The sequence below is a fragment of the Haliotis asinina genome, chromosome 10 (assembly GCF_037392515.1).
Source record: "Haliotis asinina isolate JCU_RB_2024 chromosome 10, JCU_Hal_asi_v2, whole genome shotgun sequence".
Classification (NCBI taxonomy): Eukaryota; Metazoa; Mollusca; class Gastropoda; order Lepetellida; family Haliotidae; genus Haliotis; species Haliotis asinina.
The window spans coordinates 34,140,927-34,285,105 of NC_090289.1; the positions used below are offsets into that span (position 1 = coordinate 34,140,927).

At 42.1% G+C, this 144,179-nt stretch overlaps 5 protein-coding genes and 2 pseudogenes across 6 annotated transcripts; all 7 read right to left on the reverse strand.

Annotated features, from left to right (window-relative positions):
- Positions 1–2,273: 2,273 nt before the first annotated feature.
- On the reverse strand, positions 2,274–12,822 carry LOC137297659 (protein PML-like). 2 transcript variants are annotated; one of them, XM_067829563.1, is made up of 6 exons: positions 12,727–12,822; positions 8,605–9,683; positions 7,840–7,904; positions 7,478–7,586; positions 6,423–6,488; positions 2,274–4,418 (listed from the first exon to the last, which is right to left on the reverse strand). In XM_067829563.1, the coding sequence occupies exons 2-6, from the start codon at positions 9,680–9,682 to the stop codon at positions 3,679–3,681; spliced, it is 2,058 nt and encodes a 685-aa protein (XP_067685664.1). In that variant the 5' UTR covers position 9,683; positions 12,727–12,822; the 3' UTR covers positions 2,274–3,678. The 2 variants fall into 2 exon arrangements, with proteins under 2 accessions (XP_067685664.1, XP_067685665.1); XM_067829564.1 differs by lacking the exon at positions 12,727–12,822 and adding an exon at positions 11,955–12,344.
- Positions 12,823–16,559: 3,737 nt separating this feature from the next.
- On the reverse strand, positions 16,560–23,601 carry LOC137298665 (tripartite motif-containing protein 2-like; annotated as a pseudogene).
- A 7,760-nt stretch (positions 23,602–31,361) lies between these two features.
- On the reverse strand, positions 31,362–40,629 carry LOC137297658 (uncharacterized). Its single transcript, XM_067829562.1, has 6 exons — positions 40,528–40,629; positions 37,059–38,137; positions 36,461–36,525; positions 36,133–36,241; positions 35,114–35,179; positions 31,362–34,078 (listed from the first exon to the last, which is right to left on the reverse strand). The coding sequence occupies exons 2-6, from the start codon at positions 38,134–38,136 to the stop codon at positions 33,300–33,302; spliced, it is 2,097 nt and encodes a 698-aa protein (XP_067685663.1). The 5' UTR covers position 38,137; positions 40,528–40,629; the 3' UTR covers positions 31,362–33,299.
- A 1,644-nt stretch (positions 40,630–42,273) lies between these two features.
- Positions 42,274–64,832, reverse strand: LOC137298666 (uncharacterized; annotated as a pseudogene).
- Positions 64,833–66,955: 2,123 nt separating this feature from the next.
- On the reverse strand, positions 66,956–74,045 carry LOC137297661 (tripartite motif-containing protein 2-like). The gene is made up of 6 exons (XM_067829567.1): positions 73,918–74,045; positions 71,162–72,256; positions 70,579–70,643; positions 69,982–70,069; positions 69,330–69,398; positions 66,956–69,116 (listed from the first exon to the last, which is right to left on the reverse strand). The coding sequence occupies exons 2-6, from the start codon at positions 72,228–72,230 to the stop codon at positions 68,440–68,442; spliced, it is 1,968 nt and encodes a 655-aa protein (XP_067685668.1). The 5' UTR covers positions 72,231–72,256; positions 73,918–74,045; the 3' UTR covers positions 66,956–68,439.
- Positions 74,046–76,623: 2,578 nt separating this feature from the next.
- Positions 76,624–88,104, reverse strand: LOC137298144 (uncharacterized). The gene is made up of 6 exons (XM_067830254.1): positions 88,001–88,104; positions 83,767–84,839; positions 82,867–82,931; positions 81,118–81,226; positions 80,206–80,268; positions 76,624–79,268 (listed from the first exon to the last, which is right to left on the reverse strand). The coding sequence occupies exons 2-6, from the start codon at positions 84,836–84,838 to the stop codon at positions 78,595–78,597; spliced, it is 1,983 nt and encodes a 660-aa protein (XP_067686355.1). The 5' UTR covers position 84,839; positions 88,001–88,104; the 3' UTR covers positions 76,624–78,594.
- Positions 88,105–97,384: 9,280 nt separating this feature from the next.
- Positions 97,385–116,845, reverse strand: LOC137298492 (amyloid-beta precursor protein-like). Its single transcript, XM_067830781.1, has 4 exons — positions 116,701–116,845; positions 102,902–102,973; positions 102,469–102,574; positions 97,385–101,530 (listed from the first exon to the last, which is right to left on the reverse strand). Exons 1-4 carry the CDS (start codon positions 116,740–116,742, stop codon positions 100,857–100,859), a joined length of 894 nt encoding a protein of 297 aa, XP_067686882.1. The 5' UTR covers positions 116,743–116,845; the 3' UTR covers positions 97,385–100,856.
- Between the last annotated feature and the right edge of the window lie 27,334 nt (positions 116,846–144,179).

Sequence of the window (144,179 nt, forward strand, 5' to 3'; positions counted from 1 at the left end):
CTTGTAGTTAGTGAACGAAGCGTTGCAAAATATCAGTGTGACAAAGAGACCAACGCCCAACCGACTGGTGAGTGAGTGAGTATGTTTTCACACCGCTGCACCCATAATCCAGCCCGAGTTTTCGATATGATGAGCGAACTCTTTAACCACTAGGCTACCCCACCGCCGCCCTTTTTGCCGAGAGGATGTCAGCTTTACTTCAACTGTAGCACAGCGAGATCTACAACAATTACCATAGCAGAACATGATTGTTTCAACCCGCTCAACTAATCACAGCTGTTTTCTAAACAAACCCATACGGTCCAATAGAACAATAAAATAGTAAAAGCAATTGAAATTGCGGATGATATGAAAAGAAAATCATTCCAAGGAAAAATGCTATGCCACAACAATGTGTATTCGTAGTGAACAGAAAGCTCTTTCCAAAACTTCTAGATCTATATGACCCATACTTGAATGAGAGTATGGATGGATGGTTCCATGTGTGTATGTGTACGTGTGTGTGTGTGTGTGTGTGGATGTATGTATGGTGGTTTGCGTAAAAAAATACAAGAGATAAATGTGGTAAGACTGAAAATATATTTTAAAGAACCAAATCGATATCAAATCCACTGAAACGTGTATATCGTATAGAGTGAAGCCTGCCGACGATGCTCCAGTGAATCGTGACATCCCTATTTTATAGTGCTAGCTCACTGAGATACCATGCCAAAGTTAAGCATGAATACCCCGATCAGACACATTAACCTGCCTCCGAGTCGACCAGTCCTTCTTGCACCCATTAATGCCGAGAGCCAGGCAGGACCATGTGCCATAGTTTAATGTCTTTCGGTATGAAGCGGTCAGGGATCGAACCCACGACCTCCCACTCTCCGGGCGGACGCTCGAAACACCACTACACCATGGAGGCAGTTATTCACACTTGAGAGCCAACTACTTTTCCCAATTCACAATAACACCATCAGCTAACTTTATACGTTCTCTTCTCGCAGAAATGAAAGCTTAACATCATGTGTGGCATGAGCTAACGTCGTTTTTGTCTCGTTCTCAGTTGTGTATGGTTCCAGGCGTATGAATGCGGGTCACTCTCCTACCCAGAGGTCCATGCGACCAACCAGGAAGGTACCACAGCCACAGGCCAGAAATATGTAACAATTGGTCACATCTTACAAAGTCCATTCAATATAATGTACATATTCCTTAACTCTTTTATTTTTTATGAGTCTACACCACGTCTAATTATACATCGTTGTAAAAATGGTTTAGTTTCACTGAGAAAATATCCTGAAACGTGTAACACTATTCCGATTTGCACAGCGATCCGTTGTTTACATGAGTTGTACGGGTCCACGTGCTGTCATCGAAGCCTTACGGACAGCAAACAATGCAGTCGGTTTGAAATATATATAAGTGTGTATTGTCATAAACCTTACTGTCGCACTTGAAGAAGAATATTATAGTAACGGTAACAGCATAAAGACTGCACCGAATCGCTGCCGTTATGTCAGTCCCTACTTAGTCATGAATATGCATGTTTGTTTACAAACAACAGAAAAGTCCGGTCTCGTGATATGCAAATTAGCCTGTGGCAGTGATGTTATGCTGAGTCATCGTTGCGCCAGATGTGATCTCAGGCCACAATTATTTTCTTTCTTTGCTATCTACAGTGACATATGCCATTCCACCATAATTAATAATGCTCATACGCTGTTCTGCTACATGCTGACCAACCTGTCTCTCGTCACTTTACCAACAAAATATCGCTCTTTGTTGCTGTATTCATTGTCAACAATGGTCACCGGAAGTGTCGAGCCGATATACACTTGAACTTGGAGTCACATCATGGTAGGCTGGTGTAAATATACTATGGAATATGATATTAAACTATAATATCCACATATATGTAAAAATATATGATTCATCAAACATGTATACTTTATGTGACATACCCGTGAAGGTCCCGGGGTAGAATAGGCCTTCAGCAACCCATGCTTGCCATAAAAGGCAACTATGCTTGTCGTAAGAGGCGACTAACCTGATCGAGTGGTCAGGCTCGCTGACTTGGTTGGCACATATCATCGGTTCCCAAGTGCGCAGATCGATGCTCATGTTGTTGATCACTGGATTGTCTGGTCCAGACTCGATTATTTACAGACCGCCGCCATATAGCTGGAATATTGCTGAGTGCGGCGTAAAACTAAACTCACTCACTCACTCACTTTATGTGACAACCATTTAAAGGGTCACTGACTGCAAAACAATGCAACAGACACTATGGTTTCTTCTTTTTACTGACAATTTATCTCGAAACATAACATGATTGTATTAACATCTGAAATGGTAATCTGTAGGTGCACAATGAAACATGTAAAGTTTACCATCCATAATGAAAGTGAATATGAGCTTTTGTCAATCAGTTGAACATGTATGACATCAACAAAGTAGTATTGCTTTTTACAGTTGTGTTAAAGCGACGGGGTGAAATGTTATACAGAGGTTGGGTTAACGTGCATTTACTAGATCTGGACAATTTATCAATACTTTGGAAAATCAACATGAGCTATTTATATTAATGCATAAAATGATCACGAAATAAAATCATAACTCAAAACAGATTTCCTCCTATTCTCAACTTTAGTAACACGTAAAATATAATCTTCGTTTTCATCAGTATTAACGGTTAGGTTTACAAAATGCAATAAGATTCTTCAGAAATCAAGTGAATTCTGTGGGATTCGCGGCAAAAGGAGCTGTTCGTACAAAATTACAAAAAGAAAAATGTAACATCTACAACATGAGTAAGAAATGTTCACAGAGCACCTGCCATAATGCATAAATATCATTGTGTCAATAGTATGAGGAAAAAGGAAAGAGAACTGGGGATACGCATGCATCATAAGCTCAAAACTACTCAGAGTATATTCGTGTACAAGAACATCAGGAACAAAGGTTTTGGAATATGGAGGCTCATAATGACGTCTTCAATTTCAATAAGGTAAATTCTTTATCCAAAAACGTAACACTGGTCCAAAGTAATTTAATAGTCTTGGGAGGTAAAGTCACTTTACTGGTAGCATTGTTAACAATATCAAACAAACCTGTGTTAACAAAATAAAAATCAAACTTATTCTGTCCATATTGTTAGTTTTGACTCAAAGGTTGAACCGAATTTTACCGACTGAACGAAGATTTCGAACTTTGACTTCTGTCAATAATAATCTCTAGCATATAAAAATGTAGTCTTCTGACATCCTCTCCAGGCCCCACCAAGACCTTCTACTGTCTCCTTTTCTCTCGCTTACATTTCTATTATGAGAGAGTAGATAAGTAAAATAACACATATACCAGAAACGTTCTATCACTCACTCAATTATTCACTGTCACTCAAAACCTGAATACATCGACAGAGAATTGTCTCGTGAATGTAAATTTCTTCCGCAGGGAAAGCGAAAGGAGTGGCAGTCTGCCTCTTTCGTCGAATTGATGGCAGGTGCGGATCCTGAAGGGGACGCGGGGATGCAACCCTACTAGACATGGACGCAGACATGGAGCAGTCGTGTGCTTGATAAACATGTTGGTGCTTAAAGTGGCATAATGCCAAACAAACTGGTTAACTGTTTCTGTCATACTGACGAGTTTTATATTGAACCAGAAAGGATGACATTGTGATCGCGATGCTTACCGATGTTGAGAAAGGAAGCTGCGATTGTAGCCATAGTAACGATTCCCTCCCGCACACATTTGCCTGGCGTCTTCGAGAAGCTTCTTCTTCCAGTCTTCCATCTCTAGATCCGGTCCACTCACAAGTTTCATTTCAACTCTCTTTGGGCCAGAATATACTGCAAATACAGGCCACATCTTTCTGTTGTATCCGACACCACGTTGTAGCTTGTCAGCAATACGTCCAGATCCCAACACTTTTATGGTGTTGGTGTCAAGGAAGGATACCGCCATCTTCTCAGTATCAACAAAAATACCGTACTTTAATCTCACGGATGTTCCTGCCCTGTTGTCAAACACGTTAGTTGTTGCTTTATACTCTCCTTGAATAACTGTAAACATCTTCGCAGAATTCCCATCACCTAATATGCACAAACTGCAAGAATACGGCTCTCCGCCGATATAATAACTACTGTCCATGACATCCTCTCCACACACCCCAACCTCCAACACCAGATTCCTGTGACCCACAGGATTGTCCAGCTCCACATCCGCCTCCACCTCCCAGTACACCAGGCCGCTAGTGGGCAGTGGGTCGGTGCTGCAGGTGCCACTGTACTTCTTCAACATCTTCCCACAGGTGTCGATAGTCTTCTTTCTTCTCCATTTAAGATGCTGAGTGTTGATGAGATGTCCTTTGATATTAATGTGTGTTGTGTCCAGATTTACTCTGTCGGAATCAAACTTCATCTTTGGACCTGTAATAGGATGAGACAAAATACAATGATTATAGACAACAGTTAATATCTACGAGGGTTGGCTGAAAAGTTCTTAGTCTGAGTGGTTTTTCCCCACCAGGTAGAGACAGGTGTTTGCCACCAATGAGGACAATCATTTAGTGAATCATAGACACAAGAACTACAAACGTACTAATAGTTTTATCTCAACTACAGCTCTTTTGGTAAACCTACCCCCTGAAATCATCAGAAATGGACAAAACTGAATACAGGGCAGTCATCAAGTACTTGCAAAAGAAAGGGATGTCCCCAACACAGATACATGCTGACATGGTCTCCACTCTAGGGGATGATGCTCCTTCATTTTCCACGGTAAAGAAGTGGGCTGCAGAATTTAAGCGTGACAGACAAAGCCTTGATGATGACCCACGCTCAGAAAGGCCTTCAACAGCAACCACTCCAGAAAACATCACGGGAGTGCTCGATATGTTGATGGATGATCGACGATTGACTACTCGACATATTGCTAGTGTAGTGGGCATCTCTCATGAGAGGGTTCAGCATATTATCACCAACGAATTAGGAATGACGAAAGTTTCTGCAAGATGGGTGCCAAAGCTCTTGACAGCAGAAGAGAAACGTGTCAGGTTCCAGACGTCCCTTGACAATTTGCGTCGTTTTGAAGCAGATCCCGATGATTTTGTGGCACGATTTGTAACTGAGACCTGGATACATCACTTTCAACCAGAAACAAAACTACAGTCAAAACAGTGGAAGCATCCTGATTCACCAGCTCCGAAGAAAGCCAAGTCTGTTCCTTCAGCTGGAAAGGTGATGGCATCAGTCTTTTGGGATTCCAGGGGTATTCTGCTCATTGATTATCTTGAAAAAGGTCAAACTATCAACGGCAGATACTATGCTGATCTACTGAACCAGTTGCGAGAAGCAATCAAAGCCAAACGACGAGGGATGATCGCTAAAGGTGTCCTCTTCCACCAAGACAATGCGCCTGTTCACAAATCGGTGGTGGCCATGTCAACAATCCGCGATTGTGGCTTTGAACTCATTGACCATCCTCCTTATTCACCTGATTTGGCTCCTTCTGACCTCCACCTGTTCCCCAAAATGAAAAAGGAACTCGACGGTCGCCATTTTGCAAGTAATGATGGCGTCATTTCCGCTGTGACTGATTTTTTAGGGTAGCTGAAGAAGATTTCTTCCTGACCGGGATTCGGGCCTTGCAGCATCGCTGGCAAAAGTGTGTGTGTGAACTTGGAAGGGGACTATGTAGAAAAATAAATTACAAACGTGGACTTTGTAAGTTTTTTTCACAGTGAGACTTAGAACTTTTCAGCCAACACTCGTATCATATATCGCTTATACTATTACACGTGTTTCAGTAGCCTTAGAGAGAGACATGTTCCGTCCCGGTGGTATAAAATAAAACTAATGGAATCTCAAGGGCCCAAATCCCGACCACACTGGAAGTGTTATCCCGACTTCACCTGTATACACCTTCTGCGGGTGTTCCTTAACTTCTCAAACTGACTTTGGTCCATATATGTGCACATTGTGCAAGATCAGTACTCACTCTCTTTCTGACCTGTATGTCAACCTTCGGCTTAAAAAAATACATTAAATAAAATGTTTCAATACCAAACTATATGTTACCTCGTTACTTCGTGTGTTAGATCAAGTATACTGCATGTAGCCTTGTTTTTTAAGCATTTTAGTATGTCAGTTGTCATTACTGTTTACCTTAAAAATCATACATTGAAAAAGATATTTACAAGTACACACATTTCTGTGCGGATGTTATAACTGATCGTATGGCATTATTGTTGATCGTTGATATTTTTTTAAAAATACCAACTTCTGTGACCATACTTTCCTATCTACTTTCTTCATTTAAAAATTGGCGGATTTCCCTAAATGATAGCTAGTTATACATGACATGTTAACAGAACATATTACACTTCCTTGCTTGCTTATCCTTGAATATACACTAGAGGAAAATATACTTACATACAACAACATGTCTCGCTCTGTTCTCTGTCCCAAGAACATGTAGCCAAGTATCTTTGTCGTTGCCTGGAAAAAGTGGGTACCTTGAACGTTAGTTAATACCAGAAAAAGAGTGAATGAGTGAGTGAGTTTAGTTTTACGCCGCACTCAGCAATATTACAGCTATATGGCGGCGGTCTGTAAATAATCGAGTCTGGACCAGACAATCCAGTGATCAACAACATGAGCATCGATCTGCGCAATTGGGAACCGATGACCGATGTGTCAACCAAGTCAGCGAGTCTGACCACCCGATCCCGTTAGTCGCCTCTTACGACAAGCTGAGTCGCCTTTTATGGCAAGCATGGGTTGCTGAAGGCCTATTCTACCCCGGGACCTTCACGGGTCACCAGAAAAAGAACATTGTAAGAGAATGCATTTTGATATTTGCTGGGCAACGTGTGCGAAGCAACAACATATAAATGTCTTGCATAACCGTGAATGAGTAATACTATTAATAGGAAATATCTGATAAATATCAGAAATATAACAGTTTCAATTATTGTTTTCTTGGGTAGATAAGTAAGTAAGTGTGGTTCAACAATTTTAACAAATTCTAACAATATGCTTGCAACATCACGACAGGGACACCAGAAATGGACTTCACACATTGTACCCACAATGGGAATCGAACGCAGGTCTTCCGGCGTGACGAGCGAACGTTTTTACCACTAGGCTACCCGACCGCCGTTATAGGAAAGATAGATCGCAATGCCTGTAAGGATGGTTAATTGTTTGTCGAATATAGTTCATGCTTAAGATAGGGACAGTTACCCTAACACCAATGTACCTCACTTAAGGTTCTGGCTTAGAAATATTCAAGCCCACATTGTATATGAGTAATGAGGAGGAGGCATGCTCATTTCGTGTGTTACAGTTAGTGTAGATGACGGTAAATTAACAAATATCAAAGTAACCAAAAGTAACATTCGACAACGAGAGGTCTTTAAAAGACGTTTCGTCTAGAAAAGTTTCCTTATCATCCATGACTGTGTTTCTCTACTGAATAAGCTTACCCAGGACATCGAACTGTGTCACGATCGCCTGAAGTCTGGATACATCATCCTGCAAAGTCTTCAGCTTCTCTTCATTCTTAGAGGCCTCCTTTTCCAGGGCATTGATAAGCTGGATGGTATATATAAACAGAATACTTTCAAGATCCGAATATGTTCATTACTGTGTTCATCATTACTGGTCTTATAATGATGGAGACAAAATGTTCAGTGACTACCATTTGGCATGTTACATCACTTGAGATACATAGAGCGTATTAGAGCGTATGTGTATAAACGTTAATACAGCTCCCATACCTCCGGGTCTTCCGACTTTCTAGTCAATTAAATAAAAAACAAAACAATATTACAACAAATATATTTACCGACTGAGCATCTTTAATTTGTGTCTGAAGTTCATCAATATTTGCTTCCAGTTTCATCTGGAGTCCTGTAAGAGCATCAACAGCAAATATAGCCAAGAAATACGCCGGGTACAATGATGGCAAGGATTAATCCGAAACATGTTTTGATGGAACAGGAGTTACCCACTAATAGCATGTACAATACAACAGATTTTGAATAACATGAACCTATACCGTAGTTAGATACAAACACTGTAGACATGTTGTTATCATTCCAAAATATGTTTGATGGAGTCAATCGTTCACAGTATGTAGAGAAGAACTGATATTTTCAATGAACATGAACGTATACCGTAGTTAGATACAAACACTGTAGTGTCGAAGTTGAAGGGACTTGCCATCCAGGTTCCCCGGCCTCTCCTTAATATAGATGCAGGATGGGGATTTGCGTGTATACTTCAAAGTAACCGAGAGTCGACAGAACCGATGAATTACGATTAATGAAAACCTTCATAGTGGAAATATTTTACTTCGAGGTAACAATAGGTTCGACACAGTAGCATTAGGTGATTACAAATACCCTTTACAAAACACACATGCCCTTCCGTCTGACAAACACACTGCCAAGAAAAAAACACCCACAACTGTATAACTATTATATTCATATAATAGTAAGCATAAATGATTAGAGGATCTTAAGGCCAAAATATCTATAATCAAAATATATAATTTCATATGATGGCCTGAATCTGATTGAAAAGAACTTTAAAGCCAAGCACCAGTTACCTGTTTTCAGCGATGCTTCCATAGGTGATTCTCTCGAGGTAACTGAAGACATAAAACCACCAAAGGATGACACGAAGGATTTCAAATCTGGTAAACCTTGCTTTGAGAAGACGACATACGGTTCGTATTTGTGAACAACAGGAACGTCAGCCTTTATACAAGACTCAAAGGCCTGTGTGATGGAACTCTTCAGTTTGTGGAGGTGGGAAGGTGAGGCGTAGAGGAGAGTGGCGCTGATGTAGTCAAGGACTGACTGACAGCTTGTCTCTAAAGACTCCAGCACTCGTGGTCGACTGTCATTGATCTTCCTCATGGCGTCTAAAGTCTGATCCAGTTCTACAAGCACCTCCTTCTCCCTCTGATCTATCACATCTCTCAGCTCAGAAAATGTGTGTTGAACTGTATCCCGGAGGGGTACGGCCTTCTCGTCAATACATCTTGCTTGTACAAGAACCTTTTCTTTTGCTGAAATGATCTTTTCCTTCTTTTCTGAAGTAGATTTTAGGTAAGCCTTCAAGACGTCTTGTTCACGGCTCAAGAACATATCGGCTGTGTCGGTACCGTGACTGGCGTGATCTTCATAGTGGCACTGGAAACAGATGAAACAGTCGCAGTCTCTGTCGTAGACGTCCAGACGTTGTCTGTGTTTCTGACAGATAGATTGGGGCCTTTTGGGTGTACATGGAAGGTCAGAAATCCACTTCATTGTGTGATTCCTAGTTGCTTTCACCTCTGAGTGGGATATATGACAGTGCTCACAGAAATAGTCTTCACATTCCTGACACCAAGACATTGCCTGGTTCCCATCCATCTTGTTGGTACATTGGAAGTCTGACGGTCGGTGCTTCATTGTCTGGCTGAGGACGTCCCCAAGAACAACACTGTCTTCGGGGAAACTCCCAACATTTTTATCATGACTCTTTAAGCAGACAGAGCAGTCCAGAGTTGTGACTTCCGGTGATTTGAGACAGTCCTCACATACAGGATGTAGACAGGGAAGCAGATGCGGTTTTGGCCCTCTGTAGCTGAAGGAGGTGCAGCACACCACACACTTAGGGAACACAGGTTCTGAATCCATCCTGTAACAAATACATCCGTGACCTAACATCATATTTATAACTTTAAATATGTGTACATGGATCTTTGACGATCACACACCGTTTTAGATCCGAATTTATTTGAACCAGATCGTATGGCCTGATAGAACTTCATGCCTCTTTGGTGGGATATATGCATATATAGAGAGAGATTACGACCAGGGTATCCTTGCAACTGCAAAATTTATTTATTTACACAGTTTTACACGTCAAGGATTGTTGTTGCACGGTATACAAAGTATATCAAATCAACATTTCAAATAAAATAGAGTCGGCTGCTAATGTATTATGCTGGGAACTGTATATCTATCATGATAACTAGTCAACAAAGTGACCACTCGTCTCATAATTGTTATATTTTGAAATAATGACAAGTGAATTGGAAAATATTTCTCTCTGAGTATATTTCAGCACAAACTGTGGCATTGCATTGACCATGGAACATACAGGCTGTACCTCAGTCTACTCACATTGCAGAAAAGTATCCCAGAAAAGAGAAGAGATGAAAATACATACTTTATTTTACAGCAATATTCCAGCAATATCACGACAGGGACACCAGAAATGGAATTCACATATTGGTAGGGCGGCAAATTCTTTCATACAGTTCATATCCGCTGGGGGATACTCTTTGAATCCTGCTCTCATATATAAGAGCTTATTCTGATGATGACTTTGTCATGCTCCAGTGTGTGACATCAACTGAGGCTACACGCCTGACCACCCGATTCCGTTAGTCGCCTCTTAAGACAAGCATGCTCCAGTGTGTGACATCAACTGAGGCTACAAGCCTGACCACCCGATCCCGTTAGTCGCCTCTTAAGACAAGCATGCTCCAGTGTGTGACATTAACTGAGGCTACAAGCCTGACCACCCGATTCCGTTAGTCGCCTCTTAAGACAAGCATGCTCCAGAATGAGACATTAACTGAGGCTACAAGCCTGACCACCCGATCCCGTTAGTCGCCTCTTAAGACAAGCATGCTCCAGAATGAGACATTAACTGAGTCTACAAGCCTAACTACCCGACTCCGTTAGTCGCCTCTTAAGACAAGCATGCTCCAGAATGAGACATTAACTGAGGCTACAAGCCTGACCACCCGATTCCGTTAGTCGCCTCTTAAGACAAACATGCTCCAGTGTTTGACATTAACTGAGGCTACAAGCCTGACCACCCGATTCCGTTAGTCGCCTCTTAAGACAAGCATGCTCCAGAATGAAACATTAACTGAGTCTACAAGCCTAACTACCCGACCCCGTTAGTCGCCTCTTAAGACAAGCATGCTCCAGAATGAGACATTAACTGAGGCTACAAGCCTGACCACCCGATCCCGTTAGTCGCCTCTTAAGTCAAGCATGCTCCAGTGTGTGACATTAACTGAGGCTACAAGCCTAACTATCCGACCCCGTTAGTCGCCTCTTAAGATAAGCATGCTCCAGAATGAGACATTAACTGAGGCTACAAGCCTGACCACCCGATCCCGTTAGTCGCCTCTTAAGACAAGCATGCTCCAGTGTGTGACATTAACTGAGGCTACAAGCCTAACTATCCGACCCCGTTAGTCGCCTCTTAAGACAAGCATGCTCCAGAATGAGACATTAACTGAGGCTACAAGCCTGACCACCCGATCCCGTTAGTCGCCTCTTAAGACAAGCATGCTCCAGAATGAGACATTAACTGAGGCTACAAGCCTGACCACCCGATCCCGTTAGTCGGTTAGTTAGTTCGCCTCTTAGGTCAAGCATGGAATGCTGAAGGCCAACTCAAAACCCAGATCTGCATGGGTCCGCAACTATAACGATTACACTCCGTGAAATAACTGAAATACTGATTAAACCAAACTCACCCAGTCAGGAGATGAATTTGGCTTTCTAAATTTGATATATGTTGTAACATGCACGGCCATCTGATACAGATTTGTACCTAATGAAAGACAGAGTTAAGCCAATATAAAAATCACTTAAATATAATATAATGTAACTTATTAGTTGTATTATGCGCTCGTAAATACCTCGTCGATTTCCCACATGGGTGCTATGTGTAAAGCTGTAGTGTCCTCCGCCATGATATTGCTGGAATAATGTTAACGGCACTGTAAAACATACCCACTCACTCACTCTTACCTATATCTATACTATAAGTGTGCTCACATTTGGGAATGAGTAAAATATGAAACAATAAAAACGTACTGTGATGCTCTCTGACGCCCGATTTCTATCCATGTTGTCAGATTAAACTTAACATTCGACTTACCTTGGAATAACACGAGTCAGTCAGAATGTATATTGTGTTTGAATCGTGTATCCATGTTCTGACGGATATGAACTGTTGCGTGGTATATCTGAGTGCTAACGGACACAATTTCGAACTGGTCCACGTCGCGGTTTAGTGCAGGTATACTGAACGCAACCTTAATCCAATTTCAAATACACTGGATATCTGGCAACAGGCTAAGTGGTGTATGTCTCGATATCGACGCGCAGAAATATCCTGATTCAAGTTATAACAGAGTGCATGTACAATAACAGCATGCAGTTGACCACAAACAACAGCATGAATCGCTTGTACAAAGACTCAGTTAAGAAAACCAAAGACAGGTATAATGTCACGGTATTTAACATGAACATAACAGACCAATAGCCTAACTGACTATAGTCATTTTTCCTGGAATCGAAAGTGAAAATAGGAATAGCTTATGCTATTTATAATATAAACAGAATGTAAACCTAACTGAATGTAGTTAGCTCCTAATTCCTGGAATCGAAAGTGAAAATAGGTAAAGCTGTTTTTACCGAAAAACCTGAAGCCCTTAATCGGCTCTGCCAACGCAAAAAATTCTTCAATGTTGGTTATAGATATTACAAACACTGTAAGAAACGAAACAGTATCAAACTGCATCATCCGAACCATCATATTCGTCTCTCTTTCTCTCTCTCTCTCTCACGCACACACTCACACTCACTCACACTCACACTCACACTCACGCTCACACTCACAAATATGTGAATATTCCCTACCACTGTACCTGAACAGCAACTCCAGAGCGATCTACTCACACAACATACTTCGTCGTCATAACTTCAATGTTGAGTGTGCGCTAGGCAATGGAGTAGCCTCCCTTGAATAACGACACAGGCTTGCAGTTATAAGACGAACCGTTGTAAAATATCAATGTGACAATGAAAACAACGCCTAACCGACTTGTGAGTGAGTGAGTATGTTTTTCACACCGCTGCAAACCCGGGTTTGGGGAATCATGAGCGAAAGCTTTAACCACTAGGCTACCCCCACTACGGCCCTTTTGCCGAGAGGATGTCAGCTTTATTTCAGCTGTAGCACAGCGAGGTCTATAACGCTTAACATAGCAGGACATGACTGTTACAACCCGCTTGATTATTATACAACAACAAAATATCATAGGCGATTGAAATTGTGGGAAATGTGAAGTGAAAATCATTCCGAGGAAAAATGCTATGCCAAAGCCATGTGTATTCGTTGATACAAGATGACACTCTGTGTGCGTGTGTGCGTGTGTGCGTGTGTGTGAATGGATCGATGTCTGCATGGATGGATGCGTGTTGTTTTGTGTAAAAAAATACAAGAGATAAATGTGTTATATATTGTGAAATATATTTTTAAAAACCAAATCGATATCAAATCCCCTGGAGCGTGTATATCGTATAGAGTAAAGCCTGCCGACGATGCTCCGGTGCATCGGTAAATCGTGACATCCCTATTTCACAGTGCTAGCTCACTGAGATACCATGCCAAAGTTAAGCATGAATACCCCGATCAGACACATTAAACTGACTCCGAGTCGACCAGTCCTTCTTGCACCCATTAATGCCGAGCGCTCAAAACACCACTTCACCATGAAGGCAATTATTCACACTTGAGAGTCATCTACTTTTCCCAATTCACAATAACACCATCAGCTAACTTTACATGTTCTCTTCTCACAGAAATAAAAGCTTAACATCACGTGTGGCATGAGCTAACGTCGTTTTTGTCTTCTTCTCAAAGGTCACTCTCCTACCCAGAGGTCCATGCGACCAGACAGGAAGGTACCTCGGCCACAGGCCAGAAATATGTAGCAATTGGTCACATCTTACAAAGTCCATTCAATATAATGTACATATTCCTTAACTCTTTTAATTTTTATGAGTATGCACGTCTAATTAAACATCGTTGTTGAAACGGTTTTAGTTACACTGAGAAAATATCCTGAAACGTGTAACACTATTTCGATTTGCACAGCAATCCTTTGTTTACATAGGCTGTACGGCTCCACGTGCTGTCATCGAATCCTTGCGGACAATAGTCGGTTTGGAATATGAGCGTGTTTTGTCATAAACCTTACTCACGCAGTTGTAGATGAATATTTACGTAAAAGTGTAAAACAGTATGAAAACTGCGCCGAATCGCTTGCGTTATGTCAGTCCCTACTTAGTCATGAATATGCATGTTTGTTTACAAACAGCAGAAAAGTCCGGTCACGTGATATGCAAATTAGCCTGTGGCAGTGATGTTACGCTGAGTCATCGTTGCGCCAGATGTGCCCTCAGACCACAATTATTTTCCTTCTTTGCTATCTACAGTGACATATGCCATTCCACCATAATTAATATTGCTCATAAGCTGTTCTGTTACATGCTTACCAACATGCCTCTTGTCGCTTAACCAGCAAAATATCGCTCTTTGTTGCTGTATTCATTGTCAACAATGGTCACCGATACACACTTGAACTTGGAGTCACATCATGGTAGGCCGGTGTCAATACCATGTACAGATTTGGGGCCAGAAATTGGCAACAAAGTACAATGTCTGACCTTCCATTAAAGCTATCACAAATCAACCAGAAACAGTAGTACAGGCAGAACAGCCCATTTAAACAAGGCACTATATTCTCCTATTTTCCTTCCGAAAACGTTGTCCTTCCATAACTCTGGTCTGAGGCCATGTGAATGCTGGTTAGCAATTGCAAACTGTCTTCCGTTTCAGGTAACTATACCATGTAGTGTGGAGCTGTTGAAGTGGTTGGATTCGATTTTGGAGGCTACCTTGCAAACTGCGCCGACATCGCACTACAGTTCTCTGGATTATTAAGTGGCATCGGGAACTGTATCAGCAGGATTGCAGGATTCATTGCTCCGTACATAACTGTTATGTCGTTAATGTAAGACGATACAACACGAAACAAATTGTAGATTCGTGAGAAACAAACGCATAATATATGTTATTCACAGGTCTAACATGGGCGCTGCTGTGAGGTCTGTTTACTCCCACTTTTTGCTACTGTGAGTCATGGGTTCGAATCCTGATTTGGTGAAACAATACGTATTCCAATTCTGAAAATGTTGTATCGACAGAGATTTCTTAAGATTTGTGAGGGGGTCTGACATCCACTTTTGTTAATACGTGTCAGAGAGTGTATTGTTCACGGATCACCTCTGTCAGAAATATACTATGGAACATGATATTAAAGTATAATGTCCACATAAATGAAAAATATGTGATTCATCAAACGTGTACTTTATGTGACAACCATTTAAAGGATTACTGACTGCAAAACAATGCAACAAAATACCATGGTTTCGTCTTTTTAATGACAATTTCTCTCGAAACATACTAACATGATTGCATTAACATCTGAAATGGTAACTTGCAGGTGCACCTTGGAGCATGTAAAGATGTACCATCCACAATGAAACTGTATATGATCCTTTTTCATTCAGTTGAACATTTGGGACATCAACAAAGTAGTATTGCTTTTTACAGTTGTGTTAAAGCGATGAGGTGAAATTTTATACAGAGGTTGGGTTAAGGTACAATTATTAGATCTGGACAATTTATCAATACTTTGGAAATCAACATGAGCTATTTATATTAATGCACAAAATGAGTACGAAACAAAAACGTAACTCAAAATAGATTTCCCCCTTTTTTCTGAAGTTTACTATCACGGGAAATACGATCTTCCTGTTTATCAGTGTTTACGGTTAGGTTTACAAAGTGCAATAAGTTCAGAAATCAAGTGAATTCCGTGGGATTCGCGACAAAAGGAGCTGCTCGTAAGAATGTACAAAAGGAAAAATGTAACATCTACAACATAAGCAAGAAATGTTCATACAGTAGATGCCTTATTGCATAAATATCATTGTGTCATGAGTATGAAGGAAAAGGAAAACGAACTGGGGATGCGCACGCATCATAAGCTCAAAACTAGTATATTCGTGTACAAGAACATCAAGAACGAAGGTTTTGAAATATGTCGGCTCATAATGACGTCTTCAATTCAAATAAAGTAAATTCTTCATCTAAAACGTAACACTGGTCTATAGTAATAAAACTGTGTTGGGAGGTAAAGTCACTTACTGTTGGCATTGTTAACAATAGCAAACAAACATTTTCTATCAAAGTAAAAAGTAAAAAACTTATTCAGTTCATACTGTCAGTCTTGACTCAGAGGTTGAACAAAAGGTTTCTGATTGAAGGAAGATTTCGAACTTTGACTTCTGCCGCTATATATAATCTCTAGTTTATAAAAATGTCTTCTTCTGAAATCCTCTTCAGGTCTCTTTGCCTAGCCAAGACCTTCTACCGTCTCCTGTTCTCTCTCATATATTTCTATTATGAGAGAGTAGAAAAGTAAATTAACATATATTACAGAAACGTTCTATCACCCACCTCACCCACTCACTCAAAACCTGAATCCATCGGCAGAGACTTGTCTCATAAATTTCTTCTGCCGGGAACGCGAGAGGAGTGGCAGTCTTTCATTGAATTGTTATTGCTTTTGTTTTCTTTTGATCGCGATGTCTACCAGAGCTGAGCACCTGAGCTGTGTTTGTAGCCATGCTATCGATTCCCTTCAGCACACATATTCCTGGCGTCTTCGAGAAGCTTCTTCTTCCAGTCTTCCATCTGTAGATGCCGTCCACTCACAAGTTTCATTTCAACTCTCTTTGGGTTATCAAATACCGCAAATACAGGCCACATCTTTCTCTTGTATCCATCTTGTGGCTTGTTATCAACAATACATCCTGATCCCAACACTTCTCTGTTGTTGGTGTCAAGGAAAGATACCGCAATCGTCTCAGTATCAACAAGAACTCCAAACTTTAATGTCACGGATGTTCCTGCCCTGTTGTCAAAAACGTTAGATGTTGCTATATAATTTAAATTTCCATTAACAGCTATAAAGCTCCTCACATTATTCTTATCACTTGATGTGTAGAGACTGCATGAATTAGACTGACCGCCGATAAAATGAGTGCTATCCATGACATCCTCTCCGCACACCCCGATCTCCAACACAAGCTGCCGATCACCCAGAGGATTGTCCAGTTCCACATCCGCCTCCACCTCCCAGTACACCAGGCCGCTAGAGGGCAGTGGGGATGTGCTGCAGGTGCCACTGTACTTCTTCAACATCTTCCCACTGGGGTCCATTAACTTCATTCCTTCCCATTCAGGATGTGTGCTGCTGTAGAGAAGGCCTTTGTCATTAATGTTTGCTCCGCAGATATTTACTTTGTCAGAATCAAACTTCATCTTTGGACCTGTCATAGGATCAGACAAAATACAATGATTATAGATACCAGTTAATATCTATCATTCATCGCCTGTATTACAACGCGTGTTTCAGCAACCTAGGACATACCCATGTTCAGTCCTGGTAGTACCAAATACAGCTAATGAAATCAAGAGGTCCTATATCCCGACCTCACTGGCAACGGTACCCCGACTTCATCTGCCTCCACCTTCTGTGGTTGTTCTTTAACTTCAACTGACTTTGATCCACATACGTGCACACTGTGCAAGATCAGTACTCACTCGCTTTCTGACCTGTATGTCAACCTTCGGCATACAATAAATGAAATATTTCAATAACAAACCATGTTGCCTCGTGACCCAGATCAAGCATATTGGAAGCAGTCTGGATTTTTAAACATTTAAGCATTTCAATCATGATTGCTCTTTACTTTATATATGGGTTATCATATATTGCAAAAGATATTTACGAGTACACACATTTCGGATGTTACAACTGATCGCGTGTGGCATTATTGTAATGGCTGTTTTTTCTATGACCATACTTTCCTATCTACTGTTTACTTTAAAAATGTGTTATCATACATTGCAAAAGATATTTACAAGTATACACATTTCTGTGCGGATGTCACGACTGATAGCATCTGGCATTATTTTTAAAAACTACAACCTTCTGTGACCATACGTTCCTATCTACTTTCTTCATTTAAACACAATTGGTGGATTTCCTTTGCGCTGTACGTGATAGCTAGTTATACATGACATGTTAACACCACCTTGCTTAGTTGTGCGGGAATATACTTAAACAGTAGAGGACGTTATACTTACATACAACAACATGTCGCGCTCGGTTCACTGTCCCAAGAATATGTAGCTAAGTATGTTTGTCGTTGCCTGGAAAAAGTGGGTACCTTAAGCGTTACGTTAATACTAGAAAAGGTACATTGTAAGAGAATGCACTGTGTTATTTGCTGGACAATGTGTATTTGCTGTAGCAACAACGTACATATAAATGCCTTGTATACCCGTGAATGAATAACACTATTTATAGAAAGTCTCCGAAAATATCAGAAATATAACAATTTCTATAGTTCTTTTGGACAGATAAGTGAGGAAGTATGTGTTACGTCGCTTTTAACAATATTCAATATATCACCGATGAATGAGGACACCAGAAATGGACTTCACACGTTGCACCCATGTAGGACTAACTACCCGACCTCCTCCTCCTTCCCCACCCCTCGGAAGGTGTTTGTAAGGCAGGAAAGGCAGCTAAACGTTTAATATTACTGATAACTAATTTTTTAACTAATATTGTAATGATATTGCTCAGGGTGAGGCTTGTCTGTCAGTGGACTGCATGCATAATGTTTACAAGACATTGATCGCACTGGATGTAAGGATGGTGAATTGCTTGTCGAATATAGTTCATGCTTGAGATAGGGACAGTTACCCTCACCCCATTGTACCCCACGTACGTTTCTGGGTTAGAATTATTCTCCAACTCCTTATTCACAAACAACAAACACTTACATAATATGGCAAGCTATACGGTGCACCAACAGTTTATTCGTAACAGAATAATTATGTAATTTGATAGAAGATGCACAATGTACATTCATTTGGACTTAGATATCGCGCCGTCTCCTCACATCACTGAATCAACTTCAGATCTGTACACTACATCTCAAGTTTTGCATCTTGCACAGCTCATGGCAAATGCTCCCCAATGACTCACGTATTCTAACGGCTCGCCAGCCTGGACATGTCCGTCCCATTCAACAGGACCAGTCCTCGGTCCGTAACATGACACGGGAATTAAACATTCAGTATAGAACACATACATATATACACACAGTGAGTATATCCACTCACACAGAAATCACACAATATAACGTGACAAATCAAAACTGACCGCTGGTGCATCGCAGCTGAGAATAACCTAATTCAAATTTCCCTAGCATCACTGTAAACTACCCCGTGTAGGAATGCTTGCATAGCATAGAGTTCACTCACTGAGTCTGTCAATATGCGCAGAACAAAATTATATCTCTTCTCAAACACGATAGCATCACAGGTGTCGTCCACGATTTAGCCTGGAGGGTCTGAATACTCAGAAACTGTGTCATTAGTTGACACAAAGTACCAACAACCATCTTCATAGCAACTATCTGTCCAACAACCGAAGTCAAGCTCTTCACCGGAACCGCGGTGCAGTAGAAGACAAAGGTTCTCCTATACTTTGCTTAAGCTTACAAATTATCCGTTGAGGGATGGGCAACTTCATGTGTCTAGTATCTATGATAAAACCCAAACATTCGATCTCCTGAACCGGCTTCCATAGTGACGTTTCTGCTTTTGGTACAAAGCCTGCTTTAAACAAATCTTGTTTGACAATTTGGCCAACAGTTGTTTCACATTCGGAAAAACTTGACAGGATCCCATCATCTAGAAAAGTAATAATCTTGTAACCTTGGAAACGCCAAACATTTACCAACTGTCTGGTAACCTTAGTAAACACATAAGGAGCTGTACTAAAAAAACCCCGGAAGGACTAGAAATTTAAAATACTTCATGTCTTTTCCTGATCCCCATGCAAATCCTAGAAACTGCGTATGTTCATGGTAAATATCAATATGGTGGTATGCAGAATGGATGTCGAAATTCACTAGCCAATCATTCTTTTCTATGTACAACAATGCAGTTCTCCAGTCCTCATACTTGACTGAGGCCTTCCAAATGTTTATTCACTCTAGACAAGTCTGAGGTAAGACGCTTCTTACCAGAATGTTGTACAGCTACAAATAAAGGATTAACAACGACCCTCTGCGCAACAAATCTTGAACAGCCAATGACACAAAGTCAGAATTCTCACTGGCAGATCTATTGTTCCTTATATTCATTCTTTTTGGGGTGGAATAAAAAGGTATTTTGTATCCGTTTTCAGTAATGTCTAGTACATATTTCTCTCCAAAACGAAACATGATTTTTTAGTCTACCTTTCACAATTATATCTAGCCCATCTTGTTCATATTCATAAAGTCATTTGTAAGGCCAGGTTCAACAAAGTTTACAGTATCATCACATAAAGTATACTCAACTTCAGGTTCTGCTTCCTTGGAACGTATCCTACTCTCTGTCAAGCTTCCCACGTTGTTGTGTTGTGTTGTTGAGCAAGGGACACTGACGTCTCCAATGACTAAAGTCGCCACACATGAAGCACGCTCCTGGCCTCTCTATTTTGACCTCGGCTACGAAAATTACTAGACCGATCACTAGCATGGGAATCCACTGAAACTTGAGTGACTGTCGTGGAACGACGCTGGGTCGACTTATAGGGGTGCAACCATGCGGAACGAGATGCCCTTGTCTTGATTTTCTTAATAGCTTTGCTTTCTGCTCGGTTGATCCTTTCGTCATCATCAGAATCTGACGCCAATTCATGAGCCACATAACTGCGCACTGTTTCCCAACCCCCTTCTGAGGAATCAGCTATCTTTATGTGCTTGTTTTTTGTCTGGAACCTGCAAACTTCTTGACTAATCAACCAGTCTTACCATATTGAACTGCAAAACATAACTGTTCTAAGTTTTCCAGAGTTCCTGAATTGAAAGAAAACTGAATTTTGTTTCCTTCTCTTTTCCACTGATAGTCCCTCTCGGCTTTCAATTAATGTACTCCTTTAGATTTTTTATAAAACCCATCTCGCAGACCTTCAATCTTCTCATTAATTGCCTTCCTAATTTCAGCTTGTGATTGATCCAACTTTTTCAAAATGGTGTCTAACTTGTCACTGTCAGTGTTGACTCTCGCGGGACAGGCCATAATCAAAACTGACCGCTGGTGCACCACAGCTGAGAATAACCTAATTCAAATTTCCCTCCCTTTTATACCTACCATAGCGCCCATTGTTGTATCCTCCGATGCTAGGAGAGAGAAATTTCATATTTCGTACCTCAGACAAAAGAAATTATCTCTCTTCGCTGACCCACGGTTTCCGACCAAGGAGGTTAGGTGGTCTAACTTCGTGACTTGGTTAAGGTCATTGGAAAGTGACACTAACGGTCATGATGCCAATCGCTGTATTCACTGTTTACAGTTAGATGTAATATAGACACAAAACTGCCGAGTGCGGCGTGTAATAACGAGTGGGGCAAATAATAACTAAAAAGGGTTCCGTATCATCTATCACTGTATCCTCTACTGAAGAAACTTACCCATGGGATTTAACTGTATCACGATCCCCTGGTGTCTGGATATATCTTTCTGCAAAGTCTTCAGCTTCAGTTTCTTCCTATAGGCTTTAATGTTCAGTATATTGATGCACTGGACAGTATAAAAAACAGAGTACTTTTAAGATCTGAATATGTTCATTACTGTTGCCCTCGATACTGATCTTGTTATGATGATGACAGTATGTTCAGTGACTTCCCTTTTGAAATATTACATCATTGGAGAAAAATAAAGCGTATTAAATGCATTACATGCAGCACCTATACTTTCGGGTCTTCAGACTTTCTGTCATAGTTAAAAACATTATTACAAAAAACATATTTACCATCTGAGCGGTTCTGTTCTTTGTCCGAAGTTCATCAATATCTGCTTCCAATTTCATCTGAAGGCCTGTAAAAGCATCAACAGCAGATATAGCCAAAAATACGCCCGGTACAATGCTGGTAAGGATATAGACATGTTATCGTTATTACAAAACAGGCTTCATATTGATGGAAGTTCCCCACGCAGGTATGTTGTGCAGAATTATTTTTTTAAATAACGTATGCCGTACTTAGATACAAACAGTGAAGTGGCACAGTCGAAGGGACGTACCATCATCCAGGATGGGGACTTACATGAATACTTCGAGGTAATCGACGGTCGACAGAAGCGATGAATTACGAATAATGAAAGCATACAAACAGGAAAGATTTTTCTTCCAGACAACCTTAGGTTAGACACAGAAGAGTATGACTATATGCTTCTCTATACATATACACTCCTCTGCCTGGCAAACACACTGGCAAGAAAAAAACATGCACAACTGTATCACTATAACAGAATAATAGAAATAGAAAGTATAAATAATTAGAAGATCATAAGGCATCTATGGTAATAACATATTACATGAAAAGAACGTAAAAACTTTTGAAAATTACCTGTTTTTAGCGATGCTTCCATAGTTGATTTTGTCGGGGTAACTGAAGACATAAAAGCACCAAAGGATGACACGAAGGATTTCAAATCAGGAAAGCCTTGCTTTGAGAAGACGGTACACGGTTCGAATTTGTGAACAACAGGAACGTCAGCCTCTATACAAGACTCAAAGGCCTGAGTGATTGAATTTTTCACTTTGTGGAGGTGGGAAGGTGAGGCATAGAGGATCGTCGCGTTGATGTAGTCAAATATTGTCCGGCAGCATGTCTCTGATGACTCCAGGACAGGGAGTCGACTGTCATTGATTTTTCTCATGGCGTCTAAAGTCTGATCTAGCTCCACAAGGACCTCCTTTTCACGTTGATCTATCACATCTCTCAGCTCAGAAAATGTTTGCTGAACTGCATCCCGGAGGGAAACGGCCTTCTCCTCAATACGTGTTGCTTGTACTGGAACCGTTTCTTTTGCTGAAATGATCTTTTCTTTCTTCTCTGAAACAAATTTCAGGTAAGCCCTCAAGACGTCATGTTCACGACTCAAGAACAAATCAGCTCTGTCGGTACCATGCCTGGCGTGATCTTCGTAACAACATTCAAAACAGATGAAACAGTCACAATCTTTATCATAGACGTTCAAACGTTGTCCGTGTTTCTGACAGATGGACTGGGATGTCCTTGATGAACATGGAAGATCAGAAATCCACTTCATTGTGTGATTCCTAGTTGCTTTCACCTCCGAATGTGATATATGGCGGTGCTCACAGAAATATTCCTCACAATCCTGACACCAATACATTGCCTGGTTCCCATCCATCCTGTTGGTACATTGGAAGTCTGACGGCCGGTGCTTCATTGTCTGGCTGAGGACGTCCCCAAGAACAACACTGTCTTCGGGGAAACTCCCAACATTTTTATCATGACTCTTTAAGCAGACAGAGCAGCCCAGAGTTGTTACCTCCGGTGCCTTGAGACACTCCGCACATACAGGATGTAGACAGGGAAGCAGATGCGGCTGTGGCCCTCTGTAGCTGAAGGAGGTGCTGCACACCACACACTTGGGAAACACAGGGTCTGAATCCATCCTGTAGCAAACACACCCATGATCACTCACTGACATTACAACTTGGAAATTTTATTTCATACACTGTCAAACCGTTTCAGATTAGAAAAATATTTCAACGGATCATGTGAGTTGAGGGGACTTTATGCCTCTTTGAGCAATATCTATATATTTCCGCGGTAAAAATGGGATTCACATTGCTGGAATCGTGTCTGGTGTCCCCGCCCTGTAATTGCTGGATATCAAATAAAGCAGTTTACTTTGGCGAGTTAATTTTAAACTGTGGACCAATTTGAACACTTGGAAAATATTGGTCTCAGAGTGTCTTTTGGAACAGTGATTTAGCACAAACAATGGCACAGTATCGACCACGTTTCTATACATGGAATACACACACTCAACACATGCTAATTCTGTAAAACATCCTCTGATTGGACTGTCAATATGTGTGCCTCAGTCTGTCACATTTCCAAAACAGTAAACTCAAAATGACAAGGGTGAAGCTAAATCTGTTTGCCCCGAGTGAGTGAGTTTAGTTTTACGCTACTTTTAGCAATATCCTAGCAACATCAGAACATGAGAAATGGCTTCACACTTTGTACCTGGCTGGCATCGAAAACGTTTTTTGTCAGTGTGACGAGTGAGTATTCTAATCACTGGGTTACCCAACAGTCTTTGATTGGGAGAAGATGCATTGTTAAATGTATAGAACATAAAATGCCATAAATGTAATCTGATTATTCGAAATCTTCTGTGAACAATTCTTTCAGGTGAGCGATCATCTACCAAAATATGTTCTAAGTCAGCGGCAAAGGACAACCATATATGTAGATATAAATAAAGTTGATGTCAGCTCTTGACGTCAGTGAGTGAGTGTTACATTTCTTTCATCAATATTCAATCAATATCACGTCAGGGAACACAAGAAATTGGCTTCACAGTTTGAACACATGTTTGGAATGGACCCCGGCTTTTCCATGTGACGAACGAATGCTTTGTCCACCTGGCTACCCACCACCCGAGCAGTTGCAGGTCTAACCAACAGGAAACACGAACTCTTTGGATCATCGTTTCATAGAAACAAACGACAACTTTTTCTTAAAGTGTACATTTATTATGGATAAGAGACGGTTTGGGGGATGTTATTTCCAAAATGCTTTCCACATGTTGACAGTGTGGTATGGCCCTTTGACGGATTATAGTTACCATGCCTGCAAATTTTGTGGAGTTTTGTTCTCATCTTTTGCTTTCCATGTTTCAGAAAGGATTATTTTCCAGACATGGTCCGGGTCTGACCTAATTATTTGGTTTGAATCCTGGTTTCCTAGTTCGTTGGCAACACATCCGTTTTCGTGTTTCTAACTATAGTGGTACATTGGTGAGATCTACATCACTTCGGGCGTTTCAGCTTGACCACCTGATCCCGTTAGCTGGTCTCTCCTTACGACACACATGAGTTTCTGAAGACCAATTCTAACCCGGATCTTCAGGCAACCATAAAGATTAAATACCGTGAAATAACTGGAATACTGTTTAATCCAAAGGACCAAAAAACCCTCACTCACTTACTCACTAAAACGATGGATTTTCTTTTCTATGTCTGATATCCATTGTGATGTGCACTGATGTATGATACAAATATTTACCTAATGAAACCATTTTACCATTTTTAAATAAAGTCAATTGTAGTGTATTGTTTGTATTTGTCGCTCATCGTGCTGAAGATCCAGGTTCGATTCACCACCGGCTGCAGTGTGTCCAGCCCATTTGTGGTGCATCTCCCCGTGGTATTGCTGGGATATAGCTTAAGTATGACGTTAAACTATACTCACTCACTCACTCACTCGCGTTTACCTGTATTATTGTGCTCACACTTGGGAATGTGTAAATATTGAAACAACGAAACCGTATTATGCCTTGATGATTCGCATTCTAGTCACTGTATTCAAATTAAATTATATATCAGGCTATCCTCGGAATGACACTGGATGAATGACATGGCTGTTGTGTTCGAGACAGGTATTCATGATACCATGAACTGTTGCATGGTATCTCAGGATGATAACATTGTAAAACGGGCACAAGTCCGAACCGCTCCACGTCGCATTTTAACGCAGGCGACTCTAACCCCATTTCAGATACACTGCATACCTACCAACTGGCTCAGTGTCAACCCGCGTCTACTCCCAGTTTGAAATTATTTAGTACACAAAACAACATGCACTTGATCACATACAACAGCCTGGAGCGCCTGTATAGAGACCAAGTTAGGAAAACAAAAGACAGTTATAATACCACAGAACGTAACAGGAATATAACAGTTCGCAATTTTATAGTTAGTTCCTTTTTCCTAAAATCGAAAGTGGAAATAGAAATAGTTTTAGTCATAGAGAAAGGTGGGAAAGATAATGTAGATGAACACACACACATTTTATCTAACAGTATCGTAAGTGCATGCTGAACATCATAATCGTATCACACACACAGGGAGAGAGAGAGAGAGAGATGTTATTGTTCCCTATTACCTGAATACCTGAGATCTACCCAATCATCGGCATAACTCATGACAGGTCGACTGCGATGTTGACTGTGCACGAGGCGATTGAGTAGTCTCCCATGAATAGTGACACGTGAATCAGAAGTTAGTGGACGAAGTTTTGCAAAATACTAATGTGACAACGAGAAGAACAACGACTTGCCGAGAGGTGAGTGAGCTAGTATGTTTTACGCCGCCTATTTAGCAATATTCCAGCAATATCACGGCGAGGATATAGGAAGTGGGCTTCACACAGCAAGCGCATATGGGGAATCGAAACCGGGTTTTCTATGTTAGGAGCTAACACTTTAACCACTCATCTACCCCACCGCCCCTGATTAACCAAGTGTTAACAAAGTGCTTTCTTCAGCCGTAATACAGTGAGGTCTACGACAACTAGCCTCACATGCTGTACCAGGGTAAACGTATGTATTTATTGTGACGAACGAATACAGATTGTTATTTATTATTATTTGGTTTCCTCCGTTGAACCAGAAGCTGGAAGGGGTAATGGAGGCGAAGAACGATCTGAATACCACGAGTGGCGCTTAAAATGTTGAATGAAACATATTTCACGCGAGTAATTATTAAATATAGGGTTGGAAATCTGAGAGCACAACCTAGTGAAAAAATGGGATTGTACCTTTGATGGTAGCGATATTTTATTGCGACATAAAAAATATTTTTTGAAACGAGGCGAGGGAAGTGTGTTGCCAACCTGGTCATATTATCTTTGTTGCGCAACCCCAATTGCGCTACAGTTTGCCTGTGCTTGAACATACAAGTTGACGAGTATGATACAATGATATGTATATCGGCATGGACAACACAATGCGAGCATGTGGGTTGGTGTCGGGGACTCAATACATCACACAAAGATGTCCGTATCCCCAAATCTCCAGATGGACGGGGTGACACCTCGGCATCATTGATAACCACATCATCCTTGCTGACTGAAGGATGTCCAATCACTTTCAGATGCACTGCAGTTGTGTTGTTATTGACACTGACACCTGCGGAGTAGAGGCATATAGACCAACTGCCTTCTGTCTGTCTGTCTGTCTGTCTGTGTGTTAAGTGAGGTGATATATATATGTGTGTGTTATATATACCAGTTGTTCTATGTATACCCAGTATGTAGATGGGTGCTCTGTCCTCATTGTGAGCGACACATGACACATATGTGGTATATATACCAGCTACCCCTTATGTGCATTGCTTGACATGACCTATGTGTCATACATACCAACTGTTCTATATACCTACAATGTGGATGGGTGATCAGAACTCGATGTGTGTGTGTGTGTGTGTGTGCGCGCGCATGTGTGTGCGCGCGTTACGTGACATGATATATATGAGGTTTCTTTACCAGTTCTATTTTTACGCATCATGTTGAGGGTGCTCTGAGCTGAGCGTGGATATTGAAGTGTTGGTGCTTCCAGGAAGTTCCTCAATACTCCAGGTAATCTCTGTCTTTGTTTCTTGGAGGTACTGGATCCGAATCTTTGATTTGGGAAAGAAGGCTCGCCAACGCGAACCTTCATGGAGAAGCTACAAAAACGTCCAAAAAAGTAACGATACCATTACAAGGGCATTGCGTGAGATGGATGACCTTAGCAATAGTGTATTGTCGGGATTACCCCTCATATTCCCTCACTTGTTATCATTTACGTTGCTCTGAATACCATTCAGACGTAAATGTTGAATAGGCAGAGACGTCTTAAGACTTTTGGTGTATCGGCAGCTTGTGTTGGAGGTTGGTGTGTGTGGAGAGGATGTCATGGACAGTAGCTATTATGTCGGAATTCAGCCTAATTCATGCAGTCTCCTCATATCAAATGCTGAGAATAATGTGAGGAGCTTTATAGCTATTAATGGAAAGGATATAGCAACAGCTGAAGTGTTTGACAACAGGGCAGGAACATCTGTGACATTAAAGTACGGAGTTCTTGTTGATACTGAGAAGATGGCGGTATCCTTCCTGGACACCAAAAACAGAAAGGTGTTGGGATCTGGATGTGTTGTTGACAACAAGCCACAACATGATGTCGGATACAACAGAAACATGTGGCCTGAATTGCTGTGTATATGAGCCCAAAGAGAGTTGAAATGCCTAAATGTTAAATATACTACCGACAGAAAATAAGGGAACCAAGAAATTGTAGATGACTTTGACTGTGACAGGGTCCGTTATCGTGGCGTATCTCCCAAACGCAACATCCAATGACAATGGAATTTCGCATAATGCATGCCCAGCACGTGCTACACGTGCATACAGAAGTTAACTCCTGTAAATGTACTGGAGTAGTCGCAATCACTAATGCAATAGAGATTGACACTTACTGAGAGAAATGCCTCCGAGGCAGTATCTCGGTGAAGCAACAAAATGGAGAATTGTGGGGATGATAGAGGGGGGGACATCATTATGTGAAGTTGCCCGGCAGATGGGTAAATCAAAAAGTGTAATTTCACGTCTGTGGGATAAGTACCGTCAAACGGGTGGGGTTGCAACGAGACCTGGGCGTGGTAGACCAAAATCAACGACACCACGACAGGATCGTCTCATTACGTTAATTGCTCTACGCGATAGGTTTAAATCGGCCCCTGTCATCAATAGAGAATTCCGCACACTCACTGGAAGACGCATTTCAACCTCAACCGTTAAAAACCGACTCTATCAAGCTCGTCTGAAAGCAAGACGGCCTTTTAAGGGTGTCACCCTTTCAACTCACCATAAGCGCCAAAGATTGGCATGGGCTAGGCAGCATCAGGGACGGACTATGCGCCACTGGCGTTACACCATGTTCTCTGATGAGTCAAGGTTTTGCCTACGATTCACAGATGGCAGAAAACGTTGTTGGCGTCGGAGCTGGGAGCGATATGCCAGAGCAGCAATTCTTGACCATGATCGATATGGAGATGGTAGTGTCATGGTTTGGGGTGGGATTACACATGACAGACGATCAGATTTGGTCATCATTAACGGAGCCATGACTGGTCAGCGATACGTTGACCAAATATTGCGTCCTGTTGTGACTCCATTGGCTAGAGTTATCGGCCGAAATTTTGTATTCCAAGATGATAATGCCAGACCACATCGGGCCCGAATTGTCTCCACTTATCTCCGACAAGAAGGTATCCAGACATTGGACTGGCCCTCTAAGTCCCCAGACCTGTCCCCAATTGAACATCTCTGGGACGTTCTTGGTCGAAGGGGGTACTCCAGGGACCCAGGACCCGCCACCCTGGCCCAGCTTGGTGCAGCTCTCCAAGAGGAATGGCGGGCAATACCACGGGCAACCATCCGGAAATTGATTAACAGCATGCCATCAAGGTGCCGTGAATGTGTTGCCCAACATGGTGGACACACCAGATATTGAAATTGACGCCTAAAATTGATTTAGTGGATATTTACAGCAGTTTCAAATTAGCTATTATTGCATTGGTTCTCTTATTTCTTGTCGGTAGTATATGTGCAGAGATTATACATGACTGACATACGGCATTTTTGCATAATTGAAAGAGAAATGTGATTTAGTGTGTTTGTGGAAAAAGAACTTGCTTTGGGGGACTTTTCTTGACAGTATTTGATGAGCAATCAGGTTTAATGGGTTTGGAGGTTTTGATGTGGGTTTGGTTGGAGATATTTTTGGTTTTTTTCGTTATTTGGTCAGAAGATGAGGATTTCAGTGTTCAAGTATTTTAAGTCTGAATCTAACTGATTATAAATATCTTTGAAATGTGAAGGTACTTGAATGAAGGAGTTTTGATATCTTTAGATAGGGATAGGGATGGATAGCGTTACCGTAGTTTCACCCCCTCCCACAGATCCCCATCCCCTCCAAAATGATTAAACAAACTAATACAAAATAATACGTTTGCTCTCATGTGGCATTTGTGCATATGTTGCATGTTAATCATACGAGTTGTGATAAATCATTAACGTTAATATCACATATAAATGCCTCTTGACTAAAAGTATTGGTTTTAAAGTTAATCGAATGAAAATAGTGACATGTATAGTAATTATTGCTTTCTCGTCATTCATCGCTTATACATTCGACATAAAAAAACACTTCTGGCGCAATGGGTGAATTATGCGGGGGAGGTAACTGTGAGCATTCCATGTAGAATATTACCCTCCTGTTCCATCCTGTTCCTGCTGAACCGGAAGCTCTAAGGGGGTATGGAGGCGAAGAACGGTCTCATTTACCATGAGTTGAATAAAAAGTATTTCACGTGAGTAATTGTTCAATATGGGGTTGGAAATGTGAGAGCAACACCCAGTGAAGAAATGGGTGTATACTTTTGATGGTGGCGATATTTTACGTTGGTGGCGATATTTTAAGTACGTTGCCAACCTTTGCTCGCTTCGCTCGCATGTAAGAAGACTGGTCATTTTCTCTATGCTGCGCAACCCATTTGCGCTACAGTTTGCCTGTGGTCTGGTCCAGACTGGATTATTTAAAGACCGTCGCCATAGAGCTGGTATATTGCTGAGTGCGGCGTTAAGAAATAACCAACCAGCCAAGGAAACATACCCACTACGGAAAGACGAATAATTAGAAGTGTTACAATTTATATATGTCAGTGACTATAGGAATGTGCACAGAACATGTCACCCAAACCGACCTATAGGGTCCAGTAGCTGATCCGGGGGTTGGGGTTGGGGGTGGTTGTGGGGGTTGCAAAACACCCCCACACCCCCACACCCCCACACCCCCACACCCCTTGTTTCCAACTGCTGTTATAGTTAAATAATCTATTATTAACAACATGAAGTCATGTTCTGATTCTCAACCAACGCGCATGGGGTCCTTTCACAACCCTGGCTGTCTATGCATTTCAAGGCGAGATTTCAACATCACCACTGCCTTTCCTTTGACGGGTTTACTGATTTGACCCGTGTGGACGAGTCTATCGTTTTCCAGGGGATGAGCTGTTTTGTCACCAGAGACGAGTCCACCAGTTACACCCTAGTGCAGATATGACAGTATTAACGAATATGAATGTAAGGTAGCAAGAAAGGTAGCAAAAGGAAATAGAGTGACTGAATGAGTGAGTGAGTAGGTGGGTTGGTTTGTGGAAGGGAGGGAGAAAGGCAGGTTTTAGCAAGATTCCAGCAATTCATATTCTTCTTGAGGTGGTTAGCTTGGACATGAACCCTCTGTGCTTTAATGCTTGAAATTTATTATTTTTGCCTAATGGTTGAAGCATTCACTGGTCACGCCGAAGACCCGGTTCGATTCCCCACATGGGCGTCTCTGATGTCCCCCGCCATGGTATTGCTGGAATATTGCTAAAAGCGACATAAAACCAAACTCAAGCACTCCCTCACTCACAAATAAGCTTAGACAGAGTTATTTATCATAACTATTTCTTTACTTTGGTCGAAAAACAGGAGAAAAACGTTATTATGAACAAGTTACAACGCGAACAGACCAAATCGTGTCCCCACTCGCCTGTCAGAAAGTTAGCCAATACGTTTGGCAAATGACACTGCCAAAGAAAATTATTAACAGACTTTAATGGAATATATGAAAGGACAATATTGATCACTGCAAACAAAATCATGAAAACACTTACCCGTGTGTTACTACTGTAGTACCGTTATGGACAACGAAACCTTAGATCAGCGGTTATCAAGCAACCAAACGCCCTTCCTAATGTAGTTGTCCCCTACAGTTTATGGAAGCCGATCTAGTTTGGATTTAATTTCCTGGAAGCGAAACTGAAAGTAGGTTTAACACGGGGGGTATCTCAGCCACAATATGAAACAAGACAAGCATAACATCGATATTTGACTTAAATACACCCCTTAGTTCAATCAAAGTAATACTTCGCGTGCTAAGTGTTCCATTCAAAAGCCGGCAGCCAGGACACTGTGTAGCCTTGCTCCAAGGCTGTACTGAATAGTAGTTGTATCCTCAGCGTTTACGAAATTAACGTTGGCCCTTACGCCTGACGCCGACTGGAAACCGCCCGGGCCCACAACTGTGCTTTCTGCAGGTCCTTGTTCTCGACAGATTCCTTTGTCCCCAATAACTAAAAGTATTATATGCATGTTAAAATATTGGGCCTACACTTTCTGATCTGGACCCACGATTTTTTGGTTCTGGATCCTCAGGACCTGCAGTTTTTCAGGATTAATGGATAACACTGTGCGTCTAAGGACGCCAGCCTGTTATTTACATTTTTTCGGAATTTATCATTTAAACTATAATTATTACCTTAAAGATTTATTCTAGTCTATCACAGTAGAACAGCCTCGCAAAAGTTATGTAGACAATGCCAGGTGAGAGTTACCTCCCTTAGTACGACTACCGCTCAGTACTCAAGAAACACCATTCAATGGCTGTAAGATTCAAAACGGGGCTACATATATTTTGTCGCTGTTTATGGTGATATAGGAGGGGATATCCTTCCTTATGACGGACTCACGTAATAATAAATGGCTCACAGCGTAAGCACTTTCCTGGTTTTTCAAACATCACCTGACGTTATTCGGGTTAGTCGAGTTTTCCAGTGTCTCTGCTCACTTTACTAACTTGTCTGAGCAAACTTCTTACTCAACTACCTGTAATGGCTATGGCATTACGCAACAACGGAAATACTTTCTCTGGCAATTGGCAATTCATAGTCTGTGCAGAATCAATCCTTAGAGTGATTTAAGGGTTTTAGAGACCAGGGCCTTCTTTCACACAGCAACGTTTACTAAGGTTCACCGTAACTTTTTTACTTAAACATTACACCAAGTTTACGTTAGTGACTTACGATCACCTTAGTGCTTTGTGAAAGGAGGCCGAAATCTTCACTCGTTTCGGTTAACTTAAGGCGAGGTGTTTCATTTTAATCAATTTCAAAAGATCCCCAAACCCTCAATGAGATAATGTCAAGCACTGACGGATATTTTTAATACTTAATACTGCATTGATTCGGTTGGGAACCGGCTGTTGTATGAATGAGTGAGTTGTTTTACGCCGCTTTTGCATTCAAATCACAGCGGGGAAAACCAGAAATGGACTTCACACGTTGTACCATTGTTGAGGGAATGTTTATGTCACTTTTCTGTTTAATTGTTTGTTTGTTTCCTTTTCCTTTCGATTTTTTGGATATGTTTTCGTATTAGTGATTGATTTTGCACACCAACTAGAAATGTCTAGACTTCATGCGAATGTTATGTGTTCAGGTAGAATATTTCCGTGTGACTACTTTGTCTGTGGGCGTGTTTTTGTTAAACGCCGATAAGCGAGAGTCTATAATTTTATAGAGACAGGACTGCCTCTTTCATCGAATCGTTATTGTTTTTGTTCCTTATGATCGAGATGCCCATGGTACCAGAGTAGGGAACGGGAGCTATGTTTGTAGCCTTGGTATCGATTGCCTTCACCACACATAGCGTCTTCGATAAGCTTCTTCTTCCAGTCTTCCATCTGTAGATCCGGTCCACTCACAAGTTTCATTTCAATCCTCAGTGGCTTATTAAAAATCGCAAATACAGGATACACCTTTCTATTGTATTCGACATCATGTGGTGGCTTGCTGTCAACAATACATCCTGATCCCAACACCTTTCTGTTTTTGGTGTCCAGGAAGGATACCGCCATCTTCTCAGTATCAACAAGAACTCCGTACTTTAATGTCACGGATGTTCCTGCCCTGTTGTCAAAAACGTTAGATGTTGCTATATAATTTAAATTTCCATTAACAGCTATAAAGCTCCTCACATTATTCTTATCACTTGATGTGTAGAGACTGCATGAATTAGACTGACCGCCGATAAAATGAGTGCTATCCATGACATCCTCTCCACACACACCAACCTCCAACACAAGCTGCCGATCACCCAGAGGATTGTCCAATTCCACATCCGTCTCCACCTCCCAGTACACCAGGTTGCTACAGGGCAGTGGGGAGGTGCTGCAGGTGCCACAGTACTTCTTCAACATCTTCCCACTGGTGTCCAGTATCTTCCTTCCTCTCCATTCAGGATGTTTGGTGTTGATGAGATGGCCTTTGACATCAATGTGTGTTCTGTAGAGATTTACTCTGTCGGAATCAAACATCATCTTTGGACCTGTAATAGGATCAGACAAAATACAATGATTATAGACAACAGTTAATGTCTATCATACCTCGCCTATATTATTATGCGGGTTTCATCAGCTTTAGACTGACACATGTTCAGTCCCGGTGGTATGAAAAAAAAAGCACGGGATCACAAGGCCCTATATCCCCACATCATCTGACTCCACCTTCTGTGGTTGTTCTTTAACTTCTTCTCAAGCTGACTTTGGTCCACATACGTGCGACCCGTGAAAGTCCCAGGGAAGAATAGTCCTTCAGCAGCCTATGCTTGCCACAAAGGGCGACTAATTGCCGTAAGAGGCGTCAAACGGGATCAGGTGGTCAGGCTCGCTGATTTGGTTGACACATGTCATCGGTTCCCAGTTGCGCAGATCGATGCTCATGTTGTTGATCACTGGATTCTTTTGGACCAGACTCGATTATTTACAGACCGCAGCCATACAGCTGGAATATTGCCGAGTGCGGCGTAGTACTGAACTCATTTACCCACATACGTGCACGTTGTGTAAGTTCAGTATTCGACATTTACAATAAATGAAATATTTCACTACCAACCCCATGTTACCTCGTGACCTAGATTAAGCATACTGGAAGCAGTCTGGGGTTTTTCAACACTTAAGTATTTAAACTATGATTGTTCTTTACTTTATAAATGGGTTATCATACATTGTAAAAGATATTTACGAGTACACACATTTCTGTGCGGATGTAACAACTCATAGTGTCTGGCATTATCGTAATGGTTGTTTTTTATCTACAACATTCTATGACCATACGTTCCTATCTACTTCCTTCATTTAAACAAAATTGGCGGATTTCCTTCGCTTTGTAAATTATAGCTAGTTATACATAACATGTTAACACAACATGTTACACTTCCTAGTTTAGCTGTACTTGATTGTACTTAAACAGGATTGTCTTCGCGCTGTGTATGATAGCTAGTTATACATAACATGTTAAGAGACCATTAACGTTGCTTAGTTGTACGGTAATATATTTAAACAGTAGAGGAAGTTATACTTACATACAAGAACATGTCGCGCTCGGTTCACTGTCCCAAGAACATGCAGCCAAGTATCTTTGTCGTTGCCTGGAAGACGTTTGTAACTTAAGCGTTACGTTACGTAAAAATACCATAAAAAGTACACTGTGGAGAATGCACTTTGTTATTTGCCGGTCAATGTGTGTAAAGCAACAACGCACGTATAAATGCCTTGTAAACTCGTGAATGAGTAACACTATTTATAGGAAGTCTCCGAAAAATATTAGAAATATATATAAATATGGACAGATAAGTGAGGAAGTATGTTTACCCCGCTTTTAACAATATTCAAACAATGCGGGGGACACCAAAAATGGACTTCTCACATTGTACCAGTGTAGAACTAACTACCCGACCGCCGCCTCCTCAATCACTCCTTGGAAAAATGAAGGTGTTTGTAATCAAGGAAAGGCATCTATAAGTTTTATATTACTGATGACTACTTTTGATAACTAATATTGTAATGGTATTGCTCAGGGTGAGGCTTGTCTGTCACTGTACTGCATGCATAACGTTTACAACACTTGGATCTCACTGCCTGTAAGGATGGTAAACTGCTTGTCGAATATAGTTCATACTTAAGATGGAGGCAGTTACCCTCACTCCACTGTACCCCACTTAAGTTTCTCGGTTAGAATTATTCCTCACTAACCCATGGTTTCCGACCAAGGAGAGTAGGTGGTCTAACTCCCTAATTTGGTTGATATCATCGTAAAGTGACCCTATCGGTCATGATGCCAGTCACTGTATTCACTGTTTACAGTTAGATGTAATATAGACACAGAATTGCCGAGTGCGACGTATAACAACAAACCTACGTTATTATATGAGTAATGACGAGGAGGCATACTCATTTCGTGGGTTACCCTTAGTGTACATAACAGTAAATTAACAAATGTTAAAGCTACCACATGAACAACTCCACAACGAGAGGTTCTTAAGAGAAGCAAATAATGACTACAGCATCATCTATCACTGAATCCTCTTCTGAAGAAACTCACCCATGGGGTCTAACTGTATCACGATCCCCTGGAGTCTCGATACATCCTCCTGCAAAGTCTTCAGCTCCTGTTCATTCCTAGAGGCTTTCTTTTCCAGTGTACTAATGAGCTGGACGGTATAAATACACAGAGTACTTTTAAGATCTGAATATATTCTTTACTGTGGCCCCCGGTACTTGTTATGATGGAGACAATACGTTTAGTGACTTCACTTTTGAAATAATACATCACTTGAGATAAATAAAATGCATTAAATGCATCACTTATACTTCCGGGTCTTCAGACCTTCTGTCATATTTAAAAACATTGTTACAAAAAATATATTTACCGTCTGAGAGGCTCTGTTCTGTTTCTGAAGTTCATCAATATCTGCTTCCAATTTCATCTGAAGGCCTGTAAAAGCATCCACGGCAGATATAGCCAAAAACACGCCCTGTACAATGCTGGTAAGGATATAGACATGTTGTCGTTATTCCAAAACAGGCTTCATATTGGTGGAACAGAAGTCCCCAACTCGGGCATGTAGTGCAGAATTATTTTTTGAATAACGTATACCGTAGTTAGATACAAACACTGTAGTGGCAAAGTTGAAGGGACTTGCCATCCTGGTTCCCGGGCCTCTATATTAATGAGATGCCCGAAACCCAGGATGGGGACTTTGAAGTAACCGATGGTCGACAGAACCGACGAATAATGAAAGCATACAAACAGGAAAGATTTTTTTCTTCCAGACAAGAGAATGTCTATATCCTTCACTAAATATATACTCCCTTCTGTCTGACAAACAAACTGCCAAGAAAAAAACATGCACAACAGTATCACTATAAGTTTCAAACAATAGAAAGTATAAATGATTAGACGGTCATATGGCATCTTTGGTCATAACATATTACATGAAAAGAATGTAAAAAAATCCCAACAGTTACCTGTTTTTAGAGATGCTTCCATAGGTGATTCTGTCGGGGTAACTGAAGTCATGAAACCACCAAAGGATGATACGAAGGATTTCAAATCCGGAAAACCTTGCTTTGAGAAGACGACACATGGTTCGTTTGTGTGAACAGTCGGAACGTCAGCCTCTTTACAAGACTCAAAGGCCCGAGTGATGGAACTCTTCACTTTGTGGAGGTGGGAAGGTGAGGCATAGAGGAATGTCTTGTTGATGTAGTCAAATATTGTCCGGCAACATGTCTCTGATGACTCCAGGACAGAGAGTCGACTGTCATTGATTTTCCTCATGGCCTCTAAAGTCTGATCTAGCTCCACAAGGACCTCCTTTTCACGCTGATCTATCACATCTCTCAGCTCAGAAAAAGTGTGCTGAACTGCATCCCGGAGGGAAACGGCCTTCTCTTCAATACATGTCGCTTGTACTAGAACCGTTTCTTTTGCTGAAATGATCTTTTTCTTCCTCTCTGAAACAGATTTCAGGTAAGCACTCAAGACGTCATGTTCACGACTCAAGAACAAATCAGCTCTGTCTGTACCGTGCCTGGCGTGATCTTCGTAACAACATTCAAAACAGATGAAACAGTCACAATCCTTATCATAGACGTCCAAACGTTGTCCGTGTTTCTGACAGATGGACTGGGATTTTCTTGATGTACATGGAAGATCAGAAATCCACTTCATTGTGTGATTCCTAGTTGCTTTCACCTCTGAGTGGGATATATGGCAATGCTCACAGAAATAGTCTTCACAATCCTGACACCAATACATTGCCTGGTTCCCATCCATCTTGTTGGTACATTGGAAGTCTGACGGTCGGTGCTTCATTGTCTGGTTGAGGACGTCACCAAGAACAACATTGTCTTCGGGGAAACTCCCGACATTTTTATCATGACTCTTCAAGCAGACAGAGCAGTCCAGAGTTGTTACTTCCTGTGCCTTGAGACAGTCCTCACATACAGGATGTAGACAGGGAAGCAGATGCGGCTGTGGCCCTCTGTAGCTGAAGGAGGTGCTGCACACCACACACTTGGGAAACTCAGGGTCTGAATCCATCCTGTAACAAACACACCCATGATCACTCACTGACATTACAACTTGGAAATTTTATTTCATACATTGACAAACTGTTTCAGATTAGAAAAATATTTCAACGGATCATGTGAGTTGACGGGACTTTATGCCTCTTTGAGCAATATCTAATATATTTCCGTGGTAAAAATGGGATTCACATTGCTGGAATCGCGTCTGGTGTCCTCGCCCTGAAATTGCTGGGTATCAAATAAAGCAGTTTACTTTGGCGAGTTAATTCTAAACTGTGGACCACTTTGAACACTTGGAAAATAATGCTCTCAGAGTGTCTTTTGGAACAGTGATTCAGCAAAAACAATGGCACAGTATCGACCACGTTTCTATACATGGAATACACACACTCAACACATGCTAATTCTGTAAAACATCCTCTGATTGGACTGTCAATATGTGTGCCTCAGTCTGTCACATTTCGAAAACAGTAAACTTAAAATGGCAAGGGTGAAACTAAATCTGTTTGTCCCGCGTGAGTGAGTTTAGTTTTACGCTACTTTCAGCAATATCCTAGCAATATCAGAACATCAGAAATGGCTTCACACTTTGCACCTGGCTGGCATCGAGAACGTTTTGTTGTTTTTTTTCAGTGTGACGAGTGAGCATTTTAATCACTGGGCTACCCAACAGCCTTTGATCGGGAGAAGATGCATTGTTAAATGTATAGAACATAAAATGCCATAAATGTAATCTGATTATTTGAAATCTCCTGTGAACAATTCTTTCAGATGAGCGATCATTTACCAAAATATGTTCTAAGTCAGCGGCAAAGGATAATCAAATATGTAGATATAGATAAAGTTGATGTCAGCACTTGACGTCAGGGAGTGAGCGTTACGTTTCTGTTATCAATATTCCATCAATATCACGTCGGGGGACACAAGAAATTGGCTTCACAGTTTGAACACATGTTTGGAATGGACATCGGCTCTTCCGTGTGACGAACGAATGCTTTGTCCACCTGGCTACCCAACACCCGAGTAGTTGCAGGTCTAACCAACAGGAGACACGAACTCTTTGGATCATCGTTTCATAGAAACAACTGTCTTCTGAAAGTAGGAATTGTGTAAACGTTTTGTTAAAGTGTACATTTATCGTTGTTATGGAAACGGTTTGGGGGATTTTATTTCCAAAAATCCTTCCAAAATGTTGTCAGTGTGGTATGGTCATTTCACGGATTATAGTTACCATGCCTGCATGATTATTTTCCAGACCTTCTCTGTTTCGGACCTATTTTTGGAAACACACCCGTTTTCATGTGTCTGACTATAGTGATATATTGGTGAGATCTACATCACTTCGGGCGTTTCAGCTTGACCACCTGATCCCCTTAGCTGGTCTCTCCTTACGACACACATGAGTTTCTGAAGACCAATTCTAACCCTGATCTTCAGGCAACCATAAAGACTACACACCGTGAAATAAATGGAATACTGTTTAATCCAAACCCCCTCACTCTCTCACGCACTCAAACGATCCATTATGATATGCACTGATGTGTGATATACATATTTACCTATTGAAACCATTTTTTCCTAGTTTTAAATAAAGTCATGTGTAATGTATTGTCTGTATTTGTCGCTCGTCATGCTGAAGATCCGGGTTCGATTCACCACATGGGTACAGTGTGTCAAGCCCACTTGTGGTGCATCTCCCCGTGATATTGCTGGGATATAGCTTAAAAATGACGTTAAACTATACTCACTCACTCACTCACTCACGTTTACCTGTATTATTGTGCACACACTAGAAAATGTGTAATATATGAAACAATGAAACCGTATTGTGCCTTGATGATTCATATTCTAGTCACTGTATTCAAATTAAATTATATATCAGGCTATCCTCGGAATGATACTGGATGAATGACAAGGAGATTGTGTTCGAGTCAGATATTCATGATACCATGAACTGTTGCAAGGTATCTCAGGGTGATAGCATTGTAAAACGGACACAAGTCCGGACTGGTCCACGTCGCATTTAACGCAGGCGACTCTAACCCCATTTCAGATACACTGCATACCTGCTAACTGGCTCAATGGCGGTGCATCGATCTCAATGTCGAGCCGCGACTCTTTCCGGTTTGAAATTATTAAGTACACAAAACAACATGCACTTGAACACATACAACATCCTGACAACAAAGACAGTTATAATACCACGGAATGTAACAGGTATATAACAGTTCTAAGCGTATAGTTGGTTCCTGGAATCGAAAGTGAAAATAGGAATGGTTGTTTCACAGAGAAAGGTGGTAAAGATAATGAAGATGTTCACACACATTTTATCTAACTGCAAACTGAACATCATATTCGTATGATGCACACACACTGACATATGAATGTTATTGTTCCCTATTACCTGAATAGCAGGTCAGGTGAGATCTACCCACTCATCGGCATAACTGATAGGTCGACTGCGATGATAACTGTGCGCGAGACAATAGAGTAGTCTCCCTTGAATAGTGACACGTGAATCAGGAGTTAGTGGACGAAGTGCTGTAAAATATCAATGTGACAACGAGTAGGACAACACCCTCCCGTGAGGCGAGTATGTACCTTTAGCAACATTCCAGCAATATCAAGGCGAGGATATAGGAAATGGGCTTCGCACATCATATGGGGGATCGAAACCGGGTTTTCTGTGTTACGAGGGAACAAACGCCTACCTCACCGCCCCCTATTAACCAAGCGTTAACAAGTGGCTCCTTACTTCAGCTGTAACACAGCCAGGTCTTCAACAATTAGCCTCACATGCTGTACCAGGGTAGACGTATTTATTTAGTGTAACGAACGAATACAGATTGTTATTTATTATTATTTGGTTTTCTTAATATTAACAGTTTTAGTCAATAGCAGGACATGATTGTTTGTCAACCCGTTTCATTATTCACAGCAATTAACTCAAGTATGTTTCGTTGAACATAATCGAAATCAGAACAAATGTTAACCGACTCCAAACAAAATTCGCGTGCCTTATATAAAAAAGCCCGAAAGTAACATACGAATATAAAACATGTAATGTAAACAGACAAAAAGGAATGCGCATTCAGTCTATAAGCGATCTAATTGTGGACAATAGGAATAGAATATCATTCTGAGATGTGACATTCTGTGCCACCTCTGCATAATTCATAACCACATCATCCTTGCTGACTGAAGGATGTCCATTCACTTTCAAATACACTGCAATTGTGTTGCTATTGACACCAGCGGAGTAGAGGCATATAGACCAACTGTCCTCTGTCTGTCTGTCTGTGTGTCTGCTTGTGTTCTGTGTGTGTGTTACGTGACGTGATATATATAGATGATACTAAACGACCTTCCGTGTAATACCGTTTTTATTAAACGAGTTAATGATTTTGTATCAGACGAGCGAAAGCGAGTTTGATACTAAAACTTTAACGAGTTTAATGAAATGGTATTTCACGGAAGCGAGTTTAGTATTCTGTTTATTACTCGCCACTATAAATTGACAGAAACTGCGTCGAAATTGCCTACAGAGTGAGGACTCTCAGCTTTCAAGATAAGCAAGGTCTAGTAAAATCGCGACATCAACATTAGCATTGTGACGTCATAACTCTGAACCATTTTGACGTTATACGTCAAGCGGTATTACACTAGTGTAATATTGAAGTAAAAATATTACACTGCAGTATCTTCAACGGGCGAGTAATAAATGTGCTATATGTATTGTTCTGTGTGTACACACTATGTGGATGGGTGCTCTGTCCTCATTGTGAGTCACGTGATTTGACATATGTGGTATTTATACCAGTAGCCCCTTATGCGTCTTGCTTGACATGATAGATATGTGTCATACATACCGATTGTTCTATATACCCACAATGTGGCTGGGGGATCTGAGCCCGGTGTTTGTGTGTGTGTGTCTGTGTGTGTGTCTCTGTGTGTGCCTGTGTCTGTGTCTGTCTATGTGTGTATGCGCACGTGTGTGCGTCTGTGTCGCTGTGTATCTGTGTCTGTCTGTCTGTGTTACGTGACATGATATATATGAGGCGTCTTTACCAGTTCTACTTTTACGCAGCATGTGGGTGGGTGCTCTGTGTTGAGTATGGATGTTTTACAGATGTGTTACAGGACAATCGTATCAGGGTGTCCAACTGCCAGAGTCCAGGAAACCAAGTGCTGGTGCTTCCAGGAAGTTCCTCAATACTCCAGGTAATCTTTGTTTCTTGGAGGTACTGGATCCGAATCTTTGATTTGGGAAAGAAGGCTCGCCAACGCGAACCCTCACGGAGAAGCTACGAAAACGTCCAAAACGTAACAATACCACTACACGGGCATTGCGTGTGATGGATGACCTTAGTAATAGTGTAGTGTCGTGATTACCCCTCATATTCCCTCAATTGTTATCATTTGAATACCATCCAGGCGTAAATGTTGAATAGGCAGAGACGCCTTAAGACCTTTGGTGTATTTTCACCGGATTGTCCAGTTTTGTTAACATGTGTTAGAGGGTATTTTGGCGACTGATCATCTCAATCAGAAACACAGCATCGAATGGGATTTTAAACTTTATATTGCCGTACATCGGAAATACATAATTATGATTCAGCAAACAATACTAATATTAAACATGACAACCACTTAAAGGGCCACTGACAACAACAACGCGGTGGTTCCTTCTTTTTAATGACAATTTCTCAAGAAACGTGTCAACATAGCATATAAAGGTGTACCAACATGTCTCAAAGAAAGTGTATATGAACGTTTTCAAACGCTTTAACATGTATCACGTCAAAAAGGTAGTATTGTTTTTATTGTTGTATTAAAGCGATGAATGACGAGAAAGCAATAATTATTATACATGTCACTATTTTCATTCGATTAACTTTAAAACCAACGTATTATCGGGGCTTCTTTTCATTATTTTGTTTAATCATTTTGGAGGGGATGGGGATCTGTGGGAGGGGGTGAAACTACGGTAACTCTATCCATCTCTATCCCTATCTAAAGATATCAAAACTCCTTCATTCAAGTACCTTCACATTTCAAAGATATTTATAATCAGTTAGATTCAGACTTAAAATACTTGAACACTGAAATCCTCATCTTCTGACCAAATAACGAAAAACACAATAATATCTCCAACCAAACCCACATCAAAACCTCTAAACCTGACTGCTTATCAAATACTGTCAAAAAGTCCCCAAAAGCAAGTTCTTTTTCCACAAAAACACTACATCAGATTCCTCTTTCAATAATGCAAAAATGTCGTATGTCAGCCATGTATCTCTTAATAATTTAACATTTAGGCAAACATCCTAAAACAGTTTAACTTCTTGTGATCGTGATGTCTACCAGTGTTGAGCACAGGAGCTGTGATTGTAACCATGGTATCAATTCCCTTCCGCTCACATTTGCCTGGCGTCTTCGAGAAGCTTCTTCTTCCAGTCTTCCATATGTATATCCGGTCCACTCACGAGCTTCATTTCAACTCTCTTTGGGCTCATATACACAGCAAATACAGGCCACATCTTTCTGTTGTATCCGACATCATGTTGTGGCTTGTTGTCAACAATACATCCAGATCCCAACACCTTTCTGTCTTTGGTGTCCAGGTAGGATACCACCAACTTCTCAGTATCAACAAGAACTCCGTACTTTAATGTCACGGATGTTCCTGCCCTATTTTCAAACACTTCAGCTGCTGCTACATCCTTTCCATTAATAGCTATAAAGCTCCTCACATAATTCTCAGCATTTGATATGAGGAGACTGCATGAATTAGGCTGAATTCCGACATAATAGCTACTGTCCATGACATCCTCTCCACACACACCAACCTCCAACACAAGCTGCCGATCACCCAGAGGTTTGTCCAGTTCCACATACGCCTCCACCACCCAGTAAACCAGGCCGCTAGAGGGCAGTGGGGAGGTGCTGCAGGTGCCACGGTAGTTCTTCAACATCTTCCCACTGGTGCCCAGTGTCTTCCTTCCTCCCCATTCAGGATATGTGGTGTTGATGAGAAGGCCTTTGTCATAAATGTGTCTGTATAGTCTTAATCTCTCGGAATCAAACATCATCTTTGGACCTGTCATAAGATGAGACAAAATACAATGATCATAGATTACAGTTAATATCTATCAAACATGGCCTATATTACTGTGGGTGGTTTAACAATTGGGCCCTGTGCTGATGATGAGCTTTACCAGCCTGACTGTGCCAGGATCACCCGAACTCTCTCTGCTGAATTTTAATCCGTAAAACATGATAATAAATATGCGGACCTCGCCTTTGAAATGTTTCGCTTGCATCCCAAGTACACTGTCGTCAGGCTACCTATTGTTCCCGGCGCCCTTGGTTTGGTACCTCCTGATTTCTTGGCGCAGATCAGGAGAGTGCCCAGGTTCTCCACCGGGAGCACAGACCTTCTGACAATCTGGGTAATGCAGAAGGCTGCAGAGTTGGGGAGCCTTCATATTCTCTGAAAAGATCTTGGTGGGTTCGGCTAGGCAGTGTTCCCTAGGAGAAGTCCCATTCGCTGTCTGGGCTGCATGTAGAGAGGGCGAGGACCCTGAGCTGATGATGAGCCTTAACGGTCTGACTGTGCCAGGGTCACTCAAACTCTCTCTGCTGCATTTCTATCTTAATCTGTGTTTCGTAATATAATGTGCATTTCCATAGCGCATCTATTCACACAACAGTATGCTATGTGCGCTGCTCTGACAAAGTGGTTGGTATAGAAATGTCCTTTGAAAGAGATAAGTCTTAAGATTATTTTGGAAGGCAGGCACAGTTTCAGACATTTTGATGGATGCAGGCAGCTCATTCCATAAGGTAGAGGCAGCATAGGCAATGGTTCTTTTAGAAATCTGTCCGTTTTATTCTTAGGAACAGTACAGATATCTTTGTGCTGAGATCGAAGAGCTCTAGATGGAGAACATGTGTGCAGCAGTTCCTGGAGATAAGATGGAGCCAGATCGTGGAAGCACTTGTAGGCAGTGAGAAGATTTTTGTAGTCTATGCGAGAAACTACAGGGAGCCAATGGGGGTCTTTCAGTAATGGTGTTATATGGTCGAATTTTGAAGATCTGCAGTTCTGAATGGCTTGAAGTCTTTTTATCTCATCTTTGTTAATATTAACAAAGAGGCTATTGCGATAGTCCATTCTGGACAGAATCATCACACCTGCAAGTTTGACAGTTGAGTCTTTGCTGAGATATGGCCTGAGTTTTTTTCATTGTTACGATGTCTGACATACTCTTGTCATGAGGATTCATCATCAACTACTGGTCCAAGCAAAGTCCAAGATTTCGCACTGTTTCTAAGGGTTGAACTGCTGCACCTTCTATGTTCAGATGTCCTATGTCACCAAGCTTCAATTAGTTTTTAGGGCCAAATAGAAGGACTTCTGATTTTTTTCTGGTTGGTTTTGAGCATGTGAGAACTCATCCATTTCTTTACATCAGAGCAGCAGTGTTCCAGAACATGTAATGAAGATTGGGCGTTAAGCGTTGTGAATGAGACATAGCGTTGATTATCGTCAGTATACTGATGTTGACTCACATTGTGGCTGTTAGCAATAGTTCTTGGTGACCTCGTTTAGAGTGAAAACAAAATGGGTCCTAGAACTGAGCCTTGTGGAACACCACAATCGTGACTGAATGTGGAAGATCTGGAATTCTGTACAGCCACAACTTGCGACCTGATAGTAATGTATGACATCAGCCAAATATGTGCCGTGTCAGTCACAACTAGGTCATGCCAAGGTCAGCAGTATTCCGTGGTCCACTGTGTCAAATGTCACAGAGAGGTCAAGGAGGACCAGTAGGGTCATCGTATGGTTGTCCATTGCATTTAGAATGTTGTTTGTGACTCTGGGAAAGGCTGTCCCCGTACTGTGTCCGGTCCTATAGGCAGACTGAAACTTCTCGAAAATGTTGTTTCTGATGATCTTGTATACGGACAAAACTTGTATACGGATAAAACCGGGAGATTTGTCACTGGTCTGTAGTTTTTCAGGACGCTGCCATTGGGACCTTGTTTCTTGAGGTTGGGTTTCACAAGGGCACATTTAAAGGAGGTTGGTATTTTGCCTGTAGACATGGAAAAGTTATCTATTCTTGTAATGACTGGGAGTAGGGCATCAAGACAGTCAAATAGCAGATGGGTTGGGATGGATCGAGTCATAGTACTTAGGCTGCAGCTCCTTAGTAAGCTTTAATACTTCCTCTTCTGAGAAGGGAGATAACTCTGTTAGTGCAGGAACAGGATCAGCTTGAGTTTTGTCCGGAGAGTCTACACATTTCTCCTGCGTGAGATGGGAGTGAATTGTATCAATCGTCTCCTTGAAGTACTGACCAAACTGCACTGCAATTTCAGCGTCTGAACCGAGGTCTGCTGACACCTTTATATGATATTGTGTCAAACATCATTTTTGTATCATTGTCTGATCCAATGATCTTTTTGTTGAAAAAACTGATCATTTCTTTCCTGATCAGGTAGTTTACCTTGTTTTTCTGCTGGACATAGAGCTGATTTAAAGTTGTGATTTCTGCCATTTCTTTTCCAGTTTTCTTCTGATTGTCTTTTCCCTTTTGATGGTGCCATTATACCATAGTGTTGCAGGTTTGATAGCTGCATGCTTCTAGTGTGTTGGTGCGTACTGGTTCAGGAGTTTGACCAGAACAGAGTTATACACTCGACGAGCTGGTTTATGTCAGTTGGGTTGTGTGTATACAACTCTGACTGTATGATGTCCTTGTTGAGGGCGTCCAAGTTGATTTTCCGCAAGTTTCGGCAGAAAAAAAGAACTGGCCTCGGTTTTGTATGTTTTATGTGCAAGGAACAAAACGTATAAAGTGATCAGACATTTGCAGGTCTAGAACTTTATCAAGTTTTATAGCCTCATCGCATCTTGTAATTACCCACTTCAGGATATACACTAACTGACTGAGGTTTAGAGAGTCTAATATACCTGTCAGAGATTTTACTGCGGGGAAAGCTTGACTGTCAAAGTGCAAATTCAGGTCACCAAAGATAGAAAACGTTCCCGGTTTGTTGGCACAGAGTTGTAATAGGTTCACAAATTCTGGGCTAAAAGTTGCTACTTTCAGTTTGTTCTTGTTGGATAGGGGTGTTCGATATACAAATATCAGTGTAGTGATCTGCCGCCACATTTAACTTTACACTCCAGTGTATCCAGTTGTTTGATGACATCATCAGTCGATATCAGCCTTGTTTCAGTCACAAACAGTGTATCCGCGTCATTTTCTAAAATAAAGTTTTATTGCAAACACTTCTTGCATTCCAGATGCATATTTTCATATCATTATTTTGGGTCTTGGTAGATGTTCCTGTAAAGTCAGCAGCATTGTCCTGCTTATCTACAACTTTCGATTTCTTTTGTTTACGTGATCCACCACTCGAGCCTCTTTTCCTGTGTCTGAAAGATTTATGCAATCTCTGTAGGTTTGCAATTTCATTATTCAAGTCTTCAATAGCTTTATGTCGCTTGTTGTCCAACACACTGATGGAATTACTCAACTTAATCAGCACAAGCTTGTCTTTTGAGTAAGAAGTCTGCACTGCAGTGCTTGCATATTAGCTGGTTTTAACAGCCTTAGGCATACGTATGTTCAATCCTGGTGGTGTAATATAACTAATGGAACCTCAAGGTCCCACATCCGGACCTCAATGGGAATGGTATCACGAGTTCATATGCCTCCACCTTATGTGGTTGTTCTTTAACTTCTTCTCAAACTGACCTTGGTCCACATATGTGCACATTGTGAGAGGTCAGTATTCACTCTCTTTCTGTATTCGAAGTGAATGTAAAAATTCGACATACAATAAATACATTATTTCAGTACCAAACAATGTTGCCTCGTGAGCTAGTATCAGAGGCATGGAATTATGATTATTATGATAATAGCGAATCATGGGCGAGGAATTATTATTGTGGTTATAATATTTAGATCTAGGAATGATGTTATTAATAATAAGTGATCAAGGGGTACTAATAATATATATAGAATGGGAAATAATAGATAAAGGCCTGTGAGGTAGAAAACATATACAATGTAGGAGAGGTAGGTAATCGGCTGCGGAGGAAATAAGCATGAAAGTAGGTCGTTAGAACTTAGTGGGGGCAAGGCGAGATGACTCATAGGTTAGGAGAAAGGATAGGGACGGTGCTATCAAGATGGAGCAACTTGTCCGGGGACCTCGGCAGCAGTTCGTAGTATTCCACGGGACATATATGGTTAGGAGTTAGATACTTCGGGTTTCTTGGAATCCACCTCACAGCTTTACAAATATGGTATTGGGGGTACGGAATAAAGATGGGGGAGTGAAAAAGTATGCAGGGTTAGGGGTTTTTGACCAATGGGCAAAAAGAAGAGGGTGGTGGCTGTGACGTAGGGACCTAGCTTTAAGCGGTAGCAAAGCCCAGGGTCGGGAGTCTGGTGCGCTCCCACTCTTGGTGTTTGGTCACAAGGAATCGTCGGAAAACTATCTTAAAAGGCACCAGCATTTGGCTTAAGACGGAAGCTTTGCGGCTGAAGTCTTATAGAGTGACCATAGAGTGGGTTGTCCAGCAACACTGTTCCAAATAAACTATTGAACGAAGATTATCGTCTTGTGGTTGCTGGAGGAACTACGGTAAAGCTCCAAGGGCCCCCGGGTACTGACATTGTACCTCTCGCACATCCCCTATCGTCAGCACCGAAGTACGGGGGTAAACCGTAGTTCGGGTAAGGGCCCGTCCATCGCAGGTACGGGATTCGACCAGGTAAACGTCATCTATCTGACAGCTGACCGACCTGACTCCGCGCACCTTGGAGACGTGGTGGAGATGCGGGGTAGCTTCCCAATATTGTGAGTACAGACATTCAGAGAAAAAGAAAGTGCTGTGCAGCGGGTGCACACACGGCAATTTGCATTGAGCAGAGTGACGTTTGACTGCTTAAACTGTTGAGAGGCGTAAAGTGCAGTGCAGCGGGTGCACACCCGGCAAATCACATTAAGCAGAGCGACGTTTGGCTGCTTAAACTGTTGAGAGGCGGAAAGTGCTGTGCAGCGGGTGCACACACGGCAGATCACATTAAGCAGAGTGACGTTTGGCTGCTTAAACTGTTGAGAGGCGTAAAGTGCTGTGCAGCGGGTGCACACACGGCAATTTGCATTAAGCAGAGTGACGTTTGGCTGCTTAAACTGTTGAGAGGCGTAGAGTGCGGTGCAGCGGGTGCACACACGGAAATTTGCATTAGGCAGAGTGACGTTTGGCTGCTTAAACTGTTGAGAGGCGTAGAGTGCGGTGCAGCGGGTGCACACACGGAAATTTGCATTAGGCAGAGTGACGTTCGGCTGCTTAAACTGTTGAGAGGCGTAGAGTGCGGTGCAGCGGGTGCACACACGGAAATTTGCATTAGGCAGAGCGACGTTTGGCTGCTTAAACTGTTGAGAGGCGTAAAGTGCTGTGCAGCGGGTGCACACACGGCAATTTGCATTGAGCAGAGTGACGTTTGGCTGCGTAAACTGTTGAGAGGCGTAAAGTGCGGGGCAACGGGTGCACACACGGCAATTTGCATTAAGCAGAGTGACGCTTGGCTGCTTAAATTGTAAACACTAGTAAATTCAGGTGCAAACGGGGACGTTGGGACCGTCCGAGAAAGGGCAACACCACCAACGCAACTGGTCAAGGGAGAGGGCCGCAGCTACTGAGGAAGGCAGGAGGACGACACCAGATCACCGGAACCACAGGAGGACCGGACAGTACAGAACAGTGGGACGCCAGGGAAGCACTACACCGAACTTTATGTGACTATGAACTTATAGGAAAGTGACAGAAACTGTTGTGAGACGTTTAGACTATATCAAATAGTGCGCATTCGGCAGGATCGAGCACACCTAGGTAAGCCAATTTCGCCTTTGCTATATACTTGTAAAAGAACGAGATCTTTGAGATAATCATGCCTCTAACCCCTAACGGTAGCGGAAATCCCATCTCTGTACGTCCTGTCAATCACCAATGCCTGTCTCCTGTAGCTACACCTTCCAGCGGGTCTACTTTATTTGCTTCCCCACTTCCGAGTAGTAAGACCGTCCCATCTGACTTCGAGAGCCCTGCCGCTATTGTTGACACCACACCAGTCATGTCCTCCTGCACTAAGACCACAACATCTAGTAACGCCAGTCCCAATCGCCCCCCAATGCCAGTCGAATGGTCACCCTTCTCGTCTCCAATGGCCGGTCCCCAATTATTACACACGGATATCTTCAGTACACCAGTGACCCACACAGCTGCAGTGGTTCAAGGTGGCCCCGCCCCACCCACGTATCAGTCTAGTATGGCCACGACAAATCGCACCAGTGCGCAGTCCGTCCCCACAGTAAACCCAGCTCAATCATTTACCCGAGCTGTCTCCTTATCTGCAGTACCAATGAGCCATTTTGATGGTAAGGACCCGCTTGCAGCTGAAGGTTGGTTAAGAAAGTTTGAGCGATACTGTAAGGTGCATGGTTATACAGGTGAGGAAAAGAAGGAACTATTCCCTTTATATCTGTCCTCGCAGGCCTCACACTGGTTTGACGGGACTTTGGCCAAGGACCAGTGTTCGTGGCCAGCCTTGAAGAAAACTTTCCTGCAGCGTTATGCTCCAAATTCTATTGTCATGTTAAAGAGAGCAAATGACCTCATAGACAGGAAACAAAAACCATCCGAACCCTTCGCTGACTTCTTACAGGCGGTCAGGCATCAGGCGGCCTTGATCGGCCGGAACAATGATGATTTTGTCAGGGATCTCGTTCTTAGAAACGCATGCCAGAATGTAAAACGCTTTGTATTAACTAGGCCACACACTACCCTCGCCGAAGTTGTACAGAGTGCAGAAATTGCTGATGCTACTGGGTCCCCTGAGGACGAATCTACAGTCATGCAGGCCATCCACCTATTGAGCGAACAGGTGGATGAACTTACAACTCATACCAAACAGCCTCCACTACAACCAGTAAATGTAGTTGATTTGAGTCAGTACTTACACCATCAAACACAGCAGAACACTCACATGCTCCCAGAGCCATCGACAGCAAATCCACAGCCAACCATGTACAGTCCACAGTTCACACCTACACATACACAACAAATGCCCTATCGCCCGCAGAACAACAACCAGAACACCGGGAGAACTACAAATAGTCGCAATGTCCGTTTTGCCCCATTGGGAAACTACGCCAATAAACCGGGAAATTCTTATGGTATTCGAAATACATTACAGGACAGACGCCCGTTCACGTGTAAGGGTTGTGGTATGTTTCACTTCCATCCCCGTGAATGTAGAGCCAGACTAATTACTTGCTACCGGTGCAATCAACAAGGTCATATAGCTCGGTGGTGTCAAGTCCGCCAACCCACCGCATGACTACACAGAGACTGGGGGGGAGCCCATAACCAAAACACACAGTATCTCGGGCATAACGAAATCCCATTCCCAACTCATTCCTCGCAACGTTTAGACAGCCCGACATACCAAAGTACAACCAGTTCGTCCAAACCCCCACCAGGCAATAAGCCCCCAGCCATGGTGCCGGCACGTGTAGACCACACTCCAATCCCGGATTCCTCCCCTTTCGCCCCTGCCCCATCAGTCGTCTTATCACTCAGTCATCAAACCTTGGGGCGACCCATTACAGAGCCCCCGGGCACCCCTCCTCCGCAAATGAAACATGACCAGGACAGGTTGCCGGCCGAAATGGGAAACCGTACTCCCCCCGAACCCCCTCCGCCCGTAGACGAACCTCTCAGTACCGTATCAGACAAGCACTACACGGCGGCTACACATGGTACAGCCGACCCACAAGCAACTTATGTTATGGAACCTCGGAGTTCCCCTCTCCCGGTACAAGTACGCTCTCCCTCTCCCCCACCGATCGTGGTGCCATCACTTCACACCATCAATAGTGTACACTTAGCAAACAGCATGATACCAGTATCCATTAGGGCTCAGGAGTTGCGTGCATTGGTTGACACAGGTGCATCCACATCGTGCCTTAATTCGCAACGTTACAAACAAGTAGGGATGCAAGGATCTTTTCCTTTACTGTCAGCTCCACGTGTTAAACTCACGGGAGCAGATGGAACCACTCTAACGGTCATTGGGGTGGTCACATTGCCCGTATTGATAGCTCACTTGAAATTATCCCAAACATTTTACGTAGTTGACGGGTTACAACAAGACATCATACTGGGATTAGACTTTTTGACCGACCATGCAGCATCGATTGATTTCACAAAACGCCAATTAGTATTACAGCAGGGACTCACCGCCACACCCTTTCTCACACCATATACCACCACACCGGCTCGGACACCACACTCACTGTCTATCCCTCCCCGCGCGGAAGCGTGCTTCTCAGTACTACTCGACTCTGACACAACTGGTCACACGGGGCTACTGAAACCTTCACCAAAGCTTGCACAATTATATTCAGTCATAGGTTGTCATTGCTTGGTATCAGTTGACAACAATTCTGCAACATTCCAAGTTCTCAATCCCACGGACACTCATGTACACATTACAAAAGGGACTGAAGTTGCCCACTTTGAAACTCTGCAAGGTGATTTTGATATGGGAATGCAAATAACTGACGGGTACTCGTTAGCGCCGCCTATGCATGCCAACGTCGAGGGACTGGACTCAACCACCAACCACTCCGCCGTCACCACTGATGTGATGTCACCTGTCCCTCTGTCAACTGTCCCCAAGCCGCCTGTAACCAGCCAGGATCTGTCACCGAGGTCAGATGTCAACCATCTCGCCGTCACCACTGATGTGATGTCACCTGTCCCTCTGTCAACTGTCCCCAAGCCGCCTGTAACCAGCCAGGATCTGTCACCGAGGTCAGATGTCAACCATCTCGCCGTCACCACTGATGTGATGTCACCTGTCCCTCTGTCAACTGTCCCCAAGCCGCCTGTCACCAGCCAGGATCCGTCACCTAGGTCAGATGTCAACCACTCCGCCGTCGCCACTGATGTCATGCCACCTGTCCCTAGGTCAACTGTCCCCAAGCCGCCTGTCACCAGCCAGGATCCGTCACCTAGGTCAGATGTCAACCACTCCGCCATCGCCACTGATGTCATGTCACCTGTCCCTAGGTCAACTGTCCCCAAGCTGCCTGTCACCAGCCAGGATCTGTCACCTAGGTCAGATGTCAACCATCTCGCCGTCACCACTGATGTGATGTCACCTGTCCCTCTGTCAACTGTCCCCAAGCCGCCTGTAACCAGCCAGGATCTGTCACCGAGGTCGGATGTCAACCATCTCGCCGTCGCCTCGGAGTTGGTGTCAACTGTCCCTATGTCAACTGTCCCCGAGCCGTCTGTCACCAGTAAGGACCTGTTTCCACAGACGGACGCTTTCAATCCGGTCGCCACCCCTGTGGGGATGTCACCTGTCCCCAAGCCAACTGTCCCCAAGGCGCCTGCTACTAATGCGGATCTGTCACCAGGGTCAAGTGGTGTCATGTCACATGTCACCCATGAGGGACTGCCACCCCGCCCAGATGTCACCAGGTCCCCTGACCACAGGGATGACCTGTCACCATCGGTGTCACCATCCCCGGGACCCAACCCCTCACCACTGAACAGACTACTACAAGAGGATCCCACCACTCAGGATAAATATCGGCGCCAGGCCGCGGACTTAGACATTGACTTAACTAACTCTCACCTCACCCCCCGGGAACAAGATGCTCTTCTGTTGTTGATTGGCTGTCATAGGGACGTATTCGCAAAGGACATCACGGAGCTTGGACGAACTCACCTCTTTGAGTGTCACATCGACACTGGAACACATAAACCACTGCGTCAACGACCTTACCCTGTCAATCCAAACCAACGAGAGGAACTTAGTAAACATCTACAACAAATGTTGGATAATGATATCATCGAACCATCCTTCTCTCCCTGGGCTGCTCCAGTACTCCTAGTGAAAAAGCGGGACTTGACGACACGATTTTGCGTGGACTTCCGCCGGTTGAACCGTATCACGACCGTTGAACATTGGCCTCTGGTGAATATCGATCAATCGCTGATGTCCTTAGGCACCAGTCACGCCTGCTATTACACAAGCCTGGATCTTATGTCAGGATATCACCAGGTGCCCATGGCCGAGGATAGCAAGGAAAAGACGGCCTTCATCGTGCAGGGGGAGGGCGCATACCAATTTAAGGTCATGCCCTTCGGCCTTGTCAATGCCCCAAGCTGTTTTTCCTTCATTATATCATCCTTGTTTTTCTCCATGTCGTGGAGATCGGTCCTTAGCTATTTGGATGACCTCCTCATTTACTCCAAAACGTTTGAAGATCATCTGACGCACCTGGAGGCAGTCTTTGACAAACTCCGCACAGCGAATTTACGATTGAAGCCCTCCAAGTGTCATTTTGCACTCTCCACTATTCACTACCTGGGGCATGTGATTTCAAAAGAGGGTGTCGCAATGGATCCGGAGAAAGTCGACAGTGTGGTTACATACCCTCAACCCACATGCACCAAAGAGCTTCGTTCCTTCTTGGGGTTGGCAGGATATTACAGAAAGTTCATCAAGGGTTATGCTGATATTGTCGAGCCTTTACACCGTCTGCTACGGAAGGATACCCCTTATGTCTGGACGACTACCGCAGAACAGTCGTTCACAACCCTGAAGTCAGCACTCACGTCTGCCCCTATCCTAGCATACCCAGACTTCACTAAACCCTTCATCTTATCGTGTGATGCGTCGGAACAATGTGTAGGCTTTGTGCTATCTCAGAAGGGGGAGGATGGCAAAGAACACCCGATTTCCTTTGCAGGGAAAAGTTTATCCCCAACACAAAAGAAGTACTCCATTACGGAAAAGGAATGCCTGGCTATCGTGTTGGGCCTGAAACACTTTCACCCATTCTTGGCCGATAGCCACTGTACAGTTGTCACTGACCATGCAGCTCTTCAGTATTTGAACACCATTAAGGACGCCTCGGGCCGGCTCGGTCGTTGGAGTATACTGCTATCTCAATATGACCTGCACATCACTTATGTTCCCGGAGCCAAGAACGGCAATGCCGACGCCCTCAGCAGACGACCTTACCCCCCTAGAGAGGATAATGAACAGGAGGAACTAGTAGGGATTGATACGATCAGCCACGCCATATCAACAGTTGACCGGGAGGTTACTCCGGCCACAGAGCAGGAGTCATCCGCTCCAAGTAAAGGTACACACAAACTACAGTACCCCGAGGGAATACCTCCGGATAGACTACGCGACCTACAACTCGGAGACCCTTCCTTCCGAGACATTATGAACTACATGGAAACAGGGACACTACCCAAGGATGACCAAACCGCTCGGCGCATAATACTGGAGGCGGCCGATTACGAATTGGATGAGGGACTTCTCATTCACTTCTACACTCCCAGGGATCGCACGGAACTACCAATGCGGACATATAGACAGATTTGTATCCCTGCGCCACTTCGACAAGATATTATGAGGGCATACCACGACCATCTCCTTGCTGCACACCCCGGGGTAGATCGATGCTACGCCGCCATGCGGCTCAAGTATTATTGGAAGGGGATGTACAACTTCGTCAAAATGTGGGTTGCCACATGTACCCAATGCCAGGTGGCAAAACGCGACTTCCACTATCGCCCTGCGCCACTTAAACCCTTGCAGCTCGTTGACGTGTTTGACCGTTGGTCCATTGACTTGTTAGGCAAGTTTACAACTACCAGCGAGGGGTACCAGTATGTTCTAGTCTGTGTGGACTCCGCTTCAAGATGGTGTGAAGCCTTTCCCCTTAAGACAAAGACAGCTAAGGAAGTCGCAACAGCGTTCTATGATGGCATAATCACCCGACACTCGACACCGAGGGCCCTTCTGACTGATAATGGAGGGGAATTCATTTCTCGCCTACTTACGGAACTCTGCACACTGCTGGATGTTAAGCGGCTACGGACCTCCCCATTTCACCCCCAGACTAATGCCGCCGTGGAGCGAATGAACAGTGTTATTTCACAAGCTATCCGGGTTTATTGTGATGATGCCAGGGAAGCCTGGCCACATCTCCTTCCAAGCATAATGGCGGGATATAGACTGAGCCCAGCTATCAATTCTACTGGCTACTCACCATACTTCATGGTCTATGGACGGGAACCCAGGCTTCCTATTGACAATATCCTACAACCACTCCCAGATGGCCTTCCATCCACAGTCAGAACAGACCTGCGCCAACTCCTAGACAATTTGGAGATTGCTCGAAATATTGCACAAGCCAATGTTAAAACAGCACAAGAGGCCTATAAGGCCAGATATGACCTCAAAGCGCAGGAACCCAGCTTTACGGTGGGACAGAAAGTATGGCTAAAGAAAGGCACCTTGCAGCCCCATGTCTCACGGAAACTTCAGAGGGCTTACACGGGTCCATTCTACATCGTCTTCGCTTATGAAACCCCCAACTATCTCCTACGTCGCTGTGGGACACACAGACCACTTCGGGCCCCTGTCCATGCTAACCGTCTCAAGCCATACCTGGGACCGGAAAACCGGCCACGTGACCTACCCCTGCCAGGCCCCACGGACACGCAAATAACGGAGACGGTGGACACCGATACGGGGGAAGAGTGGGATTCTGACGATGACATCCCACTGTCGGTCCTGCGCAGAAAAATCCAGAAAGAAACTCGACCACCCTTGGTACCCCCGTGCCACGATCTTACTAAAAACGAACCTGTCGTGGAGAATATTTTGCAGTCACGACGTATGGGAGGAATCTGACACTACAAGGTGAAATATGCAGGTGAAACCCGGAGCCGCTGGGTATCACACACCGTGCTCCCCGACATACTCATGGAGGATTTCCATGCCAGCCGAACATGGAACATGAAAACCCGACTCAGGACCAAACGGGAACAAAACCAGTCACCGGGACAGCACCATGCTAACACATCAACCACCCTACAAACCTAGGGGCACACGTCTGACACGTAGGCACTGACACTCATTACATTCACGCACAGATCAAACATCAGTCGGAATTCACTCACATTACATGACACGCATACCTATCCTGATTAACTAGTAAGAGGCGGGCGCTTATCCCTAGAATTACCCAATTCATAATCGGTTGAACGCGAATATACTTGTCGGACGAGATAGGTATCGGCCTGTCATGGAGGTTGTTTATAACGAGATCTATATTTTTCTACTGGGCCTGTTGAGGCGGATTCTTGTCAGACGTGACACGGGTAGCCGACGAATGGCGAACGCATGTCGAACGAGGCGTGTACGGCTCTGTTTAGGCTGTCCCTCGAAATATGCGATATATATACATATATTTATTTTTATAGTGGTCGGTTGAAGTGAAGTCTGCCCCGTAAGAGAGATATATCGCCGATGCTGGCGGATTCTTGTCGGACGAAACCTATAGTAGCCTATGGATGGCAGACTCTGGTTAGTTCAGATATAGTTTATACGTGTCATAGTTTATTGAGAGATTCTTGTCTGACGAGAGCGACATATTGAGATATTCTTGTCTGACGAGAGCGACATATTGAGATATTCTTGTCTGACGAGAGCGACATATTGGAAGATTCTTGTCTGACGAGAGCGACATATTGAGATATTCTTGTCTGACGAGAGCGACATACTGAGATATTCTTGTCTGTCGAGAGCGACTTATTGAGATATTCTTGTCTGACGAGAGCGACATATTGGAAGATTCTTGTCTGACGAGAGCGACCTATTGAGATATTCTTGTCCGACGAGAGCGTTATATTGTGAGTTGCTTGCATGACGGGACCGATTAATTGGTTCACCACGGGGGTGAACTTAGCCTGTAAAGAGAATCTTGTCCGACGAAATGGTAAGGGGAAACCATGTTGTCCGTCAATACACGTGTTGCTCAATCATAAGACACCAGTGTCAGGGGTGACGATTCTTGACTACTGGTTCGCGGTGTAGGGAAAGAGCGTGTAACAATAGGGTTGACATTTAGTATCCAGGTGAGGTTGCCGCCGTCAAGTGCACGTGACGGCGGCGTACATCACCAGCCGTACTTCACAACGAACAACTGGGACCGCGCCTGCCTCTTGCGTCGTCATGCTGCCTATGCGCTTAGACATCGCCCCACCCCCACCCCCACCCCAATTAAAACACCAACACCATACGGTCTTTGCACTGTCGTTGCCGTCTATACATCCACGCTGTCATTATCCCCGTATATTTATTTGTTCCCAGAAATGATGGTTCCCTGGCTGTTGGTGGTTATCCTGATAGGACTGTCCTGGAGTATACGGGAGGCCGAATGCATGGAGGATGACGACATCCAACGGCTGCATTTTGGGGTCTTGTTTAAAAATCTCGGGAGACTTAAGACGTACGATCAAACGTGGGTGCACACTTTTGCTCTCACTTTACCAAACGCACTACCCACAGACCTATCCTTCCAATTCCCACGATGCGTTGCTTCCTTTAAGGGGGCCATCACCCAATGTAGGCAGACTAGGGACGCCGCACAACCAATCCTGAATTATACACGCAACTTACATAACGCCGCCACCACCCGCATACACGATACCCTGGACACACTTAGACACTTTATCCCGGAGGGGGAAGAACCGGAAAGCCAGTCCCGCCAGCAACGAAGCTTGTTACCTTTTCTGGGAGACATTGCTAAGGGACTCGCGGGGGTCGCCACAGAAAGGGACTTGAAAGTCATTGCAGACCACGTGAGATTCTTGGCTGGGCAAGTACACATGCGGGACATCGCCTTTAATCTCACGAACCATGCTATGTCCTCCTTTATGTCTAAAACTAACTCCCGAATCGATAATCTGGTTAAGGTAGTGCAGATAAATCATGACCTAATAGTAAGTCCCTCGCAAAACACAATGCGCGAAGCTAACTGGTATAAGCGATTATTCTCCCTCCTCCTACTCCTGTCTACACAGCAACTGCACCTCACTAGCCACTTAAATTCCCAATCACAGGACTTAATGCGTAGTACAGCCAAACTACTGAAAGGCCAACTGCCACAGGAACTTGTCCCCCTATCCACACTTCGGGTCGTCCTAAACCGTATCAAAATACAACTCGCCTTCAATTACCCAGAGTTTGACTTGGTTTATCACGACCCCCGGGCATACTATACCTCGGGCCACGTACAAACTAGACGGAAGGGAAATATACTCTTCTTGTCCCTCTTGGTCCCCATTACACCAGCCAAGGACGATGTCACCCTCTATCGATCAACAACAGTCCCCGTCCCCTTACACGAGGGGTCGAACGACACCACGATAGTCCGGAACCTGGCTCCCTATATAGCTATCTCCCGTAAAGATAAATGTTTCGTCGAGTTTACGAGCCAAGAGTTTGAGTCTTGTGTTCGATCGACACACACACACTGTACAAAATTACCGGCCGAAAGAAGCTTTGACAACCCATCTTGTACGCTGGCCATTTGGCTGAACGACATCGATTTGGCCCATGACTGGTGTAATTTTCATTTAGTACCCGACAGTACCCAACCTCAATTGTACGAACTAGGTCCCGACCAATTACTACTGATACGGGTTTCGGAGGTTATCTACACGTGCCCAAATTCAACAAAAACACAGCCAGGTTGTAACTTTTGTATAGCACCTATTTATTGTTCCTGTTCGATTCAGGCCGAAGGTATGAGGCTCCCTCCCCGACTTACTGGTTGCCGACAAGCTAGCGATACGTCTTCCCTCAACTATACCTTAAACGTGGCCTTATTACGACATTTCTTTTCATCTCAAGACATTCTAAATCGGATACCGACGCTCATCGCAGACGAACCGGTACAATATAAAACGGCGCAATTCCGTTTGGCCAATGCGTCTTTCACTAAACTGATCCAAACAGATAAACAACTCAGCGTCAATCTCCATCATGCAGTCACTAAGGCCAAAGCGAACGAAATAATCTACACCGACCCCACTGACCCAGTATATATGAACGCACTAACCCAACTCAGAGGGGAACACTGACTGGTTTGGTTCGGTGGCATATTCCACTTTCGCCATGTGGGGCGTCATGGCTGTTCTAGCGCTAATAATATTCTTCACCAACCGTCGCATTGCTGCCATCCAGTCACAGTTATTAATGCACTCGGCCCTAGCCGCGACGACAGGGTTGTCAACAAGCATGACCACTACTAAGGGCCTTTTGATATGGACGCCACCGACTACCACGGGAGGACCCTCTACCACCCCAACTCTGTCGGTCGCCTCCATTTTTAAACCACTGTGGAACCTCGAAATGATAGTCCTCTTATTTGTGGTAATCCTTTTTCTTGCTCTGGCTATCTACTTTTATAAGGTCCAAACTGACGCCTCTACCACCCTCTTTTTAAGCTTTTCGTCCCCTCAGAGCAATGTTCGAATCAGTCTTTTACGGGTCGATGCCCCACCTACAGTCCTGGCACTATCTCAACCCCAATATATCCCAGAAAATGTGCAAATAAAGCACCGTTGGCTCACATCAGAAGTACACATTAAATGGCCCACAGACAATATATCGCTATGCAATACACTTACTGATACCCAAATATCGCTACCAGTGGTAGTAACCGTTCCGCGATATGTGGCCGGGCGTCTGTACCGCGTTCTACAAGGTAAATACCTATTGTTTTTGTATTTAGTGCAATTTCGCACAGCTTATCCGGTCACAGCCAGCCCGCCAATACCTCCACGGGCTACCAGGGTTGACCAGTCCACTAACAGAATGCTGGGGGGACTATATCCGTCTCTTAATGTTTAGGGGCTGTCACAGAGATACACGACGTTTGCGAAGATTACATGACATTAACAAGCACCACAAACACCGTTACAACATGTCGTAAAAACACAAAACCATCCAATCGGCTCCCATCACTACACGTCTTGGTACACAAGCGTATCTCACTCCTCACTACCATGCATACACACACCTACGACATGCACACATACCCTACACTACTTGGAGGAATACATGGCTGATCCTGGCCCGTGCTAGCTACGATAGTGAGGACGCCGGGAAACGTACCCTAGTGGAGGTTTTACCAGCAAAGCTGTGTCGGGTGTTATCGTTGGAATAATTACTACGCCCTTGCACGCCCGTGTTGTTGGTGAGATATTGGAAATTGCATTGGCCGCTGATCGTGACGAAATATCGTGGTTGGGTCTCAATTGTTCCCACAAGTCATAGTGTATTGCATTGGCCTTGGAGACTAGATCAAGCATATTGAAAGCAGCCTGGTTTTTCAAACATTTTAGTGTTTCCGTTATCATTACTGTTTACTTTATAAATGTGTTATCATACATTGCAAAAGATACTTACGAGTACAGACATTTCTGTTCGGATGTTACAACTGATAGCGTCTGGCATTGTTGTAATGGCTGTGTTTTAACTATACATTTTATGACCATACTCATCTATATACTTTCTTCACTTCAACATAATTCCCGGATTTCCTTTACGCTGTAAATGACAGCTAGCTATACATAACATGTTAACAGAACATGTTACACTTCCTTGCTTGGTTGTCCTTGAATATACTTAAACAGTAGAGGAAGTTATACTTACATACAACAACATGTCGCGCTCTGTTCACTGTCCCAAGCATGTGTAGCTTGGTATCTTTGTCGTTGCCTGGAAACGTGGGTACCTTAATCATTATGATAATACCAGAAAGAGTATATTGTAAAAGAATGCACTTTGCTATTTGCTGGACAATGTGTGTGAAGTAACGGCATATAAATAAATGCCTTGTATGCCCGTGAAAGAATAACACTATTTATAGTGATATAAATATCAGAAATCTAACAATTTCAATAGTTCTCTTGGACAGATGAGTATGATTTACGCCGCTTTTAGAATATTCAAGCAACATCAGAGTAGGGCACACCAGAAATGGACTTCACATATTGTACCCATGTGGGAACTCGAACCCGGGTCTTCGGCATGACGAGCGAACGCTTTAACTACTATACTACCCAACTAGACAAGACACCCACAGGAAAGATGAAGGTGTTTTTGAGGAAAGAAAGGTAGCTAAACGTTTTATATTACTGATAACTAATTTTTTAACTAATATTGTAATGATATTGCCCAGGGTGAGGCTTGTCTGTCAGTGGACTGCATGCATAAGGTTTACAAGACATTGATCACACTGCCTGTAAGGATGGTAAACTGCTTGTTCATGCTTCAGATAGGGACAGTTACCCACACCCCATTGCACTTGCGTTTCTCGGGTAGAATTATTCTTCAGGTTCCCGACATGTTTTAGAATTCTTCTTCACTAGCCCATGGTTTAAGGAGGGTAGGTGGTCTAACTCCCTGATTTGGCTGATGTCATCGCAAAGTGACACTAGCGGTCATATGCAAATCACTGTATTCATTGTTTACAGGTAGATGTAATATAGACACAGTATTGCCGTACGACAATAAACCTACATTATTATATGAAGGAGGAGGAGGAGGAGGAGGAGGCATATTCATTGCGGGGTTACTGTTAGTGTAAATAACAGTATATTAACAAATGTTAAAGTTACCACATGAACCACACGACAAGGACAGGTTCTTAAGAGAAGCAAATAATGACTACAAAGGGCTCCGTATCATCTATCACTGTATCCTCTACAGAAGAAACATACCCATGGGGTCTAACTGTATCACGATCCCCTGGAGTCTGGAGTCCTTTCCAGTGTACTGATGAGCTGGACGGTATAAATAAACAGTATTTTTAAGATCTGAATATGTTCTTTACTGTGGCCCTCGGTACTGATCTTGTTATAATGGTGACAATAGGTTCAGTGACTACCCTTTTGAAATAATACATCATTTGAGATACATACAATCAACGCATTAAATGCATTAAATGCAGTACCTATACTTCCGGGTCTTTAGATTTTCTGGCATAGTTGAAAGCATTATTACAAAAAATATATTTACCGTCTGAGCGGCTCTGTTCTGTGTCTGAAGTTCATCAATATCTGCTTCCAATTTCATCTGAAGGCCTGTAAGAACATTAACAGCAGATACAACCAATAAATACACAGGTACAATGCTGGTATTTAGACATGTTATCATCATTCCAAAACATGTGTTCGATGGTACAGTAGTCAATCGTTCAGAGCATGTAGAATAGGATTGTTTTTGTAATAACATGAACGTATACCTTAGTTAGATACAAACACTGAATTGTCGAAGTTGAAGGGATTTGCCATCTTGGTTCCCGGGCCTTTATATTAATGAAAGGCCCCGGAACAAGGATTGGGACTTACTTCGAGGTAACCGAGGGTCGACAGATGAATTACGAATAATGGAAGCATAAAAGTTGAAAAGCTTTTACTTCCTGACAACCATAGCTTCGACACAGAAGAGTATGATTATTACAAATATCCTCCACTAAACATATACACCCTTCTGACAAACACACTGCCCAGAAAATAGTTCGCATTACTGTATTACTGTGATGTTCAAATAATGGCAAGTATCAATTAGAAGATCTGAAAGCATCTATAGTCATGACATGTTACATCAACACCTGGATCTGGTTCAAAAGAAAGTAAAAAGCCAAGAGACAGTTAGTTACCTGTTTTTAGCGATGCTTCCATAGATGATTCTGTCGGGAAAACTGAAGACATAAAAGTACCAAAGGATGACACGAAGGATTTCAAATCCGGAAAACCTTGCTGTGAGAAGACGGCACACGGTTCATATTTGTGAACAACAGGAATGTCAGCCTTTATACAAGACTCAAAGGCATGTGTGATGGAACTCTTCACTTTGTGGAGGTAGGAAGGTGAGGCGTAATGGAGAGTCTCGTTCACGTAGTCAAGGACAGCTTGGCAGCATGTCTCTGATGCCTTCAGGACAGGACGTCGACTGTCGTTGATGTTCCTCATGGAGTCTAAAATCTGATCCAGCTCTACAAGCACCTCCTTTTCCCTCTGATCTATCACATCTCTCAGCTCAGAAAATGTGTGTTGAACGGTGTCTCTGAGGGAGACGGCCTTCTCTTCAATATGTCTTGATTGTACATGAACCGTTTCTGTTGCTGAAATGATCTTTTCCTTCTTTTCTGAAGCGGAGTTTATGTAAGCCTTCAAGGCGTCATGTTCACAACGCAAGAACATATGAGCTCTGTTGGTACCGTGATTGACGTTATCTTCGTAGAAACATTCAAAACAGATAAAACAGTCACAGACATTATCGTAGATGTCCAAACGTTGTCCGTGTTTCGCACAGTCGGACTGGGACCTTGTTGATGTACATGGAAGATCAGAAATCCACTTCACTGTGTGATTCCTATTTGATTTCATCTCTGAGTGAGATAAATGGCAGTGCTCGCAGAAATATTCCTCACATTCCTGACACCAAGATATTGCCTGGTTCTGATCCATCTTGTTGGTACACTGAAAGTCGGTACTTCATTGTCTGGTTGAGGATGTCACAAAGAACAACATCATCTACTGGGAAACTCCCGACATGACTCTTCAAGCAGACAGAACAGTCCAGAGTTGTGACTTCCGGTGATTTGAGACAGTCCTCACATACAGGATGTAGACAGGGAAGTAGGTGCGGCTGTGGTCCTCTGTAGCTGAAGGAGGTGTTGCACACCACACACTTGGGGAACACAGGTTCTGAATCCATCCTGTAATAAACACATCCGTGACCTCACATCATATTACAACTTGGAAGATGTACACGCATCTTTGAGGATCATTCACTAACAACTGTTTCAGATTAGAAAGATACTTGAACCTGATCACATGAGTCAGTAGGACCTTATGCCTCCTTGAGCAATACCTATATATTATGGTGTTCAAAATGGGATTCACACATTGATACCCTACCCGCTCAGTCTTTTAGAAAATGCATCTACACATATTATGTGTTTAATAAATTGTAGAATAAAATAGTCGACGGGAAATTCAACATGCGGAGGACTGCATATCATGCCAACTAGTTGATTAAGTTAAGTCTAGATGCTAAATTATGAAACGTTCTTGGGCTTCACATATTGTATCCATGTGGAGAATCGAAAAACTATGACCGCTTGGCTACACCGTCGACACAACGTTTGAGGTAGGCTGGCTGATTTCTTATACAGTTGAGGATATCAACAATTTGATATCCAATGGTGGAGGGCAGGTGTTTTAACAGCGAAAGACTTTTGGCCTCAAATATCTTCCAGCAAGAAATACAAACTCTGCTCCTCTCATAGAAACACATGCCTGTCTTATAAAAGTCGCAATTGCGTAAAATGTAGCAGACTGTTCTGCTGGTTATTGAGACGCTTTTGTTGCTTATATTTCCTAAGAGCCTACCCAAATAATACCTTGTGGTTTGGCCATTTGACGGATTATAGCTTCCGAGCCTGCAAACTGTGGAGTTTTGCTTTCATGCTTTGCTTTCCATATTTCAGAGTAGAATATTTTCCAGATCTGGTCTCGGTTTGACCAGTTTTGGATTTGAATCTTGGTTTCCAGCTTTGGTATGGTATGCACTGATGTGTGATGAAAATATTTACCTATTGAAACCAGTCTGAAAACGAAACATAAGTCATGTGTAACGTAGTACCTGTATTATTCGTTCGTCACGCTGAAGACCCGGGTTTGATTCCTCACATGGGTACAATGAGTGATGCCCATTTCTGGTTTCCCCCGCTGGAATTGCTGGAATACTGCTAAACTCCACGTAAAACCATACTCACGCAGTCACTATTACCTGTCTTATTGTATTCTCCTCATATTTGGGAATGCGTAAAAGTGTGAAACAATAAACAGGTATTGTGCTGATGATTCGTATTCTAGTCACCGTATTCAAATTAAATTTCCTATTAGGCTAAGCTAGGAATGAGACTGGATGAATGCCCTAGTTATTATGTTCGAGCCCGGTATTTATGTTGAGTCGGATATGAACTAGCAGGGCTGCATCAGTGTATCGAGCTATTGATAGATTGCACTTGTTCAGATAGCAAAATAATCGATGGTAGACACTAAAAACTATCCATACATCGATAGTATGTGTGACGATTGATAGTTTTGTAATTCACCTCCGTTGATAAATGCGCAGCCCCAAAACATGAGGTTTGGGAGCAGTCATGCAGCTTCACTGAGTTAGGTTTAGCCCTTTACTTCATCTGGGTTTCAAGTGTGTTTCAGTTACTAAAAGAGAGTGAAACTTCAACTTGTTTTTACTTCATATAAACAGTGTTTGAAGTAGCGTCTGCCCGGCGGCCCGCTGCCTGGCGGGCTTATAACTTTATTTATAGCCGGCTCAATACATATTCCAGCGGTATATATTTGACCATGTCATTGACTACGGGAAATATTTCGAAAATAAGTCACAACTGTGGTAACTAGATGATGTCTGTACAGTTCATGATCAGTCAAACTGTAACTTCCACAGATCAACATACCCATTTATCAAACACTAAATGTGACTGGTCTGGAGAATACTTTCAGTCAATGAATAATGTCGTTCTTTTCTCATGGCAGTAACATTAAATGAATTAACAGTGACCACCAAATCATGATTTTATTACATTTGCTTTAGCACATGTTTGAGTCTACATCACTACAAGTAATTCATTAATTACTTCCTTTTAACACCATATCTCAATTCCCTATATTTAATACAGGGCTGGTTACATGTTAACAGGGCCGGCAACATATTTTAGTTATCACCCCTGTGGGTGGTGTATATGTCTGAATGAGGCTTAAGAATCATACATAGGATTTGTTTGATGGAGATGGTTTACCATTATCGATCTTTTTTGAACTGTATTAAATCCCCAAACAAATACTCAAAATGACTTTCAAATACTTACCAAAATGACATTCGTGTAACCTTGATGTAATTTTAAAATAAATGAGAGGGGGAAATGAAGGACGCTAATAACGTCCGATTAAAATCTCCCCAGAAATGTGAAGTGTAAGCTCAGTGTGAAATTTGGTAAGTTATATTTTAATAGTTTTGACACTCGAAGCGATGTAAATTTATACTGCCAAAAAATGTCGGAAAGCGGAGGTAAAATCTCCAAAACCAGTCCGCAAAACCGCCAAGAAACAACCAGTTGTGCCCGCGAGAGCCGTTATGTAAACAAACGCACGTGCGTGCATTTGAATCTTTCGCCATTTATGGCAAAACTCTTATTAAAAACTTCACATTAGGCAGTTATGAACTGACAATATGACGATATATATTTATCACGATTTTTCAGTCATATAATGCCATAAACGATTTAATCTCTCGAATATTTTCATCGAACCACCGAAACGGGGGGCCAGTCTTCTGGGTGGTAACAGAAAGGGTCGTCTGAGCACGACCGATCGAGAAAGTTCGTCTATTATATGGATGTACACACACATTTTATATGACAGTTTCTAAGTGCATATTGAGCATCATACCTGTATGATATACACACGGAAAAATGTTAATATTCCATTACTTGAACAGCAGCTCAAAAGACATCTGCCCACAGAACGAAACAGCTCGTGCCTAAACCGCAAGGTGCGCTAGGCAATAGAGTAGCCTCCCTTGTATAGTCAGTGTGACAGCTGTAATGAACGAAGCGTTGTAAAATACCAAATGGGACAAGGAGGAGAACATGGCTGACCGAGTGATGAGTCAGTCAGTATGTTTTTACTCCGCTTTTTGCAATATTCCAGCAATATTTCGGCGGGGACACCAGAAATACATTTCAGACATTGCACTCATATGGGAAAGCGAATCTTGGTTTTTCACGTGATGAGCGAATGCTTTATCGTGTAGGCTACCCCTACAGAGTGGCTTCATTAACCTCACATGCCGTACCAGGGTCGCCATATGTATTAAGAGTAGCGAGTGAATGCCGATTTCTCTTTATTAACCTTTTGATTTCTCCATATTTAACAATTTTACTCATCAGTAGAATATGACTTAATACATCACTTAAACATTTAAAGATGTCTTTAAAAAGACTCAAGTTGGCTCCAAACCAACATCTTATGCCTTACTAAAAAGCACGAAACATATATCATGAATGTGAAACATTTACTGCAAAAAACCTGAAAGGAATGCACACACAGTTCAATATGGTATTGCAAGCGATCGAAATTGTGGATAATATGAAGAAAATGTCATTCTGAGATACGATTAATGGTCTGTTATAAACAATTTTCAAAAGCACAGTGGACTTCAAGTATATGCGGACCTTGTACAAATTAGGTAATCGACAAGAGTGCTTCAATGACATGAGGACGTTGGCAGGAACATCACCGGTTGAACGCTCCCTGAAGGAGTTCTCTCTTCCAGTCCTTCATCTGAATCTCATGACCACCAACAATCTTCATGGCAACACTTTTGGGACCATGATAAACCCCAAACACTGGCCATAATTCAGAGCAGGAACCCATCACACTAAGATGTCCACATCCCAAAATCTCACGATTGATGATGTCAAGATAGCATATTTGCATTTCATCCATGTCAACCAGAACCCCGTAGTGTAGTATGGCACACGCGTCTGTATCGTTTTCAATCACGTCATCCATGCTGGTTAAAGGATGTCCATTCACTGTAAGACACAGTGCAATTGCGTTGCTGTTGTCGCTGACACCAATCAGGAGGCTAGACGAGGATGGTTGGCCAGTAATGTAGGCCGAGTTGTCCATGACATCCTCTCTACACACCCCGACCTCCAACACAAGGATTCCATCACCCAGGGGATTGTCCAGTTGCACATCCGTCTCCACCTCCCAGTACACCATGCCGCTAGAGGGCAGTGGGGAGGTGCTACAGGTGCCACAGTAGTCCTTAAGAGCTGGTCTCCTAGGATCTGAATGCCTACCATGGTTCCTGGATTCCCAGTATCTTCTGTTGATAAGCATTTGCTCACGGATGTGTACCGCCCTTAGATTAACCCTTTCTGGATCAAACATCATAACTGGACCTGCAGATGAGAAACATGCGATGAATGAAACACGAAACAATCAGTGAGATCTCCACGCTTCTCTTAACCATTATAGGAGAACAAGCCTCGAGTGAGATCTCGACGCTTCTCTTAACCATTATAGGAGAACAAGCCTATCAAGCTTGGAGGACTTCATAAAGACACGTGTATGTCTAAAATATCCCATTGTGTAAGTGATACAAATTGACTTACATTCAATTGCAGTTACGGCAGAGTCCTGGTTCCTCCCCAGTACATGCAGGTACGTGTCGCCGTTGAGGACTGGAAACAATATGTTTAACCACTGAATACACAACTACAGACAGTACGTGAGCATGACCCGAGGACCTGTTCAACCAAGCGCATCACGAGCATAGGAAGTTGTATGAGTAATGTGTTTAATCACAGGCAAACTTTCGCGCAAGTGGGGTTGCGCAGCGTAGAGAATATGACCAGTCTTCATATGTGCGAGTGAAGCGATGTACAAGAGGTATAACGCAATTTACTGTAGCAAGTGGACGCACGATAAATAAAACAGACTAAATTTCTAACTATAGATGTTTGGCTAGAAGACATAAGTATATTAAATTTTGTCACAGTAGGATATTTATAATATTTCTTGGCAATGTATCGTTGACGTAGAATTATCAAAGACTGTACAGATCAATGAAGTGTTAGACGGTGTAATAACTCTATGGCTACAAAAGCAGCACGGCAATGGCTATCATCAAGTACTGGACATACAATGTGGAATAACTATGCCTAGAGGGGCAGCCAGCGAAGGACACTAGTGACTGAACAAACCTGGGAAGACGAATTACAAACTAAAAGGAACTACATCATGCATCAGTTTATAGACAATTACCTTTATTGTCTAGACTGACAATAGTCCTACGCAGTCGATCCATATCGCCTTGGAGGGTCTTAATGCTGCCTCTGAGAGATTCTATTTCCTACAGGGGAAAGACAAAATAAACATTTTAAAATAGGCAGAGTTTTCTGTTACACATCAAGGTTCCCTATATGTCTAAGGATCCCATCCACAAAGAGATCGTAGAGTTACGATCGATTGTAACTCGATACTTCATCTTACGAACGTTTGGTGGAGAGGGGCCAAGGATTTGGTCACTTTTCAATTGATTATCCAATATGAAATGCAGTGCCATAGCGTCTGTTATTAAAATCAGAGCATACTGCTCGCTACCGCTAAACAGATGTCTAACGTTTATCGCAATATTGTCTATAGAATGCCCAAGAATTGCTGAGCGAGAAATAATTATACGATCTGACTTGAATGTGATTGGACACCCTGCCAAGGCTACTTTATATATCAATGGATTGTATTGTCCAGTTCGAACAGTGAAAGATGAAATTTTTGCCTCACTTATGTTAATTAATTAATCAGATAAATCAGTCAATCATTGAGCCTGTAATTAATATAATACTACATTTACAAATGTACCTCCTTTGCATCCTTCTGTTGTGTTTGAAGTTTTGTAATAGTTGACTTGAGTGTCATCTCACGAACTGCAAGAAGACAAAGCATTGTCAGCGTCAAATTAATAAGCCATGCAAAAGCATTACCCGTTCGGCACTAAAAATACGCCAGATAAAATGTCACTGCAACATTTCGAGAAACAATTATGTAAAACAGATAAGGACAAACTTTATGGATGGGCAACTTCTTTATTCCGGTGAAGCGACGTTTCGATACAGATTCTAGTATCGTTGTATCGAAACATCGATCAGATCAGTAAAGAAGTTGTTCATCCATACAGTTTGTCCTTATTTTGTTCCCCAACTTCTAAACATGCCACTCAAAGAAGTATGTACGTAACATCATTTGTATGTGTCATTGTATAATAAGTAATATGTAAAATCATTTGACAATTTTTTCTCCATTATTTGTCTGTCTGAATCGCTAGAGGTTTCCCAGTTGTTCATCACACCAACTTCAAAATGCAACTCAAAGATGAATGACATTAATCTACCTTTAGACCCATTCCGAAGTTGGTCCCTGAGCATAAACGCGATACCACAATTACCTGATTCAAGCGAAGTAATTTCATCCGCTTGATCCGCCTCTGTAGGAGTCAAAAATGTACCAAACGACGAAACCAGTAACATCAACTCGTGCAGCCTCTGCTTTGAGAAGACAACAGATGACTCGAGTCTGTGAACAGCTGGAACGTCCGTGCTGATACAAGACTCACACACCTGTATAATGGAGCTCCTCACTTTGTGGAGGTGGGTAGGTGATGCATAGAGTAGGGTCTTCTTGATGTAATCAAGCAGCGACTGGCAAATGGTCTCTGAAGACTGAAGAATAGGACGCCGACTGTCATTGATGTTCCTCATGGACTCCACAAGGTGATCCAACTCAACAAGCATCTGCTTCTCTCTGTTCTCCAGCATAGTTCTCAAATCAGAGAAGGTGACCTTCATGACTTCTCGAAGGGAGGCAGCTTTTTGTTCAATAACCTCTTCCTGTCTATCGACGTTCAGATGAGCCACTGCAATGCTTTCCGTCTTGTCAGAAATGGATTTCATGTAATCGCTCAGATTCTCCTTTTCATCTGTCAGGAATCTGTCTGCCGTTAGTGTATCGTGTTCGGCGTGTTCGGCGTAGAAGCACTGGGTACATATGAAACAGTCACAGTCCATGTCATAGATGTCCAGTGGTAGACCGTGATCCTCACACTCAGCTTGTAATCCTGTACCTGTGGATGACAGGTCGTATATCAACTTCATCTTATGGTTTCTCGTTGCTTTGATCTCTCCGTGAGACTTTTCACAGCGTCGACACAAGAAGATTCCACACTCCTCACACCAACACTCGGCCTGGTTCCCATCTTGTTTATTGCCACACAGAAAGGATGAAGGATCATGTTTGGCCGTCTCGCGGAACACTTCCTCCAGGACGACCCCGTCCACGGGAAAGTTCCTACCATTCCGGTCGTGGTTTTCCATACAGATGGAGCACTGCAGAGTTTTTACTACTACTGACTCGAGACAATCCTCACATGTAGGATGTAGACAGGGCAGCAGGTGCGGATTGGGTCCGCTGTACCTAAAGGCGGTGCTGCACACCACACACTTGGGGAACGAATCCATTCTGTGACTTTGCAAGCGCCATTCAGCTGAAAATATTATTTAAAATGTAATGTGATGGCGATTGTACATGTATTGATCATACTTGTTTCACGACCTGTTTAGCAATATTCCAGCAATATCACAGCACGGGACACCGGAAATTTGCTTCACATGTGTGACTGTCTTCAATAAGGGATTCGAAACCGATTCCGATGAGTCAACGATTTAACCACTTGGCCACCCCAACACCCCGGTTTGTGATGTACATCCAAGGAAACACCAACCGTGATCCTCGAGTGAATCATAAACGTTTGGGCATAAGCGGTTTTAAGCATATTTAACAAAAATTGACTTTAACACACGTTTACATATATTCCAACAATAACACGGCGGAGGACACCAGAGGTGGGCTTCATGCTGTGTAGTAGTGTCAAGAATCGAATAGGGGTCTTCGGCGTGACGAGCAACACTGGAATAGGGTTCGTGTCGCGGTAATAGCTTGGCCACTGTGTTCAGGGGCAATAGGCTAGTCTAATGCTTAATGTGTTCATACCAAAGAGATTCGAATGCCTGCAAGGGCATACTACGTGAGGAGCATTTGTGGGTATTGTTCACATTTCAATGTGTTGGTTGAACATTTTTTTTATTTTAATGTAAATAATTTGACGAACAGAGACGTTGCCGCTGTCATGATGCAAGGTTTCTTCTTATCTACATACATGCGAAAATCATATGAATTGTATTCCTGTGGGGCCCGTGAAGATTGGTCAGCAACCCATGCTTGTCGTAAGAGGCGACTAAAGGGACCGGGTGGTCAGCCCAGCTAACTTTGCTGACACACGTCATCGTATCCCAATTGCGTTGATCGATGATCATGCTGTTGATCACAGTATTGTCTGGTCCAGACTGGATTATTAATCGCCATATAACTGGCATATTGCTGAGTGCGGCGTTAAAAAATAACCCAACCAACCAAATACCCAGCCAAGCAAACGACTAGAGACATGGAAAGACGGATAATTAGAACTGCTGCAATATATGTCAGTGACTATAGGAACTTGCACAGAACATGTCACCCCAACCGACGTATAGAGTCTTTTCGCAACCCGAGATTCCACAGTATTTCAGTATCACAACTGCCTTTCCTTTGACGGGTTTACTGATTTGACCCGTCTGGACGAGTCTATCTTTTTCAGGGGACGAGCTGTTTCGTCACCATAGACGAGTCCACGAGCTACACCCCAGTGCAGATCTGACAGTATTAACGAATATCAGTGTACATATCTGTGTTTATGGAAGGTCCGAAAAGGAATTCGAGTGAATGAATGGCGTTTCTGGTGTCCCCCGCCGTGATATTGCTGGAATATTGCTAAAAGCCACGTAAAACCAAACTCACTCACTCACTCACACACACACACTCACGCACTCACGCACTCACGCACTCACGCACTCACGCACTCACTCACAAATGAGCTTAGACAGATTTGCTGATCATAACTATTTCTTTACTTTGGTCGAAAAACAGGAGAAGAAAGTTATTATGAACAAGTTACAACGCGTACAGACCAAATCGTGTCCCCACTCGCCTGTCAGAAAGTTAGCCCAATACGTTTGGCAAATGACACTGCCAAAGAAAATCATGAACACACTTTAATGGAATATATGAAAGGATATTGATCACTGCAAATAAAATCATGAAAACACTTACCCGTGTGTTACTACTGTAGTGCCGTTATGGACAATGAAACCTTAGATCAGAGGTTATCAAGCAACCAAACGCCCTTCCTAATGCATTTGTCCCCTACACTTCATGGAAGCCGATCTAGTTTGGATTTCATTTCCTGGAAGCGAAACTGAAAGTAGGTTTAACACGGGGGGTATCTCAGCCACAATATGAAACAAGACAAGCATAACATCGATATTTGACTTAAATACACCCCAGAGTTCATATAAATGCAATACTTCGCGTGCCAAGTGTTCCATTCAAAAGCCGGCAGCCAGGACACTATGTTTCAAGCCTGTAGTCAATAGTAATTGTATAATCAGCGTTTATGAAATTAACGTTAATTAAAAGTATTGTATGCGTGTTAAAGTATTGGACCTACACTTTCTGATCAGGACCCACAATTCTTTTTGGTTCTAGGACCTTCGGACCTACAGCTTTTCAGGATTAAGGGCTAACACTGTGCATGCTTTTAAGAGGCAAGTCTAGGGACGCCAGTCTGCTATATTTTCTTTCTTCGGAATTTATCATTTAAATTATAGTTATTACTTTAGAGATTTATGCTAGTCTGGGCACAATGGAATAGCCTCGCAAAAGTTATGTTGACAATACCGGCTCAGAGTGATCTACATTAGCACGATTACCGCTCAATACTCAAGAAACGCCATTCAATGGCTGTAAGATTGGAAACGGGGCAGCATATAGTTTGTTGCTCTTTATGGTGATATAGTAAGGAATATCCTTCCCCTATGACAGACTCATGTCTTAATAAGCCCTTTCCTGCTAGGCAAAGATCACCTGACGTTATTCGGGTTAGTCGAGTTTCCATATATCTCAGCTATCTTTACTAACTTGTCCGAGCAAACCTGTTACTCAACTACCTGTACTGGCTATGGCATTACGCAACAACGGAAATATTTCACTATTCGGCAATCCATAGTCTGTGCAGTTCAAAATACATGAATCAATCCTTAGAGTGATTTAAGGGTTTTAGGGATCAGGGTCTTCTCTCAAACAGCAACGTTTACTAAGGTTAACCGTAACTGTTTTTCTCAAACATTACACCAAGTTTACGCTAGTGACTTACGATCGCCTTAGTGCTTTGTGAAAGGAGACCGGGATCTCCACTCGTTTAGTTTAGCTTAAGGCGAGGCGTTTCATTTGAATTGATTTCAAAAGATCCCCAAACCCTAGATGAGATAATGTCAATTTTTAATACTTAGTCTTAGTGCATTGATTCGGTTGAGAACCGACTGTTGGATGAATGAGTGGGTTGTTTCACTCCGCACCGCTTTTAGCATTTAAAGCAATATCACAGCGGGAAAATACCAGAAACGGGCTTCAGATTGTACCGTTGTTGAGGGAATGTTTATGTCACTTATCTGTTTGGTTTGTGTGCTTGTTTGTTTTTTGGGGGTTTTTTTGTTTGTTTTTTTGGGGGGTGTGTGTGTTTGTTTTTGGGGGTTTTTTGTTTTGTTTTGGTTTGGTTTTTTTTTTTTTGGTTTTTGGTTTTTTGTTGTTGTTTTTTTTTTGGTTTTGGTTTTTTTGTTTTGTTTTGTTTTTGTTGTTTGTATTTTTTTTTTTTTTTTTTTTTTTTGGGGGGGGGGGGGGGGGTATAAAATGTTTTCGTATTAGTGATTGATTTTGCAGACCAACTAGAAATATCTCTAGTAGACTATTATGCGAATCTTATTTGTTGGTGTCAGAATATTTCCGTGTGACTTCTTTGTCTGCGGGCGTGTTTTGTTCTTGGGGTTTTTTGGTTTTGTTGTTGTTGTTGTTGTTGTTGTTTGTTTTGTTTTTGGGGGTTTTTTTTGTTTTCGCCGATAAGCGAGATTCTCATTATTAGAACTCTGGATAACATCCCTCACATTCAGCCCCGCTCATTCAGATGACTGTGGGGCATTACTATTCCACATGAACAGCTTTAAGCGTAGGCTGGATGTTGTGCGAATGTCCAAGTGTTATCGTCTAATACTGGGTCTAGGTTTTCGACGCTGTCTTTAAGATTAATCATAAAGTAACGTTAATGTATGGCACTTATGAATCCAAGCTCTGAGAGAGCTACGAAAATCTAGACTCTGGCTTTTTTAGGTCAAGCAGCCCTTACAACTCTGGGCCCTAATGTAATGTAGCACTTCACCAGCTAATGAAGGGGCAACGGGTTAGCCTCGTGGTACAATGTGCGAAGCCCGTATCTGGTGTCCCCCGCCGTGATATTACAGACCATTGCTAAACGCAACGGAAGTCTTCACTCACTCACTCAACTGTAGTGTGAACAGTTCTTCCTGACATTTCCAAACATTGGACGATTGGGTAGCTTAGTTGTTAATGTGTCCGCCTGTCTCGACGAAAACCCGGTTTCGATTCTTCACACATGAAACAATGTGTGCAGACCATATTTGGTGTCCTCTGCAGTGATATTGCTGGAATATTGCTACAAGCGACGTAAAAAACGATACTCTTCCAGCATGACTTCGTAACAAGACATTCAACATACTGCAGCGTGGTTCGATTCTCCACATGGATACATGTGTGGAGCCCACATTTCTGGTATCCCCTGTCGTGATATTGCTGGAATGTTGCTAAAAGCGGTGTAAAATCATATTCACTCACTCACTCACTGATTCCAATGCAGCACTTTATATTAAACATACAACTTATCACGACAATGCATACACAGACAATGAAACTGCTGAAACTGCATTTATTGACAACAGCAATGTACACACTGTACAACTGTACACTGTACTACAATGACACACTGTAGATACAAACAAGACAAACGCGGTAGAGGTGCTTCGACGTCAGTGTGAACAGTATGATGTGTCAAGGAAATATATAACAGAAAATCCAACAGCATAGTTCAGCTGTCCCCGGGAAAGTCTCAGAAGTCCATGTTTGTCTTGATTCTTAAAATTTAGAGATAAGACTAAACTGTGTCCTAAATTTAGGATCACGAAGTTGGCTAGCTATTATCGAAACTTCCGAAGCCTTACGAACGTTTAAGCTCATTCTTAATACATTGTGTACCATCAAAGTTAAGAATTCCTAGGGCTACGAACGTTTCGAGAACATGGGCCCTGCAATATTGAGAAACTCTGAAGTCCTAAGACTGCGCCTACGTTGAGAGCGAAGACAAATTTCGTCATAAGCAATATTCGGGATGGCACTTTCATTATCCCGGGGCCAGGTCTTCTCCATAGGCAAGTAGAGGTTTACTCCACATTTGAAGTATTCCACATAATAATGCACATTATCACGTATTCTGAGTATCAGTTATGAACGGAGACGACTACCCCTATGGAAACTATACTGGTACATATTTAGGGACAAATAAAACCCCGCCTAAAACAACGCCTGGCTGTAAATTAAACAATTTAAAGGCCAACGCAATGGAGCACGCCTTCTTTCACAGCCCACACTGGACAACTAAAAAAACCATGAAGAACATTCAGATGAAAAAGTAAACCAAAAAGTTCCTAACATTTGGATAGACATGTCTCCGAACTGTATCCGAATCCGTTAAACATGCAGTACTGGATCGGGCCCCATCTACACAAACCGATCTCAGTCAGAAGCCCATATGGCTCCGTAATTAGTGGCATTGCAAGGCAACCAATAGTCTGCTTTGTCAGACGGAGCCTAGTCCCGACGATGATGTTATCCATCATGCGGACATGCAAATGAGGCCAAAACGGATCTTACGCTACATCCACGATGGGAATATAATTCGAGTCAACAGCATAACGAGCGATCACTTTTCACAAGAAAATTCCACATTTTGATACACACTTTGGAAATATAGCCCAAAACTGTCTCAATAACCACTACACGTGATCTTTGAGAAGAAGTCCATTTTACGATTCCCATTTTAAGAACAGAAGCATTTGTTTCTATGATAGGAGAATTCAAACTGTTCGTGTTTCCTGTTGGAAGACACCTGAGGTAAAAGTATAACTTTCTGTTAACACATGTCCTCCACCAGGCAGCGGATGCATCAAATGGTTGATACCATCAACCGTAAAAAAATCAGCCGCCCTACCTCAAATGCTGGACGGAACGGCAGCTAGTTGGTAACAGCATTCATTCGGCTTATTTCTTTTGTCCCCCAACGCGTTATTGCTGGATTATTGCTAAAATCAGCGTTAAAATAAACTGACTAAATTCTGAACGATGATGCCATCAGATGTCAGCATTCCAGTTCCAAATGTCCATCTCTACTACGGAAAGCAGCCACAAATACAAATACACACTCCACGGTAACAAAGGAGTCTACCTGATGTGATATCCACAAATGAAGATTTCAGGACTTCACGCAGTTAGGGCATGAACGCCCCGTTCAAAAAGCGATCTAAGCGCTGATGTGATCGCCCATACTTCCGACTGTCGTAGCAACGATCGTTTCACGGAACGGGGTCCTGTTTTTAACGACACTCAGACTTCAGACAGAAGACTTAAAAAGAAGATTGTTCTGTGGAAATGAAAATCATGAAACAAAATCCTTGTTGTCAAATGCCACGTTTCTAATTTTCCAAGTGAGTATTTAAAGAGACATTTCTGTTTTAGGTGTATGGTACGTGCGTCTTCCCTAGTGCATAAATCCCTTGCACAAAGATGACGTAGATACATACCGACGATGAGTAATCTCAAGAAATTCATTTACACATGGGACTGTGATTCCCAAATCAGATTCTTTTTCCAGTCCTCCATCTGAACATCACCTCCACTGACTAGCTTCATGGCCACCTTGGCGTTGCCGGCATACACTCCAAACATAGGCCACATCCTCGTATTGGGCTCCACACTGACAAGACGTCCCGATGCCAACATCTTCCGGTGGTTGATGTCGATGAAGTTAACAGACCTTCTGTCCACACTGACCAAGACTCCATACCTCAGCCTCTTAACCACACCTCCCCTGTTGTAAAGAATGTTCTGCATGTAAAGCGGAAACTGTCCGTTCTGCATTATGTGTAAAACTACTTTGTTGTCACGTCCATTATGAGCCAGGTTGAGGCTACACGAGTTGGGTTGATTGCCAACAAAGTAAGCAATATCCATCACTTCTTCTCCACACACCCCGATCTCCAACACAAGCTTCTGGTCAACCAGAGGCTTGTCCAGTTCCACATCCGCCTCCACCTCCCAGTACACCAGGCCACTAGAGGGCAGAGGGGAGGTGCTGCAGGTGCCACGGTAGTTCTTGAAGCTCTTCCTCTTTGAGTAAGATGGATGTCCTCCTCCCGGTTTCTCATAGTTCACGAGGACACCTTTCTCATTGATGTGCACCCTTTTCGTGGATGCTCTTTCCACGTCCAGCATCATCGTTGGACCTGTATCATTAACATATTTACTATTGACTAAGAATGCACTGGGCAATATTGAAGCTCTCGAAAGATCGATATTGTGAGTAACGATCTACTATGTTTGGGTACGATGCACACACGTTAGCGCTGTTTGGCCAGTAAGTCAGTATTTCAACAATGATACTTCACTGAGACACTGTAAACTGACACCCTAGACCCCTCCCCCTGACATATAAACAGTAATGCAGAACGCCAGGCAGGGGAACAAAACGTTCCATCATCTTTTAACATCTTTGGCGGGATCGATGCGCCGGGCTTGTACCCTCTGGCACCATCCAAAATACCACAGAGGCAGTAACGTGTCCAATTCGAATCCGTTTTGATCAGTTCCAGAAATACTTCGTCGCCCTGAGTCCATTCTGCTCTTCAGCAACCCACCCATGCTCCGGAGAGGCGACAGACGGGTAGAGTGGTCAGGCTTGCTGACGTGGTTGAAGCATGTCATCGTATCCCAGATGAGTTGATCGATGCTCATGACTTTGATCACTGGATTGTCTGGTCCCGGCCCGATAATTTACAGACCACCGCCATACAGACTGACTATTGCTGAGAGTGGTGTTAAACAACAAACAAAAACTTTGATAATGAAAACCATAATGTCATATAGAATGACTAACAGAACTATTATGTACTATCCCATGTGCTGTAATACAACGCACACTGTATTCTTCATTGTTCAAACAAGTAATGACAATTTAATACCGAAAACGTCAGTTTTTACACCGTGTTAAAAGTAGTATCCGTGAAATCTGATGGCAGTGAAAACATAACGTATTGAGTTATAAGGAGACGAGATTGTGGGATGGAAAGACTGTAGAGACATTGAGATCAACTACCTCTGAGGTTAAGGAATTCAAACTCTTTATCTGATATTGACCTTCGGAATTTGTTCGTAAGTACTTACATTTTACGATTCGAAGGTCCGGGATTCCCCGGACAGCATGAAGAAACATGCCCCGAGCAACTCCTGAAAATGTACAATAGAAGGTAATACCCCTTGTGCAAGTATAGTTGTTTGATTATTAGTTTGTGGTTTAAAGTCGCACTCAGCAATATTCCAGCTTTATTGCGGAGGTCCGTGAGTAATCGAGTCTGGACCAGACAATCCAGCGATGAACAGCATGGACAGCATGTCAGCGAGGTTGAACACCCGATCCCGTTAGTGCCTCTTACGACAAGCATGGGTTGCTGAAGGTCAATTCTAACCCTGATCTTCATGGGTTAACCATTGGCAGCTTGAATAACTGACGCTCATAAAAGGAATATTAAGATAATTGCTTTCTGGTAACCTAAAGATTCTCAAGTAAGCATCTAGACACAATTATTGATGGTGGTGACCTATTTCAGCAACTTTCCATGCGCACGAGTGATCAACCTGCTTTCCAACGAAAAACATTCCCTGACTTGCGCCCCTTGCCCATTTGAGGCCCTACGGTAGTTACGGTCCAGCGGTAGCTGCCGACCCTGGTTTGCATTGATCTTCAGCGACCCATGCTTGTCAGAAGAGGCGACTAACGGGTGGTCAGTCTTGCTTACTTGGTTGACACACATGGCGCAGATCGATGCTTATGTTGTTGATCACTAAATTGCCAAGATCGATTCTCATGCTGCTGACCACTGGATGGTCTGGTCCACACTCGATTTGACAGAACGCCGCCCTAGAGACGGATTATTGCTGTATGCGGCAATAAACAGCAAACAAACAAAACAAGCCGTCACCTGATGACCATTTTGAACTTAAATCCAGCAAGTGCTTTATAACTTGTCAACCCCATTATGGCACATTACACAGAAAAGAACATTCTCGTAAACTCACCTTCCGGATCTTTCTGCACCACGAATGACTTGAGTCTGGCTACTTCTTCGTCGAGGTCATTGGCAACGTGGACACCGTCTTGAAACTTATCTTTCAGTTCACTCACCTCCTGGACACAAATGTTGGGACATAAAAATTACAGAATTACAGAATATAGCCTTCGGCCAGTGATCTTATTGACGAACATACTGGAGCGAACGATTATTGCAGAAATTTGATCTGAGAGTTTTATTCTGGACGTGGCATTGAAGGACCGGTGAGTGACACGATGCACGTGGATGACTGATACACGCGGAGAGCTGATACAAGTGACTGATACGTGGAGAGATGCTGATACATGTGACTAACAAACGTGGAGAGCTGATACACGTGACTGATACACGTGGAGAGATGCTGATACATGTGACTAACACACGTGGAGAGCTGATACACGTGACTGATACACGTGGAGAGCTGGTACACGTGACTGATACACGTGAAGAGCTGGTACACGTGACTGACACACGTGGAGAGCTGGTACACGTGACTGATACACGTGGAGAGCTGGTACATGTGACTGATACACGTGGAGAGCTGGTACACGTGACTGACACACGTGGAGAGCTGATACACGTGACTGATACACGTGGAGAGCTGGTACACGTGACTGATACACGTGGAGAGCTGGTACACGTGACTGATACACGTGGAGAGCTGATACACGTGACTGATACACGTGGAGAGCTGGTACACGTGACTGATACACGTGGAGAGCTGATACACGTGACTGATACACGTGGAGAGCTGGTACACGTGACCACGTGGAGAGCTGATACACGTGACTGATACACGTGGAGAGCTGATACACGTGACTGATACACGTGGAGAGCTGGTACACGTGACTGATACACGTGGAGAGCTGGTACACGTGACTGACACACGTGGAGAGCTGGTACATGTGACAAAAACACGTGGAGAGCTGGTACACGTGACTGACACACGTGGAGAGCTGGTACATATGACTAAAACACGTGGAGAGCTGGTACACGTGACTGATACACGTGGAGAGCTGGTACATGTGGATGAGGGATACACGAGAGGGACGAATGCATGGGTACATGATACATGTGAATGTGTCACCAGTTCATAATGCTTTACTGTTTCATGTTAGTTAGGATAGTGGATAATAATATACACTTTTGAGACTTACACACGGTAACTGTGCGAAATAGCATTCTGGCCCGATATCCCGACACTATCAAAAGCCTTCTCCAAGTTATAATACACTTTTACACATGCAGAATTATGGCCCTGATAAAAATGTCCATGATATTATTAGCAGCTTACCTTCGTGAAAGTTTCTCCATTCAAATTTCGGGCTATAGAATAATTTTGTGTGCATAGAAACATTGTAACCAGACTGGCTAGCAAAATTTGGAAACTATTTCGCTCACTGCCCGTTTAAGACTGGCAAACGTGACACAAAACGATGACTGTTCAAATCGTTCGTTCATGTAATAATAAAATAATGTGGATACATACAGTGCGCAATAGTCCATACATCAAGTGTGCTCAATGCGCTACCCCTTATCACCCTGACGGAATTGTACTTTCAAAGCTGCTACTAAGTGCCAAGCGCGACCGTATTGGACCGTAGGGCGAACGAATGTTGTTGTTGTTGTTGTTGTTGTTGTTGTTGATGATGATGATGATGATGATGATGATGTTGTTGTTGTTAAAACTGAAAAAATGCAAACGGGTATACATTACCTTAGTTAGTTTTAATTTCTGGTCCCGAAGTTGTGCAACAGTAGATTCTAGCCATAGTTCACGACCTGTACAATAACCAAACCATGGAATATTCATTTGAATCACTACATCCTCTGATATTTTTGTGTCATCAATCTAAACACACACTGCGCTGCCATAAACAGACACGTGGACGGATGAACACTTCCGGAGCATCCGGTTTTTCCACTGCACAAGAAACCCGTGAACATCCGGGTTACAATTGTTCTTCATCAAACCCTGCTGGTCGTCATAGTGACTCACGAATCGGCTGGCCAGACTAGCTTACATTGTTGACACATTTCATCGTATCCAAGTGGACTTGATCGATGCTCATGATGCTGATCACTGGGTTATCTGGTCCAGGGGCCCGTTTCACAAAACTCTCGTAAGCCTAAGGTCTCGTAACTTTTCTCTTAGCCTTTGCACCTCCTATGTTACAGTATGCCAGGTACAGATGCTACGAGAAAAGTTACGAGACGTTAGGCTTACGAGAGTTTTGTGAAACGGGCCCCAGGCTCGTTCATTACAGACCTCGTTAGTCGTTTCTTACAACACGTATGGGCTGCTCTAGACCTCTTCTCTCCCAGATGGACGGATGTATGGATGGATGCATGCATGCATGCATGTATGTGTGTATGTTATAAGCAGCCACACATACACATGCATGCACGTCGTCATATGAGCAAAATATTGTTAAGTACGACTTTTAAACCCCATTTCACCTCACCTCAGTACACATTTTCCCCTCAACTTAGAATGTAATTGGGTCACCATTGTGGTCCACCGATACCCTTTGAATACAAGTAAATGGACTTTTGAATGTATTATGCTGGGCAATTTAACCCTATCAAGTCATTTACAGATGGAGACATGACGTACCTGAACTGAACGAAAGCGTCTCGGTTACTTGATCCTTGTCCTTGACAGAAACAAAGAAACTTCCGAAGCATGAAATAAGGGACTTTACATCCTGTAACCCCTGTTTTGAGAACATGACCAATGACTCATTCTTGTGGACAAAGGGAACATCAAGTTCTACACAGGACTCACACGCCTGTGCGATGGAACTCTTCAGTTTGTGGAGGTGGGACGGTGAGGCGTATAGGAGAGTCTTCTTGATGTAGTCAAGAACTGTCTGGCAGCATGTCTCCGATGACTTCAGGACAGGACGTCGACTGTCATTGATGTTCCTCATGGAGTCTAAAAGCTGATCCACCTCCAGGAGCACCTCCTTCTCCCGCTGATTTATCAAAGTTTTCAATTCTGAAAAAGTGTGCTGGACAGTCTCCTTAAGGGACACGGCTTTCTCATTAATAATACGAGTCTGTCCATTGACATTGCTTGTTGCCACGTCAATCTCATCCTTTTTACCAGTAGTAGTTTTCAAACTAATATTCAACTCCTCTTCTTCAGTAGAAAGAAACTTTTCTGCATTAAGTGTACTGTGACCAACGTGGTCTTCGTAGAAACATCGGGAGCAGATGAAGCAGTCACAGTTGCTGTCAAAGATGTTTAGACTCTGGCGGTGCTTGTCACACTCCCTCTGCGACCCTTTGACGTTCTCCGACAGGTCAGGGATCAGTACTGTCCTATGGCTCCTGGTGGTTTTGATACCTGCGTGCAACACCTGACAATGCTCGCAGAAAAAGTCCACACATTCGCTACACCAGCACACAGCCTGGTTTCCATCCTCTTCATTCGTACACAGGAACTCTGACGGTCGATGTTTTGAGGTCAAGTGGAAGACCTCAGCACGGATGACCTCATCGACAGGGAAATGCCCTTTATGTATGTCATGGCTCATCAGGCAAACGGAGCAGACTAGTGTTTTGAGCTTCCATGACGCGAGGCAGTCCTCACATACAGGATGTAGACATGGAAGCAGGTGCGGCTGCGGTCCTCTGTACCTGAAGGAGGTGTTGCACATCACACACTTTGGGAATGGGTCCATTCTGAAAATACAAGGCAAAGGCATAGTTCATCACGAACGTTGTGTATCCTTCTGACACGTGGTACAGAGAAAGTGGTATCCCTCATGTTACTTTTGAGGGAATGGGTTTAGTTTTACACAGCTCTTAGCATTATTCCAGTAATACCACGAGAGACACCAGAAATGGGCCTCACACATTGTATCCATGTGGATACACCTGGGTCTTCAGCGTGACGAGCGAACACTTTAACCATTAGGCTATCCCGTTCCACCGATCTTTATTACATTTGATCATTATTTCTAAATAGCATTGAGTACTCATGGCTTTCGGTCCTTGGAGAGACACCAATGTACTCTTGTTGGAGGGATACTTAAAGCATGTGATCCACACGGACAGCCCTTAGAAAGCCGTGGTAAAACTAATAAAGATAAAATACTCGGTGACACGGTTGTCATTATCGAAATATCAGACTATCTTTGCATAGGGAGGAACATCCACGTGTCCGAGAGAGGACACGTGTCCGAGGAGACTGTATAGAACAGGTTAACTGTGGATCTTGCCATTCAGACCAAGACTGGTTTATTCAATACTGCAGGCCATGTGACCTAGGGTACAACTACACCACAACATATTATTTTGTCAGGTGGATTTGATATGAAGAAAAGAAATTAATAATTAAGAACGACGTGCTTCAAATACATGCTTTAAAAATAATGATCGCGATTTGATAGTGGATTTTGTGAACAAATAAGTTTGAGTAAGTTACATTTGTTTGGCACAAAAGAGGTAAATATTCCGTTAGGTTTGCAGAATATTTTGAACAAGTAAATAGTATGTGGACTTCATCTTCGATGTAGAGATCCATACAATATGCACAGAAGATGTTATAGTCACAATGTCGTGACTACTCGTGTCATTCCAGCAAGCCGGATGGCGTCTCGTACCCCTCTCCTGGCCATGTTACGACTGGGTCCTGTCTAAGCGCAAAAGGGCATGGGGATGAAAATAGTCTAGTACTATTATCAAGGAAAGAAAACTCTGAATTTCCAAACATGGCTCCTACATCTCGTGGGCAAAACAGCAATACGGTCATTCCCTTTGCAAATATGTTTCAGTGTTGGAAGTTGTCCATCCTTTAGCTCATAGTTTATGTTCAAATTGTGCTTGGTATAGTTTAGTAAAGTTTCAAAGTTCGACGGTTCCGCCATTTTCATGTTTTGAAATGCGTTTTACTACGCGTGATTTGATTGGTTTGGCAATGATGGCCTACGAGAGGGGTACGAGTCTTCTTGTAGGTCACGGAAAGAGACGAGTAGTTACGAATGACATTTGGCAGCACCTCAGCACGTTCTTCTCGCACACCTGAATTACTCTGAACTCCTCCCTCGTTACAAATACGAACAGATCTGTGTCAATATTTCAATGATACTTTGTAGACAACATTCTTATTTTTAGGATACAAATTCTGCAAAGAAATCCACAGAGCTGGTCTGATGGTTTTACTATGACCAGCGTTTCATTGTGCATTATATGTTTATTAGTTCTCAAGTTTGATTGCAATTCATCGGTCCGCTTTTGTACCACACGGACTACAGTTTACTGAAATTTGATATTTTGTAAACGATGCATCACTTTTGATCGTAGCAGAGCATGTTGTGATAGTATCTGTTATATCCCATTACTGTCTTCAAAGGTTTTCTATACTCATACGTCATTCACATCGTATTAACACTGCTGTGGATAGTTTAGTGACCATATGTCAGCTTTTAATAAATTCAACACGGGTCAGATTCATGGACACAAGTCAGGTACAGTAAATCAACAAAGCTATTGGTTTTTCTAACGAGCTCGCTTACGTCAGCGATTATTGATTGGCTTGGGAGATTAAAAAATATGAAATATGGTTCTCGCGTGCGTTTGTTGTGGTATGCTTACGATTATAATCGATTATTGATCGATTGACGAGCAACAATCATCGATCTGAGTGTCAGTGAGGTTAGTGCTATTCCAGCTGAGGTCGGCGGTCGGCACATTGTGAGTAATAAATAACCAGCACTGCTACTACGACTGTTAGCAGTTTTGAAATGAGTTAGTCAAGCTTGTTATTTTGAGTGAAACTTATACGTTATCTCCGAGTTGTGTCTCTTCATTGAGTAGGAACTCTCATAAAAGGCAGACCACACATAGATGTGGGAGATTGCATCCCGAATCAGTACACATCAATCGCCTACAAGCTTCCAGTTATGCATGTACATGTAATGATTTTATTGATCGTAGGCCCTGCTGGTATTGTCAACAAAACATTCGTCACACTCTTTCACTACGGACCCGTGAAGATCCGGAATAGTAACCCACGCTTGAGGCAACTAACGGGATCGGGTTGTCAGGTCTGGTAATTTCGGTGACAAATGTCATCGGTTCCCAACAGTGTAATCAGTGCTCATGTTGTTAATCACTGGACTGTCTGGTCCAGACTCCATTATTTACCGCCGCCATATAGTTGGAATATTGCTGAGTGCGGCTTAAAACTCAACTCAGTCACTCACTCCCTCCCTCACTCATTCACTCACTTTCATTGCGAAGGGCACCATACATTTTTCTGGGTACAGGCTATTGAATGAAATACTTTGACAGTACTATATTTATCAAGGTCTGGTGAGTATTTGTGTCATTATACCAAACATATGACTGACTAACGTAGCCAATTTCTACTTTCACTTTCGATTCCAGGAACTGAAAAACAACGATCCCCGCAACAGTGCGGGGGATTGCCCCCTGCTCAAATTGATGTCATTGGGCATGATGCAGGTAGATTACCATTTTAATAACCGCTGATCTTTGATTTTTATGAAGATGCAGTCAGTGACTGCGCGCGAGGGTGTGAATGTGCGTGTGAGGGGTGGTTAGTCTGTGATCAGGGATTGTGACGTCACTTCCGGTCATGAATGTCCCCCCGATGTTATTACACTTCCATTGATGTGTAAAGAAAATGACATCGGTTATTTGGTGTCGATGTATATTTTGAGGTAAGCAACTGGAAGCAACACACTCAATTCCTGACACAGGAGCCACAGGTGGCGTTTGATATGAATCTGAATGATGAATTGCGTTGAACGCATAAACAACACTGTGTTTGGAGACACTGAAACTACAAAATAGTACAAATGTAAAATATTCCAAACCTTTGAATCGTCTAGGCGTGCTCAACACCTCTCTCCTCGCCGTGATGTCCCGAACTCAAATCCTATACGAGTATGAATAATGAGAGTTACCCCCCTTTGTATGTACAGATGCACGCGAAGGCAGGCTGTTATTGCACGAAACCCATGTAAAATATGCCTAGCTCACACATCATTTCCTTACAACCCACAGGGCCTTATATTATTAATTATAATGTTCCATGAGAATCAATCCATGAATTGATATAAAAATGGAAGTCGTAATATCTTGACAGTAAACCAAACCCACCATTAACACTTCACACGACAATTATTTCCCATTTTAACATATTTTACCCGCAAAAAATTAATATACACTCTTGGTTACACTCTTGGTTGCTCTGAATATTGTTAATAAATTTAGACTGTACGTTAACTGTGGACTGCGAGCGTTGATTCCAGCTATTTGAGGGTTGGTTTGTTGTTTAACGTTGCACTTAAGGTGTATGGCGACAGTCTGAAATAATCGAGTCTGGACCAAACAAGCCCAATTTGACATTATCAGTATTAATCTACAAAAGTCTCTCACCAATGTTCCAACTATACGGTGTGTAAATAATCAAGACTAGACCAGGCAGTCCAGTGATTGACATCATGAGTATTGATCTATGCATTTGCGTTAAGTTGACACGTATCAGCTAAGCCGGATATTCCCTGTGGCGACTGGGCGTCTCAGTCACTTATATAAGGTGTAAGCTATCCCACCGCGTGTCCCCCGAAGTGATATTGTTGGACTATTTGTTAGAACCATCGAACTCATTCACATGTTTATAAATGATGATCTAATTATTTCAGGTCAACTGGCTTCCAATGAAAAAAAATAAATCCTATCCCCGTGATTATCGGGTGACATTATATACAACCTTGAAACCGCAGATTAACATATCAGAACTTAGTTAAGCGCCCCCTGACATATCCCACGATTGAATGAGCCCCGGTCTCAACCCTTTGGATCATATCAGGGGGATGACAGGGAGTTATGTGCAACAAAGGGATCTTCCTGTAAGGAACCTGGCCCACCTGGAAGCTGCTTTACACGACAAATGGCGTAGACTGCCCCTTCAGAGGATCAGGAAACTTACACGGAGCGTCATACAGTCACATGGAGGTTACACTCTTGACCACAGGCTTTGTTCTTTGGTTTGTTGTTTTAACGCCTCACTCAGCAAACATTCCAGCTATATGGTCTGTAAATTAATCGAGTCTGGACCAGAAAATCCAGTGATCAACAACATGAGCAACTGGGATGATGATGACATGTGTCAACCAAGTCAGCGAGCCTGACTACCCCATCCCGTTAGTCGCCTCTTACGACAGGCGTGGAGTTACTGAAGATCAGTTCTAACCAGGATCTTCAGGCCCCAAGCATGAATGCAATACAGCAAAGTACGGTTATAAGACAAAGAGACCATTAATTCAGTTCAACATAACCGTAGATCGTTATGCGACTAAAATATATCGTAACAACTGGAGGTGTCAATAAGCAGTTAGTTATAGCAGGGATACTCTACAACAGGGATAGGTTACTGGCTTGCTTTCTTTACCATTTGAACTAATTAATGTGTGCCTCGCCATGCTCCAACGCACACAGTGACATGGCTCGTTCCCAGCGCAACTTCAGTTGTGTTTAACAGAACTTCAGCCAGTTTATTGTATCAGTTGGAATTTTACAATGAATGAATTATAGTAAGAATTAAGAGCAAGCATTAAAGTATCGCGAGAACACGTGTTAAAAATCTACTTTGAGGCATTTTTGTTTACATTAATAATTAATTCAGATATCTTATTGCACGTGGGGAATGGAATGGACGTTAACAAAATGTTAAGTGACACTGTCACACTGCCCTCAAGAATAAAGTGTAAAACTGTCAAAAAGCGTTCTAAAACACCTTTCAAGTTTTGTCAAATAATAAGATCAACTAGAAAAAAAGAAGTTATGGAACTATAACCCTCCAGCATCAATGGCGAGTCAGATCAATATGTCATATTTGTCACACACCTCAAATACATCCTAACATTCTTTCTTAGATTATGAACCTATCACTATCACATTTCAAACACATTTCACTTGATAGTATATTCCCCTCATATGAATTACAGGTGTATGTGAAAGATTTTTTTGAAGGAATAACTAGAAACACTCGAACAATGGCATGTAGCACACCAATGGCGGATCAGAACACATCGACGAAATGTCATTTTTTTCACACACCTCAATTACACCCTAATGATTTTAAAGTCATAAAACTGTCACTATTACTTGCAAATTCCTTTCAACTAAAGGTATGTTTTCCTTCTACGAATGTGTGAAAGAAATTTTTATCGGCCAATTAAGTCTTCGCTGTGAATCGAGAATAGAAGCCAGTGAGCTATAACATACCAACTTGAAACTGTACTACAAATGTACTGCCCTAATACGGACATTAATACCAATTATTTGACTTAAACTGAAGTGACAAAATAGTTAACCTGTCTACTACATGTAGGATTTCAGTTGGTACAACATTCAACGAACTTAATCAGCTGTTATAAACCGGGCTCAATCTTAAATACTACGCTGGCACCATATTGGCTACACTGGTTACGTAACGATCCGAGACACACGTTCAGCGGCTTTTCGAGGAGTTTCTTCTCCCCCTCTATATAGGCTCCCTGCCTATAGCCACTGGTTCGTTTAAACCGTGTTCGTTATGGACGTAGCTCAAGTTTACTGATACCGTGCATATTGTGAGTCCACGTTTTTCAGAAACATGAGTTTTGATTAACGCTGGACGACATAGATTCATTTCTTAGGCAAGCAAACGGGAGGAATGCGTTTAGGCTGTTAATAACATGCCTGCGTTCCGGGAACACCGGGAATGGGCTCCAATCATTGAACCCATATTTTGAATCAAACCCGGGTCTTCAGCGTGACAAATAGTCACTTTAACCATTAGGCTACCCAAAGTCCCCCACGACTTGACGAACTCTACAAAACAACAACAACAAACATGACCAGTTAAGATGTCTTGAAACTTTGACCTTTATTATTCAAAGTACACGCCATACACTAACGCCACGGCAAATAGGGATGAATTCTTGTACGTGACGCATGCGCATTTGTCAGTTTTTGAGTCCCATATCGATCTGCTGGCAACCTGTATATCCTGGCTTCCATTTTGTCCCAGCATCACCTTGCAAACAATTTTATAACGTGGAAAATTACAGTTTTTTGTGATCGCCTTAATCTCGTTCGTAATGCGTTCAGTTAGAGCACTGGCTTCCGAGGCATCGTACTTCTGGTCTGCTAAATGAACTTCCAGAGCCCGTCTCACCTGGCGTTCAACGACATTCACAGAAAAGTAATTCCCCTCAGCGGGTTCCATTTTGAAAGTATTTTCATATAAACGTCTTTGCTGACATGAATTCTGATCTGCTTTGTTGGCTCTATGGAGTGTCAGCATTTCCATCACAGACCGAGCCATACCTCGGAACGTGGAACGGCGTCTTGTAAATCTCGCGCCCAAGGAGAGGTCGCCGGACATGCGAGAGAAAGAAACCTGCTTGGTTTCGCCTTCTGATGACATTCTGGATAATCTGCAGTACAGACTTCGGAAAGGACCTACCCTGTCCGTCAGAAACATTAAAAGGTAAGCATACATACCACAGAACATATCGTCAAACATGAAAGTGAGTGAGTGAGTTTAGCTTTACCCCGCACTCAGCGATATTCTAGCTATATGACGGCGGTATGTAATTAATAGAATCTGAACCACACAATTCAGTGATCAACAGCATAAGCATCGATTTGTGCAAATTGGGAACTGATGATATGAGTGAACCAAGGATGATCACCCAATCCCGTTAGTCACCTCTTACAACAAGCAAAGGGTTACTGAACATCAATTCTAACCCGGGCCTTCACGGCTCCAAACTCGCAAGACAGGGCACAAAATAGTGCAATGTTTTAAGATTTGTTACAGAATACTGTGGTATAAAATTCTGCTAACGATGCCAATAGAATGTACACATAGTATGCCTTAAAATTGAAATCGAACTCAATTCTTAGGCGTAACGAGTTGACACATTTACTGATGTACTACCATCGACGAATTTGGCACGTCAGAAATGAAACACAAATGCTCTACAAACGTGTAGTGTAAAAAGGCATACTTTCGCCCTGAAGTATTATAACGTTAAAGCAAACTGTATTCCCTAATTGGTGCTATTAATTTTGGTTGCGCGTGAAGGTCTGGGGTAGAATAGGCCTTTAGCAACCTATGCTTTAGATAAAAGGCGACTATGCTTGTCGTAAGAGGCGACTAACGGGATCTGGTGGTCAGGCTCGCTGACTTGGTTGACACATGTCATCGGTTCCCAGTTGCGCAGATCGATGCTCATGTTGTTGATCAATGGATTGTCTGGTCCTGACTCGACTATTTTTACAGACCGCTGGATTGTCTGGTCCTGGGTCGATTATTTTTACATATAGCTGGAATATTGCTTAGTGCGGCGTAAAACTCACACACTAATTTGCTTACTTTCAATGGTAATAAGAGGGGATGCCCGAGCAAGAGTATACCATAATAAATAGATGAATGAATGAATGAATGAATGAATGATAATGAATCAATCAATTTTAGCTTAGCACTCACCAAAAAGCTCACCGTTAAGGCGACCCAACAGCGGCGTCGAATGATGCTGCCTTGTAGCGTGTAGCGCGTTATATATAACTTCTACTAATCCGATTGGGATTACCGTGATCCGTGTCAAACATCCAGCCATTATCATGGAATGGATGACAACATCACAGACTCACTGACCCACGGAAAATAAGGTTTACCTGTCAATGTGTGTTTAAGACTTATTGATGAGAACCGTATTTATGACCACTGTTGCATTGTCGTATTAGCTGTTAGAGCTAAAGCCGATAACGGGTGTCTTTAAGTCATAATGGGCCAGTAAGTCAGTTGTAATCATAAACATTATTGGAAGCGACTAAAGGGCTTGTTTGTGGACGTTCTTGAGGGCTGTTGCGCCAAGGTTCTTAATTAAGCACTAGACCAGCACAAAACAGAAATATTTTTCTCAAAACTCACATGTAGTGACACTGAGAACGTACAGCATATTGATGCATTCAAAACATTGAACAAAGTCCAGTTTTGATACATTTGGCAACTTTAGAGTCAATTGATAAATAGTCACATTTTATTAGATAAACAAACCGTTTGATATCAGGATGCTTACTGAAATATTGGGGAAGAAGCTGATGTCTAAGGGCATTCAAGTAATGAACAGTATTATTCAAAGTGGAGTTCATCACGGACATGTGATTGGCAGATTCTATCCCATCTTCCAACGTCCTGTTGAAAAAAGAAACCCATGCGCAGAGATACAAATATGGAAATGTATTAAAAGTATTTAAGTGCATAAAGGTCGAATAAACTTGAACATAAATGAAAGATAATCATATTCGGTATTATCATTGTCAGCATTAATCCGCTCCAAGTGGCCACAAAGTAGCGTTAAGGTCAGTACATGGGGACACCTCCCCATCACTGTTAGACAATGCCTTTGAAGGAATTCTTCGCCATTCCTCCTGCAATACTTAGCAATTTCTGCCAGTGTCTGAGGACGAAGGTGACGTCTGCGGAAGCGCCGATCAAGTTCGTCCCATAGATGCTGGAATGGATTCAGGGCATACAGCTTAGAAGGCCAGGGTAGGACAATGACGTTTACATTGGCGAGATGGCCACCTGCTACACAAGATGTATCGAGGGCTGTTATTAAGTGGGAGGAGGTGAGATCGTAAGATTTGGTCGAAGTAGAGATTGCCTTCAACCACCACTATCTCTGATATCTGATCTACTCGTGTAGGATATCTTCCCACGCCCAAGCCACGTCCACCCCCACCGCCGCCATGACACTCACTACGCCCTTTTGCACAACTGGACTCGTTGTCAATGTAGTCACGGTAGGACAGGTCCAACTTCTGGTCGATATGCTTGAATTCTCAGACAATTTCTGATGCTTTGGGTCGTAAATCCTCAAAGACTAGGCACCCATCCTGCAGTGTCCGTTGCTGTGGTGACGGCAACGGTGACGTTGGTGAAAGAGCCGGATGAGTCGGCCCTGAGCAGGATCGAAGTGGTCGCTCATGGTCTTTTAATTCTTGGACGGTCTTGGGTCGAACTGAAGTATATTGATGCCATAATAGAGATATGGTGCTGTAGTGGACGCTGAAGGGTCAGGGAGACTGGGACTCACATTCTTCACCTGATTCCAATGGCGATATGTAGGGAATCTCACCCAAGTGTCTACTGATATCATTTATATCCACTCGAATTGATAAAGTTACAAAATTCCTAGACTTGACAGGGATAGTTTTACCTTTATCAACGAGTGTTAATATAACTGATGTCAGCCAACACGAGAGTGAGATTCTATTTATCATCAAAAATCATTCTTCGTTATTTTTCAGTGAACGCTGTACATCTCTCAGCACTGAACGACCATTAGACTTGCAGTTCAGCGAAGTCATATCGTTGTGACATCATCAAGTTCATGACGTCTTAGCATTGTACAAAATGTACTGCCGAAACGATATCTCCCAGGAGTTATCGTTTGATCTCACACAAGCAATGTCTCCTATTGAGCATGATAAATTTCGGAAAGTAGCATTCAATTTTGGCTTTTTTTAAATCTTTGTTTACATCGTAATGAAATGATGAATTTCGTTTGGACTTTTTAGTCAGTGGTTCTATTCATGTTTCCGATACATGGCACGTGCATGAAAACTTTTTTTCTGCATGCACCCCTTTCATGCATCGCTTACAATGTTATGACAAATGTTTACTAACACGTTTTGCGATGCGTTTGCGCTAAGTACACAACAACCTCGACATAATGAACGCGATTCCAGCATAGGAATGTATGACGATTGCTGTCAAAATATTTCAATATAAACTGTGGAAAATGTATGTGCGTATCTTTCTTTTTTCCTCGAAAAATCCGTGACAGGCATGCGAATGTCATATAATTTCTTTTTGACACATTATTCACAAATGTTTTGAACTTCCCTTCAGGAAAACTACCACCCGTCTTCAAGGACTATCTGTTGGTGAATCAAATCAACTCTGTTCTCTCATTTCTAGTGTTTAAAGGAGGATTCAGATGATGACAGAATGACATAAACAATGCACTGGCACGGGTGAATTGATATTTGCAATAGCATACATACGTTTCCATTAACTCATTATTTAAAGCCTATGGGTATTTATTACCCGTGAAGGTCCCGGGGTAGAATAGGCCTTCAGCAACCCATGCTTGCCATAAAAGGCGACTATGCTTGTCGTAAGAGGCGACTAACGGGATCGGGTGGTCAGGCTTGCTGACTTGGTTGACACACATGACACAGTTCCCACTTGAGCAGATCGATGCTCATGTTGTTGATCACTGGATTGTCTGGTCCAGGCTCGATTATTTCCAGACCGCCACCATATGGCTGTAATATTACTGAGTGCAAAACTCACTAAACTCACTCACTCACCTATGGGTATTTCTAAGCATATTGGGTTACAACAGGATTTATTTTCTAAATAGCATTATTCCGGCTGCCTAATTACCGAAGTCTTAGTTTCAGGTTGATCCTAAGCCGGGGATAATATATCACATAAAACCAACTGTAGATGACAGCATGATGCAAGAGCACTAATATGACTAATATATAGTACAATACCTAGTAAAGCATGACATCCCCAGCCGATGTTGAGATAATCTCTTGCCAACATTGACTGTGATTACACGAAGTCGCGGTGGCTGAGCGGGCTAGACGGCTAACTTTGTGTGCTGGCGATTAGGTGCCTAACTTTGAGGGTGCGGGTTCGAATCCCGGATGGGGCTCAACCAAAAAAGTACTAGAATTTGTACTGTTCTGAGAAAGTGAAATCCCAAATATGACATATGTTACATTGACTGTGGAGTCGCTGCTCAGTTTCACAAAATGATCGCAACGACAATCGTGTACTGCCATGAATCTTTGGTAACTGAATGATGAATCAGTTCGCTCGCCGAGCTAAAGATCAGGGTTCGATTCCTAACAAGAGTATATTGAGCAAAAGTGATGTCCTCCGCAATGACATTGTTGGAAGATTGCCCAAAGCTGGAGAAAATATGTTCATTCATCACAAAATAATTGTTACGCCACATTTTCCACGTGTGTGTGGTGGTGGTGTGTCGTGGTAAATGTTAACAAGACATGGAAACGAAGTGAACGCTTTCGATACACGTACATAATAATGTACATGCATACGTAATAATGACTTAAACAGATGTCAGACTGGACCTATTCAAAGTCTGTGGACAGCCAGACCGGATCCAAAGTCGAGTAGGCTAGTCTCTGATAGTTAAATGGGTTTAACTTAAAACAGATCTATGTTAGCTTCATACCAAAGCTCAGCAAGATTGGCTACATGTTCCACCAGATTTGATATATGCTCGGTCAGTGTAAATCAGAAGTACAGCATAAGGTGAGGGAACCCGAGTCAGATAGAAATGTTCACGATCAATCACGATCACTGGGTTTTCTGGTTCAGACGCTATTATTGACACGATGCCATCACATCGCTATATTTAACGAAAGCATTATGCAAACCCAAACCTAAACCTGCAAGAAATAAGGCCAGTTGCGTCGAGCCCCTTTGAAACCTCGGTCAGCCCGATACTGCAGGATAGCCCATATTAACTAAGGGACAGTGCGGTAGCCTTGTTGTTAAAGCGTCCGTTCATCACGCTGAAGACCCGGGTTCGATTCCCCACATGAGTACAAAGTGTGAAACGCATTCTGGAAAGAAACTTTCTCGATTGGTGCAATGTGCGAAGCAATTTCTGGTGTTAGAATCTTGCCAAAAGCGGCTTGACACCAAACTCACTCACTCACTCACTCACTCACTCACTCAAATTAGCTCATATGAGGAAGCATTCGAGCACGAAAAATGAGCAGAACCCATGTGCACAATCAGGAGGACCCCGATGTCGACTTAATGGATTCTGACACAGCGAGATCGTGTTATAAGGCGCTCATGCTATCACCAAGTGAAACTTCAGGGCTCTATACTCAAAGGAGCCGACATTTTTCTCCCAGAGGAAGGAGTGAGTAATTATAATAACAGCATGGGTTTAGCTTCTCGCTGATGTCAGCAATATTCCAGCAACTTCACGGCGGGAAACACCAGAATGGGATCACTGGATTGTATGGTCAAGACTCTGTTTGGTACAGGCCGCCACATAGTTGGAACATTGTTAAGTGAGGCGTTAAACAACAAACAGACACAAGATATGAACATCGTCCAACATAATAAAAGATCAATAATAGAATTGATTATATATTTATTAGACGAGTATACAAATGTACAAAATATTATGCAATAATACAAGTATTATTATACATAGAATATGTACAAATCGTTTTAAGGATTGAAAACAAATGCATAAAACGGGTCTTTCATAATCGACTTTATAAATATGCCACGCTTAAACATTATTACACACCATCAACAATAGTCAACATACAGGCTTTCCAGTCGTTAAAGCACCCGTTTTAGACTCAGTAACTGCTCTGTTTTGTCAATATGTTCGTTATTTTTTCAGCATTTAAGGATACAACGATTGGCATTTTCTCCTACAGTGTGAGTTAGCCGAACTCAATGTAAAGTAACGTTTCCTTACAACGGCACACGGAAAAACTCCTGGGGGCAGAGTGTCGGTATTGTGTTCATTGCTTAAAACACATGGACCGCACATGTGACATTATCAACTATGAATGTCTTAACAATACAAATGGAATTCTATTTACATACATAATTAATAAGTCTCAGAAATAAAACAGTATGTACAAGATGGAGAATCAAGATCAAGGAGAACAATAACATTAAGTACGTGACATGCATGCTTACTGCATGTATTATCTTACCATATCCGTGATATCTGTCAGCGGAAAGCAGATACGATGAAACCTCGTTACTCCGGACAACATCATTTCCAGTAAATTGTCTGGATGAGTACATGTACGGATAAACGAATCACTGGCCATTGTAAGCTTGCTTCTATGACAAGTGACAACAATAGTTCGGATAAACGAGGTTCCGATATAAGGAGGTTTCACTGCACATCCATCAGATACGATAAAGATATATACATCATAAGACAAGACTAAGGGTTTTACTTTACATACATTTACTCCTCTGATCTAGTTGCAGCTAAGACATTACGACCTTATCACAAATAAGAAAGTAGAAGACAAATATCCGAAATTGTCTTTTTGAAAAATCACATAATGTTCGAAAAAAATTATGCTTATTGAAAATAGATTTTTAATGAATGTAAATTATATATATTTCATTACATTTTGAGTCAACGCTGACTGTCAGTAATCCACTTTTAATTTTAAGCACTATTTTGCCAGCGTGAATTGGATTCAGCTGATAACTGAGACTGGTTATCATCAGGCACTGACGTAAGAACACTCAACCTTCCAAACGGTTCTCAAACAAATAGAATTACTTCAGAAACCCTGAAATTCGTAAATCAATCCGTTTCAACTTAGTTTTCTGCCTTTAAACAGTCACAAAAACGAGGAGGGTGTATGTACACGTGGAATATATAGGTCTTCTTTTCAGACTGCATTTTTTTAATAACAAATGACTGCTACCACGGACACTACATATAAGTCATGACCAGAGAATTCTTAATCCGTATATAACTCCACAACGTACTGAATGAGGTGAAACCACTTCAGGAACATTGGTTTCTTTTGCTTTAGGCTGCATAAAAATAATTAAATGTTTCTCAGGCACATTTTTTTTCAAAAGTGACGAGGGCGGTAGGACTTTTTCTTTAAATTTTTTATCTGAAAAAAGTGACTGGGGAGGAACACGGTTTTTTTCTCAGAAATACAGTTTGGGAAGTTTAACACATGTTAAAGAGTTGTAGATACAGTGTATATATATATATATTATGGCATTTACAGATTGTTAGGCGCACAAATAAAAGTGACGCGCCGATGCACGAAAAACATTTCACTTTTTTATTCAGCCTTATGTGACTACACAAATGACAATTTCAATAATCAAATTACGAATTCATCATCCGTAATTGATGAGTATACATATATATACTATAGTATTTCAGTTGAGGAATTGTAGTAAATATATATTTTTATCAAGCTCAAAAAAATGTTTTGATATTTGTCACTGAAACAAACAAAAAATATTGTAAATAAGTAATTATTAACAGCATAATCAACACTTTCAGAAGGTCAAAGACTTTAGGGCATGAAGTAAAATAGCATGGCCCTGAATAGGGATCCTCATCGTGTAGCGGTTGCAATGTAGAAATCTGAACACATACATTTACAATAAACAACTATATACACTATAACATACGGAACCTACTCACAACTATTGGATGCATTTGCTTTTCGCTCAATGTCAGTAAAATCAGATGCTAGTGCTACCGCTGCCAAAACATCTGAGGACATCACGTGTGGCAGGTCACCTGGTCACCGACCAATGAAATGATAGCCACAAGAGGTCATTAGCCAATCAGAGCAGTCTCTCTCGAGCTTTACTACACTTGTTTCAACCATTCATCACCACTCGTCCCTTTACCTAAGTTCCAAATAAATATTCGGCTTGTCCCGGCATAACTTGAGTTGGTCACAAATTTTGTTTCAACCTGACTACAAACTACGTTTAGAAAAGTTGTTTTGAATTTTAAAGTGGCCCAACGTTTTAAATTCAAAGTTTGAAAACCGGAAACTCTTTCGGGCGGAACCAGTCGTATAACCCGCAACTATCGTTTGGAACAATTCGAGTGAAAACACGAGGTTGCATGATAATGAATAAACACATTCGTATTGTCACTGTCGGGTGAGCGGAGCTCTGATTGGCCGAATGAAACATCGCTCTGACGTCACCCCGCATGACCTCTGACCTTTGTTCCGCGGAAACCGCAAAATCTGATTTTAATGAGATCGTTACCGTTTGAAAACCAATTGCACCCTACCACTTGAAAACTATACACATCGTTAATATTTACATGTCAGTACAGTCTCATAGGTTGCATTTAAAAAATGTGACATTAAACGATTTGCAACAAGAATCACAAGCATTAATGACGCATCGGGGCAGAGACTGTTGGTGAATACAACGTTCAAACGCCACAAGCATTACAGCATATCAATTAAGAAAATATTTGATATTTGCCTGCAGTGTAAACACCAGGAACCTTGTTCGAGTCCGAAAATTTGATTAAACCAACATCCCAGTTTAGCCCTTCCTTAGACTGTCCAATCACATTCCGTTGTTCCAATTCCTGTAGTGGGTTTCGAAGAACAAAAATTAAAACCAAAAAACACAACAGTTACACAAGTCACTTCAGAGATAACTGTGACATATAGGAATTTTTTCATAATATTGATCATGATATTGTGTTTATTAAGTCCTGCGTGTTTTCCGTTCGCCTTGGGGTCGTTATAGCTACACAGAATGCAACGATAAGGGTCCAAAGGGACCCACACCTCAGGCGAAACTAGTACTAGTTGCGCAAGGGTTGTAACCATTTTTCTATCATCAGCTTATTCCCTTGCATCATAAAGATGACTCCCCAACGTTATAGGAACCGGTGACGTTGATGCAGTAATAGAAGCTATGAGTTAATATAAAAACGGGAACTGTTTCTTATGATGACATTTGATCTCTTTCTCTGTTTTGAGTGAAGAAGGGGAAAGTTTGACACATTGCACTGAGTTCTAGACACAATGTCCGAAAAGAATTGTCACACCTTATGTCAAAGATATGCCAATTGGGTTGTCTTTAGTCGCAAGGATCCTGAACAGTCTGAAGTTCCTGTAGAATGACGGCTTGCTCTTTCGGTATTTCCTGATTTTCTTCTTCCGGTTCATCCTGGCCAGCTCGTCCTCTTCTCCTTGGTCACTTTGTGCCTTCTCCGATCTATAGCTCGTCTTCCTCACTCTCAGTTCAGCGTATGGTCCTGTGATGTTGTGCTTACGAGCCCTTCGACGCTTTCCCTTCCGGCCCTTCCTTCCCTTCCTGCCCTTCCTGTGCTTCCTCCTCAGCTTATAATCCCTCTTCCTCATCTTCTTCTCCAGTTCCTCCTCATCCGTTTTCGTGTTCAGCTTAAAAGCTTCTCTGTCATCGCTAGCCTTCATCTGGAGTGGTATCGGTGCAGGATGGGGAAGGACAGCCGGTTTCCTCAACGCTGGGTCTGCAGGGACGCTCACAATGGCGTTAGACGTTACCGGCGTTTCCGACGATGCGTTGTGGTGGAGGCAGACACGTTTGCATTCTTCTTCGTTCCGGAAATTGTTCATGTTGCCGTCGCAGCCGCCGTAGGTAAACCATGAACACTTTCCGGCGTGGACGTTGAAGTACCATCTTCTGAAGCGGGCGCCACATGAACCCGGAGCTGGAGCCAGCTCGCAGACCTTGGATTTCACTGGAACCAGAAACACAGTCAGGAATATACCAGTTTCTATCTGGTACTGACATTGTTAAACATGTTAACATTCAGTGCCAAGCGTACGTAAGTCCACAAACATTCAAAGTAAATTCTAAATTTCCAGGTTTTTAATCGTAGAATAAGTGATTTTTGTGGTATGGCTAGATGTCACAAATTGCTGACGGCTGAGGGAATGATGTAAATCCAGCTAGGGTCCATGTAGGTAGCAAAGGTACTGTAAGCCCCCATGGTCCCTAGTATGGTGATCTACCTTCAGTTGTCACCAATCTATAGCCCATTTTTATAGTGTATTGTCATGTATAGACAGATTGTTTTAGGTATAATTACTGGTTTTACATTCTTTTCTGTGGTATTCTAGTTGTTTTACTGTCCTTTGTCGATATGTTTTTGTAATACTCATATATTCCATTTCAATGTTATGTTCCCGTCACGATATGGCTGAAATATTGCCGATGTGACGTTAGATATTAATTCACTCACTCACTCAGTGCCAAGCATGTCATATTTGGGATTACACTTTCACGATAAAGTACAGAATCTAGCACTTTTGTTAGACAGATTGCCACCCTCTTTAATGTCAATACATATCGTAATGATAATAAATGTAGCATCCAGGATTATTCCATTGATATATCAACTTGTATCACCTTGGGCACGCTGCATGTACAAGTCTGACTTTGTATTGGTTTTACAATGCTAATTCACTTAGACACCATGCTGCAGTTTTAGATATACACATGTACAGCCGACCAGTCTTTGTCATCATCCTGAATATCTTACGGTATGACGCAGCAGATTTCGGTTTAACAAAACGATATAACAGGTCCTATTGGCCCTAACTTACCAACTACCAAAAGTTAAAGCTCATTGGTTGGGAGTGCCAGATCGATATGCATATTTAAGGGTGTCCCTACCTTCGATCTTCCTTTGATGGACACAGACGGGGAAGGACATCTTCCTTGGCCAGACCAAGTGTTGTATGGCGCAGATCTTGGAGACTGGACACACTTTCCTGTACGCCTGGAGTGTGGCAAATGTACAGGATGAGTGGAAATATTGAGATGAACCAAAGTGTTTAGCATTGGCCAATTTGAACCTTTCCCAACAAACACTTTTACAAGAAAAATACTCTTTAGCAACCCATGCTATTCGAAAGGGTTGTCAGACTCGCTGACTTGGTTGACACACGTCCTCGTGTCCAAGCTCCTTAGAGCCATGGTCATGCCGTTGATCACTGGATTGTCTGGTCCGAGTGGGGTGTAAAACTAAACGAAGTCATTCAGCCAGCAACAAATACACTTGATCAGTATTGGACAGAGAGTCAGGAAAGTAAGGAGTAATACTCACTTTACACAGTCTTTCTGCCTCGACGCCGTAAGAGAACTTCTTCGTTCCAGGATCCAAGGTCATGCTGTTGACCTTCAAGGAGAAGGAAATGACAGTTTATTGATAAGGATTTTACACAAAGAGGAATAAAAAGAAATAATGACCCGCATAGGCACATTATGCAGATCATTCATGATTCACGCATTCCATTCTTTCGTTTCCAGGAAAAACAACTTCCAAGGCCAACGACGGAATCATGAGTACAATTGGTAGAAACGACCGATATGGCTTAAACACATGCAGGCCTACAGCTTGAATCTGTGATCTCATACTCCGGGAATCCTTGGGGTCATCCAAACACGTGGAAATACCGTTGAGGTTATGATATCACCATTTCCTCTTATTTCACAATCGTGGAAGCGTTTTGCGGGTAATTAAGACAACAATGCGATGCCGTCAATGCACGTAGGCAACCACAGGGTTTGGGGTATACCACTTAGTCCAATAAGGTCACGTTGGTCTAGGAAGGTTACGTCTTTCTTGTCTAGATACATACAATGGTTCCCTGGATACCAGCAATGTGTTGGCAACGAGGATACAGTGGATGATAAATACGCTGTTCGATGTATTGTCATATGTGGTACAACAATTCTTGACCAGGAAATCGCAAATTTGAGTCAGTGTCGTTTTACGCCGCGTTCAGCAATAAACCAGCAATATCGCGAAAAGGTAGGCATGATAAGGTTTCAACAAATGTTAGGAATCGACCCCACGCCCACCCGCGAAAAGGGCGAACGTCTTAACGAGAGGACTAACTAGTCGCCACACAAATATTCAATAAATCTGTAAACAATGTTTTTCCCTTGATAAGTAAAAGCAAAAATATTCTCGTCAGTTCCAAGTAAATCGACTAATGATTTCTGCTTCGTCTTGGGCACATACAATAGGTGTTGGACCACTAATTTAAGTTCGATATAATCGCACTTCGTTATGCGATATTCGACTAAAATATACAGCAAGCGCCAAACAAAAGTTCGACATATCCTTTGGTTCGTTACAAACGTGTACGTTACAAACGTGTTAGCCAATGCTAAAAAGCATCTAACGGGATCGCATGATCACACGTCAGCACGTCCCAGCTGCGTAGGTCGATGCTTAATCTGTTGATCACAGGATTGTCTGGTCCAGATTTGATTATTTACAGACCGACACCTTACAAGTGGAACAGTACAACGTAAAACTGAACTCACTCACTCACTCACAAACGTGATTTACTGCATTTCAAATGAATTCGTGGGTTTTTTTTCATCTTTCACAGGGGTGATGCAGTGCAGTTCTTAGTCTGAAGCAATTACATATACCAGTTCCAGGAAAGGGGAGCAATAAAACCACGCCCTTAGTTCCCCTCCCCTCCTTCCAGTGCTTTGACTGATTACATTCTGCACTGGATTACCTCCCCTTGTGTTTTATCATTTTCCCCGTCCTCCAGAAAGAGAGCGTGTGGGGGTATTTATACACCCAAAGTCAAGTAGCATTGCTTTTCACTCATCCTTATCGTGTGATATTAACACTTAAACATCTGGAGAACAAATATTAGTGAGTTGCATGTGCTTTCCCTAATTACTTCCGTTCTCTCTGAAGGTGAGTATCATTGATATGGGTTAGGAATGACTGGACAGTAGGGGTGCTTTGCTTTGCGCAACACGTCCTTAAGATTATGAGTGAAAAAAACGCATAATTTTATTATTAGCTTTATATTTGAAGACGAAAAAATACAAACTTAAACAAGAATTCGCTTCAGAGACAAAATAGTGTCCAACGCAATTCCCTTTCATTTTGCCTGGGGTAGAATATTGATCTTCAGTAACCCATGTTTGTCGTAAGAGGCGACACATGGGATCGGGTGGTCAGACTCGCCGACTTGGTTGACACAGGTCATCGGTTCCCAACTGCTTAAATCGGTGCTCATAATGTTGACCACTGTTTTTCTGGTCCAGACTCGATTATTTACTGGAATATTGCTGAGTGTGGCGTAGAACTAAACTGTGATTGGCTTTTACTGCTTTAGCATTGCGTGTGTATGTGACGAACACCGTGTTTGGGGGAAGGGGGGGGGAGTTCTTTTAGTCGCGAACGCATGTATCTTCACTCCTTGAAGGGGGATCAGAAACATGCTGAATTGTGCAGTGTAGTCTGTAGGAATAAGGTCGATGTAGTAGGCTAGTGCTTAAAGCGTTCTCTCATCACGTCAAAAACCCGGGTTCCATTCCCCACATCAATACAACCTACAAAGCCCATTTCTGGTGTCCCCCGTTGTAATATTGCTGGAATATTGCTAAAAGTGGATTAAACCACATAACTCACAGCAATTATCGAAAGGGTCTCTGATATGCCATTGTCCACAGTAACTTATCTAGATCGTAAAATAGTCCCATATGGACTTGGTGTATTACACGCGATTGTGACCGAGTGGACGATGCTCATACTTTCAATCACTGGTTGGTTTCAAGGGACGAGATGACACACCTGGAATATTTCTGGCAGCGACGTTAAACAGCAGTACTACAAACAAACAACCTTAACCTCTGAAGGGTTGATAAAGAACTTAACACACCAGCTAGAAGATGCCTTGACAAACGATCAGCTTAATCCAGCATTCCGGTCAATGTAAGCTGAGGGAGTGTTTTGATGACGTTATATCGAAGGCTAATGAGGGTGGGCTTAGCGACGTGCAAGGCATTAAAGGGTACGCGATACTATGGTGTTTCTTGTGCAGAGCTCGTGTTTGAAAAGGATGGTGCACCGCCAGTCGGATGCAAGAGTGTGTGAATGGACTCAAGGAGCTCCGAAAGAATTCCGCATTCCGTGAGAGTCGCGACATCTATCTCGCCATACTCGTGGTAAACATGGGTAAACAGCATGCGAAACGGTGCACCTTTTTATGTCCCAGGTAGAGATTCGGAAGCACGTACATATTGTCGTATGAAAGAGCACACCTGGCTATATTCAAATGCAGTTTGATACCTGAAAAGAACCTGTTTTGAGACAAATATTTTTATTTCTATTTTCGGTTGATGGTATTTAAACCCGCCTTGTAATGACAGGCGCATTTGATTTACTTGAAACTAGGAAACTGGGAAAATTGTTCTTTTCGTGAAATTAATATGTCACGTTAGTTCATGAACAGCGAAGAATGTTAAGGTCCAAATCTATCTCAAGAATGAATTGCATTTTACGCCGGTTTTTTAAAAAAATACCAGGAAATATCGACAGGGACGTCAGTACTGCACCTCCAATGTGGCCAAGTGGGAATCGAACCCGGACCATCAGCAGTACTAGCAAACGCTGAAGCGCAACACTAACCACCACCCGAGAATACATAACATATTTCATCGTAATAATGCTTTCAGTGTACCTTGTGAACTGAACAAGGGCAGAATTCAAGAGAGGTTCTGTTTGAAGTGTAACCTCAGCACTGAAAAAAACGCTAAAACACACCCCTACCGCAATTCCCTCTCCAGTGAGCAAAGGATAGCGCAGCCAATGCACCCAACATGAATGTTATTGTGGGTTGTTGTGACAGTATAAACAGAGCAATCAAAGCCGTTCTCTGTACAGCAGCTAAACTGGTAATGTGATCTTAAACATGCAGTCATTCAGCAGCCCCAGGTCACAATTACAAGAGAAAGGCACGTCTATTTGTAAAAGAGAAAAACACAACCGTGATTATTTCTGTCCAATCCTCCCTGAAGCTAGATAGCAAACGTCATACTTGGTTTCAGCCATTCTAGTGATGAAGTGTGTGAGTGAGTGAGTGAGTGAGTGAGTGAGTTTGGTTTTACGCCGTGTTTAACAATATTCCAGCAATATCACGGCGGGACACACCAGAAATGTTGTATCCATGAGGGGAATTGAACCCTGGTCTTCGGTGTGATGAGCGAACGCATTGACTACACGGCTACCGCACAGCTTAAGACATTTTATCTCGAATCAGTACAAACTGATGAATTTTGCACAAATCTTTACTAACTGTTTCATTTCGAAAACAAGTGACTTCCAGGTGTATAGTGTCGGTTTGAATGAGTTCAAGGCCGCGCATGCACGTCTTTTTCAATCTTCCTCCTTTTGAACCTACGCCTCGCCCTGTCAGATTTACGTTAATTCCATGGCGACTCTAAAGATTGCTGAATCAGCACTTGATCATCAGTGGACGTTGACCCTTTGTGGGTAGAGGCCTAACGGTCCTCGTACTGAATGTCCCTTGTGTCCAAATCATCATAAATGGACACGATAAGTCTGATTAAACACGGGACTAATTCAGTTACCTTGTTCAAAGTTTCTTCTTTCTTAGGCGAAAGCCGCCATAATACGACAAGGAGGGTCAAAGGACTTGACACTCCGGGGCAAGGGTGGCCCCAGTGACCCGACCATTGTGACCGGTGCGATCAATCAAGGTCTATGTCCATGCATATATTCAGCCCAGTCGACATTAAATATTTCGGCATTTTTTTAAATTACAAATCATTCGGATCATAGCTGGCATTTAGCTGCGTCTTGATTAACATTTCTTTTAATAATTAAAGGGGCGGTGGGGTAGCGGCCAGGGTTCGATTCCCAACATGGGTACAATGTGTGAAGAATATTTTCTTGAGTCCTCCGCGTTGATATTGCTGGAATTTTGGATTTAGCGGCGTAAAACTAAAACCACTCACTTACCTTTTCGAAAATTATCCTTGTGACAAATGAATGAGTAAGTTAGTTTTGTTTAACGCCGCCTGTAGCATTAGTCCAGCTACATGGCGGTATGGCAAAAGACGCATAACAAGAGTTTCCGTTTGCTAACATGGGGAGAACATGTTTCGTGGTTGGATGTCATTAAAATATTCATATTCAGTTATTTAATGTTATTATTTATTAACTACTTTCGAAATTTACTCTCAAACGATATAACATATAATTAAAATATTTACTGATCACTTAAACGTACATATTAGTACTACCTTGTCTGACTTGATCTCTGACAGCCTTGGTTGTAAAGAATATCCTAGTGGTTAAAGCGTTAATACTAAGAACCGAGTGCGATTCTTTAACTGGGTCCAATGTGTGAAGCCCATTTCTGCCCCCACACCCCATCCCCCACCACTCACCACCCACCACCCACCACCCAAACACCCCACCCCTACCCCGCTGGAATACAGCTAAAAGTGGCGTAAAACTAAATTCACTCAAATTAGCTCATATGGGGAAGTCTTCGAGCACGAAAGATTATCAGAACCCCAGGAGCATAATCATGGCGAGCCTCGAATTCGTCTTAGCGGATCCTGACACAGCGAGATCGTTTTATAAGGCGCTTATACTATCACTATACCATTACCAAGTGAAACTTGGTGGAGCCGACATTTTTCTCTCAGAGAAAAAGAGTGAAGAAGTGAGTGAGTGCAGCTTTACGCTGATGTCAGCAACTTCAAGGCGGGAAACACCAGAAATGGGCCGCGCAGTAATATTGCTGGAATGTTGCTAAAAGTGGTGTAAAACTATACTCACTCTTAACCAAGGTTTACGACCTTCTGTACATTGGAAGCCACAAGCAAAGACACGTGGTACCGTGTTTCCATTAATACTATCAACACGGTGGCCTACGGCGATAGGAACGAACGCTAAACAATATCTCACAGATGGGACATTTTAGCATAACAGACCCTGTTCCAAGAGAAAACTATTTTCAGGAATTCGTTCAGACCTGTATACATGTTCAAAAAATATCCTGCTTTAAATTATCATTCTATATGAGGCACACAAACAACGTTGACGAGATGCTGGACCATTTGTAGATTGTTACTCTCAATGGAACCTCCACTGCTTCCAGTTCACGTGCAACAACAGTAAATTTGGAAAAGTACCGTTCTTGGATCTTGTATGATGTCATTGTGCCTGTAAACAAATAAGCTTGATCCCTCCCAATTATGTCGACCGTGCGGTCATTTGATGTTTAATAAACTTAGCAACTTCCGTTCGCAATGCATGGTGGGTGGAGTCCGCACACATGGACTTAATAAAGCTAAAAGCCAACTGCCGTACCACACATAGAGATTTAAAAGGATCGTTAGTTAGTTTTTGACTCAGCATATAATAGACGGGGTAAGTGAAACACGTTGACCAAACACAACAAATCAACAGCAGCTTTAGAAATTTGTTTTAAGACTACTCCAGATGACCAACCAAACCGCCGTGTATCCAAGTATGATTTAACAACATAAAGAAGTGCACTGAAGTTTAGATTTTGGCCGCTTCCAGCAACAATCACACAATATGACTCCGAGGGACACCAGAAACAGGCTTCGCGTATTGTGTCCATATGTGGGGACATAAACCCATGTCTTCAGCATGACGAGCGGACGCTTTAACCATTGGCCTACCCCAGCGCTCCGATTTGCAACACGGCGTGAGTTGGTGACTGCACTTGCTAACTGCAATAGTCACTTAACCTGTCATCACGACCGTTGTTGTTGTGGAGCTACGATGTATATAGCCGTCCATGTCATTGATCTTGATCACTGCAGTACAGATTTAAACAACACTAACCCTTAATAGTTAAGTTTTCCATCAACATCTTGTCTGAGGAAGTGAGACGTTGTCTTTGGCACATATAACATGTGGTATGCTTTAAACTTTTATTTGTTTGAGATGAAAGCTACATCACCAAGTAGGGCACGGATAAATAACTTGTAATCCTCTCTGGGCAAAGCTCGTTTCAATTTCCATGACTTGCTTTCGAATGTTTTACCATCGACAGGGTGGGGTAGCTGAGTGATTCGTGGCTCATCATGCAGAAGACCCGGGTTCGATTCCCCCACACTGGTACATCATATGAAGCTCATTTGTGGTGTCCCCAACGTTGATATATGGGGGTGGGGGTGGGGGGGTGGAATACTAATAAAAGGGGTGTAAAACTAAACTTACTTTATCGTTGACCGTCTGTGTATCACGTAATTTTCACACATAAAAGCATCTCCCTTAGGCCTTTTTAAGGTAACCTTGATTTTTATAGTTATTTCATAAAGTAACCCCAAACATGAATTGTAACGCCGGTATCAAACGTGATTAATGTTTGAAGTTTGTCGATGTGATTTTCCACCGATTTTTGAAATATTCCAGCAAAGTCACGGCGAAAACGTCCGTTTTACACATAGTACCGTGATGGAAGTCGGACCATAACAAATCCTAACCCTACCGCCCTTACGAAATCGAGTAAATAGAGATACGAACGGCGTGGACTCAAGAAATCGGCTTCGTGCTGTGTACCTATATGATGAATCAAAGCCTGATATACGCTAGATATACGTAAGTGCCATACATTAATATAAATTTACGACTATCTTAAAGCTAAAAGAGCTTCGAAAATCTAGGCCCAGGACTGTAACTAAGGCTTTAACCGCTTGACTACACCGTTACCCACCACAATCATGAACCTATCTGTACCTAGACATTTTCTCAAACAATTAAAAATATGCAATGAAATATCAAAAAATAACATTGTGATATTGCGAATGGCATGGGGCGTTTAATTCTTGACACAACAAAGCTTAACTGAAATGTTATTCTTTAAAAATATTGCTGATGAGGAATCATAAACAATTAACAAATTCTTAACCGAATTTGCAAAAGTAAACAATATTTCTAGGGGACCTTGAGAGAGAAACAAAATTGTCACGTGAAACGATAATGCCTCTAATTCAAATATTCCTAAAATGTTTGCCAGCTGGGTCTAGGGAACCCTGCAACGATTCAGTAAAACGTGAGGGTCTAAACCTCCGGGCCCTTCTGTTAGAAAGAGCTATATCACAATTTTCATAGGTACCCAGATCCCCAGATCAGCTTTGTTTCACTTACATTTTGTGAGTGAGATTAGTTTTACACCACACTCAGCAATATTCAAGCTATATATGGCTGTGGTCTGTAAATAATAGCGTCTACCAGACAATCCAGTGATCAACGGCATAAGCATCCACCTACGCAACTGGGATACGATGACATGTGTCAACCAAGTCAGCGAGCCGGACTACCCGATCCGCCTAGTCACCTCCTACGACAACCATGGGTTACTGGAAATTAATTCTAACCCGGATCTTCACAGGTGCTTATAACATGGAATCTCTTTTAAAAAATGTCAGTTTCTGTTCTAAACATGGATGATATACTAGGTTCCACTTCGGGTTGTCATGACAATTTTAATATAGCTACAATTTTATTGGCTCAGTCATCTAAGCCACCTCGGTATGATTTACAGAGTTGCGTCCCTTATACACACCAGGCACCTATTCTTTTAGGTGTGAATACTTCTGTTATATACCTAGGCCTGTTAACACCCACAAAAGGGGTAAAATCTTCCTCTGCATCCATTTCCTCTCACATTTATTAAACATGCCAATGAATAGCTGATACAATGTTCAAAGTGTCCTTAAAACAAAGCCTCTCCCATCATCGCCCATACAAATCACACAAATGAAAGTTGAAATGTGAGTATAACTGGTATGTTATTCTTTTAATATCAGTATGTCTACGACATGTCTATGTTTGCTGTTGGTGGGGACGCCAAGCGACTACAGCGTTCATTTGTACGAAGCAATATTTGATTTTCGACTATGTTCCAAACTCTTTTCTGGTGTGTCAGGTATTGTTGGGATATTAATAAATGCCGTGTGAAAGCTACAGCCAGTCACTCGCAACTGATTCTGGGCAGATTTGAATGTTAAGTGAAGGTTTGGGCAGCTACCTTTTTAATTGCTCAAACCGGCTCAAAACTTCACTCATTCACTCTGTGTGCACGACATGCACAGTTTGGTACAGTAACGTTGAATAATTTCATGTTCTGCAAATGTGGTCTCCTGTAAGGCAGACCTTTACCTGTTTACCTATAGACTATTGATACGAAAATCTAAATTTATTTGTTTCTTATAACACTGGTTAAAACCAGATCCGAAACCAACAAGAAACAATGAACACGCTCATATAATATCAACGGTACCCGTTTGTACTGAAAGCCTACAGTTAAACGTTTCTGTACTTTTACACCATACACTGAATACTGCACAAGTGACGACGGCCTCCGTGTTGACCCTCAATATGAGCCTCTGTGGTAAGCCCCTGCAAACAACACAGATCGAACGCAAGCCCCTGGGTCACGTGACAGCCCAAATATGCTGTAGTGTCTATTTTGTTTTGTCCCACTTACTTGTTTACTTGCCAAGAAAGGTATTCTGTTTGTGTCCTACATTTAAAGACATAGTACCCAGCGCTTCCTTATTTACGGTTTACAACAGAGACTTAATCTCAGTCGTATACCAACGTTGTTCATGGTGGTTTCAAGACATAATTTCCTTATCGAAATGGTTCATTACAAAATACGTATACAGTGAATAAAGCAACGGATTATATTGATTGTTTTTGGAGATGTAGTTGCTGCTGCTGTCTATGTTGTTGTTGCTGAATTTGAAAAAGCTCCAGTTCCGCCCTTAAAGTCCAACCCAATATAAACACCGCAACCTTTTTTCCTCGTGCATTAGTCGTCGCTTTTTGTCCCATCTTTGATAGACCACAATTACCCACTAAACTTTGAGCCAGTGCATGCATAAAAGAACTAACACCAAAAAATGTTGCATTTACAGCCCGGTGAAATGTAAACGTTGCCTCTATTCCATTGGCCGACAAATTCACGTGCATTTGTGTTTTACGGCGATGCAGCTAAAGGTTTTATTGAGAATTAACTTTATATCCATGCCTTTTGAAGTGATTAATGATTGGTTTAAACAAACAGAAATAATGAAGTCTCCCTGGCCTCAAAGGACTTCCCGTGAGCACGCGCCGCCATGTTTATTTTATACTTAACTCTCGTGGCACGAGCATACAGCCCGACTTCCCAAGGTCATGTGATTATTGAATCACCCCATTCTTTATTCCCATCAACATGCACATAGATCAAAATTCCAACACAGAGCAACATTACAATTTATAAATTTATATCAATAAATATAAATGAACATAAATGGAAGAGCATTTAAAAACGGAAATGTTCAGAAATATGTAAATTAAATTAAATTAATCCCAAAATACAATTTAGATTGTCAAAGTCTAACTTGCACTAAAAGGAGTTTATTAAAAAAAATAAATATAATTCAGATTGTCAAAGTCTCGATGTCAAACATCCATCGTTCCTCGAGTTACCTTAGAAATATGCATGAAATGTGGTGTGTGTTTCTCTCCATTGCACAATAGCTGACTGTTTTCAGACATTGTAAAACACATTGCCGCGTGGGTGTCAATATCATCAGCAGTTGCTCTAATCCCCCAGATAGCCAGTAGAACGCATGAGCTATTTGTAACAAAAGCCTTGATAGCATTACATTCACAGATGCCCTCTTGCATTGCATTGTAACAGTGACGTGTCACGGTATGTTAAACTTACCAGATTTATATCATGGCGGCCATTGGGTATAACTTGACCTATTGCCTTATAACATCCATGACATTAACTGAATGCACGTTATGTGTAACCTAAGCTTCTACGTTTGTTTGAATTATGTCAGTTTAATGGCATCGTTCAGGAAAATGGTAACCGCTGTTGCCATTGAACTTTCGCAGTTAACAGAAGAGTGGGTGTTTTTAAAGTAACACACGTACACATCAAACTAAGGCCTACGTAAAAAGTGATTAGAAGTCATGAGGTGAAATCGTGTAACAAACTGATGCTATAAATATTCTTGGTATCGCAACGACTTTTTAAAGTCCACTGGACGTCATCAACGTCAGGCGTGAAGACCTCAGACGCTTTGGCACGTAGATATTATTATCATATATATGGGCATTTTATAGCGCTATACACCCAGTCTCCATGCATGCTCAAAACGCTTTGTTTCCCCCCTCTATCGTTGTATGTCAATCTCACAACGTATCGGCATGTCTTCTTTTCAATTCTGGGCATCATACAACTCGTTCAGCCACTAGTACTTTGGCCCTCTTTTTACTGCACGTTGCTGTACCCGAAACTAGGTGTTTGAACGTTTTCATGTTGTTACCCTCAGGTCTCCAACCAACGGATTCGTGAGTTCTATTACGCGTACACTAGATATGAGTGATTTTGACCTTTGCTTAGATCAGTACATGCATTTCATTTATCATAACGGGGTATTAGTTTGATATGGGAGAACCCGAAAATCTGAACCAACGTGAATATAATGGGCTACTACGGCCACTAGATTGTCGTAAGGGAGGTAAGTATGTACGTAGTGAGGCAACACTTAAACTTTACGAGTTGAAACACTGAAGCACGAATATGGTGCTGAAAACCAAAAATCTCAATCAAGGCGAATCTTTGATGAGAACCCACGATCAGAACATCCTTGATCGACAATGGCAGTGAACAAGCCTGGTGGTTAAAGCGTCCGCTCGTCACGCCCCGAGTCCTGGGTTCGATTCCCCATGGTTAGAATGTGTGAAGCCCAATTGTGATATTGCAGGAATATTGTTAAAAGCGACGTACACCATACTCACTTCTTGATCGACTAAGGGACGTAACTCAGCGCAGCGAAAAGCCGCGTCCGACACCTACGAAACGCCCAGCATAAAAACTGAAACTTGTTCAAGCCGTGATTGCATACAAGATCCATCCGTCTCAGCAAACTATCGTTCTATCACATTACACATTTTGCGGCAGGTAACGCAAACAGACATACTACTTACTCCATATGCACGACCAGATTTTGAAAGGTCTGACTCCACTTTAAAATAGTACAGTGTTGATTTATGTGTATATACACAGTGTGCGTTACGTCACAATGGCGCCTGCCGTTACCGTGTGTTCACACAAACCATGACGTTCTAATAAGTACGCAACCAGTATAAGTATGTACGCCGTCCAATATCCTTTGTCTGCAGTCACCACATTCGACCATGATCACGTACCCATTGTCCAAGATATTGACTGTCTCTGCTTTAATCTGTCTGCTTTGATGTTTCGTTTAAAAAAAACGAAAACGTCAAAAAAACTCATTCATTTGTCTTCATGACGCCGTAAGCCTCAACTTTCTACGTCTGCGTCTGCATGGGATATGAGACACTTGAGTGAGTGAGTGAGTGAGTGAGTGAGTTGGATGTGATGTCATAGACATTCACTTTGGTGAAACCCATGTGCACCGTACTGTGCTGACAAATCAGAGATTACCATCGGCGAATCGAACACATGATCAGCAGATCCTGACAAGGTTAAGGAAGACATCTGAGCTACTGTGCAACCCGTGCACCAGACACAGGGGGCACTTACGAGGATCAAGACACGGAACAAATTTATCACTCATTCCATTCCTTCTAAACCTTCTTTCGTTAACATGTAGTATCGTCACTGAATTCCATCCATTTATCTCATTTGTTTCCTTGACGCCCAAGGCACTGTCTTTCGACTGATAATGAAGACTGGTATATGCCTTGGTAGAAATACCAGTTCTATAAAACTGTTCACCTATCTCATAATACAGAGTGGATTCCTGGCCCGCACTGTTCCTGGCTCACAATGTTCAAAACATACAAGGCCCTTAGTGCATGTTGACTTGTCAAAGCTCTATATACAACATATAACCCGCTCCGCCAAGCAGATGAATGCAACGATATTATTTACCTCTCTTCAACAACCGCCCTGCCCATCTATAAATATTTAATCGATAAAAAACGACATTCAACTGGTACTACTATTTATATCCATGAAAGCATCAAGTCTTTAATCTCTAGGGGATTCGGAAGAGAACACCTGGATTAATTACACCTGTCCGCCCCCGCCAGCAGTTTCACAGGTAATGTCACAGGTAGCACCAAAGCAGGATCATATGTTGAACGCGCGGCCAGCGATAATCCTCGCCACTCTTGTCAGAAGCCCGTAGTTTTTGGTTGTGCAGAAGCTTCAAAGAAACTGCTGACCTTGTAACCAGTGTTAGTTTGAAAGTTGAATAGTTGCTAGGCCAGCTGATGGTGCAGGCTATGCTTTAAAAATACTTTTTTGCCTACAGCCGTCATTGAGTGTCGGACCCACGACAGTTTCATTGAAACACCTGGGTGATGAGGTAAAGCTAGTGTCCTCACCTGTTTCAGCTACACCGTCAGTCTAAAAGTGATGCTGAAGTGATCATGTACAAGTTAGTTTCTACGCCACAAGAAGCAAGACTACTCTTCATATTTAAAATACAAAATACAAGCACGAACATCACTGAACCATCCATAAACAGATAAGAAAGACCATGAATTATTTTCATGACTGAAATCGGATTAATCTGACCACACACGGGTAAGAAGACATTATTTTTTGTAAAATTTATTTCATTTTGAAATGTAGCAGGAAGATGTCAAATGAAATAAGACAATCGTCAGAGGCATCCTGATATCAACATCCCCTACAATAAATGCATTTTATTTTTACGACACGCTTTTAACAAAATCCATGTTTAACACTCGCAGGCACCAAGCCGCAGCACCATTTTCGGAATTTATCAATCATCTTCTCCAAAATCTAATTCCCTTGTGAAAGATCAGTGCCACTTTTCAGGCATTTATTTTTCCACACCTACAATTTACCTGTCAGAGTGAAAAAAAATCGCAACTTCAAGGTAAATATTCCAACCATGATGGCATTTGCGCAATCAAATATACCAACGTTGTCTGACGTTGCAACAGAAATCTGTATTCGGATACCCTCTTTGGTGGAATATGTATATATGCTTCTTCACAGGTAAAACAAGTAATATTTTAATTAAGTAATAAAGAAAGTATTGAAAACTTACCTTAAGAACGATAACTGTGAACATAAGCAATGAACGAATCATTATGATTCAGTGTAAGTCCACTCTATACAGGAACACAAAGTCCGACAAGTCCAGTGTTTTAAAACCAGGCGTTTGCTCGTCTTTCACGCAAGCACGTATCTCTGTTAATCCTGAGAAAACTGCCTGTTTTATACTCTTTTCCCGCACGCCAATCCGTAAACTAGACTTAACCAGTGGGCGAGCGTTACCTCATTTTACTCAACACCGGGGACGTGTTAGCCAATGATATGACTTGTTTTAGGGTTAGAGTTGAAGGGTCAGTTTTCTGACCTCGCTATACAGCATGGAGCATTGCAGGACATCTACAACACGTGGGCATGGAAAACACCCCCTGTCCATCTCACCGCAGGGCCCAGTATAGAGTAAAACTTACCATGTAGATATCGGTATGCATACCTAATGGATGAACATGTTCTCTGGTGTGTAGATTCGGTGTCAAAATAAATTCAGAAGACGTCCGTATCAGTTTAGACAAGACGTTATTATGTAAAAGCTTTGTGTGGTTTTGCCTGATAAGGAAGTAATCGGGGTTGAGCTGTTTGTGGAAATACATAAGAATCGCTTCATAAATATTTACTTTGTGTTAATGCAAACTTGGATGTCAGTCAAAACTGTTCTTTTTCCACTGTTTGTCTTTTCCAGAATAATAGATATATTTTATAGCCAACTGAAATTTTACATCACGAATCAAGTAAACTGACAAAATACAATGTTTGGTACATAAAAAAGCTCATGGAACTCCCACTATGTCAGGTTGAGCTTTAAAGGATTTTTAAAAATCTGATTCGATTTCTCTGTGTGAAAGGGTTGTAAAAATATACTTGGAGGTCCTTTTGTCCATTGTACACCAAGTCTTTCGATTCTTTTGATCAGGTAGGGTTATCTTAAACATATGTCAATAGATGTTTGTGGTTTTAATGAAAATCGGATGCTATCCGCTTCAATCAAAATAATACATATAACAATAATAATATTTTAGACCAAAGATTACATATATTTAAATTTGTGATGCACGTCCCTGACAAAGCATTAACATAGGATTCGAACTCCCTAGGCAGGCAGTAGTGAGTGAGTGAGTTCAACCGCAATCCGAAATATTACGACTATATGGCGGCGGCCTGTAAATAATCGAGTCTGAACCAGACAATCCAGTGATCAACATCATGAGCACATATCTCCGCAATTGGGACACGATGACAAGGTGTCAACCAAGTCTGACCACCCGATCCTGTCAGTCGCCTCTTACGACAAGCATGGGTTACTGAAGATCAATTCCGCTGTAGAGGGAACAGCGCCTGTTTAGTACATGTGGATAGTATTGAGGCGTCAAGTGAATGCACCTGTTCCTATTCACTCTGTTCGCATAATATCAAATTGTCAGTACAACGAATGAACAAAGAATGAACACTCATATTGGGAATCGAACCCAAACGCTAGTCGACCACACGTCCCATTACCTGGAATGGCCAAAGGAGTACTGGTATGCTCATGACAGTTACCCTTGTGCTCGACGGCGGAATTGTCTAAACGACCTTGAAAGTGTAACGTGTCGCAAATTCTTGTTTCATGTTAGCCATTGTCGTACACGTTTCTGTTTTTCTGTTACAGTGAGTGAGTGAGTTTTTAGTTTTCCACCGCGCTCAGCAGTATTCCAGCTACATGGCGGCGGGCAGTAAATAATCGAGTCTGGGCCAGACAATCCAGTGACCATCAACATGAGCATCGATCTGCGCAAATTGGAACCGATGACGTGTCAACCAAGTCAGCGAGCCTGACCACCCGATCCCGTTAGTCGCCTCTTACGACAAGCACAGTCGTCTTTTATGGCAAGCATGGGTTGCTGAAGACCTATTCCACCCCGGGACCTTCACGGGTATATTTCTGTTACAACAATCGTAAAGCATTGTGAATCAAGAAGTAATAATTACGTCCCGATTATGGTAATTTAATGTAATCCAGCAAGTATCCTCCAGATTACCAGTGGTCTTCATATCGCTGACGGGGCGGTGGGGTAATCTAGTGGCTAAGTCTCCCGTTCGTCACGCCGACGACTCGGGTTCGATTCCCCACATGGATACAATGTGTGAAGCCCATTTCTGGAGTCCCCGGCCATGATATCGCTAGAATATTGCTAAAAGCGGCGTAAAACTAAATTCACCCACTGACAGAGCTGAAATTACCCCAATGCGACGTTTGAATTACGTTTAATTTTAACAACCTGCTTCATGTTGTCAAAGTTGTCCAAAAAATAATATTTAAGTTGCGACATCGTAGTTCAAGGTTGTTTGACAAGTATTCTGTTTTCCCTTACTCACTTATTCATAAATCTTTAGTAAAGATAGTTACGACCTGACTCGATGCCTCTTTAGTTTATCAGTAGGTTAAAGCAAATATTTAAAAAAACGCCCAAAAATACTTCGTAGACAATATCTCACTGGGTTGGCACAATAACCTGCCGTAAGTCTGGACTAGTATACAAATCGTATTCTTATGTGTACATACACACTCGTACGTACACTCATATACGCACGCACGCATGTTTGTTGTATAACGCAGCACTTAACAATACTGCACTAAAGCTATATGACGACGGATATGGATATGTAAATAATCGAGTCTGCATCTGATAATCTAGTGATCAACAGCATGAGCATCGATCTACGCAGTTCGGATACGACGACATCCAAGTCAGCGGGCCTGACCACCCGACTTGCTTTGTCGCCTCATACCAGCATGGGTTCGTGAAGGCATATTCTAGCTTTCGAAAGCAGTCTCTATATTAGTGTTATTAGGACGCTGCTTTAAATCCCATTTCACCTGTTTACAACTGTTGCCAGGGTTCCCATACCTCCGACATATTCTCTCACAGGTATCGGAGAAGTGAGATGTTTACAATAGACTTACATTATGTGTACACACTCACCAGCCTTCGTATGGCAGGCCATCGGGGACACATTTCCTAGAAGCTCGCTACGACGCAATATGATTACAACCTGTTATTGTTGTCTGTGTTTTTTGTGTTATCAACAAAGCGGATGGGTGGAAGCGCATAGGGCGACGGAAAACGCCAGTATTATTGCAGCACGTTGGTAGGAAGAATGGAGAGTATTCGCAGGGTTCATTCATCTGAGGGGAAGCTGTTCATTAAATGTCATTCGCGGCATACCAACCGCTGACTTACATTCTTTCAAACACACCTTTTCTTGTTCTGGCACAAGAAAGATATTTTTTACTGTTAAGGAGCAGTAAAAAACACACGTCCCATTCGTAGGTGTTAAATCATTTCTGCTTGAACATCTTACAGATACTTTAGACACTATAGGTGGCCAACTGCTTGGCGTAGTAGATAGAGTGTCTGACTGGTGGAAGTTGGTGGTTTGATCCCAAGGAGACGTTAGAAGATTGTGTTTGTTGTTTCCCTGCCCAATGCTCGGTATGCAGGGGAGATAATTTGTCATTATAGTGTGTCTGAGTGGGCTATCCTTGTTAAACTGCGTCACAGTGTCACATCTGGGTACCACTAGGAAATCGTTGGGTATCTCACTGCACTAGCCCTATACACTTGCATTAGTCCGAACGAGAGAGAGAGAGAGAGAGAGAGAGACAGACAGACGCATACACACTTACACACGTAAACACAGCGTAACTGAAATATACGCATTCCATCCTTGTGAGAATTCGAAGACTAACGCATTGCACCCACGAGCAAACGTAACCACTTGGCTTCTGATCTTCGGTGTCACCAGCGAACGGCTTATTCACTAGTATACACATGAAGGTGGATTTGACCAATAAATAACTGATGTTGTCAAAACAGCAAAACACAGCAGATCCGAAACAAAACTGTAACAGCCACCAATACCAAATATAATTTCCATCTTTTTATGGTTGTTTCTTTGATAATTTCCTTTTTTCAATTTCAATTTTTCATTTTTATTCTTTGTTATTTTTTATCATTTGTATACGTATTTTTATACCATGATTATTTTACTTTTTATATTTTATTCTATTTTGTTTTATTCGGGCGGGGGCACTACCATCAACCATAGTTTCATTGTACTCTTTTGTCCATTAGTTCAGATATTTCATGATAAACAATAATAAGCATATCCTAGCATAGCACAAAATGAAATTCAGCTTTTGTACACTTAACAGTTCAACATCATCTTCGTTCAACTTAACGTATGAACTGTTCGGGGGATATATAAATGCTGCTTTAATGGTTCGTAACGAAACTGACTCCAACCAGTAGTTGTCCGTGAACAGATCAAGGACCAAACGCGTGATCAGCAGGAATGTTATTTTCAACAATATGTTGACTATTTTCTCATACTGAGTATGGGGCAGTGGGATAGCCCGGTGGTTGAAGCGTTCGCTCGCCATCCCGAAGATACGGGTTCATCATCAGTACCATGTCCGAAGCCCATTTAGGGTATTCCCCGTCGTCACATTGCTGAAATGTTGCTAAAAGTGGTGTAAAAATAAACTCACTCACTCACCAAACTGAATATGTTTCTGCAGATAATAGAAACTGATTATGATGTGGCGCTGACTTTTTGAATTAAGACGGATTTACAGAAAATACATGTTTATGTCCATGTAGGCTTGTAACAAAGTTCCAAATTCCTAAAAAAATTATGTTTCAGATTTAGCTTATAACGATATGCTATTGACTGAATTCTTTCCCAGTTGACGTAGAACTTAAAAGGGAACTGAAGTATGTCATTGTTTTAAAGAATTTCAAATGGTGTTTCCAATAAAGGCCATAAAAAAACTTGACAATAGTGTTTTCCTCGAGCGTTAAGCGAATAGCAAACGCCTTCAGCAGCGAGTTGGCGCCCGTGTAAATCCCACAGCACCTTGACATTTGGGCTTTATTATGCTTAATAACGGTCATTTTCTGGGTTGTAAACAAGGAAAACAACTTTAGTCAGGGTAACCAGGATAATCTGGAACATGTACTTTAAGTTTTTCTTTCTTTTCGCATTATAATTGTACACGTTATGCTTACAATATGGTGCAAAAATATAACTTCTCGAAATGTCAACTTTTGCATTATGTACATGTCAAAGGGTGTATTTATTATTCATTTTTCAAAAGTATTATTTTGATAATTGAAATTTCCTGTATATATTGTTCTTTTTCTAGCATTCCGTTTCCTTTGCCAGAATAATGTCAAGGATAACAGCAGCAAATGTAGTACTTGACAGAAACTTACGACACAACATTTCTAAATTTAGAGACCTGTTTACGACACTGCAGATGCGGTCACGATAACGACATGGTCCACAAATGTTAACCAAAACTTTGTACCACAACGTTTTACAAAACAGCATCGTCAAACTACCTTGTTATTCACTTCACAAAGTCTCAGAATCTGTTTACCACAGTTAAAACTAAACCCACGCATTAAAGAACCACGTGTTTTCTATCACAGGTATTTTTTGCACAAACCGTAAATGACATTGCTATTGACAACTGCTTTGATTGCTGTAAGTACAAATACATGGACGCGTGGGAGATGAAGGCTGTGACCAGCATTGTCTTCTGGTATGCTAAGCGTTTGGGGAAAAGGTTGCTCAATATTTTTCGAAGCAAATAATCGTGTCGTTCACGTAGGTTGAAATGAAATCCATTATTTCAAAACTAAACAGTCTTACGTGCGTTTGAGCTGGCATTGCGACCTGTATCGTCCCTCCGCAAACGAGGTATAGACTGCAGGTGTCCAAGGTTGAACTCCTGCTCGCCATATGAAACATTGTTGCCACTGGGTTTTCATCCTCGTAGATTTTAGCCCTAAGGAACATAACATCAATGCCAAACGTTGTTGAAATACTTACTCCCGTTGATGTGAATTAATCATAACAATTTTAAAATTTGATAATAAACAATTCGTTTTCATGACACAGCTATTTTGAAGATGCCAACGTTAAGGATATCGAAGAAGTTTTTTATCCAGCCGGATACTTTGTCATGGGGAGCTATTTTCCTTCTTCACAAGGCACCTGCGCATATTGTTCCGCAAGTGAATACGCCGATCTTTACACTGCTTAACACGTGCTGAGGGAACTGTGGATTATAATTGGTCAGTGGTAAATATTTACGTGAGCAGCTGTTTCCCAAGCGAGATATACGTATAACCGCATCAAAGACAACTCGAAATTACGCAGCCCCTCCCCCTGAAGAACTATTGATCATCTTTAGTGTGAAGGATGTTCGACATTGGGCAGATTGGCGTATATAAGTGACCTTTAAAGAGGGTTACGCAAAATTACACTCTCCTACCTGCGAATAGCCGTACACGTGCGGAACACGCGTTCCCACAGAGCAATCCGGAAGAAGATCTTTCAAACCGGTTCGTGCGGTGGCAAAGCAAGACAATAAATTTAACACTTAATCTGGTCTACCATACACACCCCGAAAAAGAAGAAAGTCTCTGGGCTAATTTTTGTTATATTTATATCGGTAATTTTTAAAAAAAATAAATTTCTGTAAAATATGTTCATTTCAGAGACTAGCTGTTAGTTTACACTTAATTCAGTTCTCCCTAACCCGTTTCAGCAGAACCGATTTTAGGGCCAACCTGTTGTTTTCCAAGATTCTGCGGCTGGTTTGAATTCAGTTGGACTATTTACACTGTCCTAAATTTTGAGCTTTTGATTGTTTATGCGGAAGTAAGGATATACGTTCCTCAAATCAGATCACAATGCGGGCCTCGAAGTGGGCGTAGGAGCATGCATGAGAAATAAACTGTCAAAGTGGGGGAAAACATTCCCTGTTAATATCATATGTGATATAATGTTTTCTGAAAGGTGAATTAAGCACCAACGGCATGAATTAACAAAGATCACATATTTCTGTGCACAGTTCTACGCGCACACAAGTTTAGAAAGCGTTAGACTCGACATACAACAGCCTACTTTCATATTTCATGAATTGCGAAATTCTGTCTTCTATGTATGGAAGTACTTGTCAGTGAATGAATTAATGTTTATGCAGCTTTTAGCAATATTCCAGCAATACCACGGGACGATAAGAATGGTCATAACAAATTGTACCCTAGTCGGAAATCGACCCCGGGTATTGGCGTACGTGTTAGTAATAAGTGTGCTTAGTTGATTTGTTTAGGAGTAAGCATTAAAACTGCATATTCTGTAGAATTTCTTAGTTCTTGTGGAGGACCATTTCCTGGATTTTAAAATTCAAGGATATTATGCTGTTTTCAGTGCATATTTTATGGGTATATTGTTTAACTACCCGGGAAGAGACGCTCGATGTCCTATAAATAACGCTGATTTTTAATTTCTAATAAAATGCAAAAACCCAAACTAAAATCATTTGTAAGTATACGCTCATGTTCAAGATCCATTTATGAGATAATGAAATGTCTCAGTGGGCACTGGAAAGTCGCAAACAAAGCACACAGCTAATATACAATAAAGAAGTGTTCAGATGACGTCATGAACACACTTTCGCATCTTCTAAAAGATTCTAATTTTATAACTGAAAATTGAAAGCTTAGACGCTAAAAGTGCAAACGTTTTTTTTCTGTTATTAGCATCCCGTCCCTGAAAAATCAAGTGTTTATTTTCAACTTTATTATGCAGGTGCGAGAAATGTCGAAACGTGGCGAACACACATGGTCCCCTGACGCGATGTACACACCATCATTTGGAAGAGGATACCTTCCACACTCCGGTAACTTTTTTGTGCTGAAATGATACAAAAGGAGAGAAAAGATCGCTCTGGAACACTCCATATTTCCTAAATAGCCATCTACTGTTTTGTTTGTTGATTGTGTCGGTTTCCAGTGGGCTAACTGAGTTTGCAAACACATTAGATATTTTTCATCGCCTGTGTTCTTTCTCTATGCTTGATTCTTTTGTTCTCGATTTGCACACGTTGATACATGATACAAGAAATAAACTCATGAACCACTACAGAATTAAACGGGTTTTTTTCTATACAACATATTAGTCTTCTGAAGACATTGATCAATTGTGTTTTAGGAAATGAAACTTCTTGTTTATAATAAATACACCTTATGCGATGGACAGTGAATGAGTTTTACGCAATATTGTAGCAATACCGCGGTGGTGGACACCAGAAACGGGCTTCTCGCATTGTACCCATGTATGGAGTCGAACCCGGGTCTTCGGCGTGACGAGCGAACGGTATAAACCAACACTACTAGATCACCTCTTTTCGATAGTACGATGTTAAATCAAAACAGCGATATGTAAATAGTCTTAACGTTAAATGGGAGAGTTACAAGTTCCGTGTTTATATACCTATAGTGTTCCGGACAATATAGAATATGTTTCACAACGTTAATTCTACTGATACAGGTGATCCCAGAAGAGTGCAAGTGGTCAATTGTAGTGACCTAGTTCCAACAAGGTCAAAATGTTACCTACTTTTCCGACAACACGGATCCAGCTATAGACGTAGCTTTAGTAAACATCCAAATCTCTTTTGATTCTTTCAAATTCTCTCGGCAGTTTCAGTATTTGTTCTTAAAACGGACGCTTCTCAAAAGCCTCTCCACTGGCCTGAAACTACCACCGGTACTCCTGGCTCCGTAAGGCTCCATCGTGGGACCATTTTGCTCGTGCGCACGTGATGACACGTCATCTGATGACGTATGTCAACAACTCAGGGTGTTGTACCGCGGTCTGACCTCTGGCAATGTCGCACTTGACCTTTATCGATGTTGTACTCGACGTCAGTCTCGCTTTCAAATGGCTGAGGTCTCGCAACGCAAAACTGTGAGGGCGCATGTGAAAGGTCAAGTACGTTTCACGTAACAATTTCGAGTAGAAAACGTAGTAAATTTGCGGACTGAAAATAGAGTGAGTGAGTGAGTGAGTGAGTGAGTTTCAGTTGCACTCAGCAATATTCCAGCTATATGGCGGCGGTCTGTAAATAATCGAGTCTGGACCAGGCAATCCAGTAATCAATAACACTGAAAATAGAAATTGAACCGTACATTGGATACGGCTGAATCTCCTGAAACTTTACCTTCTCAGTAGGGGGGTGGAATAGCCTAGTGGTTAAAGTGTCTTCACGCTAAAGACACGGGTTCCATTTGTGCAACGTATGAAGCCCTTTCGGGTGTCCCCCGCCGTGTTATTGCTACAAGCGGCGTAAAACTAAAGTTACTCACTCACTCACTCACTCACTCACTCACTCATTTTCTCAGCATCGGCTGTGGAAAGTTCATGCAAATGTGACTTTGAATAATGACAAACGTGGTAATCAAATTTGACCTTGGTGAAACAATAATATTGAATAAGGGTTAATGATCGTGCATTTTAAATTACGGTCCAGGCAACAATGAACAAGACGAAATGTGTTTCATATTTTTTCTTGACTGTCTCTTTCGAATGTTATTATATTATTACATGCTGTTTTTCTTCATACAGCGCACATATCCGCGTCACTAGTGAATGCTCAAGGTGCTGGTTTTTCCCTTAATCATTTGATGTCAGTCTCCACAGCACATCGTATTATCAATATCAGCTCCACGGTGATCATAATAGACGCACTGAGTTGTTGATGCCTTCCCATCCTTATGAGCTACATGTTTTTTAATGTCAAATCCATCAATCGATAAAATGTTAAAACCTGCACATTTTCTGGTGAAAACACGCGGCAAAATGAATAGAACGTGTAAATGACTGAAATGAGTATGTATTTAAATTTTACATCGCTATTAGTAATTGTCCAGCAAGATGCAGGAATGGCGGGGGACGTGAGAAATGGGCTTCAGAGATTATGGGGAATAAAAGCAGGGTCAGGAAACATGAGCGAACTTTAATCAGTACCTCATGGCTACATGAAAACACAAAAGAGTTAGTAATAATCGTATAAATGTATTAAACACACTAGTGTAGTACCACATACCATTATCTGTCTCACACAATGTTTAAATACAAACATTTAGCAACAACTAGGAGTTATTTTCTATGTTGGGTAAGAGCGACAAAAGATATTTGCTGACTCAGCAGAAATCCGTCTACCTACGACCCACACTGCCCCTCCGTGATTACGCACCGCACACATCAAAGGGGGTCAAATCTTTGATGTTCATTTTGACCGTCACTGCAGACCCGTGAAGATCCGGATCAAAATTGATCTTCAGCAACCCATGCCTGTCTCCATTGTGAAGATCCAGATTAGAATGGGTCTTCAGCAACCCATGCTTATCTCCATTGTGAAGATCCAGATTAGAATGGGTCTTCAGCAACCCATGCTTGTCGCTGACTTAGTACTCATGTCATCGTATCTCAGTTGCGTAGACCGACGCCCATGCCACTGATCACTGAATTATCTGGTCCAGACTTGATTATTAACAGACCGCCGGCATATAGCTGGAATATTGATAAGTGCCGCCTAAAACTAAACTCACTCACACTCTTTACGTGACTGTAGGACGTCGGGGTAACAGAGTGGTTAAAGCTTTCGAAGTGATGTGGAAAACGCCTGTTCAGTTCCCCACATGGGTACAGTGCGTAAAGACACTTTCTGGTGTTCCCCTTGGTGATGTTGCCGAAACTGTGAGCCGAAAAACGCTTTAACCATTGGTGTACCCCTTTGAATAGACATATAACTGACAAACCAAGTGTGCAAACAGAGGATCGCTGCACATGAAAGGGGAATAACCCCGGTTAGTGATTCACGGCAGCTTGAACCACTGGGTAATCATGCCCATTTTAATAGGCAGCTCTAAACTTCCAGTTGGAAAATAGACAGAAGAATACAATTGGCTGGGTTGATAATATTTGATAAGTAATTGAGTTACCATGATTATTTTCCCTTCTGTTTACCTGTCACCACCCTAATGAGCTAGCGCCAGTGAAATAGTGGAGACAACTCAATCGTTCAGTTATATACAGTGCGGATTGATACAAAAACTGCCCCGTGGGACGTGACATGCCGAACTACATTCCGAGAGGAAGTAAACACGCGGCTGTCACGGTCACAAAAGATGACCGATACGTTGTTTTGGTATGTTTTTCTCCTGGGTGGATGTTTGCCTACCAACTGTCTAATTGACGCCTGTCACATCATGTTTACCTGTTACACTAACACACTTAGGACTTAGTTGTGACTGTGGAAAAACATTACAGCTGATGTTTTCAAACACCAGGTTGGGATAGGTGACTTGAGTTGTCAACATAGTCCATTTGGTGTGAAATAGTGCACCCGGTGTCACCCGGCAATATCAGACTTCGGACTGAACAAAGTCACAGCTTGAAACTAGATCAATGGGCAGAAAATTTTATCACGTGGTGCCATGTGTTCCTCTTGAAGCTTCTAGTAAGTGAGGTGAGTGAGTGAGTTTAGTTTTCAATATTCCAGCTTTATGGCGGCGGGTTGTAAATAATCTAGTCTGGACCAGACAATCCTGTGATCAACAACAATTGGGAATTGGGACCCGATGACAGGTGTCAACCAAGTCAGCGAGCCTGACCACCCGATCCCGTTAGTCGCCTCTTACGACAAGCATAGTCGCTAGTGAGTGAGGGAAATTAGTTGAGTCACACTCAGCAATATTCAAGCTGTATGGTGGCGGTCTGTAAGTAATCGAGTCTGGACCAGACAATCAAGTGATCAAAATTATGAACATCGATGAGATGACTCAGCCAAGTCAGCGAATCTGACCATCGCAAGTGGGAACCGATGACAAGTGTGAACCAAGTCAGCGAGCCTAGTCGCCTCGGTTCCCAATTGCACAGATCGATGTTCATAATGTTGATCACTTGATTGTCTGGTCCACACTCGATTATCTAGAGACCGCCGCCATATAGTTGGAATATTGCTGAGGGCGTAACCTTACTAACCTTACTCAGTCACCACCTAAGGGAATCGGTTGGTGACTCTTGGATGAGTGGCTTTGACCAGTTGTTCACTCGATGCCAAGGTGTCCCAAAGCTCGTATCGGTTTGTTATTGGACCCTTCTCATGCACAAGCGTAATGATGTAATAACAGAGCTTATATCCATGCTAAAAACCTGAAGGCCATCCCCAAGGAAAAAATAGAAAAACTGAAACAGCTAGTTATCTGAATCAAGTTAGTTTGTTGATTGTTTAACGGCGCACTTCGCATTCTTCCAGCTACGTCATGGCCCCCTGTAAATATTCAAGTCTGAATTAGATAGTTCAGCGATTCATTTTAAAAGCCGCCACTTACGAGATCGAACAAGAAATAGATAGATAAGCATGTGGTGTTAGAATCAGAGGATACGTGATCTACTGAACAAATGTCACAATGTCAGGGGACGGCAATCGCCGCAAGATCTGATTCATCGTCAGAACATGTCCACCTTGGCTCACAAGGGGGAGTAACTCTTGCTCAACATGCCAAAGGGTGCAACTAAGGCCCCTTGCGGGTTAACGGGTTGTACAAGGGGCACTCCAAGTGACGGCGACAAATAAACATATTCAATTGATTCTGCTCTGTAAGTATCCGCTCCAGATTATAACGAGCACTCCTTAACCAAACCCAATGATAACGTGTGCCTGTAAACAAATTAACTTTCCTATGCCCGGTGTTTAAACTATACGTGAACTGAGTTGGAGATGTGCCCACCTCGATACGTAACTCAATTATCTAGGTTATGTCCAAGACGGCGGCAAAAACGGTGTTATCGTCTACGGTTGAGATGAGGTGTGTCCAGACATCGATATGGGAGGTGGGGTCCTGGAACCATTTCTAGATATTTTTGTTTTGAAATACATTGGTGGTCAGCTAGGGGTACTTTGTTAATATAAAATGTTAATACTACGAATAAGGGAAAGGTCAGAAATTACAGCATTTTACGAAATGACCATGTGATAAAACTGGGAGAAGGTCACAATACACAGCCACATATTTGAAGGAAGGTCACAATACACTAAGACACATTAGGGAGAAGGTCACAATACACTAAGACACATTTGGGAGAAATTCACAATACCCTAAGACACATTTGGGAGAAGGTCATAACACACTGAGATACATTTGGGTGGAGGTCACAATACACAGATATATATATTTGAAGGAAGGTCACAATACACTAAGACACATTTGGGAGAAGGTCATAACACACTGAGATACATTTGGGTGGAGGTCACAATACACAGATATATATATTTGAAGGATGGTCACAATACACAGTGATACATTTTGGAGAAGGTCACGATACACGATGATACATTTGGGAGACGGTCACAATGCATTAAGATACATTTAGGAAATGGTCACAACACACAGATACATTTGGGAGAAGGTCACAATACAGTGCGATACATTTTGGAGACGGTCACAATACAATGAGACACGTTTGGGAGAAAGTCACAAGACAGTGAGATACATTTGTGAGAAGATCACAACACACTGAGGCACATTTTGGTGAAAGTCATAATACACTGAGTTACATTTGAGAGAAGGTTACTATGTACGGACATACGTTTGGGAGACGGTCACAGTAAACTGAGATACATTCGGGAGAAGGTCACAATACATTGAGATACATTTGGGAGAAGGTCACAATACATTAAGATACATTTGGGAGGAGGTTATTAAATACTGACATACTTTTGGGAGACGGTCACAATACGCCTAGATACATTTGGGAGACGGTCACAATGCACTGAGACAGATTTGGGAGACGGTCACAGAGCGCTTAAATACATTTTGCAGAAGGTCACAATACACTAAGATACATTTGGCAGAAGATCAGAATACACTGAGGTACATTTGGGAGAAAATCACAATACACTCAGACACACTTTGGATAGTCAAATGAAATAGCCACCAAACACATTTCAGTAAAAGATTAAGTGTTAGAGACAAGCAATGGGTGGGTTATGGTTTTGAGAGAAATAGTACACAAGTGGACAAAAGTTTATAAATAATTTCAAACTGACAAATGTAATTCAACTGTGGCACCCTAAGGCATGTTTTCTCTGAACTGACTCTGAACCAGGTTGATGACAACCTTAGAAAGTTATCTGACATACTTTGGCTGTTGTTAATCATATAACCATGAGTTGTCACGCTCAACAGATGTTGTCCCTACATTTCTACAGACTGTGACGTGACATTAGGCACCCCGAGTCGTGTTTTCCGCCTACTTTCCAATCCACGTCTTGAAAGTGCACAGAGTCAAAAATGATTTTTTACCTCATTAAATGCTCTTGGGTGTTCGTAAAGTTTGTTTATTCTGCCCAAACCGCTTGAGATGTTTACCCTCTGTGAACTTGATTACTTATACTCTGAAAAGGCAATAGAATAACTCAATCCTATAACAGCCATTTACTTATATGAGTCTGTATTTAACCTGAAATTTCTTGTTTGAAAATGTCCAGTAAGTCTTCCCAGGTGCCTGTCATAGTCGAGGTCCACTCCGGATATTTCCTCTTGCCATTCGTTAAAATGTTTCCGTCCTCTGCAAACAGTCACGTGACCTGATGTCCGAATCGCGTGTGGGCACTGCGGGGGGTCCTCGTCTTGGCGTCTCTGAGCAATAGTAAAGCGGAAATGTTCCGTTAGCCTTTCTAAAACACTTGTTTGGATATTTTAAATTCTTGTGAATAGTGGTGTGGGGTTTCTAAACAAAGCTGAGTAGGATATTTTAAAAAAGTTAAGTGTTCGTGGCACGAAGAAAAGCAACAAGTTAAAATGTACTCATTATCCTAAAAGTTTTTTTTAAGTGATAAAAAGAAATGCACGTAATGACAGTTTGGAAACAACTTTGAAAATGAAATATTCGTAAATTTACTTGTTTTTTTTTCAGAAAAACACAACTTTGAAATTTAAAATCGTTGTTTAGCTCCGCACTCAGCAACATTCCAGCAGACAATCCAGAGATCGACAGCATGAGCATCGACCTACGCAAATGGGATAGCATGACATATGTTAACCAAGTCAGCGAACCTGACAACCCAATCCCATTACTCGCTTCCCTCTACAAGCATGGGTTGCAGAAAACTAATCTAACCCAGATCTTCACGTGTATATAAGCAAGGCTTGGTGATAGGGAATATCTACTGTTGGTACTTGGATGTAAGCGGTAAGGTAAAAGGCACGAACAATCGCTCTAAAAGTACTTTCAGTGTCACACTGTGTATCGGAACGCGCGAAGTATTTCTATTCACCCGTGTGTTATTCACCTCACGTTCAGCATTGTCTAACCCAATCACGACTTCTGAAAGAAAGTTCCCTCCGCATCGCGGACTTAGTGTGACGTCACAACATGAATAACGTGACGTCATGAGGCTGCACCTGATTGTATCGCAGTTCTTACCAGATCCACACCTTCGCGTAGTGACACTTTTAACATAGCTCCCCTAACAGTACCCGACAAAGACGTTTCGTGAATATTATGTTTGTGTGACTATTTCTGGCTATGTTCTTCTGGGTGGATGTCGCCTGTATGTTGAATGAACCTAAATTTGGGTGTGCCTGTAGGGACGTAAATTCCATTATCCTGAAAGTATGGGATCTTTGATGGGCCATTATCGAATTGTCGCCTTTAGGATATGTGTCTACATTACGCCAAACGCGACAACGTGAGATTTCGACCGTTTGTAGCACTGAAGGGTTTTCGCATCGTCGACATTTCGTGAATACCAAAATAAAAATCAAAGCGCGACGATGTTTCTAGCGGTTTCAAATGTCACGTTGTCACACTGTCTCGCTTTGTCGCATCTGGACAGTTTTTGCTGTCTTTGTAAGGGCGATGTCGTGACACTGTCCCTCTCGGGATTCCACAGGAAACCCCGTTATCAGGGCTACTGTTTGGTGAATGAGTGATTTCAGGATTATGCCATTTTTATAAGCGGATCCAGATGGAAGGTGCATTTGTTACAAAATGACCAGTGAAACTCTCCTGCAAGCAGGTGAAAATGAAATGTACAACTCTCCCCGCTCTTCCTGAAGCACGTGTACGCACGTGTACGCACGCACATATACATTCAATGAAGACTATGTAAACCTACAAAAACAACTCACTCACTGTTATTCATTCAATATTCTCCTACCAATACATACGTGAATCCAGGAATTGTCACGATTATTTCATTAGACATACATGTGTGTGATCGGTGCGACATTTGAAGTCGTGACGTTTCGCTATATACGCATGCAGTTTGCATGTACTTCTCAAGCTCTATTTACACACGACGCAGAGGTGCTGAGTCAGCAGAATCCAAACTTGACATAGATTCACATTTCGTATTTTGTCATGTTGTTGTTTTCTGTTTCAAACTGTAAACACAGGTGATGTAAACAGCTTCCATTCTCCGGCCCTGTCTGTTTACCACAGTCTCCTCTCTAGGACCACTACGTCAACGTATAAAAAACGTGCCGACAGATTGTGTCACGTACGCACGTCATCTGCGCACCTGTCGGTGACGTAACTCTTACGTGAAGGTTATGAGTTTGCAGACGTCTCGCGAGATGATCTCGCAGGTCGTTGACAGGTAAAGGTCACATCTGCCAAGGTGAAGGTTTGTCGATAGCGCTCATCTTGGCATCATTTCGACCTGTTTCAGGCAGACATCGGTCGTTTGTTGTTGTTGTTGCTGCTGATGCTGTTGTTAAATTACTCGTTTCATTTGCATTTTCAAATGAAATTCAGCGTTAGCGTTTCCGTTGGCAAGTGTTTGTGAATTGTTAATAGATAAAGTAAGAGTATACATTTGTTTCAGTGCTAAGTCTTTATTATTTCAGCTTCCCAATCCCATCATCCATCAGTACTGCGACTTCAGATATCGTCCATGTGAAAAATTGGACATGCACCGATGTTTTATATTTTATGCAGTTTGTGAAATTTTCAAACATGTCGTGCGTATCGAGTGCCTTAATAGTGCCAGTATTCGCACTAGTGACCGAGGGAGTTTAGTTTAACGCCGCACTCAGCAATACTCCAGCTATTTGGCGGCGCTCTGTAAATAATCGAGTCTGGACCAGACAATCCAGTGATCGAGAACATGAGCATCGGTCCACTCAAATGGGAACTGATGATATGTGTCAACCAAGTTAGCGAACCTACCACCCGATCCCGTTAGTCGTCTCTTATGATAAACGTGGGTCACTGAAGATCTATTCTAACCCGGATCGTCACGGGTTAGAGTTAAGTTAGCATCTTGTGAAATGAGTCAGTTACTAGAATTTCCTGATGAGACGACTGACACGAAATGACAATGTTTAATCAAGGTCACTTAGGATAACGAAGGACTATTTACATCATCATGCTCTGACTGGTTAGACAATGTGTGGAAATGAAGACAAGATTTTGTATAAACACAGCTTAAGTGGCTGAAAAGGGAAAAAGGAAAATCTGAGAAGCAGGTTGTCCGTGGCCAGACGGGACATTTGATTGCGTTTTCGTTGTTGGTTTATGTGAATTAACTTGGGTCAAATACCTGCTAGCGTTCGTAAGAGATGTGACGGACACACCTATGAAATTTTGATATGTTGTTTTTTATCAAGTATGTTGTGAAACATGCAAGTCTGAAACATTCATGCATCATAATCAAATAAAGTGAATGAGTTACGTTTTTCCCCACGTTTAGCAGTGTTCCAGCAATATCACGGCGGAGGACACCAGAAATGGGCTACATTCTGTCCATGTGGAGAATCGAACACGGATCACGGTGTGATTACCAAACGCCAAACCTCTAAGCTACCACGCCGCCTTTCAGCCTCTGAAAACAAACTTTAGCTTAAATAAATCGATAATATCAACCCATTTAATAGCATTAACATAAATTAATAATGGCTAAAATTATCAATAGCTTGTTAAATATTTTTAAAAGTTAAGGGACAATAATAGTTCTTGTTTTGCCCACTGGACATTATCTGGGTCACAAACACGGAAGAACATATAAACAGTGCCAGCCTGGGAAACAAATAAACATTGATGCCCGAATTGAAGGTTGAGTGTTAATGTTTATTTCCGTGTTAACGTTTATTGACGCGCGTGTTTTCTTATTGACAGCTACTTGGTAAGATATTAACAACACAGAGTGCGAAGAAGCCAGCCGTTGGACTTAACAACGTGAGACTATCCTCACTACATGATAATATATACTGACATCTTCTGCGGATCTTTGTTAAAAGATAGCCAGTGTGGTGGTGGTAACAGCTGTAGTGTTGTTGTTGTCGTTGTTGATAGATTTTCCGCCGCCCTCAGCAATACTCTGGAGCAAACAATACGGTGATACCATGATCAGCCAAGTCAGCGCAGCCTGACCACCTGATCCCGTTACTGAACTACTCTCTGTGCATAACAGTATTTTGAAAATTATTCAACTCGTCGGTGCGTATCCTGTTATAATTATGGTGTCTACACGTGATGAGGTCAGCTGAGGTCAAATTACCAGACACATTATGAAATGCTTTGTCGCCTTTTTACGACAAATGCATGGGTAGCTGAAAGCCTGGTCTATGGTAGTAGTAGTAGTAGTAGTAGTAGTAGTAGTAGTAGTAGTAGTAGTAGTAGTAGTAGTAGTAGTAGTAGTAGTAGTAGTAGTAGTAGTAGTAGTAGTAGTAGTGACTGTTGATCAGAACCTGCGCCACTCCCTGCACAACATCCGGGCCCCAATAATTGTCGCTGTTTACCGAGTGAAAGGTGTGTGCAAATGTCAGTTTATAACGAACATTCAACTGCCAGAGAAGCAGACCCAGTTTATTTACTGAAAATATGTTTGATAATTAAATGTATTATTTCAGCGCGCAGAACAGACGACTTTTTGCACACATGAACCCAATAGATAAATGTCCCAGTGACCAGACGACACTTGGGGAAAGCCTCTGTCGTACTTTGACATTTTCTCAAGACTTCACTATCTGTCAATGCATCGTTTGTTAGTATGTTTCAATATTTCTTTAATCATTTCCCTGCCGTCATTTCCTCGATGTCTTGATACATACAAGAGCATGTTGTATTTTATATGAAGCAGTTTGTTACAACAGATCCGCACCTGCTGCACGTAGACTCAAGCGGACATACACGTGATAAACCGTTTTAATGACAGCTTGCTAAGGTCACATAATATTTCATAAATGTGAGCAAAATTTATACCAAAAACACTCAGTTCCTTGACTGTCTGGTAGTATTTCCAACGAGAACAGGCAAAAAACCTTCAATTCCTTTTATACTTCAGTATTCTACAGTGAGAATAGGCACTTTTGTTATGTGGTAGTACACCTCAATGCGATCAGCTATATTTCAGTAATTTCTAATGAGATCACACAGCTCCTTCCTCATGGAGTAATATTTTTCAATCAGATAAGGGGCGTTGGGGTAGCCTAGTGGCTAAAGCGTTCTCTCGTCAGGCCAAAGGCCCGGGTTCAATTCCCTTCGTGGGTACAATATGTGATGTCCATTTCTGATGGGAAATCTTTAACCATTTCAGTAATATTTTGGTTAAAGGTGGAATTTTAAAGCAGCATAAAACTAAAGTCACTCACTCAGATAGGTGAGCTACAGTACCCATTTCACCAATTCTGCCGTCCCCCAGGTACGATGGTTTGCCTTTGTCAGCTAACCTCGAACCAACGGTTTCTCCGCCTTCTACAGCCTAAAGTGCCATCCTTACCTATCCAAAAGTCCTAATCCCCGACACCCGAGACCGATCCTTTCAGTCTGAAACAAGATTAATGTATTAATGTTTTGACACATCAATCCGGGGAAGGTGTAACGTCTGTATGTACATGCCATCTGTATTAACGCCTGGTGACATGTTTGCTTGTGATCGTACAGGGGTTTCATGTTGACTGATGATTACAATATTGCAACATTAACACCACGAAATACGACGAATTAGGTCATGTGTCCCAGTATTTACAAATCTAATACCTTTGAATATCCAGGTTAGAATTGATCTTCAGTAACCCATGCCTGTCCTAAGGGGCGACGAACAGGATCGGGTCTAACCCGGTTGACACGTCATCGTATCCCAGTTGCGTAGCTGGATTGTCTGGTACAGATCCAAGTAATTACATTTACATGTAACTCTAATATTGCTGAATGCGGCGTAAAACTATACTCCCTCACTCAATTAACACCTTAACGTGGCTATTTACAGATCGCCACAATGTAGCTCAGTGCAGTTTAAGTAAAAGAGCATGTTGAATTTATAGAACAACAAAACAATAATTCCCCGTTTTCCGAACTGAGAACCCTGTCATTTATCGTACATTGTAAGTCGGTTTACTAACTTTAAAGTACATTTCGACACGATGCTTCCAAAGTTTTCATAGCCGAATAACAGATTAAAAATTGTTTAGTTTTTCTTGATTTTAACTCGGAAACCGCTATTCTGTATCAACATTGAAAGTACATTATGCAGTACTGCCACGCAGTTTACCGTTAAACCACGTGCCAAGTGTAAGTAATTATCAATCAAGTGTATACATAGGTGCAAATATCTCACCTGTCTGCGGCGACACATTAATTACCTGTCGTGTAGCCAGGTAGGGTGACCGCGACATTCCCTACGGGTTGTATTTAGAAATCAGTTTACGTCAGTACGTTAGTGTTGGGTGTTGAAAGTTAGTGCAGATATATATTTAAGGCCTTCAACTTACGTGATAGGTAAACTGAAACGGAGAAAGTTTATTTTGAAAGCAACTGAAAATATTTGCACATACCTTTGCTGAAAGTTTTTCGGCTGAGTGACAACCTGTTTTTGTTTGAGATATGTGTGCGTAAAATTGCTGAGTTTAGTTCTTTTAAATTTGCGATCTCCGTGGTATTATTCAAATGCATCTCTGTTAGGCCCTTGAACAGAAGCGACTCAGTAAATTACTATACATTTAAGCCTGTCGGTGTCTGTCAGATGCTTAGAAATCCAGAAATACAGCTGCGCAGGATCGATTCAGTCCGAGAACATAGGTTCCTGTCATTCCACAGGGACGTCACTCTGCACAGGGAAATCGATCAGGCTCCAAAGACTGCACCAGAATTTTCCGCGGTTACTGAGAAAGTGTAATCTCAAATATGACATATGTTACATTTGACCACTTTCTAAATGGCATGGTGTATTCAAAGAATTTCTAACAGTCATAACTCAAATATGAATCGATGTTCAAATATATACTGGAATATTTGAGGAGAATTTGGATGAGGCAAGAGGAGGTGGTCTTTAAATATGTACTTTAGGCCATTTATAACCATTCATTGATACCTTACTTCTTTCGTTGAGTATATGAAAGACACTCAAGTTCAATATCCGAAAATAGGTTGTGGCATTGCAAACAAACATATTGTGAATGATGCCTAATGCATTTGATGAAGAAGACACACAATATATATAGCGTGGAAGATATACCGTCACATTGCTCCTGAAAAAAAACAGGTAACGGTGGATTTTTGCTGAGTGTTCAACAATCCATTTTGTCAGTTAGATGGCCAAAATATAGTTTACACATGAAAACTGAATTTGACAAAACAAATACAAACGTTATAAAACGTTGCTGGGTTGCAAACAGCGGTCGAAAGGCTGAACATTGTCTGAAAACACACCGATCTGTCTCCATCGAATAACCATTTCTTGTTTGTTTTCCTGTCGAACCCATGAAGATCCGAGTTAGACTTGGTCTCCAGTAACCCATGCTTATCGTAAAAGGCGATTAACGCGATCGGGTGGTCTGGCTCACTGGTTTGGTTGACACATGTCATTCTATCCCAATAGCACAGATCGATGATCATGCTGTTGATCACTGGTTCAGGTTCGGTTATTTACAGACCGACGCCAGATAGCTGGTCTATTGATCACACAACAATATTTCTCAGCCACTTAAACAGGGGTGAAAATTGTCTTTGTTACGCGGTTACGTACACATTTACGGTATGCTCCGGAAAACAAATACATGTAATACTCATAATCACAATCGTGGCTGTGATACTCATCTCTTCTCTGCCAGATGCTATTATCGATGAGAAAACTGCAAAATAGTCTTGATTCCTCAGGAGCGACAAAAGGATCCGAGGCTCTCCGAACCGCTGCGACGTTGTTGGTTATCATAACATCAGTCACTTGATTGTCTGAACCAAACCTGAATTATATTGTGACCGCCATCTTCATGGCTGAAACATCGTTCAATACGTCGCTCAGGAAACACATAAGCAGCAGATGCGGAGTAGCTGAGTGGTTAAAGCGTTCGCTCAAGATGGGTTCGATTTCCGTTATGGGTACAATATCTGAAGCCTGTTTCTTGCTATTGTGCTACTGAAATTGACTTAAAACGAAACTCACACATTCGTTCACTCTACAAATTGTCGTTGGAGCGGTTTGTGTCCGGAGAAGGCTCGCTTTTTAAATGTTTGTTCTTAATCGGGTGTCATTCGATAAATAATGAAAGGAAGGATGAAGTAAAATTATGTAGTTGAAGATTTTTCCAAGATGTTTGCAAAATATCATAATAAAATGTCTTCTACTCAATGTACATGTATGTAAATTATTGGAGACTTGCAACCGTTAATTAACATGAAAGTCTATGGAAATTTCACTTATGACTCGCTTATGGCCAACTACTGTGTAATGGTCTGGGAATGATATTTCAGTACAATACCTGCACCAACTGGCTTGTCTGCTCTCAAGATGGCGTTACAACCTCAGCGTTTCCGAGACAACACGGTGTTTACACTCTGTGGTTCTGTGACGATATAACAGTTAGTGATACAAACAATCCTAACCATTTTCAGAAAGGCGTGGTGCCTAATATGATCAAATTCACCACATGCTGCAAACAGGCTCTGTGTTTATCGGAACATGCGCGGAAGTTAATGCGCATCTCTGTCCAAACATGTACCGCACTTGGTTTGTTTGTTAATGGGATACCAGATGTAATATAACGTAAAAACCTCGCATTGTTTATTACAAATGTTTATGTAATTATCGTTAAGGCGTTATTTCCTGAAATTACTAGGGACTGATCTCAACATTTGTCACTGCCGAAACGGTGGAACTCATTAGTATCAAATTATCCAGCTCACGGCGTCCTTGACCTTTCCGCCGTAGCGGCCATATCTGCGGAAGCGGAATAAGTAACTTTATTCCGTATTGAAACAAATGCGAATAAAATGAGAAGAGGTGTAAAAACACATTCTGATTTTGGCCACACTCATTCTTACATCAAATTTCACTGTGCAAATGCAAAACATATTTAATCGTTTTGGGGGTACTTTTTTTACTGATTTCGTAATGTATCTCAGACGGGGTGCAGCAGCAAGCATTAGACTCGCAAACGTCCACATAACTGATGCCATACGCCTTATATGGACCTCTATGGGGAGTCCCGGGTTATGTTGGTACCCTGTGAACCATAATGGTTATAAGAGCCGGCTGATATTGTCTGTGTGGCCAGCATGTACGATGACGTGCTGTTCTGTGACGTCTTAAATGACTGGGGACGGTGGGGTAGCCTAGTGGTTCCAGTGTTTCCTCGTCTCGCCGGGGACTCTAGTTCGATTTCCCACATGAGCACAATGTGTTAAACCTATCTGTGGTGTCTCCGGCCATGATATTGGAATATTGCTAAAAGTGTCGTAAAAGCATACTCACTCACTCACTCACTCACTAGATGAATCTCACTCACTCACTCACTCACTCACTCACTAGATGAATGTCATGTTATCAGCAACTAGTCGGTTTGGACCCGGTGTCAATGATCCGACTTGTTCCAACTGCGGCATATGTCATCATTTACCTCTCATTCTTACTGCTGTTAGGCGATGTTTTCTGGATCAGGGAAGGCCTTTACCCGCACCTACAGTGGCATTTACCAACACTTATATATGTATCTATGCAAATATATTTCAAATCATAAGGGAGTGCGACGTTTGTATAATGTTTACGTTTCTTATTTTCGTGCCAACTGGGGCTTGCTGCGGAGGGTTTTGTCCCCAATGCACCAAAGAAGTCTGTGATTGTGGGTTCGAATCCCGATTCACCCTCATTATGTTTCTGTGTTTGTCAGGACCAAACCCGTACACACGGGCTCCACCGAAGTGCCAATTTTGGTTCCATTGGGGGAAAAAACTTCGAGTGAATTCAGATCTAAAACCCAGTCCTCCTACAAATTAGTATTCTGTCACAATAATATAGAGGCGGTGGGGTAGCCTAATGGTTAAAGCGTTCGCTCGTCATGCCGAAGGTCCGGGTTCGATTCCCCCACATGGGCACAATGCGTCAAGTCCATTTGTTGTGTCCCTCGCTGTGATATTGCTTGATATGGTTTAGACTCACTTAGACGCACTTAAAACGATTGGCTACATGCTTTATATATATTTGGTTACATGGATGGAAGATTGATTTCGCCACTAACTTGGGGGAACTACAACCCTTATGCAGATAACTGCACAATAGTCATGCATCAAATTGCTGAAATGCATGTGCAAATATTGTGCATGTGAACACCAAAACTGGTGTAAAGTTTTGATAGGAACTGGCCAATTTTCACTGAGGTTCATCATTTATTGAACACATGACAATAATCATTTCAACCTTACGAATTTGTTTTGCAAAACATCATTTGTATGAACAGTACGTATAAACAGTATGGGTTATTTTGCAAAACCTAGTATAGAACAGTTGACAGACTTAAAGGGCTACATTTATACTAGTGAGTCTAAACTTTTGATGGGTAGTATATATAGTTATATATTTTATGAGGGAACTTGATTTAAGGCATTTCCTCACTGATAATCCGCCCATTTGCCAAGCGTTCATTACGCAACCAACGAGAAACAGGTGTTGACTTGCTGTCACTATTTTACATATCTATTAACCAGAAAAGGAATTTCACAGAAAACGACCGAACAGCTTGATATGCTTTTAAGGGAAAAGAAGTCGACCACAGCTTGAACTCGTAGGCCTGTTTGTGAATGAGTGAGTTTATTTTTACATCGTTTTGTGAAATATTTCAGCGAATTCACAGTGTTGAACGGCAGAAACAGGTGAACACATTGTACCCATGTGGGGAATCGAACCCGCTTTAATCACTTAGCTACCCCACCGCCACCGAACGCCTGTCTGTAGTGTTTGCGAAACACAACCAGAATCTCATATAGCAACCCCGCTTCTTTTTCAAATCTACATGCCAGAATCCAATGTGTCTTCCCGGCTGTCCTGTATGAATGTGTTTCACTACACCTTAGACATATGTACCCCATTGTTACTTCCAATCTGGCGCAGGGCCCCCGTCTGGTCAAGATCTCGGCGACCTTGTGTCCTCAAAGTTCAAGGACGTAACACTCGTCACGTGACATATTGTCTCAAACAGCGGTCAATTAATGTAGGTATTTATGTCGTACCTACGGAACTGGCTTGGCGTTGCTCGCCATGTCAAGAACGGCTCCATGGTTTGAATCGCAGTACATCATACGGTCAGAAGAATTTTATACGAATTTGGAACTCGGGTTATTTTGTGGCCTGGGAAACAAAGACATTCTTTACGTTAGTGTGTTTATTTACGTCCAGTTGTATTGTTTTAAAGAATGCCGTTTTCTGTTCGTATTTTGTAACAAAACTATGCATGTCATTTTTACCATTAAGTTTATTGTTTCAGATATTAGGCATTCTTCAAAACTACTTGCTCCTCGCTGGCATTCCCTGCACATACTAGTGAGTGGTTAGATGTGAAATAGAATGAAGCCTAATTCATTCAACTGTCAACGAAAGATTCTGAGTACCTGTTGTTAAACGTTTTGGCAGATCGTGATCTAATAAAAAATCAGTTCCAAATATCAAGTCAGCTCCCTGATCTTGTTGACATTTACTGACATAAGAGCCCTTATCTGATTGAGTGAGTGAGTGAGTTTCATGCCGCCTTAAGCAATATTAGAGCAACATCACTGCAGGGAAACAAAAGAAATGGGCTTCACACATTGTATTCATTGTATTCATTGTATCTAACGTTTTGACTACCCGGCTACTACACCGCCTGTCAGACAGCGAGATGAGGTGGAACTGAGTTACAAGTTGGTTTCATGATGTCGCACGTACATAACGACGGGCACCGAGGTGTGTTCCCCAGTAAAGCTAGTCAGGACTGGTGACGGTTTGTAAAATGCTAGCCGAGTGAGATAAGGGGCGGTGGAGTAGCCTCGTGGTTAAAGCGTTAGCTCGTCACGCCGAAGACCCAGGTTTGATTCCCCAAATGGACACGATGTGTGAAGCCCATTACTGGTGTTCTCTGTCGTGATACTGCTGGAATGTTGCTAAAAGTGGCGTAAAACCAAACTGACTCACTCATAGGTAACATTAACATTCCGCACAGACTATAAAATCGGATCAAAGCTGTCCTTCTTTCATCCCTTAAAAGCGGACACCAGGCAAAGTAACAACAAGTCCCATATTCTTATCGAACAACAGATCTTCCTAGCAAAAATGGTGATTTTCGGTCTCTGTGGACGAAGCATGATGGGGAGGATTTTGAACGTCAAATATCGACAACTCCAAAAATTCAACTCAAGGACAAAGTGACCTAGGTCCGAGATTATGGGTCAGCTTTCAAATCTCAAAGACTAGCCGTCTCTTGCTTGGTTTGTTAGTGGTCACTAAGTATGTTAGACAAATACTGTCAGAGTCGGTAGAGGAAGTTCGACACATCACATCGTCGCCACAGGCTGTACTCAACTGTTCACCGGCAAAGGTCGCTCTTTTAACAATGTCTTCTCGGGGGTCCGCCAAGATATCACGTGATGTCTCACTTCCGATTTTTACAAATATGTCCAGAATCGTGTCTTCATTTTCTAGCCGGAAGACGGGCTCTATTTTGAAACAATAGTTTATAATTTGAAAAACAAAAAATCACTATGTGGGGTCGCAGACGCTTCAGAGGAAAGGTAAACATTACTGGCGAGGGAAATATGATTAGATATTATGGAAATATTTAAGAAATTGAATAACCGGAACCGAGAACAATGGTCACTTACAGCCCACACGAAGTAACGTTTATTTGCATAAACGTGACGTTGGAAAGTAATAACGCAGTTGCTGAGATATTACATGTTTTCATGTTTCCTTTCAATTAGATTAAGAAAACGTATCTCTTGAAACTGGCCTGTTTCCTTAGGGTTTTGACGTTCAGTTCATCGTGAAGTTTTAGTAGGATAAAGCTAGGGATCTACAATAATATTTCGACTGGGGTCTGCATATTTTACTATTATTTCAGAGGTCTGGAGGAATAGAAATACTCATTTAGGGACAGACTGTTAAGTAAATGATACGTCAATATGTAAAGGGTTATGTGAAATATGCAGATTTTTCACGATTGTGAGTGCAGTTGAGCGAGTTCCGGTTACAACACGATATCATCTATGGTAGGTGGCTTAGCGGTTAAAGTGTTCGCTCGTCACACCTAAAACCCGGGTTCGATTCCCCACATGGATACAATGTATGAAGCCCATTCCTGGTGTTCGCCGTGATATTTGTTG

Coding starts and splice junctions, on each gene's coding strand:
- LOC137297659 (XM_067829563.1), bottom strand. CDS start 9,682: ATGGATTCAGAACCTGTGTTCCCTAAGTGTGTGGTGTGCTGCACCTCC. Junction 7,905..8,604: donor GGAAGCATCGCTGAAAACAG/GTAACTGGTGCT, acceptor ATGCTCTTACAG/GACTCCAGATGAAACTGGAA. Junction 7,587..7,839: donor AAATTAAAGATGCTCAGTCG/GTAAATATATTT, acceptor TATACCATCCAG/CTTATCAATGCCCTGGAAAA.
- LOC137297658 (XM_067829562.1), bottom strand. CDS start 38,136: ATGGATTCAGACCCTGAGTTTCCCAAGTGTGTGGTGTGCAGCACCTCC. Junction 36,526..37,058: donor GGAAGCATCTCTAAAAACAG/GTAACTGTTGGG, acceptor ATGCTTTTACAG/GCCTTCAGATGAAATTGGAA. Junction 34,079..35,113: donor AGCGCGACATGTTCTTGTAT/GTAAGTATAACT, acceptor ATCCTATTACAG/GTCCAAAGATGATGTTTGAT.
- LOC137297661 (XM_067829567.1), bottom strand. CDS start 72,230: ATGGATTCGTTCCCCAAGTGTGTGGTGTGCAGCACCGCCTTTAGGTAC. Junction 70,644..71,161: donor AATTACTTCGCTTGAATCAG/GTAATTGTGGTA, acceptor GTCTTCTTGCAG/TTCGTGAGATGACACTCAAG. Junction 69,117..69,329: donor TGCCGTAACTGCAATTGAAT/GTAAGTCAATTT, acceptor TCTCATCTGCAG/GTCCAGTTATGATGTTTGAT.
- LOC137298144 (XM_067830254.1), bottom strand. CDS start 84,838: ATGGACCCATTCCCAAAGTGTGTGATGTGCAACACCTCCTTCAGGTAC. Junction 81,227..82,866: donor AGAAATTAAAACTAACTAAG/GTAATGTATACC, acceptor ATTTGTGTCCAG/GAGGTGAGTGAACTGAAAGA. Junction 79,269..80,205: donor GGACCTTCGAATCGTAAAAT/GTAAGTACTTAC, acceptor TTAATGATACAG/GTCCAACGATGATGCTGGAC.
- LOC137298492 (XM_067830781.1), bottom strand. CDS start 116,742: ATGATTCGTTCATTGCTTATGTTCACAGTTATCGTTCTTAAG. Junction 102,974..116,700: donor TCACAGTTATCGTTCTTAAG/GTAAGTTTTCAA, acceptor TTCTCCTTGAAG/GTCAACAGCATGACCTTGGA. Junction 101,531..102,468: donor CCATCAAAGGAAGATCGAAG/GTAGGGACACCC, acceptor TTCTGGTTCCAG/TGAAATCCAAGGTCTGCGAG.